At 43.4% G+C, this 144,179-nt stretch overlaps 1 protein-coding gene across 1 annotated transcript; it reads right to left on the reverse strand.

Annotated features, from left to right (window-relative positions):
- Positions 1 to 16,134: 16,134 nt before the first annotated feature.
- Positions 16,135 to 96,092, reverse strand: CTTNBP2NL (CTTNBP2 N-terminal like). The gene is made up of 5 exons (XM_073667187.1): positions 95,846 to 96,092; positions 59,442 to 59,549; positions 32,063 to 32,296; positions 26,734 to 26,841; positions 16,135 to 25,514 (listed from the first exon to the last, which is right to left on the reverse strand). Exons 2-5 carry the CDS (start codon positions 59,538 to 59,540, stop codon positions 24,051 to 24,053), a joined length of 1,905 nt encoding a protein of 634 aa, XP_073523288.1. The 5' UTR covers positions 59,541 to 59,549; positions 95,846 to 96,092; the 3' UTR covers positions 16,135 to 24,050.
- Between the last annotated feature and the right edge of the window lie 48,087 nt (positions 96,093 to 144,179).

Below are 144,179 nucleotides of genomic sequence, written 5' to 3' on the forward strand. Positions count from 1 at the left end.
ATCAAGTGGAGGGGGATGTTAGAAGGGGAGATAATGTTAGGTGTCGGTCTGTTGCTGAATTCGAAATGGGTCCAGAGCCTTTTGTGGTTTCCCATTTTGGTCCAGCCAGGGATAATGCTGCTCAGCATCGTCGTCAGCCCCAACGCCAAGCTGGTCCACGAGATGTACAGATTGTCTCCTGGGTTTTTGTGCCTAGCAATGTTAAGCATAGGTTGCAGAGGGAGACAGGGCTTTTGGAGTCTAAGTCCAGGATTCGCCGCACTGAGCATGCCCGTGACCTGGCAGATCGTGATTGGTGGTTTGGCACCCACCTGACCGGATGACCTGGCACCGCCTGATTGGTCCACGGGTGGCGTCACCAATGGTGTGTCGGTGGGCAGGGCTTAGTCTTTAAAAGGCCCGCCCACAAACATGGCGGCGCGCTCTGATCTTTGAGCAGTGATGGTGTTGTGTGGACGCTTGGTCTTTTGAGCTCCACGTGTGCTTTAGTGGAAATAGGCAGGTGTAGTGGAAATAGGCAGGCTAGTGGAAATAGGCAGGTAGCTTGGCCGTACAGACTGGCTCTGACTAGGGGGTCGCCATACACCCCGAGCGGTCTGCAGACGCCAAATTCCCGGTGCCGCCTGTGAGCCACGTGGAGTGATCCTCCTCAGTCCAGTAGCACGCTGGCTGAGAGCACTTACACACCGGCGTGAGTCACACACGCATCCTAGCGCCCACTGCGTAGCCCCTGTGTAGTTAACAGGGCTACAGCTATTTCCCCGGGCGCGCATCTCCCGTGCTGTTAACGGAGATAGAGCGAACCGCTATACCCGTTCCTGTGTGCAGTAACATAGAAGGGTTTATCATTTAAGTTGGTTGTCTTCCTTCTCACCCGGAAGGTGTTCGGCAGCAGTCCTCCAGGCGCAATTGCGGACCCCGGGGTCGGTTGCTTTCCATTATAATAAAGTTTGTTTGCAACTGTCCCCATAACAGTCGGTGACCAAGTGGTCATGTGTTATTACTAGTGATGAGTGACTATGTTCTGTTTACCCTTTCGCCGAGTATGCTCGGACGAGCACAGAGTATTTACAGCGTGCTTGGTGATATGTTTGAATCACTCCCGTGTGCATGATTTGCGACGGTTTGACAGCTTTAATACATGTGAGGAATGTGTAAGTAGCAGACATTCCTCACATGTATTAAAGCTGTCAAACAGTCGCAAATCATAGACACGGGAGTAATTCAAACATATCACCGAGGACGCTGTAAATACTCGGTGCTCGCCCGAGTATACTCAGCGAAAGGGTTAACAGAACATACTCACTCATCACTAGTTATTACTAGTGATAGGCGAGAACTAAAATGCTTGGGTGCTCTTTGCTCGGGTCGAGAACATTGGAATACTAGGGTGCTCAACCCGAGCAACGAGCTCAATGTACGTCTATGGGAAACTCAAGCATTTTTCAGGCGGCTCCCCTTGACGGTCTGCAGAGGGCCTAAAAATTGCCCAAACCGATGGGAACAGTGCTCAAATGACATGGGAACAGCATGTGGAAGACCATTACACCACATTTACGGACTCACAATAAAACATTCAAAACCTAAACCAAAATGGATTTTCCTGGGAAATATGTTAAGGAACATCCTTTCCAGGGTAATGACTTGTATATAAGGCAAAATAAATAAACAAAAACAAATATACTCCTCCACACCTTGGGCTATGTTCACACGTAGCGTATTTGATGCGTTTTTGCACTTTTGCATTGCTTTCAAGCATAACAAATGCATTCACCAGAAAATGTAATTTTAACATTTTACAACCTTATCTGGCCATGTGGTGTGTGACACATCATCAGACACATCCTGTTTCATTTATGAAGGAGGGACTCTGAAAGTCACAAAGCCTATTTTTATAGGGCCATCAGGCGGCCTTTACTATTCTTAGAGAGCCATCAGCCGGCTATGCTTTGTTGTTCCAATTACTAAAGAGTGGGTCTCTATTACTATTATTGTGTATGCAGTGAGTGGCAGGGCTGCCCAAAATTTGGACGTACCCCAATACCCCTTTGAAAATTTAGACGCACCCCAATACCCCTTTGAAGAGACTTAGAGGAGGGCCTCCTGAAAACAATGTTCCCATTATTAGGAAGTGGATCTCCCATACTGTTTGCCTATGCAGTGAATGCAAGGGCTGCCAAAAATTGTGAGGTACTCCAATGCCCCTTAGAAGAGACGTGGAGGTCAGAGGGCCTCCTGTAAACAATGTTCCCATTATTAGGAAGTGGATCTCCCATACTGTTTGCCTATGCAGTGAATGCAAGGACCGCCAAAAATTGGGAGGCACTCCAATGCCCCTTTGAAGAGACGTAGAGGGCCTCATGAAAAATTGTTCCCATTATTAGGAAGTGGGTCTCCCATAGGATTGGCCTATGCAGTGAATGCAAGGGCTGCCAAATATTTGGAGGCACTCCAATGCCCATTGGAAGAGACGTAGAAGGCCTCATGAAAAAAAGTTCCCATTATTAGGAAGTGGGTCTCCCATAGTGTTGGCCTATGCAGTGAATGCAAGGGCTGCCAAAAATTTGGAGGCACTCCAATGCCCCTTGGAAGAGACGTGGAGGTCAGAGGGCCTCTTTGATTGTGAGCAGAGAGCGTTTCAGAAGACAGAGAAGCGGGATGGTGATGCTAATTATGGCATCATCGCCGATCACCATCTTAGTGGAGTCCTCAAAGTTTTGGAGGATGATATATGTTTGACATCCCTGTCTACTCCTGAGGTCTTATGTTTGGAGTCTGAACTGAATACCCACGGCCTTGTTGATGCTGGTAGTCAACAACTGCCCTTTTCTGCTCACAAATCCTTCCCAACATCTGCAGTGTAGAGTTCCAACGTGTGGGGACATCACACACCAGTCAGTGAGCTGGAAGCTGCAAACACTGCTGAAACACGGCAAGGGCGGCGGAAGCTGTAGCTGTCTTTATAAAATGGGCACACAGGCGGCATACTTTGACAAGCAGATCCGGCAGCTCCGTTTAGGTTTTGAGAAACTGCTGAAACACGAGGTTAAGCACATGGGCCAGGCATGGTACATGTGTGAGCTCGCCTCAGAGTCGCCACCAGGTTCCGGCCATTGTCACACATGACCATGCCAGGCTGTAGGTTTAGCCACAGATCTGCCTGCTATTTCAGAGCTGTTCACAACTCTTCAACATTGTGCGGTTTGTCACCTAAGCATATTAGCTTCAGTACAGCCTGTTGCCGCTTGGCTGAGGCAGTGCTGCAGTGCTTCCAGCTTGTGACTGATGTGGCTATTTCAGAGATGGAGGCTGAAGAGGAGGAGGAGGCTGAGGTGTAGGAGCTGTAGACTGTGGGGGCAACCCTGATTGACCTAGGGCCCACAATCCTCGGCGTCGGGAGGATGTGTTCCGTCCCAAGGTCCGACTGGGTTCCGGCTTCCACTATGTTACCCCAGTGTGTCGTCAGCGAGATATACCGTCCCTGTCCACAAGCACTTGTCCATGTGTCCGTGGTTAGGTGGACTTTACCAGTAACAGCTGTTGTTGAGGGCACAGCTAATGTTGTGGGACACGTGCTTGTGTAATGCAGAGACGGCACACCGGGAGAAATAGTGGCGGCTGGGGACCGTGTACCGAGGGACGGCCGCCACCATCAGGTTGCGGAAAGCTTCCGTCTCCCCGAGCCTAAACGGAAACATTTAGAGCACAAGCAGTCGTGAAATGTGGGAATTTAGTAATGTGGCCTGTGGGGCATTTGCTGCATATTTTCATTTGTGTTCTAAGGACTGGGGTATGGACAACTGAACGCTGTGCTGGGATAAGGACATGCTTGCTGATGGTGTTAGTTGAGAGTGTGCAATGACATGTGCAGGGCAGGAGGCATCTTTGCATGCACTATGGACTGGGGACTGGGTTGCATGCACAACAGCAGAAGAAGCAGTGGTGTCACCAGCAAACACTATTCCTGGATCCTGGGGTTTGGCCCATAAAGTTGGGTTCTTTGCTGCCATGTGCCTGATCATGCTGGTGGTGGTCAGGCTGGTCGTTTTGCTACCCCTGCTGATGCTGGCCTGGCAGGTGGTGCAAATGTGCTTTTTGGGGTTATTGGCAGAGTCTTTAAAAAAACAACCAGACTCGGGAAGACTTAACAGTTGCACTGGCAACTTCCGTCGTGTTGGTGTTACGGGGAACGGTTGCTCACCTTGTGTCTGTGGCCACCACACTGCTTCTTCCTGCCTTTCGGGGTGCTCTGCCTCCCTCCCCCTGTGTGCTGCTGTCCTCTCCTGCCAGGTTGGGTCAGTTACTATATCATCCACCACCTCGTCTTCCACTTCCGCACCCTGGTCCTCCTCCTGACTTTCTGGCAATTGTGTCTCATCATCGTCCACCTCTTGTGACATTTTCCCACCATTGCCTTCGTATGACTGTGGCTGCTAAAATATTTTGGGCATCGCTAAATGCGATCTCCTCTTGCTCCGCTTCAAGTGGACCAGGCGAGAGGCCCGAATCTATAAATGGAAAAGTGAACAGCTCTTCGGAGTGTCCAAGTGTGGGATCAGTTGTCTCCGGGCACTCGGCATGGTGGGAGGAAGGAGGATCAGGGTGAGGAATATGCGGTCCAGACTCACGGCTACTGAGACTTTACCGTGTGGAAGAAAGGGTGGTGGTGGTGGTGGCTAAGTGACCAAAAGCATTATCAGCTATCCAACCAATAACCTTTTCACACTGCCCTGTGTTCAATAGTGGTGTTCTACGGTCCCCTATTAATTGAGAAAGGAAGGTCGAGCGAGAAGATGCCTCTACATGCACCATCACCATCACGTCCAGTTCCCCGTCCCTTGCCACGCGTCTTGCCCATTTTAAATGGAGGACAATATCTCCCACGCTCACTACAAATGGCAGAATTTGGAGCAAACTTATATGTGATCCGTGTGATGGACCAACCACAGTTTTAAATAGCTGGCCTTTAGGTAACTATTTTTAACAGCAAACTGATGTCATTATCTTTGCTGACACACTGCAACAAAATTTTAATGGAGGCCAGAAATGGCAGAATTTTCAGCGCAATTATATGTGATCCGTGGGATGGACAAACCACAGTTTTAAATAGCTGGATTTTTAGCGCTGTAATATGGAAAGGACCTGGCTGTATTCTGCAGTGCCAACAAGCAAATGGCGCAGAAAACTGTGTTCTCTGGTTTGCTTTTTAAGTAAGTAATCAGGATTAAGATAAAAAAATATATATTCCTGGCCCCTGATACCTGGGGCTATGTCTACAACTATCTGTAAAAGCACCACCAGACAGAACTGGAATGGACCCTCTTGTTATGTGCACTGCAGTCTGCTATATACCCTGCCTGCCTGCTTAGCACTAATATCTCTGCACCTGGATTAGTCCTCAGAAGGACTGTTAGTTGAGATGGATATGTAGAGAATCTTGTAGAATACCTACACTAACTAATAAACAACCATATCTCTCCTTAGCTCAGCAGCACCTCCCCCTACACTGCCTGATTGCGGAGTGGACTGACGAGCATGGCGGCGCCAGGTCTGATATAGACCTGATGACACTCTGCAGTCAGCCAATCACTGTAAAGCCACAACCAACATGGCTGCGGCATTACAGTATGTGGCAGACAATCCCTGCATGTTGATTAGCGCTCTAAAGAGCGGCAAACAAGCAGGGAGGGGACCCGAGCTCCCGCCGAGCATCTCGAGCAGTGAGATGCTTGGGCGAGCACCGAGCAGTAGCGAGCATGCTCGCTCATCACTAGTTATTACCTTTATGAATTGACAAAAGAGAACAAGAATGCATAAAGACGTTTTGAGTATATAAAAAGAAGTGGTTTTTATATCAACACAACTTTCAAGTTGGTCATCACATAGCCCGTGTATGGGCTTCCCACATGGAGATAATTAGAACAATCTTCTAAAATCTGCATTAGTAATTGGGGTTTTAACTACATTCTCAAGTTTGTTCATCTCAGTTTTTATTATTTCCAAACAATTGCAGTAGTTATCAGGACCAGAAAAAAAGAATAGAAAAAAATTTGTGCATGGACGCATTCTCCATTTCTATCCCTGTTCTTGCTCTGCCCATTGCTGTGATATCTTTTGAACTTAACTACACATTATCACTACTAGGTTCAAACCTGTATACCTTTTAGGATCAGTAGGACAGACACCTCTTATTTTGTATCAATGTTTGGTTCAGTCTTACATCAACATTTCAGTCACAACATGTGGTATCTGTATGGTCAACGAGTAATCTACCACTATATCTGCTACTTTATTTCTGAGAGCAACTGCAACAGCAGCTGTTCAGACACACGATGGTACACTTCTTAGGATGAGATCTTTAATATAAATTCTTAATGGGTGATATATAATTGAACACAAAACCTAATCAACTCATGTTAAACAGATAAAAAGGAAAGCTTTTTCTTCTTCCCTTCATATGAGAATTTTTGGTTGTCTAGTGTGTATATAGACAAAAGCATAAAAATATCCAACTTTATTTTTCCACCAATTCAGAGAAAACCTCATTATACTATTTTTGTTGGACTACAAGGGTTCCTCCTCTATCCAGATGAACCTTAATCCACTCCTGTCCTCTGCTGAAGGCACTTGCAGTAGTATGTACAATAACAGATGATCAGACAGCAAACCTTCACACCAATTGCAGGTATGTGTTTGGAGTGTCACATTACTATGGACCAATCTGGTCGAGTAAGGATTACATTGGGTTTTCATGTAGACCTATATGCAATCCTGAAAGAATTAATTTTTTTCGAGCTCTGGAGATGCCCAAGCCGGAGTCTAATATCAAAGTCGAGGATCACGCAAAGGAAAAGACAAGGGAAACCCAGGGTAATGTCCTGGCAGTTACTTATACACAGTTGAAACCAGAAGTTTACATACACTATATAAGAAGACACATATGCATGTTTTTCTCCATATCTGACATGAAATCAGAATAAACCTTTCCCGTTTTAGGTCAATTAGGATTATCATAATTTTAATATTTGCCAAATGCCATAATAATGAGAGAGAGTGAAAATATTTTAATGTTTCGGTACAACGTCCTTTTGCCAGGGGGTGGTATGAGGGTGAACCTGTACTTATGGAGTTGGAGGACCCCATGCAGTTAGGGGAAGCTACTGCATTGCATATTTCCCCTGAAATCCGCAAGAGAAAGGGTATGTGTTTTTTTTGTGGTAAAAAGGGACATTTTATTGGGGTCTGTCCCTCGATTCCTAAGCAAAAAGAAACTCGAGTAACCCTTGGTAGTGTGGAGTTGGATAATCAGGGGGTGTGTTTGTCTTCAACATGCAGTTCTCGGTTTTTCCTGATGGCAGAGGTGGTGTTAGAGAGCAGGACTGAGAAAATTTCTGTGCTTAAGGACAGTGGAGCTGGAGTCAGCATGGTTGATGCTGAGTTTGTGAGAACTCATAGGCTTACTTGCTGTACGTTAACTAAGCCCATCCCTATTTATGCCATCAGCGCCACTTGCACAGGGATCTCTGACTCAGATAAAATAAAGAAAAAGAATTGTGCGGTATTAGGGAAGCGCTAGAACAACTAGACAGGGGATTAAGGTTATAACACACAAACCTTTTATTGTTTAATACGCTCTCTAACGCCACAACGCGTTTCGATAACAGAAGCTATAGCTGTAGACTGACGATATAGCTATAGCTTCTGCTATCTAAACGCGATGTGGCGTTAGAGAGCGTATTAAACTATAAAAGGTTTGTGTGTTATAACCTAAATCACCTGTCTAGTTGTTCTAGCGCTTCCCTAACACCGCACAATTCTTTCTTTCTTGATTGCTAATCTCCCCTGTGGAGAGTGGTGTAAGCTGCTCTGTTTACAACTAGCTTACCACAGGACCTGCCGTGATGTCATTGTGGAATGCCCACTTCGGTCACACGGTCCCGGTCATGTGACTGCTGAAACAGGAAGAAACTCTTTACAGTAGTCCTTGTTAAGCTGCAGTCATCATACAGAATCCCACCTGGAAGCGTTGTCCCTTTTTGTGCCGGGCTCCTTGGCACAACAGGACCAGGTGAGTGGTCACAACATCTCCCCGTTCTCCCCCTCCCCCAAACCTCAGGCTCTTCACCATTGGCGCTCCAACTGTTTTTGTTTTCCCTGTGCATAAAATAAGACTGAGGGTGCGGTCTTTTCATTATGAAGTAATTCCTTGTTATGTCCTGGTGGGCTTTCCCACTCCGATTGTACTGGGTCTACCCTGGTTGGTGAAACATAATCAGATAGTGGATTGGCAATCCAGGGAAATTGTTGAATGGGGAGATTACTGTCATGAGAACTGCTTAAACATTTCCCTTACTGCGGTCTCTACGGAGACCTTACCTGTGTTTTTGTCTGGTTTTGAGGACGTATTTTCTGAGGATTTGTCAGGATTTGCCTCCTCATCATGCATATAACTGTCCTATTAACCTGACTCCCAGAGCTAAACTAACCAAGTCCAGAATTTATAATATTTCTGGCCCTGAGAGACAAGCCATGAAGGGGATGAATGGGAAACTGTGTTCAATAACCCTGAGCGGCATTTAGAGACTGATTATGCCTTTTGGTCTGACCAATGCACCTGTGGTGTTCCAGCATTTCATAAACAATATTTTCCATCATTAAGTGGGCAGGTTTTTGGTGGTCTATTTGGTTGATATTTTAGTTTACTCACCTGATTTTAAGATGCATCAGGGTCATGTTAAACAGATACTACAGATATTAAGAGATAAACTATATGCCAAACTAGAGAAATGAGTTTTTGCTGTCCAGGAGGGGCAATTTTTGGGGTACCTGTTGTCATCATCAGGTTTTTGGATGGATCCGGAGAAGATTTGTGCTGTACTTGATTGGGACCATCCCGAGAACCTGAAGGTATGACAGCACTTTCTGGGCTTTATTAATTTTTACCCGAAATTTATCCAAAATTATTTGGTAATTGTGAAACCCCTCACTGACATGACCAGAAAGGGGTCTGATTTTTCTAAATGGTTGAATGTCACCCAGTAGGCTTTTTTCTCCTTAAAGAGATGTTTTGCCACACCAACCCGATGTTTCTCAATCTTTCATCGTAGAAGTTGATGCGTTGGAGGTGGGGGTTGGGGCTGTGTGGTCTCAGAGTCCATCTTCTGGTAAATGGCATCCATGCCCTTTCTTTTCCAAAAAATTTTCAGCCGAGAGAAATTATTATGTGGGTAATAAGGAGCTTTTGGCAATTAAATTGGCTTTCAAAGAATGGTAACATTGGTTGGAGGGGGCAGTCCTTCCTATTACAGTTATCACGGACCATAAGAATCTGTCATATCTTCAGCCTGCTCAGCGTCTCAACCCTAGGCAGGCTAGATGGTCTGTTTTTCACTAGGTTTAATTTTGTTCTCACTTTCCGTCCAGGGGTTAAAAACATCAAGGCAGATGCTTTATCCCGGAGCTTCCCTGGTGGTGGTGACCATGAGAACCCTGCCCCTATTTTGCAGAAGTGGGTAGTCATTTAGTCTTTGTACCCTGACCTGGAGGGAGAGATTATTTATACCATCTAATCTGCTCCATAAAGTAATTAAGAAACATCACAACTCTGTGCTTGCTGGTCATCCAGGTGGTAAGGCAACTGCGGACCTCCTTTCACGTAGTTTTTGACGGCCGGGTTGCATCAGGATGTGGTTGAACATGTGTTGGCTTGCAGTATTTGCGTGCTGTGACGATAGAGCCTATAATCTTAATAAGACAGACGTTTAGATTTGTTAATCCAAGAGAAATACACTATTATCTTTGGGTTGACTTATAAATGTATGTGTATTTATGTGCCTGGTCAATAAGAACAGACCAGTATTTGTATAACCCTGATTGTTGTCTCATCTTTGATTCTGGAACAATGAATGTCTGCTAATTATGTTGATTATCCTTTGTGGACCCTGTGGCTTACTGACTCACAAGTCAGGAGGACAAACTAAGTAAATTCATTAAATGCTCAAACAATGAGACCTGAGTGAGCCCTGCAACTTTACCTCTAACCTCGACCTGTGACTGATGACCTGAATATGTACAGTAAATAGAAAAAGGGTTTATCTATCCTGCTGAAGACTTAAAACAGAGATTCAAGGAGAAGAAGCAAGAGGACACACAGACTCTCTGACACTAATCAGCTTGGAAGCATGGATTTAACCAAAGAGACACATATTTGGATTCTACATGATTCTAGCCTAAGGGAATATAGCCCTGGCTGGAAAGATACGGATCTGCTCGTTCTAAAGTATCGCATACCCATCCATCTGGTCCTCTTCTGGAGCTGCCTAGTCCTAGCAGACCATGGACACACTTGTCCATGGGTTTTATTACTGACCTACCTGTATCTGCAGAGAAGACTGTGGTTTTGGTGGTTATAGATAGGTTCAGTAAGGTGTACATTTAATCGCATTACCGGCACTTCCAAATGCTAAGACTCTTGCTCTGGTATTCATTAATAAGATTGTGAAGCTTCACGGGGTTCCTTCCAATATGGCGTCAGATCGGGTGACCCAGTTTGTTTCAAAATCCTGGAAAGCTTTCTGTACTCGACTGGGGGTGCAGTTGTCTTTTTCTTCTGCCTTCCAGCCTCAGTCAAATGGATAGACCGAGCACATCAGAATTTAGAGACTTACCTCAGGTGTTTTGTCTCAGAGAACCAGGAGGATTGGGTATCCTACTTACCGTTGGCCGAGTTTGCTATTAATAATCATCGCCAAGTATCTACTGGCAGGTCACCTTTCTTTGGTGCATACGGTTTTGATCCACAGTTTGATATCTTTAGTGGGGGGGGGGCTTCGGAAGCTCCTTAGGTACAAATGTATGGCTGACTGGAAACACTCGCCAGGTTCGGACCCAAGTGTGAATGACTTTGTGTGGTTGTCTACCAAGAATATCAAGTTGAAAGTTCCTTCCTGGAAGGTGGGACCTAGATTTATTGGTCCCTATAAAATAACCGCCGCCATTAACCCAGCAGCGTTTCGTCTTAAGTTACCTCAGGTTCTTAGGATCCATAATGAGTTTCACAGGTATCTGCTCAAGAAGTATGTGGTACCTCTTGAGTCGTCGTCCTCCCCCCCGGCCGCCACCCGCAATTATGATTGATGGCAATTTAGAGTTCCAAATTTCGAAGATTGTGGATTCTCGTCTTCAACGTCGTTCCCTTCAGTACTTGGTGCACTGGAGAGGTTCTGGTCCAGTGGAAAGGATGTGGGTTTCAGCATCGGAGGTGAATGCCCCTAGGTTGGTACGCTCTTTCCATACCTAGAAAAACCTGGTCCCGAGTGTCTGGAGGCACTCATAGAAGGGGGGGGTACTGTCATGGGTGTGTCAGGTTGGACAGACCGTCATTCTGGATCCGACTGTAGATCGCTGTGCTTGGCTTTGTAGACACCTTTTTGATACTTTCATCTCTCCCTCTCTAGGACCCAGCGGTAATCTCCACCTTCTGCTGCTAATTGACACACCCTTGCTGGATCTTTAAATACACTCAGTTTCTCCAGAGAGTTGCTGGCGATCGTTAATTCCTCTGTTCAGGTCTGGAATTCTAGCAGTCAGCTAGATTCTCCTTGGATTTCCTTTGTGGATTGTAGTCGTTATCGCTCTAGTGTCTTCTCAAAGCAAAGTGTATTCCCTTGTAGGTTTCCCTTGTTTGTCTTTAGTTGCAGAGGGGCTGACTAGTGCTCACCCTTCCCCCTCCCTACCTAGGGCCTAGCTCTAGGATCAGTCAGGGCTAGGGTATCCTGCTCGTCGATAGATGCGGAATCTATTTAGGAACGATAGGGAAGTCAGGGTGTTGTTAGATCTGCCTAGGGGTCTCCACTCTGCCTTTCCCTTGTTGCTAGGCTTCCCCTCCTTTTCCCATTGTTGTACGCTGGGTTCTTCCCATACCTAGCATGACACACCCTATGTAAGCCTGTGTGCATTTTGAATACTTGGCAGCCAACCCACAGATGTTTGGTGGGTTAGTAAGTTGTTTCATTAGTATTTTGCTCCTGTGCTGCCCCCGCCTTGATCATGGGGGACCTGCTGTATCCTGTTGTGCATTTCTTTCTGGACATGGTATTGCAAGTATGGGAGCTCCCCCCATGGCTTTTAACCAGTTAAATCCCATTCTCTGACAGCAGAATTTAACACGCTCCGGCCGGAAGCGCATCATTCCAGTCGCCCATCGCCGCCTCTGTCACCTAATCGCGGGGCGCCGATGGGTTGTCATGACAGGCAGGGGTTTGCAGAAACCCCCCGTGCCTGTCATTAAGTTCATGGGAGATCGTGATTTCTGCTATACATAGCGGTGCTTTAATTTAATGTTGACCCTGTGATTTTTCTAACAAATTTACAGTTTAAAATGCCATGGGTCTGCATCAGACTAACCCTATTCAATAGAACTAATGCAAATGTGGTTACCTGCCACCGAATCAGCATGGAAATTACTTAAATAAGTCATGTCACGTATTGAAGCCACTTTCAAATCTGCTGTCAAGAAACCACAGATATACAGTTAGGTCCAGAAATATTTTGACAGTGACTATCTTCGTGATTTCGGCTCTGCATGCCACCATTTTTTTATTTAAAATGAAACAACCGAGATACAATTGAAGTGTAGACTTTCAGGTTTAATTAGAGGGGTTGAATAAAAATATCCTGTGAAATGTTTAGGAATTGCAACCATTTTTCTACAAAGCCTCCTTAGGGGCTCAAAAGTAATTGCACAAATTAACTTTGCCATAAATAAAATGTTCATTTTTAATACTTTGTAGAGAATCCTTTGCAGGCAATGACGGCCTGAAGTCTGGAAGCAATGGACATTACCAAACGCTGGGTTTACTCCTTTGTGAGGCTTTGCCGGGCCATTAATGCAGCGGACTCCAGTTTGAGTTTGTTTTGAGTCTTTCTGCCTCAAGTTTTGTCTTAAGCATGTGAGGTGCCATTGCAGAATATTCCAATTCTTTGCCTTAAAAAACTGTAGGATTGCTTTCAGAGTATGTTTTGGGTCATTGTCCATCTGTACTGTGAAGTGCTATTCAATCAACCTTGCTGCACTTGGTTGCTGTATAGACCTGTACACTTCAGAATTCATCCACCTGCTTCTGTCTTCAGATCACATCAATAAATACTGGTGACCCAGTGCCATTGGAAGCCATGCACATCCATGCCATCACACTGCCTCCTCCATGTTTTACAGAGAATATGGTGTGCTTTGGATCATGCCACAAACCTTCTCCATACTTTCTTCTTCCCATCATTCTGGTACAGATTCATCTTAGTCATCTGTACAAAGAATGCTTTTCCAGAAATGGGTTGGCTTCTTTAGATTTTTTTTTTTGTAAAGTCTAATTTGGCCTTTCCAATTTTAAGGGTGATTAATAGTTGGCACCTTGTAGTGAACCATTAGTATTTGCGGTCATGAAGTCTTCTCTTTATGGTAGACTTAGATACTGAAACATCCACTTCCTGGAGAGTTTTCTTCACTTGGGTGGATGTTGTGAAGGGGTTATTCTTGCCTTTTTGAGTTCCTAACTTCACCAGTTTTGGGTTTTTTTTGCAGAATGTTCCAAACTGTTGATTTGGCCACACCTAATATTTCTGCTTCCTCGCTGATGGATTTCCTCTTCTTGTTCAGCCTAATGAGGGTCTGTTTCTTTTCTATTGAAAGCTCCTTTGACTGCATGTTGTGGGTTCACAACAATAGGTTCCAAATGTAAATGCCACACTTTGTACCAAACCTTTTACCTGTCTAATTGATGATGGATTAACGAGGAAATAGCCCATCAAGGAGCTTTTGAGATAATTGTCCAATTACTTTTTGTCTATTTAAAAAGAGGCCGCTACATATTAAAGAGCTGTAATTCCTAAACCTTTCTGCAAATCTGATGTGAATACCCTCAAATTAAAAGTTGGCACTTTAAGCCAATATTGATTATATAACTGCATCTTGAATATGTTTTGGTAAACAGCTTAAAAGCCCAAACTTGTCACTTTCCAAATATTTCTGGACCTTACTGTATGAACGTCAACAGGGATTTAACACTGAAAAAAAAAAAAAAAACATGAAGTGGTTTGTGGGCAGTTTTCACATACGTTGGCACGTTCCCTTACCCAGACTCTTGTTGCTTTCCATACATCAATTTAGTTACTTACAAAATAAAAAACACACTTGAATTTGAAGAAAAAAAATCTTTATTGGGTAACGTTTGACGTATTGCTGAGAACAATTTGTATTTTTTTCTAATAGTGTTATATTTACATCTTGGCCATTACAAAAGGCACTTAACATAATTAATCCCATACAAACGAAAGCCAGCACACCAAATGCAATTTATATTTACACCATCCACCTAGCCTTTATAGTAGCCAGTTCTACAGATAGCGTTATTAAGCAAAGACATTTAAACGGGTTACTCCCAATAATGACATATCATTGCTTATTACAAAACTCTTAACAGTGACCCTGTATTTTCTCTGAGTATTGCAGACTGGGTCCCAGTTCATGTGCGGCTTAAGAATTTGGATTAAATGATGCTGAACTATCCAATGCATTGGGTGCCATGTTAACAGCGACTGTTAAGAATATAGTATGGAAGCTCAAAGATAAGTCTGCAGTTTCAAAAAGGTCAAAGCACTACATAATTTTGCAGAATTATATCACTGAATGCTAACAATGTGCTCTATCCAATATTTGATTTGAATACTGTAATCCTAGTTATTTCCTACTTTTATCTGTATAAAACCATAAATATACAAGAAACAATCTGGAAATATTTACATATGAAATATTTAATAACAGTATATTGAATGTATTATGTTCCTATACAGTTTTTTATGTGCAATACTTTCATTTATAAATGCTTCCTTGTATTGGTAAAATAACATTTTGTCATTCTGTGCTGGGAAAGTAATTGCCACTCCCCAGATGTCACGAATTACAATTAAAAAGTTCTTTAAAAGGTGTCCCAATGCTCAGGATCCACTTTTAAAGTTCTCATCTTTTAAAATAATGGCATATGACTAGAATATGCCATCACTTTATGATCAATGGGGCCCCTTATCGATTAAAAGAAAGAAGTTAGTACAGTGCTGGTAAGGCAATGCGTTCCCTTTATCATTTTTTCCAGTCTACATGGACTCTCGAACCGCTCAGTGATGAGGAGAACCGATTCAAGTGCATAGGGCTATGCCTTAGTTTCCTATACAGCTAGATGGCAGTTTTCTCAACTACATTTTTTTCCCTCAAGACACACAATATGATAAGTATGCAATAAGTGACATCAGAAGGGGGAAAATATTTTAAGGACAGAATATCACTTGTCTGACATCTTTGGAATAGTTTTGTATGAAAATGCCTATAGCATTTCACAATAACATGTTTAGTAATTGCCTATACTTAAGTCTCATTTTTCCCCAAACCTGAATGAAACCAAATCTTTGTTTATCTAGAAGAATTAATAAGAGGTTTTTAGAATACAGGAATCTGTTTGTAAAATACATTATCCAGTGGAATAAAGAACGGAATCATGCCAGTGGCAAAAAATTTAATTTGGCCCCTTTGGTTTAGATAACTTATTTGTTTTGCTAATGGCTCTTCCAAATATTTTCCCTTCTTCCCATTCCTCTTAACAGAGTAGTTGGTGAAACTTTGCTTGATAGAATCTTGGGGTCCATCTTAGTTGGGTTTCACCTCTCCACAGTAGTTGCAGGAGTGGGATCCATATGGTATGTATGACAGCGATATATAGGTGAATATGCAGGTGAAAACATGTATTTATGTAGCAAAATTATCAAATTAGTTTTGTTTGGTTGCCATGGCCATTATGAGTATGCCTAAAAAAAATACTGTTTCTAGCTCATTATTTCTCTTAGACTCTATAACTTCTAATATACATATATATATTTTTTTTTACAAAAAAAACCTTCCTAAAAATGTCAAATATTTTTATTTCCATCTACGGTCAATGGTTGACGTTTCGCTTTAGTGCAAAACTTTAAAGGCCCCTTATCTCGGTCTCCCATAAATAAAAAGGAAAAAAATAACACAACAATATGTGCCTTGGTCAGCCCTTTTCAGTTTTAGAGGTTGGTCCCTTGAACAGAATGGTGTTGGTCAACTTTATTTAAAAAAAAAAAAAAAAAAAAAAAAAATGTATGTATTACAAAATAACATCCTTTTTTTAGGTCGTATTGAACAAACACCGAACCTCTTAGGCCCATTTGGGTGTGTCAGTTTTGGCCTGTTAATGAGCTCTGATTGATCATATACAAGACAAATCAGAGCTCATTTTCCGGCCAGTTCACTTGGCCAACAAAAGCTGTATTGGTAGAGTGATCATTAATACTTCCTGTCCCTATACAGAATCAAGTTATCAACAGCACATCCTGCCATTAACAATTACATTTATGCCAGCAGAAATTATCTGATCATCAGACAAGAAATTGTTTTGCTCGTTCATCGGACATACATCAACATGTTTACATGGGCCAATCTATGCAAAAAAGGGCCTTTAGACAACTTTTCAATAGCTTCCTTATGTGCCTGAACATGGTTCACATTTTACTGCGTCTTAATACCATTGGAAAGTTTAGTTGTATTGCCCCAATCAAATTTAGTTTGAGCTGTGACCCTAAATTAGTGAATTAAGTCAAAAGAAATTGTTCCTAGTGGCAAATGATATGATAAAGAGTAAGCTTCAATGGAATCATCCTCTCCTAGACCTATAAAGTGTAAGAGCCTAGGCCCAACGGAGGATCCTCTGCTGGGCCAGTCCGTTTCTTGCTGTAAAATCAGGTAAACCTACACCAGTATTTCCCAATATTTGGATTTTATAATAACATTAATTATAAAATATTGACCGGTGTTTGAAAAGGTGAAAAGAATACTATTTCCTTAAAAACCTCCAACTTTAAAAGGTAATTTTTTCATATATCTTTTCACAATAGTTTAAAGAGATCCAGATTAATATAGATGTGCAATTAAAGGCTACTAAAGGGGTGCCTCCTATTAAAGGCTCTTTAAAAAGTTAAAGGCAATCTGTCACCAGGTTTTTGCCACCTAATCTGAGAGCATCATGACATATGTAAAACTCTGGCCCACGGGCCAAACCTGGCTCACAGGGTGAGTATATTTGGCCAGCGATGCTTGGTGGGTCCCCAAAAGTATACTTGGCCTGTGACACCGAGCGGGTCCCCCGCCTCACATCACACTTTCAACTATATCAGCATCCTGGATGCCAATACAGTTGAAAGCAACGATGGAGGCTAACGCTCCCTTTATCATCATTCTCCATCTGATGTCTCAGCGCAGGGGGCACGATGACTTCATTACAATGCGCCTGCTATGCCAATATGTGCAGATGATCGGGAGACACCACGAAGGGAACGGGCAGAGGTGAGTAGTTATTTCATTTTTTTTAAATGTGGGGCCAATTATACTGTATGGAGTACTATGTGGGGCCTATTATACTGTATGGCGCACTATGTGAGTCCATTATACTGTAAGGAAGACTATGTGGGGCCCTTCTACTGCATGGAGCACTATGTGTGGCCCATTACAATGTGAAGCTCTTTTTGTTGCCATTATACTGTATGGAGCACTTTTTCTGGACATTATACTGTATGGAAGGCAATGCAGGGCCCCGTTATACTGTATGGAGAACTACTATGTGGGGCCCATTATACTGTAAGGAGCAGTTTTTGTGGCCATTATACTGTATGGAGCATAATGTGGGGCCCATTATACCGCATGGAGCACTATGTGGGGCCACTATACTGTATAGTGCACTGTGGGGCCATTATACTGTGTGGAGCTTTATGTGGGGACATCATACTGTATGGAAAGCAATTCAGGGACCCGATAGAGGACTATGTTGGGCCAATATACTGTATGGAGTACTTTTTGTGGCCATTATGCTATATGGAGGACTGCATGGGACCATTATACTGCATGGAGCACTGTGTGGGGCCATTATACTGTATGGAAGACTTTTTGTGGCCATTATACTGTATGGAGCATGATGTGGGGCCATTATACAGCATGGTGCACTGTGGGGTTATTATACTGTGTAGAGCTTTATGTGGGGACATCATACTGTATGGAAAGCAATGCAGGGCCCCGTTATACTGCATGGAGGATTATGTTGGGCCAATATACTGTATGGAGTACTTTTTGTGGCCATTATGCTATATGGAGGACTACGTGGGACCATTATACTGCATGGAGCACTGTGTGGGGCCATTATACTGTATGGAAGACTTTTTGTGGCCATTATACTGTATGGAGCATGATGTGGGGCCATTATACAGCATGGTGCACTGTGGGGTTATTATACTGTGTAGAGCTTTATGTGGGGACATCATACTGTATGGAAAGCAATGCAGGGCCCCGTTATACTGCATGGAGGATTATGTTGGGCCAATATACTGTATGGAGTACTTTTTGTGGCCATTATGCTATATGGAGGACTACGTGGGACCATTATACTGCATGGAGCACTGTGTGGGGCCATTATACTGTATGGAAGACTTTTTGTGGCCATTATACTGTATGGAGCATGATGTGGGGCCATTATACTGCATGGTGCACTGTGGGGTTATTATACTGTGTGGAGCTTTATGTGGGGACATCATACTGTATGGAAAGCAATGCAGGGCCCCGTTATACTGTATAGAGGACTATGTTGGGCCCACTATACTGTATGGAGCACTTTTCGTGGCCATTATAATGTAAGGAGGGCTGCGTGGGGATTATAGCTGGAGAATCACACGGTGGTGGTGGTGGGGGGGGGGTGGTCACCATGCCATGGTGTGGAAGAATTCACTATAGGGGTATCACTGTGTTTGGGGGCACTTTTTGTTGTGATACTTTATCTGTATTATTCTAAGTTTTTTTTATCCTTTATTACATATTTAAATTAGGCCACTGGGCCATATGCTTTTTACTGCTCTTACATAACATATTATTCCAATATTTTATGCTAAGATCTATTCATTAAAATGTACTTAGTTCGTGGGACAACCCCTTTAAATTTTTTCCCATATGAAAAAGTTCATATTTGATGATAAAGAAAAAAATTCCTCAATTGTAGACATTTAAATAAATATCAAGGTTGGCCCATGACTTTGTCCAAGCTTTGAGTGTGACATCCCTGATCTAGAGATAGAGACCCTGATACGTCTGACCGTACAGGGACATGGTCTGTCAGATCATGCCACATCTCCTGGGCAGGAGAAGACGCATGTGTCCTCCCCTGCCCAGGAGCTGTGGTATGATCAGACCATGTACACAGCCATTACACAGTACACAGCAGGGGCACATTTATAAGATTATCTCAGCACAGGAACTTTTTTTTTTAAACACATCCAATTGTGGAAGTTATTATTTCAAGATCTATTAAAATATATTTTGTTCGTGAGAAAACCCATTTAAATAGATGTATAGCAATATAAATAGCAAAATCAGATAACAGACAACTATGAATGATGGTCAATAGCAGTTTTTTTTTTTTTTTGCCTAAAATGGATAGTTACTGATAGAACCAAGCACTGGACCAAACATCCCAGAAAGCGCACAAGTTTAAATGACTTGGGCTATGGTCATATGTCTAGAAATGATCTGTTAGAAATAGACAACAGATGCCGCATTAACACCCATTGACTCCAATGTTAAAAAAAACGGATCTGGGAGAGATCAGTTAGTGAATAGCAGACTAAAATGTTGTATCAGCACAACTTTTTTCCTAACGGATTTCTGCTGGGTCCGTTCTATTGGATCATTACTGGACATGTCAATATAGCCTAAAACACAGATTATACTATCTTTTCTCCCAAATCTGTATACCAACCTACTCAACTACCCCTACGCATTAACATGGCGCCTGCTGATTGTACTAAATTTTCATGGTGACAGATTCCCTTTAAGAAGAATAGTTTATCAAAATATTTCATAAACACTTTTAAACCTTAATAAAATACTACATGTGCACCATATATGTATAGCCACAGATGAGATACACAAATATCATTCCACAGTCACTTCTGCAGCCAGATTATTGTGGCTAGAACACCAAGCAGAACCTGTAATATGCATTTTTGTTTGCTTATCTAAATAAGATCACGACACATAGGGAAATTCTGATATGTAATACAAGTCTTCACAAGAACCGGATTCACAGTCCCATAGCAACAATACTAGGCACAGAGGCAGCATGTAAACCATTCACACACGTGAACACAACATTGCTTATTTTAAGTGCTGCCTCTGTCTCCAGTATTATATCCAAGGAAGATGTCACGAACCTGCAAAAATTGTAGATGTAATGTAATTTTAAGGCACTTGGGGTTAGTTGGAAACACAGATCCATACTTATGGTGCAATTGCTCCAGTGCAGTAACAGTAGTGCAAGAATAATACGTTTTGATTACAATGAAATGGGGGTTTATACAATAGTCACTGACCCTTTCCCTAAATCAAATATTTGGCTAAATTAGCTCTGGCAAATACCCAAGCTAATGGAAACTAGTAGAATTGGAAAACGAATGGTGAGTAACATGTATGCCCTCTGCCCCCCAGTGAGCTTGAATTTTGTTTGTTGCAAAACAAATATAAAAGGACCTTTTCTGACCCATCACCTCCTGGGAAACGTCATGAAGTAAAAGACCAAAATATAAAATCTCTCAAACATAAATATATCATTTGGAAGACTAAAAAAAAAAATCTGTTCAATTTAGAGATAAAAGCTCTGTCCCTTTAGGAAAGGGAGGCTGAAGTTGGGGCTCTCTCCCATCTCACTATTTTGACAACCTTGTGAGACTTTCTGCTTCTGAGCTGGGAAACACCACTGGGTGAGGGAGATTACTAGTGCAAAGGTGGGACTCTGTTGTGTGACCTTACGTCATAAGGTATGTGGTTCTAGAAGAAAAGATGTAAGATGCATTCTTATTTATTATGGACCAGAGGGATAAACTGCAAGTGGGGTAAAGCCTATTAAAACTTTTTCAGTGTGTTGTGGCTGCCTGTACAGTATTTCGTTTTAGAGAAGATGTCTGTAAGGCTATGTTCACACATGTTGTATTTTTCAGCGTTTTTTTGCAGCAGATTTTTATGCAAATTTTCAGCTGCGTTTTGCAGTACCAGCAAAGTCTGAGAAACCAGAATTCTCTGATGACACCCTTGGTTGGGTTTTTGAAAAATAGAGCATGTCACTTCTTTCAGCGTTTTTTCCAGCGTTTCTACTGTGTTTTTTCTCCCATAGGAAGTAATGGGTGGTGAAAAAAACGCATCAAAAACGCAGGAAAATTTGCATCTGCGTTTTTGATGGCAAAATAGAATGGGGTTCTTTTTTTCACAGAACTTTATGTACATGCATAAATAGAGACAGAAGGACAGTGAAAAAAACGCTGAAAAAATGCACACAAAAAAATGCATCAAAACCTGCGTTTTTAACGCAGGTGATTTCCTGCCAGAGATGGGTTTTGCTGCAGATTTGTGACATAAAAAAACCCAACATGTGTGAACATAGCTCCAGTTTCACCTTTTATTAGCAGCCATGTCCTTCCTCTTGCAGATTAATCCTTGAGAAGAAGCTCTCTTCCTCCTTTATCTGATCTGTGTAATACACATGGACATCATCTTGCATGACTGGTAAATAATATCCTGTATAAAATCTCCCGAATTGAAGCATGGAGCTTTGTTGTCCGATTTGTGTTTCACTGATGGCCATTAGTATACATTAGTGAATAAATTCACTAGGAAACTTGATTCTTCTATTGTATTCTATGAACAAGTGAGCCAGCAAAACAGGTCCATTCTTGCCAGATCTCAGCACAAGGCTCCATTTACCATTCAGATGCGGTATAGAATCTGTCCTATAACAGATAGGTCCTCTTTTATATATACACCCATGCTCCCTCGGGTGAAAAAAAGGGGGGCTTATACATCCATGTTAATAATCATAGCAAAATTGTGGAAAATATTTAAAGGAAAAACATATATAATCTGGGAAATCCATACAAAATGTATGTTTTGCCATACCGTATTTCACAATGTGATCCCTGTAAACTTGTGTCTTATATGGAGGAAACAGACTATGGCACCACTCAGATGTTCATCAAAAAAAATCTCTACCACTACGTTCTAAATAAACCTTTTTAGACTTGAACGGCTAATTGCTTGTTTCTGAACTTGCCAGAGATTTCCTGGATGGTGCCAAATACATTTTTGCCAGGACATTGCGGCTGGTTCAAACATGAATGCACTGATGTGAACTTCTGGCACATTATCTAGAAAACCAGAAGATCGGATTCTGGATGGACGCCCGCTCTAAAATCTTCATCTTATTTATCAACATGGGGCATCAATTTGCTTTCAGATACCATTGTCTTTAGAATTTGTTTTACATATGACATGTAATAGTTTTTTTTGTTTGTTTGTTTTACAGCAACCATATACACCAACAGTATGACAAAAAGTACAAGTTTTGAATAGCAGCCTTGGTAAAAATGACATTTACTGTTTAGTCAACTGATCAGAAATTCTACACAAGATCATCTGGCCTCCATTAATACGTAGCTGTAGGAGCAGAAGGCATGGGTTATAGAAGAAGCAAACACCACTTCCCTGGAGTGAAAGAGTACTTAGGCTGTACTTGCCCATCTCCAGCAGTCCTATAATGAATAAATGAAGCACTGGCGTGCATGTGGGACCACTGCTCGATTCCAAGGGGGCATTTTAGAGCCTTATTATTCAAGATTGATGGAAATCTTGAAAGTCCTGTGAATAGGTAACATCTTTAAATGTTGGGAATAACCCTTTAATGTGCATTTAGTGTTTGAAATTGGCTCCATTTTTATTGAACCATAAAGATTAAAGCTGACAACATGTATATAACTGATATTTTTTTGGTAGTTTTTGAAAGGTACTGACCCACCTTTGAGGACATAATTGCAGAAGGGAGCCTTTCTCCCCTACAGAAACACTGCTTGTATGCAAATTAGTTCTCCTCAAGAAGGTAGAAAACAACCTACCGATGGAGCAAGAGTAAAAAAAAAAAAGCTTTCTTCCTTCTAGAGGAGAGCCAATTCCAATCTGGCTCTTTTCATACAATGTCCATGATAAATGACAATTGCCACTTATCAGATAAGCTCTAACTGGAGGAAATCTTGTCCTTCGATTCAATAAAATACCGATTTTCATTTCTGATTTGTGCAAGAACCTTGACACATAATTACTTGTGTTCCTTCAGCTACTCAAATGAAGAGTACAACACTTTAAAAACTTTTTTTTCGGACTATACTTAAGCAGTCCAATTCAATAGGGCTGAATAAAAAGCGATTACAGTAATTATGGTACGGGGGTAACTGAAATTGTTAAAATACTTCACAATACAATTCATACAAATCTGCCGTCAGCTGCTCTAGTGCAGCTTGTCCCTTTGAACCGTACGACAGCAGCTCTCGACCAAGTACTAAGGAGAGGTTTCTGTCTGGCTTTCGATTGACATGGGCCTCAGAATAAGCATTATATTTCCCTTAACTTGTTATTCTGGAAGCCCCAACTTCTAGAGAGAAGTGCTCTAAATCAACAATAGGTTTTTGTTTTTTTGAAAGGAAGAAGAAAAGAAAAGCCTCCATAAAGAATAAAGCTTGATTCTCAATAGGTCACATAGCATTTCTTACTTGGTTACGTTGAATCTGAATCTTCAGAAGCACCAATTTTGACATCATTAGATATAGTTCAAAATGTGAAACTCAGAATTGTGATTAACTTTACACAAATACGATTTGTCACCATCGGGTCTCATTCTCTTAATTAAAACAAACAAAAAAAAAAGAATGATTTTTTTTTTTATACAAAATTAAGACTAAAATTTGTATGTGGGCTTAAAGTTGGAAAAAAAGACAAAAAAATACATATAATATACCATATTTTCTACTAGCAAAATAAATAAGTTTGATCGTCTAGACTGTATACATTATTCAGGTATGAACTGCCAAAATTGACAGCAGGTCCAAAAAGTTCTGTCATAAAACTAGCTACCGGACGGTAACATTACTTCAATTTCCTTCCCATTTGTTATAATGCCATTATTGGAGCAGTGGTTACTTGATACATCCACTGAAGCTGCCAGTGATGAGGGTTGGGTCGGTGCTTTGGCTGGTGGGATAGGGGATGCAGGGGACTGGGCTAGACCCGGCTTCTTTGGCGGAATGGGTGGGGGGTTGCCTCTTTCCACTCTTGATATAGTAGGGGATTTTATTCCTGGAGAGACAGGACTGAGAGGACTGGACACTTTCAAGGGATTTGGAGAATGGCTCCCATCACTCTTTTGACTGGAGGCATTGGCAAGGGTCCTATAGTCTGTACCAAAGGGTGAGCTATTAGGAGGGGCAGTTTTTCCAGGGGTCTGCTGGCTGGTAAAACGCGACAACACCTGAGTGACTGTATTGCGAGCCAGCTGCTTGGCAGCAGAATTATCTGCCAAGGTTGGCGACAAGTCCCTGGAAGGGGGGCTCTGCAGTCCAGAAACATGTTGATCATGTTCAGCTTGAGACTGAAACTTGTGGCGGGCAGCATGAAAACGCTGGTTGATACCAGCTTGATAAGGAGACTGGTAACCAGGACTACCAGTTGCCCCAATCAGGCGTCTTGAGAGAACTGGAGAAGAGCATGGAGAGGATGTTAACGAAGAGGCTGCAGTACTGCTGGGAGAAGAGGAGGCCCCACTAGAAGGAACAGCTGTGATCATGTGTAAAGGAGATTCCACTCGGACAGGTGAACCTCCGTTCTCTGATAAACTGTCATGACAGGTTACTTTCTCTTTAAGGCTCTCCCCCACATTTAACTTTAGGGCATGTTCAGTACTCTGGGTTGCTGTGCCACAGTGTCCATTTACTTTTGAACAAGGCTGAGGAATTTTACTAGGTGCTGACAAAGAAATATGAGCTTTTGGTAAAGCATCAGTGCTATTCTTTTCTTGCTGTACATTTTCGGTCTGGCAGGATACAGAGTAAACCTCTGGCTTCTCTGTAGGGTTACTAATACTAGATATAATTTCCTTGATGTACTTTTCAGAGGTCTCATTGACATCAGAAGCAGCTGTCATGTCCTTTACAAGTTTCTTCAAAAACTCCAGCTCCTCCTTCAGAGCTTTGGTACGGTTTTCTTCCCGATTGAGCTTGGCCCTTAGCTGTTCCCGTTCAATGTCAAATTCAGAAAGCTGCTTCTCCACCTGAGCTTCCATCTGTAAGCTACGTTTCTTCTCGATGGCCATCTCGTCCTCAAGATGACTCACCTTGCTCCTTGCCTTCTCCAACTTTAAGTTGACATTTTCCACCCTCTGTCCTTCCTCTGCTGCTCGGTTATTTGCTTTTGCGCATTCTTTTAAAAGAACGGAGGACATTTTTTTGTGACGAGCTTTTTCTTCTTCTAACTGAGCTGATAGTTCCTTCTGTTTCTTTTCAAGCTTCTTCACTTGTGATTTTTCAAACTCCAACTGGAATATGATTGTCCGACAGTAGTAATAAAAAAAAAAAATAAAAAGAGAAAAAAAAAAAAATAGTTACATTCTGGTTGGTGACCAATTCTGATGCAGTACACTGAAATTCACTTTGGAAGCCCCTAATTACAAAGAAACGAACATAGCTGTATAAACATGTTCAAAATAAGGTGAATGGCTCGAGGGTCATTAACTTTGTACCATGTTAAAGAAAATGGTGCTCAAAGACTTTGCTGCAGTGACAGGAGATGTGAATGGCAGCTGCAGCTAGTGCTCATAATATGTAATTGCATGGAATGGTTATTTAATTATTATTATTTTTTATTTTTTTTTAAACATGAACTTCAACGTAAAATGTATAAATGGCACAAAATGATGTATTCTGTAAGAAGTGTACAATCAAGTCCATGCTGTAGTTCATAAACATCAAGCAGTGCAAACACTTGTGTGCGCCTTAGTCTGCATCATTGGTGTCAAAAGCAACCAAAGTGTCCAACAAAAGGTATAAAACGTTTCTAGGCAATTCTACTGCAGTTGCATAAAGGTATGCTTACATGGACTGATTGGTGGCATGATAAAAGTTACCAATTGGCGGTGTTACCAATAGTCAGTCATTTATCTACCTGTTTACAGAGGAAGACCAAAACAAACGACGAGCACCGAGCCATCTATACTACATCACTCAGTGTGCATAGGCTGTCCTGTTTAAACAGGATGATCAACAGCCGAAAATGATGAACTTTTTATGCTGCACAAGAGATCATTTCACCCGATGAGTGAGCATATTGCTCGTTCATGGGTTGATCAGCAGCCAGTTTACAAGGAGAATACTCCTTCAGGATTATCTTGCAGTGTAAATGCCTCTTTACTACACAACTTTTACACTTCATAAACATGTGAACAAAACTGTTAGAGCCACTGCTGACAAATTCACAGCCGTAAAGCAATTTGGAGTTCACAAAAGTAATGAAGTATTTTTACAGAAATACATACAATATACGTTGTATTCAGTTTACTACATTATTGCCACATTTAGAACCAGGAAAAATGTTTAATGTAAAATGGGGTGTTTGGCATCCACCTCTTAGAGGTTTTTACCCTCCTCTGGATCAACATGGTAAAAATCTATATTGAGGACTTGATGGACCTTTTTCAACTTTATGAAATGTAACCATTGTTCAAAACCATGAGTGGTAGGGTTTACAAGAGTGATCACCTGCTGAGCTAGCCGCTCCCTCTCTTTCTCCAGCATGTATGTCACATCATCTCCATCAGCTGCATCTTGAGCATGCCTCCTCCGCTCTTCTTCCAAGTCTAGAATAACCTGTAGAAGATGCGAGAGAGGTCAGAGAATGCATAAAGTGACACTTTACCTCTACTTTCCCGCTTGATCTTACGGCAACTGTGGCGAGACACTGCGCAGGAGCAGTTGGCATGTGAGCATATGTGGCCAATGCGTTTAATTCATAAGATCCATGCACAAGAGTTCATGGCAGCAGTATAGTTCCAGCAAGCTAAGCAGACCTAACATGACATCTCAAGAGATGAAGGAAAATTGTGACATTTTGTCCCGCATACAAGGGAGAGCTAAGCTGAGCACTCCTGTGTTCCTTAAAGGGGTATTCCCAACTTCAAGATCCTATTCCAATAAGTGTAATATTAATAAATTAGCAAATACCTCCAATTAGAAATGTAGTACAGTTCTTCTGATTTGCTATGTTGCTTACCCCATGTGCAGGGCATTGCAGTAGCTTAATTATTCATGGTTACAGCCACTTATATAATAACAATTAGTTGTTAGTGGTTGTAACCATGGATACCTAGGCTACTGCAATGCCCTGCACAGGGGTAAGAGACAGAATCAAAAGAACTATACTACGAGGGTCAGTCAATAAGTAATGCCTCCTATTTTTTTTCTCCTTTTAATTGGCAAGAAATTCAAATGCAATTACATAGGTTGAAAACCACAACATTAACAATTAATTTGTCACTTTTCAATATAATCTCCATCCATTTCCACAGTCTTGGTCCACCGTTTAACAAGGGCATGTATTCCAGCATGGTAAAAAGCATGGTCCTAAGCCATTGACGCAAGGACTTTTTCACGGCCTCCTCATCCTCAAAGTGAATCCCACGATGAGCTTCTTTTAGCAGCCCGAACAGATGGAAGTCTGATGGTGCTAGGTCAGGGCTGTATGGGGGATGAGGCAAGGCTTCCCATCCAATTTTCACAATCTCTACTGTGGTGTGACGACTGGTGTGTGGTCTTGCATTGTCATGCAAAAGAAGAACATCCGCCATAGCTTTAGCGGGGTGAACTCGCTGGAGACGTGCTTTAAGTTTTTTTTAGGGTTGTGACGTATCCGACAGAATTTACTGTGCATCCCTGCTCCAAAAAAATCAACCAAAACTCCACCCTCCTCATCCCAGAACACAGTCGCCATAACTTTCCCTGCAGATCGCACAGTTTTGAAATTTTTCTTCCTCGGTGATTCAGTGTGATGCCATTCCATTGACTGCCTCTTTGATTCTGGGTCAAAAAAATGAACCCATGTTTCGTCTCCAGTCACAATTTTTTTCAGAAACTCCTCCCCCTCCAAATGGAAGCGCTGCAAGTGTTCGGAGGCTATTGTTTTTCTTGTCTCTTTGTTGTCATCGGTTAGCATTCTTGGGACCCACCGTGCACAAACTTTTCTGTATCCCAGTTGTCCAATAATTTTCATCACACTGCCTTTACTGAGGCAGATTATGCCCCACAATTCATCTGCAGTCACCCGGCGGTCACCAGGAATGATGTCATCGACTCGCTGAATGTTGCTTGGAGTCACTGCGGTTACTGGCCTGCCACTCCGCATTTTGTCAGCCAACGGTGATGGCCCTTCAGCTGTGTTACAGGGATGAACCCATCGTCTAACAGTACTGACATCCACTGTTGCATCACCGGACACATTTTTCAGTCTCTCATGAATTCGAATGGGCGTTTCACCTTCTGCAAGAATTCAATCACAGAACGTTGTCTAATACCAACATCGATGTCAGCCATTCTGCAAACGGATACAGTCCTGCCACCTGTTGGTGCAGGAAGTTGCAATTGCTGTGGATTGGAGAAGGTTTGAGGAATTGTGCCAAATTCAAATATTTAACATAACTACCTTATTTAAGGAGAAAAAAATAGGAGGCATTACTTATTGACTGACCCTCGTATATTTCTAAATGGAGGTATTTGCTATTATTATTATTACTACACCTAATACATATTGGCATAGGATCTTGGAGATGGGAACATAAGTGAGCTGCAATCAAAATATCATCTAGAGCCAACTGAAAATCGGACATGTCAGATTCATCTCTCCTCCAACATCTGTCAAGGGTGAATAAGGAAGCCCCAATCCACAGACTATAGGGGCCTTTATACAAAGGACAGAAGTTGTAAATTTAAAGTATCTGGGTCAGCTTTATTTTCCTGTAAAAAGGTAATAGATGTAATTTCTGTTGCACAGTATTAATGGCTGCCAGAAGTATCTGGTTACACAAAGTAAAAAATTCTAACATGATAGGAAAAAAAGATGACTTTTAAAATGGTTTTAAGTAAGCAATTTGTGAGAAGGCCACAAGGGGGAGCTCTTGTAAGGGGAGTGTAAAGTATTGTCTAACAAAAACAAATTCTTCAAACAATAAAAAATATACTATATTAATACCTTATTAAAAGGAAACTTCAAGCCGATATAGATCTATATATTATCTCTCGCTCTCTATATATACATACACATTGTATATATGTATATATGTGAATTCATCTGCTATATACGGTACATACATTTGAAACCAGAAGTTTACATACATTATATAAAAAGACACATGCATAAAAACATGCATATGTGTCTTTTTATATAGTGTATGTAAACTTCTGGTCATGTCAATATCTGACATGAAATCAGAATAAACCTTTCCCGTTTTAGGGCAATTAGGATTACCATAATTTTTTATATTTGCCAAATGCCAGAATAATAAGAGAGAATATTTTAAGGCATTTTTATTACTTACTGCAAAGTCAAAAGTTGACATACATTTCATTAGTATTTGGTACCATTGCACTTTAAACTGAATGACTTGGGTCAAACATTTGGGATATCCTTCCACAAGCTTCTCACAATAGTTGGTTGGAATTTGGGCCCATTCCTCCTGACAAAACTGGTTTAACTGATCCAGGTTTGTATGTTGCCTTGCTCGCACCTGTCTTTTCAGCTTTGCCCATAAATTTTCAATAGGACTGAAATCAGGGCTTTGTGATGGCCACTCCGAAAAATTGACTTTGTTATCCTTAAGCCACTTGTTACCATTTTGGCAGTATGCTTCGGGTCATTGTCCATTTGGAAGACACATTTCCGCCCAAGCTTTAACTTCCTGGCTGATGTCTTGAGATGTTGCTTCAGTATTGCCACAATCTTCTTTCCTCATGATGTCATCTATTTTGTGAAGTGCACCAGTCCCTCCTGCAGCAAAACAACCCCACAACATGATGCTGCCACCCCCGTGTTTCACAGTTGGGATGGTGTTCTTAGGCTTCCAAGCTTCTCCCTTTTTCCTCCAAACGTAACGATGGTCATTATACCCAAAACGGTCAATTTTAGCTTCATTAGACTACAGGACATGTCTCCAAAAATTAAGGCCTTTGTTCCTGCGTGCATTTGCAAACATTAATCTGGCTTTTTTATGTTTCTTTTGGAGTAATGGCTTCTTCCTGGCAGAGTGGCCTTTCAGCCCATGTTGATACAGTACTCGTTTCACTGTGGATATTGACACAATCTTACCAGCTCCCGCCATCATCTTCACAAGGTCTTTTGCTTTTGTCCTTGGGTTGATATGCACGTCAGACCAAAGCACGTTCATCTCTGGGACACAGAACCAGTCCTCCTTCCTGAGCGGTTTGATGGCTGGACATTCCCATCTTGTTTGTACTTGCGTATAATTGTACAGATGAACAAGGCACCTTCATGTATCTTGAAATTGCACCCAAGGGTGAGCCAGACTTGTGAAAGTCCACAATTCTCTTCCTGATATCTTGGCTGATTTCTTTAGACTTTCCCATGATGCTACACAAAGAAGCAGTGTGTTTCAGGTGTGCATTAAAATATATCCACAGGTGTGTCTCTAATTAACTCAGATTTTACCAAAAAACCTATCAGAAGCTTCCAAACACATGACATCACCATATGGGCAGTCCAGAATTGTTTAAAGGCATAGTAATCTCTCTCTCATTTTGGCATATATTAAAAATTATGGTAATCCTAATTGACCTAAAACGGGAAAGGTTTATTCTGATTTCATGTCAGATATTGAGAAAAATATGCATGTGTCTTTATATAGTATATGCAAACTTCTAGTTTCAACTGTATATATTCATGTATGTATATAATATATAAAAACACACACAAACAAGTATATATACACATATATATACACACACACATATTATATATATTTTAATAGCAGGGTGAACCTCAACATTTTCACAAATAGTTTCCCTGTTAATGACCCTACCTAGCCGCGGAGGTTGGCACCCTACATTAAGCATGCAAGTTATGGCGCCCCTGCTCACCATCGCCTCACCCTGGTAAGCCTAGGTAGTCCTGTGTACTACAACCCCCCACAAGAGGTAGAATATACAAGATACAGCAATATGTTAGATAATATGAAAATGCATAACAGACATATCCAGAAGAAGGTGACAATGCATAAGGATAGTAATTATACTGCAATATGTACTTCCCAAAAAGATAGTAGGAATGCAATAGACTATTGTCAGACAAATTCGATACTATAAAGTGTCAGTGCCCGTAGTAAGGTGCTGATAGGGCTCAAGTGATACCCCAAAAAGAAAAAACACTTTTCAACGAAAGCGCAAATATATGAATCAAAACAACTGTAGTATGCCCTCGCTTGCCATTTAAACCCCACATAGCTACCAGTTCACCGCAAACTCACCTTTACCTCCTAAAAAGCCTCCTGATGAACCATGAACAGGAATGGGGAAACGCATTGAGGTAAAAAAACATACCATTAGTTGTATGCTCTCTGCTTTTTATGTAGGTTTTTAGTCGTGGAGGCCCAAGTTAGAGCTTCCACGATGTGCTAAAAATATTGAGATTCGTTTTGTGCTTTTTGGTAAATTACAAGGGAAAAACCTGGCAGTTTGCTGGAGATTAAACGATTCTGACATTTGAAGGTGGTCTTTTAGAAAGGCACACGCCTCAGGAAAAAACAAAGCCGAATAGGTGACATCACAGAGTGCTTGACATTCCATCCGGCTGACAAGGCTCTGACAGATTCACCGGGCTGGGATCTGAAGGCTTTACAAGAGATTTTATTGTGGAACTCAACCCTCAAATATACATGAAGCCTCGGGTATATCTGCACATATCAGAGCTCATCCAGCTCCTAAAAGGAAACTTTTCTTGCTGAATCTTCAGATCTGAAAGTGCTAAAGGAACTTCCGGGACACCCAAGTGGGAAAGAGATAATGCCATCATATATCAAACCGTCACCTTTCTGTGTCTGTTCTCAGCCGCAGCCAACTGAGACAGCATCCGCTCCTGCATAGTCTTGCATTGCTTCATCACTTCGCTCAAGACATACAAGGGATTGGAACAAACAGGCGGTGGCTTCTGCCCATGATTATCTTCCTTTAGGATCTCATAATCCCTCTGTAGGGCAAGCAATGGGTCGCTGATGTTGTATTTGCCATAGCGTTCCTCAATGAATCGGTCTTTATGCTGTGCCTGGAAAATCAAAGAGAAACAAAATATCAGAATTAAGAAAAAAAAAATACAAAACAATATAAAAAAAAAATTATTGAAATCTATTACTATCCATACTATGTACCTACTGTTCCATATTACAGAGCCGTAGCTACTCAATGTGCTATCATATAGTACTTTTAAGTAATGATTCTAAGGGAGAATACCTCCATATTAAAATCCATATGCCATACATAAGATACACAGTACAGGTCTCTAGACGTCTAAGGGTGCTAAATTAAAAAAAAAATTAAAGCAAGGATATATGATGTGGTCAAGTGGCAGAAGCCAATTTATATATTTGATTTACTCAAGTATATAGCGCCATTAATTTCCACAGTACTTTAGAGACAACATCATTGCTGTCGCCATTGGGCTCACAATCTACATTCCCTATCAGTATGTCTTTGGAGTGTAGGAGGAAACTGGAGAACCCGGAGGAAACCCTAAAACATGGGGAGAACAAACTCCTTGTAGATGTTGTCCTTGTTGGGCTTTGAACCAAAGACCTCAGCGCTGCAAAGCACTGAGCCACTGCGCAGTTGTCCAGGATTAGAAAAACATGGCTGTCTTAACATTGCCACCTGTGCCTACAGGCTGTGAGTGGAATTACATCTCAGTACCATTCACATCAATAAAGCAGAGCTGCAATACCAATTTGTAAATAGGATTGGAACCCTTTTTGAAAGAAGAGGTCATCATTATTTTTATTTTTTAACTTTGGACAACTGCGTTAAAACCCATTCACACAGACCAATAATCAAGCCAAAATTATCTCGTCCCCGATCGTTGGTCTATGTAAATATGGCAGCAATCAGGCGACGAACCAGAAACTACCCTTTTATATCTGCTGATCACATTTTTTAAAGCAAGCCTAAATGTCATTGTTGTTGGCAGCACCTCTCCCTGCATACAAAAAGGTTGTGCATTAGACTAGATTTATGAACTGCATTTGGACCAAACGATTATATTAACCATTATGTGCCCAAAAACAGTTGCTTTAGCAGATGTAAGGGTACGTGCACATGACGTCTTTAAGACACCAGTGGACCTGCCGAGGTATTGCTAAGAAAATGCATGCAGTCTTTTCCCTGCTGCGGTTTCACTTGCAGTTTTGCAGTCGTTTGCGGAGGCTCTGAAGTAATCGTCTTTTTACTGTATTTTCAAACCAAACGGACAGCTTGCTTTGAAACCAAGTTACATTTTAGACATCTTTCTGAACCCTGGAGCAGTTAATAGATGTAGCAAAAAACTGAACAGGTGCACAGCAATGTTGTTTTTACATTGCTGTGCATGCAATTTTTTTGCAGCACTTTTTCAGGTGGAATTCACCTGAAAAAGCCAATTTTTGCACATGCCCTAAAAAAAGTCTTATAATGAGCACCAGTTGACTTTTTAGAAATTGTTGATCAGTGACAGTTTGTGCAGGAGGTCTGGCTGCGTCAATTAATCCTCAAGGTTTAGACTAATTAGACTAATGTCAGCCAAACCTAAAGATATTGAAGGGTTCAGCAGACACTAATGTGTTTGAGGGTGCCAGCCAACTGACAATCCGGCATGTTTGGTTTTAGAGAACAAAGCGATTGGAAGTCCAAGAGAAGCCACTGGCAGAGATGTCTGGCAGCAGCTTTCTCAGAGAAAACACAGGAGCGCTCAGCTGAGTGAGTGCTCCTCTATACGGGAGAGTCGGCTGAGATGGATGCCGACCGGGCCATCAGCCGAAGCATCATTGGCCAAACAGCCATCTAATGTGTATGGTTGGCTTTAGTCAACATAATAACCTGATATAACTCTCTATTTTATCTCCATATACACAGTTGCCTTCCAAATCCTACCAATGGTCTATGGGAACAGTATCGGTTTTTGAGGACATCCAAGCACCAACAATGCACTTCTTTTTAGCAAAAGGAAACCTGCACTATAACAGACTTCACTTTAGATGTGAACAGAGAAGAATCATAACTCAAAACCAATAGATAAAGAAAAGCTAAACTACAAATTAAATATGTGAAATATTGTAAAAAGTGCTCGAAAAGGGAGCCTTACTGTCAGCAAAACCTATCACTTAAGAATCTCTGCATTTTATAATAGCTATTCAACATGTGGGATTGCCAGCCAGTATTGTCATTTATTCAGACAGAAATGGAGACTGTACGGGTAGTCAGAGGAATAATATACCAGACTGGGAGGGACCGTGGTGAAGAACTGCCGTTAATTTTTCCCATAATCTCATGTTACCAGACGGCAACTTAAAACCAAACAGACACGTAAAACTTGTTGTCACAACTAAGAAATGAAACGTAATGGTGATGCGTTCTGTATTTCATTTGTGTGGGATCACTCGGCAGTAACGCCATGAGTGCTCTCTAAGTCTGAGTAATTAGAGTCGACATAACACCGCGCGTCAGACTCCTCATTTACAGATGGGATTTAAAAGGCATTTCCCACAGTGCACCTCTTCTCCAGCATTTCTGAGGTCCCGTGATACAACACAGCTATTGTGTGCTGCCTTAGGTAAGACAATATAGCAAAGAACCTGCAAAGGTGATGTATGCACTCAGCTAAGGAGGTGTAATGGCAGCCACACTGTGGTCACCTAGCTTCCCATCATTGGGTGACCGGTCCAGGTGCACAACACCTGGAAGATCAGAAGAGACCTAGATTATGTAAAGTGCTTTACCATGACTATATTATTACCCAACCAATTAGAACCTAATCGGTTCAGGTAAATCAAGATCCGTAATAACCAAGCAAACAAAGCTTTAGTAATACCTGAGCCGGTAAATAAAAGTGTTCCCTGCTCAGTGGTTTTCTTGTGGCATGTATTATTACTCTGCATAAGATTGCAACTCAGACTTCATTGCTGCGCACAGATCAATGCCTGAAAAGTGACACTCCACCACACCCTTATCTTCTGTGTTATACAATCTCCTTTATTGGCTGGTCACCGCCCTGATCAAATGCTGAGCGAGGACCTTTGGAACCTATTGTGCTAGATTAGTGGGTGTGCCATAAAACATATGTTGTTTATGCCCAATAAAGCCTGCTTTACTGTGCGGCATCCTACCTGCTGCTTCTTATTCATAGGTTTTCCTGCTCAGGTCACTTTTACCAATGATCATGGCATGTGTTCATCGCCCATATGCTCTGACACAATCCTAAGATACCTGGCATACTTGATTACGGGGTCAAATAGTCTCTCATACTTAGTTAAAAAGACAATAATTTAATTTAAAGGGCCTTTTACATGAAGCTTTTCTGCGTGAAAACGGCAGGAGCTATATCACTTTGTTTGGTATGGACCAGTATTGTCTTAGGGATACAGCATGGATCCAAGTCCCCATTCTGTTGGCAATTCCTCCCGTGGTTAGAATGTGGACGGTACTGGTGGTAACCTCAATCTACACAATAACCCTATGACAAAGCTGAACAAGCAAAACACCAAGCACAAAGTTTTAGCACATGCAACTAGGTGTAGTGAAACTGGAGGCTTGTGCTAGGGACTAGCAAGTAGCAATGGTAACCAATCAATGCAACTTCTAAAACCGGACAATGATCTTTTATATAATTCTTATGTTAGAGCCACTGAATTGTCCAATATCTCCCACATCTACTATAATAAATCATCTGTCTGACCACTCACTCCTGGCATCTATGAGAACTGAACAGCAAAAGATGTCGTCGCCTCCTGACTATACTGCTAGTAGTGGACACATTCATTATGATGGATCAGATATATATATCTGCCTAAGTAACAAATTTGGTAATAAGGACATGAAGAAGTCACCATGCCATGAAAAGATGAACACTGAGGGGTTAAGAGAGCATTGACATTCCCCTGGCATTGCTGGAGTTGTTATCTTAGAATTATCAAAAAGAGGAGATGCTCTGCATTCTATACATTCTCCAGCCTTATTGTGGAGCAGAGTTCATTACATGGATGAAACTACGCCTGTCGCCAAGCTCTGTTTGCCAACGTCATTTGATGGGTGCCAAACTTAAATTATCCATATATTTACCTACTACAGTCCATGGCATGAGCTACATTCCTCAGGGGTACAGGCTTTCCTTGTGGAGAGCCGGCTGGTACAGGAAGACGGTAACATCAGACAACAAACACCCTGCCCTGTACCGACGAGGAGCAAGACCGCTAGCTACAAACGGGCATCTCTAGTTTAGTCGATACCCTTTTTTATGGGTTGAACACTGATTTGCAGGGCCTGGAGGAGAGGGAGTTTGCATACTAATCTGCAGATTTTGATAAACACCAAGTTTAGAGTCATGTAAAACACACGATTCTTAGAGTGGCCGATAAGGAGGTACGTCCGAGACGGTTAATTATCCTGCTCAATAATTATCCACTCCAATGGGATGGAAGAAGCAAAAATTAAAGAATGACTTTGGTTTCTTTGTCTGCCTGCATATTGACAATATTACAAAAAAACTTTTAAATGAGCAAAAAAGGGGAAAAAATATCACTATAAATTACTGCAATTTTACTTGGAAACTCATGTCGAGCAGGCTGTATTGGGGTCCATCTTGATTCAGTTTGTTGATTCTATTTACTTGGGAACCTTTAAGGATTGTTAGCAAAAAAAAGCCCCAAATGATCAGACCCCCAGTGTTCAGCAAGTCATCCTTCTGTGTACAGGGGATAACTTGTTTTTTATGGGAACAAGCCTTACATTTACAGTACACTTTTACACCCTGACAGTCAGGATTTGACAACGGCACCATTACATAAACAAAGTCAGTAAAATGTATTATATGTCAGCCGGGGTCATATCGTAAGGTTGAAGGAACAGATTCCTTTCCACATGACTTACATAAAGGAGAAATAGGAAACACCGATAGGGAAAACACACAAACAAAAAATACATGGTGTTGACCATATAAAAGAAAGTCGATACATAGAACTTGCGAAATCTGAAAATATCCATTGTGAGGAATATTCTGTGAAAAATTACACGAAAATAATGAAAAGTTTATCCTTGTGAAAAAAATGGTAACTTATTTTGTAATGATGTCCTAGAGAACACTAAGAACTGAAGACACGACCACACATTAAATAACTTTTACTATTATTAGGGTCTGGATTCTAATGGTCATTCGCTTTATTTCCATGCACAACTTTGCCGGCTGCCTACAGTATATGGCTTTAGTTAGGCAATTATGGGCACTACTAGAGATCTTATTTACTCCAGGGTCAAATGTTGTGTTTCCTCCCCTAATACTAGTGTTTTTTTATCATGGGAACTGGCGCGTAGTGAGGTCTCGGGACCACAGATGAGTTCCAGATGGAGTTTGTTGTTTTAATAACTAAGTTAATGGTCTCATGTCCCACGTACGGGCTAACTTTTAATAAAGTGTTCCATTAGCTACAACATGACTATCTGCACCACAGCCACTTTTATATGTGTCATTATAAGTGCTTTTTATATGTTGGTTCTTCATTTTTATGTCCTAGCTTATCATCCATCCAGTGGCAGATACATCCTCATCTAAACTCTCACTCTTTACTGATATGGAATCTCCTGAGAAAGTAATTTGCCAATTGTACTAATATAAAAGGGAAAATGTCCGAGTATCAGGTTCCTGGATTAATGGCGTATATCAAGCCAATAGGTATAGTGTGGCATATAAGAGAGCACTGTATGAATATGCTAGGTAGAGAGGCTCGCCTTAGGTGACTGATGCCATGTTTAGTCCTATTTAATAAGCCCATGGTTGTGTTCTGTGTATTTCATCCATAGGCTAATATTCAACTGTGCAGAGACGGGTCTAATGTATTGGAAAAAGAAAGGTTCCACTCATAGACCAATCATTAAAATTGTAATTTTTACAATCAATGCTACAAGTGGAGATAACCAACTTGTAATATACACGATACGGACAATAGTATTGGGTCGCACCTCTTAATCACTGAATTCAGGCTTTCCTTCAGTCCCATTGCCACAAGAGTATAAAATCCAGCCCTAGCCATGCAGCCTGCTTTTACTAACATTTGTGATGGAATGGGTCGTTCTAAAGAGCGTGGTCCTGTAATAGGATGCCACCATTGTAAAAAGTCAACTTGTGAAATGTTTTCTCTCCTAAATATTTCAAGATCAACCGGGTGGTATCATTGAAAAGTGGAAAGGTTTAGGAACCACAGCAACTCAGCAATGAAATGATAGTCCATGTAAAGTAACAGAACGGAGTCTCCAAGCGCTGACAAGCAGTGCATAAAGGTTTCTAATATTCTGCTGACTCACATCTCCTCTGGCATTAATATCAGTACGAAAACTGTGTGCTAGGAGTTTTATGGCATGGGTTCCCATGGATGAACAGTTACATACAAGCCTTACATCACTAAGCACAATGACAAGTGTCGGGTAGAATGGTGTCAAGAAATGGAGCCATGTTCTGTGGAGTGACAAACCACGTTTCTCTATCTTGCAGTGTGACGGATCAGTCTGGGTTTGGCGAATGCCAGGAGAACCTTAACACTCTGATTGCATTGTGCCAACTGTGAACTTTGGTAGAGGAAGGATAAGGCTATGGGATTCTCTTTAAGCAGCTGGCCCAAAGCCGCTAGTTCTAGTTAAGGGAAAACAATACTTGGGCATGCCAAGATATTTTAGACAACATACAACTTTGTAGGAACAGTTTTGGGAAGGCCCTTTTCTGTTCTAGCGTGACTGTGCATTAAAAGGGAATCTGTCAGTAATATCAACCCAATCAAGCCATCTGTATGAGCAGCCAGGTCATAGCTGAATAAAAGGATACCTTGATATTTGCAATCCAATGTCTTATTCCAGAAAAATCCACGTTTTTCTTAGATGTAAACGAGCTGTTCAGGACTATGGCCAGACACAGATCTGCATGAGAATCTGCATCCAGAGATTATGTTTAATAAAAGGGAAAGTTACCATTGTGATGTGTGATGGCCGCTCTCTGCTCTCCTGATCTCACTGCAGAGCTGTGTGTGATTATACCTGACACATCTGCAGGTTCCTCTCAGCTTCCAGCTCACAGGCAGCCAGTGCTGTAATATTGTTGTGATACAGCAGAGCTGTGAGAGCTGCAGAAAATGTGTTTGTAAGAAAACAAAGCTGAGTTCTACTGTTCTGTGCTACACTCCTAACTTCTCAATTTATTAAATATAAGCTCTGGAGGCAGATTGTCATGCAGATCAGTGTCCGGCCCCTGGTCCTGAATAGCTTAATTACATATAAGAAAAATAAGGATTTCTCTGGAAGAAGATATTAAATCGCAGATACAAAAGGTATACCTGCATGCCCATATAGATGGCTTAGGAAGGTTGATCCTACTAACAGATTCCCTTTAATGCATAAAGCAAGGTCCATAAAAGCACGGTGGGTGAGTTTGGCATGGCCCGCACAGAGCACTATCCACTTCGACACCCTTGGGACGAACTAAAATGGTCCCATACACATTTTAGCTCAGCATCATTTTCACAGTTTGTGCAGAAAAATTGCTTTTGTTCCATAAATAAGAGCATGGAAGGAAATAAACAAAAGTCCTGGAAGTAGGAGCAGCACATACTTCTGTATTATCAAAGAATGACAGGAAATGACTGGGGAGATGAGAAGCGGGAAAGTACTTTCCCAAGAGCTGGGAAATTTACCAAGCTGGGCTCTATACGAGTAGGAGAAATTCCTAATACATGTATCAGCCACCTTCTGATCTGTATAAAGCCACCAAATATAATTATATCTAGTGGCCCTTCAAAAGCATAACAACCCTGCAATGTATAAACATTAGTGCCACATACATAACCATTTAGTAACTTAGCACCCAATTAGTCTTCATTTCCTACCATTCTGCTGCGATGCAACACCTTCACTTAGCTGGCTGTGCTGCTGCTGACATACAGTGGGTACGGAAATTATTCAGACCCCTTTAAATTTTTCACTCTGTTTCATTGCCTCCATTTGGTAAATTCTAAAAAGTTCATTTTTTTCTCATTAAAGTACACTCTGCACCCCATCTTGACTGAAAAAAACAGAAATGTAGAAATTTTTGCAAATTTATTAAAAAAGAAAAACTGAAATATCACATGGTCATAAGTATTCAGACCCTTTGCTCAGACACTCATATTTAAGCCACATTCTGTCCATTTCCTTGTGATCCTCCTTGAGATGGTTCTTCTCCTTCATTGGAGTCCAGCTGTGTTTAATTAAACTGATAGGACTTGATTTGGAAAGGCACACACCTGTCTATATAAGACCTGACAGCTCACAGTGCATGTCAGACCAAATGAGAATCATGAGCTCAAAAGGAACTGCCCAAGGAGCTCAGAGACAGAATTGTGGCAAGGCACAGATCTGGCCAAGGTTACAAAAGAATTTCGGCATTACTCAAGGTTCCTAAGAGCACAGTGGTCTCCATAATCCTTAAATGGAAAAAGGTTGGGACCACCAGAAGTCTTCCTAGACATGGCCGTCCAGCCAAACTGAGCAATCGTGGGAGAAGAGCCTTGGTGAGAGAGGAAAGAAGAACCGCAAGATCACTGTGGCTGAGCTCCAGAGATGTAGTAGGGAGATGGGAGAAAGTTCCACAAAGTCAACTATCACTGCAGCCCTCCACCAGTCAGGCCTTTATGGCAGAGTGGACCGACAGAAGCCTCTCCTCAGTATAAGACAAATTGAAAAATTTAAAGGGGTTTGAATACTTTCCGTACCCTCTGTAGATTCAACAGCACACTGTTCCTGGCTGATGTCAGTTCAGGGCTGACAATCTCTTCTCTCTTTCTACCTTTCACTCATAGAAATACAAGCAGGGAAAAAGAAAGGGTGTACATGGCAGAGAAAACTGCAATTAAGTGCCTATAGACATTAGAGAAGAGTCAACCGAACCCACAGATTCTGGTGTTTTGTATCTCGTCCTATTGAAAACTAAGCAAAGTCATTTGGGTGTAAGGAAAAATAGTCATTTGGCTGATAGCTACTATTTTGTATAGGTATAGGCACTTTCAGAGAGGAAATAGAGGACCCAGAGTCTACATGGGGAAAGATTATAAAGGCGGTGCATACAGACACACTCATCAGTGTGTAGATAAAGTCAAATCTGCAGTAGTAGACTCAATGGTATTAACCCATACATACAGTCAATGGCTGAACAAAGCGATTGGCTGCAGAGGTCATGATTGCTGCAGAAAAGTAAACACTATAGATTTCACACCATTTTTTATGCTATTCCTTGCATTAAAGGGAATCTGGCAGCAGGTTTTTGCAATGTAATCTGAGGACAGCATAAGGTAAGGGTTGAGACACAGGGATGTGTCACTTATTAGGCTGTGTGATGTTTCAGTACAATAAATGTTTTATCACCAGGAGATTATCAGTGCCTGGACTACAGTTTCTGTGAGCCCTGGTCTAACCACACCCCCTCCTCTACGCAGTTCACAATCAACGTACACAGAAAGCTGTGGTGTGGACGGAGTTAGCTTTCTCCGCTCTACTGCATGCTACTCTGATTGTGTCACAACTGCTGCATCCAGCAGTATTGGAATCAGGGTCTCTTGCCCTACATTATGCTGCTCTCAGATGAAATTGCAAAAACCTGGTGACAGATTCCCTTTAAATCTTGGTACATTCTATAATAAAGGAGTCGCATATCAATAATATTGGCAGTCCGGAATGAACAAATCTGGTGCGCAATGAGTTGCACTATGAGAAGACTATTGAACGGCATCCTACAGTGCTGGCCAAAAGTATTGGCACCCATGCAATTCTGTCAGATAATACTCAGTTTCTTCCTGAAAATGATTGCAATCGCAAATTCTTTGGTATTATTCTCTTCATTTAATTTGCTTGCAAGGAAAAAAACACAAAAGAGAATGAAGCAAAAATCAAATCATTGATCATTTCACACAAAACTCCAAAAATGGGCCAGACAAAAGTATTGGCACCCTCAGCCTAATACTTGGTTGCACAACCTTTAGCCAAAATAACTGCGAACAACCGCTTCCGGTAACCATCAATGAGGTTCTTACAATGCTCTGCTGGAATTGTAGACCATTCTTCTTTGGCAAACTGCTCCAGGTCCCTGATATTTGAAGGGTGCCTTCTCCAAACTGCCATTTTGAGATCTTTCCACAGGTGTTCTATGGGATTCAGGTCTGGACTCATTGCTGGCCACCTTAGAAGTCTCCAGTGCTTTCTCTAAAACCATTTTATAGTGCATTTGGAAGTGTGTTTTGGGTCATTGTCCTGCTGGAAGACCCATGACCTCTGAGGGAGACCCAGCTTTCTCACACTGGGCCCTACATTATGCTGCAAAATTAGTTGGTAGTCTTCAGACTTCATAATGCCATGCACACGGTCAAGCAGTCCAGTGCCAGAGGCAGCAAAGCAACCCCAAAACATCATGGAACCTCCGCCATGTTTGACTGTAGGGACAATGTTCCTTTCTTTGAATGCCTCTTTTTTTCCTGTACACTCTATGTTGATGCTTTTTCCCAAAAAGCTCTACTTTTGTCTCATCTGACCAGAGAACATTCTTCCAAAACGTTTAGGCTTTCTCAGCTAAGTTTTGGCAAACTCCAGCCTGGCTTTTTTATGTCTCGGGGTAAGAAGTGGGGTCTTCCTGGGCATCCTACCATACAGTCCCTTTTCATTCAGACGCCGACGGATAGTACGGGTTGACACTGTTGTACCCTCGGACTGCAGGGCAGCTTGAACTTGTTTGGATGTTAGTCGAGGTTCTTTATCCACCATCCGCACAATCTTGCGTTGAAATCTCTCGGCAATTTTTCTTTTCCGTCCACATCTAGGGAGGTTAGCCACAGTGCCATGGGCTTTAAACCTCTTGATGACACTGCGCACGGAAGACACAGGAACATTCAGGTCTTTGGAGATGGACTTGTAGCCTTGAGATTGCTCATGCTTCCTCACAATTTGGTTTCTCAAGTCCTCAGACCGTTCTTTGGTCTTCTTTCTTTTCTCCATGCTCAATGTGGTACACACAAGGACACAGGACAGAGGTTGAGTCAACTTTAATCCATGTTAACTGGCTGCAAGTGTGATTTAGTTATTGCCAACACCTGTTAGGTGCCACAGGTAAGTTACAGGTGCTGTTAATTACACGAATTAGAGAAGCATCACATGATTTTTCCAAGGGTGCCAATACTTTTGTCCACCCCCTTTTTTAGGTTTGGTGTGGAATTATATCCAATTTGGCTTTAGGACAATTCTTTTTGTGTTTTTTTCATTGAAGACAAATTAAATGATGAGAATAATACCAAAGAATTTGTGATTGCAATCATTTTCAGGAAGAAACTGAGTATTATCTGACAGAATTGCACAGGTGCCAATACTTTTGGCCAGCACTGTATGTTTCACTATATTCAGAAATCTGGGGAAAAAAAAGCTGTTGACTTTTCTGCTGCTTGGAGCATAGTTTTTACAAGACCACCTCATGCTTGTATTTAGTCTACTAGAGTAGTCAGCGTGTGGCTAAGAGGTTACGGTCACGTCAGAAGCAAACACCAGCTTAGTGTGTAGCACATGGCTTGGCATAGACAATCATTCAGCTTCTTCTTGTGTGGCTACATCTTATATTCCAAGTGGAATATCACTAGAGACAGTGCAGAAGAAAGTAATGGGATTTCCACGAGGTCGATGGGTCTGGGATATAACACGCTTGGGATCAAACCGTTATCTGCAGCAGCTAAGTAGGAAGAAAATGAGCCCAACTTTACAGTGGCGGAAGTGGGCTAAACGCCAGTGCTGTATGAAAGACGTTCTGTGCCTGGAAATGTCACTGCAGCCGGCATAAGGGAGGCCTTTATGATACCAGGCATAGAAAACAGGAAGGGAAGTCGGGAGAAGGGGCCTGGGAGAGTTCAGCGAGATAGACCTGCATCAGGGAGGTAGACGCTTGATAACACTACAGCTAAACCTTACATATTTATCACATTGCTTTAAAAGTGGTGAATTTATAGTCGGCTATATATCTAGAAATATGTAAAGTATTCACAGCATTGCATAAGGACTAACATTGATAAACTCATTTCATAGTGCAGAACGGATAGGCTTCCCAGAAAGGAAAAGAAATTATCGGCACAAAAAAAAAAACGAGGATCAATTTAAGCAGGAGTGCACAATATTTAGGCCATGTTTATTTGCAGAAAAAGTTTTTCTGCCGTAAATTTCACGTTACAAATGCCACTATGCGCATTGCAATCTGTGAAATCTGCACATACTGTATTGTAAGGGTACGTCCACACGGGATGTATAGGATGTGGTATGTTCCCAGCAAACCGGCACAGGAAATATTTGCACAATATTTTGTGGATAATGCAACAGACTATTGTGCTAAAGAATTGCAAGGCAGGAAAATGTGCAGCATAAATTGGCGGCCTGTGGATGCAGCACCGCACTATTTACTCTGCAGGTTTTCTCCGCAGCACATGGATGAAAATTTCCACAGCGCTAATACTGTAGTACATATATAATAATCCCTTTAACAGAGGTTTTCCCACGAACAAGGTACATTTTAATTAATATACAAGATGGATTTTGGTAAGAACTTACCTGTAAAATCCTTTTCAGCGAAGGAAGGAAGGGAGACACAGATCCATTACTAGTGGGTAGGCGGAGCCCCACAGGGATAGTTCACCTCAGATTTATAAAAAAAGTGACGACCGGCCCCTCCAACTTAAGCTCCTCCTACTCCCATGTTCTCCAGTCCGTACACAAGCTAAGGAAGAGCAGACAACACCAGCAGAACAGTACAACCCCTTCTGAAAAATTCAGAAATGTGAGAAAACAGGTTATGCAAATAACAGCAAAAAAACACACAGTCCTAGGTACAACTCACTGGACCTGACAACTGCGGTGAGCTGGCGATGCTGGAAAAGAGCCCTAGTGCGCCAACCCCAGACCAGATGACCGCCATCAGGAAAGGGTCGCGCCGCATCTAGAAACAAAAAAATACTTCTGCCATGGGAGGGTGCTGTGTCTCCCTTCCTTCCTTCGCTGAAAAGGATTTTACAGGTAAGTTCTTACCAAAATCCGTCTTTCAGCAGCAGAAGGGAAGGAAGGGAGACACAGATCCATTACTAGTGGGACGTCCCAAAGCAGTCCAGAACTCTAGGGTGGGAAATAGTGGCAGAATCTCCAACAAACCAACAACTTAGGTAAGTGCGCAACCAGCGCCGAACAAAAAATAAAATAAAATAAAGAGGTAACATAAACCACCGCCGCCTGCAGGACCCTGCGTCCCAAGGCCGCATCGGCGGAAGCACTCATGTCCACTTTATAAAATTTAGTAAAGGTGTGAACGGAGCGCCAGGTAGCCGCCCGGCAGAGCTGCGCTGCCGAGGCCCCCTGACGAAAAGCCCACGACGAACCAACAGCCCTCGTGGAATGAGCTCGAACTTTAACCGGACAAGGCTCGCCCTTGAGCCGGTATGCTTCCAGGATAGCCGAACGTATCCACCGAGCTATAATGTCCTTGGAAGCACGCTGACCACGTCGACAACCAGCAGGAATCACAAAAAGAGAGTCCGATTTCCAAAACCTTGCGTGATTGTAAGATAGAACTTCAATGCCCGCACCAAATCCAACGAGTGCAAGGCCCTCTCCTTTAGACTCTTCGGCTTAGGACAGAGAGAAGGTAACACGATGTCCTGATTGACGTGGAAATGCGACACCACTTTAGGTAAAAAATCTCCACGGGTACGAAGCACCACACGATCCGGAAGAAATTCCAGAAAAGGTGGCGAGCAAGACAGTGCCGCCAACTCCGAAACTCTTCTCAAAGAGGTGACCGCTACCAGGAAGGCCACCTTCCAAGAAAGCAAGTAAAGCGTAGCCGAATCCATAGGCTCAAAAGGCCCATGCTGAAGAGCTTCCAGGACTAGATTAAGCCGCCAAGGAGCCACAACCACCTCCCGAGGCGGAAACTGACGAGCAACCCCACAAAAAAAAGAACGCACGTCCCTACGTGAAGCAATAGCCCTTCGAAAAAGCGCGGATAGTGCAGATACCTGACCTCGTAAGGTACCAACTGCTAGACCCTTGGCCAAACCATATTGCAGAAAAGCCAAGAAGTTGGGGATGGAAAAAACCCTCGGGTTCCTTGACGATCCAGAACACCAAGAATAAAAAGACTCCCAAGTTCTGTGATAAATCCTAGTCGTAGCTGGACCTCTGGCCGCCCGCAAGGTAGAAATAACCTCGGACGAAAAACCACGACGGTTCAAGATCTCGGTCTCAAGTGCCACGCCGTCAAACAAAGTGACTTCAGGTCCGGATGACGAATGGGCCCTTGTATTAATAAGTCCGGGCGAAGAGGCAGTGGAAACGGAGGCGCCGCCAGACACCAGCATCGAATACCACGTCCTCCGTGGCCAATCCGGCGCTACCAAAATTGCTGATACTCGTTCCAGTTTGATCCGCCGAATCACCAAAGGAAGTAAGGATACTGGCGGAAACACATACAGTACAGACCAAAAGTTTGGACACACCTCATTTAAAGATTTTTCTGTATTTTCATGACTAGGAAAATTCTACATTTACACTGAAGGCATCAAAACTATGAATTAACACATGTGGAATTATATACTTAACAAAAAAGTGTGAAACAACTGAAAATATGTCTTATATTCTAGGTTCTTCAAAGTAGCTATCTTTTGCTTTGATGACTGCTTTGCACACTCTTTGCATTCTCTTGATGAGCTTCAAGAAGTAGTCACCGGAAATGGTCTTCCAACAATCTTGAAGGAGTTCCCAGAGATGTTTAGCACTTGTTGGCCCTTTTGCCTTCACTCTGCGGTCCAGCTCACCCCAAACCATCTCGATTGGGTTCAGGTCTGGTGACTGTGGAGGCCAGGTCATCTGGCGTAGCACCCCATCACTCTGCTTCTTGGTCAAATAGCCCTTACACTGCCTGGAGGTGTGTTTGGGGTCATTGTCCGTTTGAAAAATAAATGATGGTCCAACTAAACGCAAACCGGATGGAATAGCATGCCTCTGCAAGATGCTGTGGTAGCCATGCTGGTTCAGTATGTCTTCAATTTTGAATAAATCCCCAACAGTGTCACCAGTAAAGCACCCTCACACCATCACACCTCCTCCTCCATGCTTTACGGTGGGAACCAGGCATATAGAGTCCATCCGTTCACCTTTTCTGCGTAGCACAAAGACACGGTGGTTGGAACCAAAGATCTCAAATTTAGACTCATCAGACCAAAGCACAGATTTCCACTGGTCTAATGTCCATTCCTTGTGTTCTTTAGCCCAAACTTGTCTCTTCTGCTTGTTGCATGTCCTTAGCAGTGGTTTCCTAGCAGCTATTTTACCATGAAGGCCTGCTGCACAAAGTCTTCTCTTAACAGTTGTTGAAGAGATGTGTCTGCTGCTAGAACTCTGTGTGGCATTGACCTGGTCTCTAATCTGAGCTGCTGTTAACCTGCGATTGCTGAGGCTGGTGACTCGGATAAACTTATCCTCAGAAGCAGAGGTAACTCTTGATCTTCCTATCTCGGGGCGGTCCTCATGTGAGCCAGTTTCTTTGTAGCGCTTGATGGTTTTTGCAACTGCACTTGGGGACACTTTCAAAGTTTGCCCAATTTTACACACTGACTGACCTTCATTTCTTAAAGTAATGATGGCCACTCGTTTTTCTTTACTTAGAATTTGTATTATGGCAAGAAAAAAGCAGCTAACAGTGTATTCAGTAGGACTATCAGCTGTGTATCCACCTGACTTCTGCACAACACAACTGATGGTCCCAACCCCATTTATAAGGCAAGAAATCCCACTTATTAAACCTGACAGGGAACACTTGTGAAGTGAAAACCATTTCTGGTGACTACCTCTTGAAGCGCATGAAGAGAATGCCAAGAGTGTGCAAAGCAGTCATCAAAACAAAAAGGTGGCCACTTTGAAGAACCTAGAATATAAGACATATTTTCAGTTTCACACTTTTTTTGTTAAGTATATAATTCCACATGTGTTAATTCACAGTTTTGATGCCTTCAGTGTGAATGTAGAATTTTCCTAGTCATGAAAATACAGAAAAATCTTTAAATGAGAAGGTGTGTCCAAACTTTTGGTCTGTACTGTAAATCAGCTCGAACTGGTCCCACGGGGCCACTAGAGCATCTACCGCCACAGCCTCCGGGTCCCTGTACCTGGACATGAATGTCGGAACCCTGGCGTTCAGCCTGGATGCCATCAAATCCACCTGAGGAGTCCCCCACCGGGAGCACAGCAGTGCAAACACTTCCGGATGGAGACTCCATTCCCCCAGATCCACCTGCTCGCGACTGAGCAAGTCCGCCGAGATATTCAGCACACCTGGGATATGAATCGCGGAGATGGCTGGAACCCTGGACTCGGCCCAAACCAGGATCCGAGAGACCTCCATCATGAGTCTGGAACTCCTCATCCCGCCCTGATGGTTGATATACACGACAGCCGTCGCATTGTCCGACTGAATCCGGACCGGCAGACCGCTCAAAAGGACCGTCCAATGTCGGAGGCAGAGAAAAATTGCTCTCAACTCCAGAATGTTGATCGGTAGAGACAACGACTCTGACGACCAGACCCCCTGAACAAAGAGGTCGTTCCAAACCCCCCCCAGCCAGTCAGGCTGGCATCAGTGGAAATCACGGACCACCTTGGGAGAAGAAAGGATTTCCCCAGGGACAGAGTTTCCGGACATAACCACCATCCAAGAGACTCTCGCACCCTGCGGGAGATAACGACCGATCGATCCAGTGAAGTCGGCGATCGATCCCAACTGGTCAGAATAAGATTTTGGAGATCCCGGGAATGAAATTGTGCAAACGGTACGGCTTCCATTGCCGCCACCATCAGACCCAGAAGGCGCATGCATTCCCGAAGGGAAATTGCCATTGCCGACCTCATAGCCTGGACATGGCGACGAAGGTTCGTTTGTTTGTCCGGAGGCAGGGACACCACTGCCCGTACGGTGTCGAAATGCATCCCCAAGAACAGGATTGACTGCGTCAGTTTTAATGACGACTTCTTCCAATTGACCAGCCACCCGAAGTCCTCCAGGTGCTGGAGGGAGAGATCGCGAGCAGTCATCGCCTCCTCCGCTGTGGGCGACACAATCAAAGGTCGTCCAGGTAGGGTAGAATCGTAACTCTTTGTTTTTGAAGAAGCGACATGAGTGGCGCCAGAATCTTTGTAAAAACCCTGGGTGCCGAGGCCAACCCGAATGGTAGGGCCACAAACTGGTAATGGGCCTGACCTATGGCGAAACGCAGGAAATGCTGGTGAGCCCTGCCGATAGGGACATGCAAATAGGCGTTGCGGATGTCGATCGACACCAAGAAATCGTACTGCGACAGGGCCGCTACGACAGAGCGGAGAGACTCCATGCGGAATTTCCGGGTCCGGACATGAAGATTCAAATCTTTGAGATCCTGAATGGGGCGAAACTTGTCCTCCTTTTTGGGGACCACAAAAAGGTTGGAGTAAAACCCCTTTCCCCGGTCCTCTGGCGGAACCGGGACCACCACACCCTGCTGCAGAAGAGTGTCTACCTCCCGCAGCAGTGCTGCAGCCAGCTTGGGCTCGGACGGGGTGCGTGACTGACTAAACCTGTCCGGGGGACGAGAGTGAAACTCTATGAAATAGCCTGCCAACATAACCCGCGTCACCCAGGCGTCCGAAATGTGGGACGCCCAAATCGACCCGAATTGTAGCAGACGACCTCCCACCCGAGAGCCCTCGAGCGGAATCCTGGCGTCAGTCCGCCTTAGCGGGCTTCTTGTCAATCTCCCGTTTGTCCTGACGGAAATGTTGCTTCCAGGGAATACGGGATTTGGGGGTGGACTTCTTACCGGAAGCCGAGGGACGACCCGATCCCCAAGAAGGCTGACCGAACCGCCTCCTGGTCCGAAAGGACCGATGACCACCACTGGCACTTGACCTGCCAGACGTGGAAGCCGCCGCCTTCCGCTGAGGCAAGGCAGCATCCTTAGCCTTGGCCTTAGCAATCAGCTCCGTGAGGTCCGAACCAAAAAGATGACCGCCTTTGTACGCTAGACTAAGCAAACCTTGTTTGGATACTGCGTCTCCAGTCCACTGTTTAAGCCACAGTGCTCTCCTGACTGACGGCCGAAGATTGAGCCCTGGACAGAACGGAAGTAGTATCCAGTACTGCGTCCCTGCCATAACGTGTCGCCTCTTCCAACAGCTGGAAAAGCCTTTCCACTTCCGACAGCGGAGTTCCATCCTGCCATGCCGTCCGCAGCTGGTCCAACCACCGCAGAGAAGCCTCACCGGCCCACATGGCCCCCAAGGCCGCACGGAATCCATGACCCGCGGCCTCGTAGATTGACTTCGCCGCTAACTCCGTTCTTCTGTCCAGAGGTTCCTGAAGACTGGCCTTCCCTTTAACAGGAAGCAAGGAAGATTTGCTAAGCTGAGACAGAGGATCGTCCACTTCAGGGGAGGGAACCCAATTAGCGATCGTCTCCGTGGCGCAGGGATACAAGGCATCAAAAAAACGCATCCCCTGGAAGCGTTTATCCGGACACCGGCGTTCTTTCTCCACTGCCTCGTTAAGTTCATCATGCGCCGGTAATGTTGAACGAGCCCGACGCGACTCCTGATACAGCCGGGCCGACTTGCCAGGCTTTGTTGGCTCTTCAGACAGCTGTAACGCTTCCCGCATGGCTCCAATAAGAGCATCCACGCGGCCCGAAAGCGAAGCAGAACGACTCTGCCGATCCTCATCTTCAGAATTGGAGATTTCACCAACCGAGCTTGTTGGTGAATCCGGAGCCTCCGATGCACTGCGCGGAGGAGACAGCGCCACCCTGTGGCGCTTCTTGCCTCGTGGTGTCGGTTGCGATTTAGCTGACACCCAATGACCCAGGAGGTTAGAAAGACTGTCAATGGAGTGGGTGAGAGCCTCCACTTTAACATCACTAAGGGTCGAACTCGACGCCGTCGAAGACCTGGGTGTATCAGAAACGCGAGACCGATCCTGAAACGGATCGGGAGAGAGGTCCGCGCCCCCTGGTTCCTGATCCATCATGCCTCCCACATCAGATGCCAGCATGTTAGAATGAGTATGGCAACCTAGGGTGTGCGAAAATAGCTAACACAGCCTGCTTCCACAAAAATTTTTTTTTTTTTTTTTTTTTTTTTTTACTTTTAAGGCACTGAAGGGTTAAAACTCACCCCTAGAGAGAGTTACCCCAGCCCTGCAGAGCAAAAGTTAACCTAACAAACTGGGGAGAAGCGCCCTCTGAAACAGAAGCGTGCACCCCAGAAAGCGTTAACAGTCCTGTTGAGCAGACCCCTTCAGAAGGGGTTAATGCTGCTGACACACTAAATACCTCACTGCCTTAAGAGGTCAGAGAAGTGAGAGTGTCCAGAAAAGTGGTAGCGGCAAATAGCACCTTGCCTGCCTTAGCAGGTCAGCCAACGTGCTCTGCAATGGAAAGAGAAAAGGGAGCTTCTGCCTACAGGCAGAAAAGACTCACCAGTGCCGCGGTGACTGCTCCTTCTGAGCTGTGAGGGCGGTGAACAGGGAGCAGAGAGCCGGAGGTGCACGTGGAGGGAAGCCGGAAGGAGGGAGAGGGGCGGAGAGCTCAGCGCGCGGTAAGCCAGGAGCTTCCTGTCAGAACTACAATGACAGGAAGCCGAACGACGCGAAGCCCCGCCCCCCGAGCTCACTCACAGAACCCGCGCTTAAGGAGAAAGCGCGCGCTCTCCTGAAGGCTTCCTGCCTAAAAGTGACGGCAGGAAGCCAAGATAATAAAGCCACGCCCCCCGTTCCAACGGAGCCGTGCTCCTCCGTCCCTGCTCCCCAGCCCCCAGGGTCAGAGAATGCAGCGGTGATCCTCATACACCGTCTGCAAAAAAAGAAAAGCAGAAAGTCACCACATGAAATAACGGCGGCTGCCGCAGCAGCCGCTGGAGCACTCATACACAGAGCACTTACCCCGCTGTGCGCCACAGGGACCCCCAGGGATGTGTGGCGCTGTGGCCCTTGCTCCCCCCACGGCAGAGCGTGCAGGGACCCCACAGACGGTGTGCGTCTCCGCCAGGAAGAGCCCTATGTCCCCCGGGGCCGGCAGGTTACTGCGGGGACCTCCTTAAGGGGTACGCAGGTCTGCCAGGGGAGGGCAGGGGACCCGGCAGCGCCGAGACCCCCTGAGACCTCTAGACCACGGGGGGTCCAGGTCTCCCTTGGTAAAAATAAAAAAATCTTCTGAGGAGCTGCAAAGGCAGCGACTATCCTCTGCGACCTCAAATTTCAGACTGGAGAACGTGGGAGTAGGAGGAGCTTAAGTTGGAGGGGTCGGTCGTCACTTTTTTATAAATCTGAGGTGAACTATCCCTGTGGGGCTCCGCCTACCCACTAGTAATGGATCTGTGTCTCCCTTCCTTCCCTTCTGCTGCTGAAATAATAATTTCCACAATTGGAGGTGTTAAAGAAAAAAAAAATGTTCCTGTGCTGAGCTAATCTTATAAATATGCCCCTGCTGTACTGTGTAATGGCTGTTTCTGCCTGTACAGGGACACGGTCTGCTCATACCACAGCTCCTTGGCAGGGGAGAAAGCAAAAGAGTATATAGAGGGTACTGTGTGCGGGCTCATACTGTATATAGGGGGTGCTGGTGCTTTTATACACACACCTTTTCTGAAAGGCCACAGAGGCTGCAATACCATTAAGCAAGAGGCACCACTAACCAAACAACACCATGAAGACCAAGGATATCTCCAAACAAGTCAGGGACAAAGTTGTTGAGCAGTCCAAGTCAGGGTTGGGTAAAAAAAAAAAACTCCCAATCTCTGATGATCCCCTGGAGATCCATCAAATCTATTATCATTAAATGGAAAGAACATGGTACCACAACAAACCTGCCAAGAGAGGGCCGCCCACCAAAACTCTCAGCCCAGCCAAGGTGGGCATTAATCAGAGAGGAGGCACAGAGACCAAAAGGTAATCCTGAAAGAGCTGCAGAGTTCCCAAGAGAGAGACTGGGAGTATCTGACCATACAACCACAACACTCCAAACAGGTAGCCTTAATGGAACAGTTGGCAGAAAAAAGCTCTTACTTAAACACAAAAATTGTAAGGCTCGTTTTGAGTTAGCCAAAAGACATGTCAGAGACTCCCCAAATGTATGGAGGAAGGTGCTATGGTCAGATGTCACCAAAATTTAGCTTTTTGGCCACCAATGTTAAACGCTATGTCTGGTGATAAACCAACACAGCTCATCACCCCAAGAACTCCATCCCCACAGTGAAACATGGTGGTGGCAGCATCATGCTGTAGGGATGTTTTTTAGCAGCAGGGACAGGAAAAATGGTTTGAGTCGAGGGGAAGATAGATGGTGCGAAATACAGTGATATTCTTGAGCAAAACCTGTTTCAGTCTGTCAGTGATTTGAGACTGGGATGGAGATTCACCTTCCAACAAGTCAATGAACCAAAGCATACTGCTAGAGCAACACTCGAGTGGTTTAAGGTGAAAGATGTAAATGTTTTGAAAAGGCCTAGTCAAAGCCCAGACCTTAATCCAATTGAGAATCTGTGGTCATCTAACTTGAAGGAGCTGGAGCAGTTTTGCCTTGAGGAATGGGCAAAAATCCCAGTGTTAAAATGTAGAAAGCTCAGAGACTTATCCAAAGCGACTTGCAGCTGTAATTACAGCAAAAAGAGGTTCTACAAGGTACTGTCTTTAGGGGGTTGAATAGTTATGCACACTGCACTGAAGTGAAATTCTAGGTTGCGATCGCAAAATCGAAAAATACCAAGGGGGTGAATACTTTCATAGGATGTTAAGAGTTGGAAGGGGCCTCCAGGTTCATCGTGTCCAACCCCCTGCTCAATGCAGGATTCACTAAACCATCTCAGACAGATGCCTGTCCAGCCTCTGTTGGAGACTTTCACAGGCCGCTGTATGAGGAATTTAAGTTTTTTCCCTGTAAATTTTTGATAGCCGACTTGTAGGGGAAAAAAAAGTGCATATCACTTTTTTGAAGTGGATCCTGAAGGAAATCTCTCCAAAACATAACAATGTTAAGGACACTTCAGGAAAAAAAAATGGGTTTTTCAAGAAAGAAAAAAACTTCTTGAAGCACTTTTCTTTTTTTTTCTTTTTTTTTGGAAGTCTCCAAAACTCTGTGTGAAATTAGCCTTAGACTTTATAGATCATGACTGCACAGCACAGTCGTTTCAACACAAGAAGGTAATGCCAACAACCACATTGTTTCTGATATCACTATTTGGTACATACTGAATTGATTAATGCACCCTGTGAGTTTTTATTCGGAGAAGCTTAGAGGATATGTTACTACAGATCATAGAGGCGAGAGACAAAGACATCTCAGTTTTGCTGAACTGGCCTTTGTGGCTTTTTCCTGGCGGCCTGTCACTTCTGCTGCTGGCCACAGCTCCAGATGCTGATGAAATCATTGCCTGCACACTAAACACTTCCTATTCTGTGGCTGCCACAGCCTAACCTTCCCCCCTCCTTCCTGGCCTGTTCCATGGCACTTATAATAAAATGAACAACATAAAGGAGAGGAAAGAACTGATGGATCTCTTGTATTAAGGCCTTCATACAACATTCAATCATCATCCACTTATGAATGGACACAAGTGCTGGAAACGATAACTGCCCAAATAACTGTGCAGAATAATCCATAGCTTCTTACCCAGAGCTATTCGCGGGAAAATCTCAGCTGCCCATTTTTGCCAAGCAAGACTTTGACCATTCAGGAGCACATTGAAAAATAATAGGGATTTTTCCCAACAACAGATTGTGAATTTCACTGTTGTTTTCATGGTGCAAATTTACATGTGGCTTGTGTTGCTTTTTTATTTGTTGAAAATGTGATCTATTTTATAAGAGTATCCCATTTCTTTTTTTAATTCCGGAGTAAAACGCCTGATGATCAGCTGACCCTGCAGCAATAGAACAGTAAAAATGGATAGGGATTTCAAAACCCCATCCTTATATAGAGGGGAGAAAATAAACAGCAATACAACTAATGCACACGGTGGATTTCAGATTCCCTGCAAGCTTATTCTTGTGTGAAAAAGCTGCACATTTTCACCTTAGATTTCACTTTTGCAATGCTTTGGGTAAAATCTGATGGCAAATCTGCAAAAATATTCACAATATCTGGACAAACTGTAAAGGTGTATTCTTCTCACAAAGTGGTTATCTTACTGGTAGGATCTCATATCACTTCACCATTGGAGTGGGGTCAACCTTTGGGACCCCCATTGATCCCAAGAGTGAAAAGATCATCCCCTTGCAGTCTTGTAAGCACAAATGGCCCAACTTTAATAAACATTAAAAAAACCTGGACCTAATTGAAAAAGTGTAATATTGCATGTTGGGTGGACATTTTGTCCTCAGCGCGGTGGCAAATTGTGTAAGAACATGGCATTGAGCCCATTGGCTACAACCATACTGCGCTCAACACTGCAGCAGTCTGCAGTAAATCAGGTGTGGTCCAGCTCTGCAGCATACCACCACGCTACAGCCGGATTGTGAGAGTCCAAACTTTAAAGGGTGGATGATGATACCAATGTGGAGAACCAATTCTACAAAGGACAAATCTTTTTCCTCTTCTATGATACCCATATTCCCTGCAGCAGCCATAGAGTTCCTCCTACTCCAATAATTGTATATACTCAAACAGTACACACTGCATATACCTCCTACATCTCTGTACTTCAGGTGAGTGACAATTTCTAGGGATATGAAGGATTTTTCATAGACTAAAATTATATTAAACCAAAAGAAATGAACTGGAGCCAAGTTGGTATGCATGCAAAATAGAAACATGTTCACAATATTATATTAACCTGCAATGTCCATGCAGTAAAAAGTGCTATATCTGAGGACCAGCAGGCCGCACTGACCGATCACAGGACGGGACGAAAACAAATTCTGTTCCTAACAAGTGGATTTAAATATTTACTCCTCTGAGCCCTTATTAAGGCATTTAAATCAGCTCAAGGGTTTAATCTTGGCACACAAGCCTTTCAGAGTCCTGCTAAAGAGCTCAGAGCTTGGCTGCACTACTGCAAATGGCCCATATTGGGAAGTCAAATCCCTGAGTAGCGTGCACAGAGCATGTGGGTAGGGCAGTCTCGCTGGGATGTGCGCAAAGATAAATTAATGATACCATTCCTTATCTTAAAGCTGCAGGTGTATTAAATCCAGAAAGAAATTATATGAATGCTGCATGGCCATGGCGCTTTACTACATGTCCACACATCACTCCAGTCAAAGATTTTGGTGCGTTTTTGACAGCTGTGGAGTCGGTAAGCCAAACCTCCGACTCCTCAATTTCCATGTCACCGACTCCCTCATACATGGCTCATGTTTAAGTGATACATTTACTGTAGCACAGATTAATCTCAGCTAAAAGTCTAGACCCTTAGATCAGGAATAGGACATTTCATAACTTTCCAAAATTCTTATGAAAAAATATTCCACACAAACTGCACTGAACTACTGTCCCCAATTTATTATATATTTTAGGAGTCGGTCCATTTTATACCGACTCCACCAAAATGGGCTCTGATTCCGACTCAGACTCCGCAGCCCTGGTTTCTGATGCTGCAGAATGTCTGCACCATTTCTGTGTTTTTGTGTGCGTTTTTATCTGTTTGGTGTGTCATGTTGTAAATAAAGCATCTCTGTTATTGATACTTCCTGGACTCTTTGCGCTGACAAAACTGTATTGATATACTTCAGTGCTGATTACATGGGTTTTTGACGCGTTTCCACCGCAGAAATGAACTAATAATGCATAAGCATTTTTACCTGTGGAATTTACACACCTAATGCAAGTCTATGGGGAAAACTCAGCAAGAGAAATTGACACGCTGTGGATTTGAAACGCGCACAGCGGGTAAGTATATGCAGTGTTAACAAGAAGCACAGTGGGCATGAGATCTCTATAAATCCCAACTACTTTGCTAAAACTGTAAGACGCTGAGTCAAAAACGCACCAAAAGCTCATTGTGGGAACGTAGCCTAATTGTGCCGAAAATTGTACAAATCTATGAAAAAAAAGCACAGGAATTTCAGCAATCGCGCTGCATCCGAGAGCTACGTGACAGAATTAACCCTTAAAAGGGAAAAAGGGAATCTGTCACCCCTTTGGAGTTATCAGACCTCTACTACGGGCATACAGGATATAGAAAAGTAAATCTATACATACCTGTATGGCTCATGGTGGAGGTCTGATTGCAGAAAAAAGTAGTTTTATCTTTTTGGTTTTCAACAAGCAATGCCCGCCTATCTGATTATTATTCCCCTAAATAGTAGAGGTCTGATAACTCCCAGGGGGTGACAGATTCCCTTTAAGAGGCAGCACACATGCCATAGTGAGGTTTAAAAGGACAGTGAATTGACAGATCGAGGCCAGCTCAGTCGTGTGTCACAGATAAGGAATGGCAATAATACTGTGCAAACTGAAGTAAGGAATGCAATGACGTGATTTATCCACCCGCCACTGTGCGAGATACACAGGCTCTGCAAAATACTGTGAAACATGTTAAAGAGCATGGGGGCGAGCTCATAATAAAAAGTCCCATTTTTTAATTTTTTTTTCTACAAGAAAGAAAGGCAAAAAGGCTACAGTAAAGAGTCCTCTGAGCTATCCCAGACCCCAAAGTGCTCTAGATCCAGTGCAGTCTTACTAGATTGACTGTATACAGAGGTAGTTATCGTTCACAGATTAGCACCGCCTCCTGGACTCCTAGGCATGGAAAGAGCAGAGATTTAACTTACAGAGCTACACCTTATACTGGCTCTTTTGTAAAAAAAAAAAAAAAACTATGGGGCCGATTCATTAAGACTAGTATGAGTGCCAGGCTTAAAATGATGGAAATGCTGGGGTAAGATGCGACTAATTCATTACGAGGCACACATCAACGGAATGAATTAGACACATATTACAACTGGTGAAAACCACCACAAATGTTAATGCAGTCAGAGCCTGGGATAATATTTCTGGAGTAAAGTACCCACAACTTTTCATAAATTTGTTGGGCGGTCTGTCATTCCCCGTCACCTCCCAGCTCCACTCACTGTGGCAGAGCTGTCCAAAATTAGAGAAGAAAACACCAAAAAGTCAGAAATTTTTGCACAACTTCATATTGTGCAAAAATTGTGGCATTTGACGTTAGAAAACTGGCAAAACACCTTCATGAATCGAGCCCTATATATCAGTCAGCTGCTAGCATAACAGCATTATCTTGGTGGCAGATGCCTTTTAACTTCTCATTTCAGTGTAAATCTAGAAGTGGGAATCAGAGCACAAAAGGGTGATATCCTATGGAGGGAGAGTAGGAGAGTGCTGGTTACGCTCACCTGATGGAGTTGCGACAAGCACAACTCCTCAGTAGGCATGAAGAAAAAACAGCTGCTGCTGCCCCGTGGCTGGAGGATAAATCCTCCAGGAGATATTGGATCCAGTTGGATGAACACGCAGGTGGGCTGCGCTGCTTAAGTAGATAAATTCTTCAGAAATTTCCTCATCATCATTTCTGAAGAATTGATTTACTCCAGCAGCGCAGCCCACCTACGTGTTCATCTAACTTCTCATTTCTGACTCCCATATCAGGAAATTGCAGCAGATCTGGTGCTCGCTTAAATTTTATGGACTCTAGGAAATTCCATTAAATAAAGTGTATAATTCAAAGGGGGTCGCCCACTACAAAAAGTGACAAAATGTCATATTCTAACACTGTCAGCGATTGTTGGGAGTTCGACCATAGGAACCGTACTGTTCTACGGTAAGCCGCTCCAGCAATCTTTCTGGTTTTTCACTCACAGTGACACTCAGCAACTCAATGTGTGGGGAATTACAACACACCACCATCCATTCGATTTAAACAGCGATGCTGTAATTAGGTCGCCTGAAATGCCTCGATATAGGATATATACCATAATATGGGAATACACTTTCACAGGGATCAGACTCTTTTCTTAGAATCATTCTGAAGCTGTACAAAACATCGTAGAGGAAAAAAAAGCAAAAAACGATAGACGTTTTAAGCCACAGATCCAATATTTGTTACTTTTTAATTTTACTTCTCTATGGGTAAAGTTATACACGATTAATGAGCGGCAATGCAGAACTTACCTTTATTGCCTCGATAACAAGCTCTCGGGCTTCCAGCTCCCCCTCTAAGATGCTTAGTAGTGTCAGCAACTCTGGTTTGCTGAGTTTTTCTAGATTCATTGTGTCGCCCTAAAGTAAGAAAGTAAAATAATTACATGATATACACAATAAAAAATAATCTATGGTAAAAATAACAGAACATTCTAAATAGCTATTCTCCATGACGAAGAGGTTATTACTATAGCCCAAAAATTCAGCTTGAAAAATGCACATAAGAGTGTACAGACCACAAATCTACCACAGTGACCACACATGACATTTTTATGAATGTAGAATTTCTAGGACCATTTAAAAGGAAATAAAAAAACACTAAAGTCACCAACGACCTACTAACCGCTAAATCCAAGCGACACTACTCAGTCCTCCTCCTCGTCATCTGCCTTCGACACAGTGGACCATTCCCTCTTACTACAGACTCGCTCACCTCTTGGCATCACAGACTTGGCCCTATCTTGGATCTCCTCATATCTAACAGACAGGACATTCAGTGTCTCCCACTCACATACTACCTCCTCATCTCACCCCCTATGTGCCGTTGTCCCCCAAGGTTCAGTTCTAGGACCCCTGCCCTTCTACATCTACACCTTTGGCTTGGGACAGCTCGGTCTCACGGCTTTCAGTATCAGCTCTATGCTGATGACACACATATCTACCTCTCTGGACCTGATATCGCCTCCTTACTAACCAGAATCCCACAATGTCTGTCTGCTATTTCATCTTTCTTCCCGGCTAGATTTCTAAAACTTAACATGGATAAAACTGAATTCATCATCTTTCCACCATCTCATTCAACCCCCTCCAACTGTCCTATCCATCAAAGTCAATGGCTGCCCACTCTCCCCAGTCCCGCAAGCTTGCTGAATCGGGGTAACCCTTGACTCTGATCTCTCCTTCAAACCACATATCCAAGCCCTTTCCACTTCCTGCTGACTCCAACTCAAAAATATCTTCCGGATCTGCACATTCCTCAACCATGAATCTGCAAAAACACTAGTGCACGCCCTCATCATCTCCCACCTTGACTAATGCAACCTACTGCTCTGTGGCCTCCCTTCTAGCACTCTTGCACTCCTCCAATCTATCCTAAACTCTGCTGCCCGGCTAATCCACCTGTCATCCCGCTATTCCCCAGCCTCTCCCCTCTGTCAATCCCTGCACTGACTCCAGTTCAAAACCCTAACCTTGGCATACAGAGCCATTCATAACCTGTCTCCTCCACACATCTGTGACCTAGTCTCCCGGTATGTCCCTGCATGCAACCTCCGATCCTCACAAGACCTTCTTCTCTACTCCCCTCTTATCTCCTCTTCCCACAATCACATACAAGATTTCTCCCGTGCATCCCCCCCTACTCTGGAACTCTCTACCCCAACATATCAGACTCTCGCCTACCGTGGAAACCTTCAAAAGGAACCTGAAGACCTACCTTTTCCGACAAGCCTACAACCTGCATTAACCACTGCTTCATCATATCGCTGAATGACCAGCTCTACCATCACCTACTGTCTCCTCACCCATCCCTTGTAGACTGTGGACAGGGTCCTCACTCCTCATGGACCAGTCGCTGACATATTGTTCATGATTACTGTAATTGTTTTTGCTATGTATACCCCTTTTTCACATATAAAGCGCCATGGAATAAATTGCACAATAATAATAATAATAATAATAATAATAATAATGAAGTATAGCTGCAGGCATGTGGGTTTGCCATGGTTTGTGATCAGGGAATCTGTAATACGATGGATAGAGCCTTTGTTTTCCTCTGAGTTTTGACAAAATTGTAAAATTTCTTACGGGAATTGTCTATTTCAGTGCAGAAATTTAGTCACACAACTAAGCCTCTATGGTGCCACATGGTGCACAGTGCCATAATAGAGGTATTATCCCACAGAAGTAGTGTCGTATAGTATCGGCATAATACAGCACAACCTGAGACCTTGCAGAATAAATGCTCTATATAATCCGAGGCAAACAACTAAAAATAAAAATGAAATAAAAATAAAATACGGACAAGAAAGAAAACGGATTTTCATCCAAAATGCAACTGTGTTTCTCTGTTAAAATTTTTATGAAAGTGACAACTTTAAAGTGCAGCCATATTGGTTGATCTCCACAGGAACCAATGGTACAGACTGACCATGATAAAGATTGCACATAGGAAATCTGAAGCATCTACAGGGTGCTGATAATAATAATGCCGGTGGCATCATGGCAGAACTCCCACACCACACCCAGACAGGTCACCTTACTCATACACAGGTGAGGGAAACATACAGACACGACATATATTACTAGTGAGTGAATAAGTGAGTACAGACAGATACACCGTCATGTCTTGCTGTGAAATGATTTCTTAGCAAAGGATATCTCAGCTAAGATTGCAATGGTTACGATTGGGGGTGTGTGGAAGGGGAGGAATGGTGGCAGCCATTTTGTAGGACACTTCTACATTCAAGAGAATTCTCACAATACACTGCAATGAGTGGGTTCACTGAGAAGGTTGCAAAATTATTTACACATTACGCCTGTGGTTTACATCTGCCCCTCAGTAGGGCTTTATAAATGTCGGATTTTAGGAGTGTTTATTCACTGCTCCACTTAGTGTCTGTGCATGTTTTATACAAAGCCTGTTGCTATGTCCGCCTATCAAGCGACCCTTAAAATGGATAAACAAGTAGGGAACGTACATAGACATCTCAAATTAAGGCCAAATTCATGTCCACGTATCATGGTCAGAGTATGGGCCGTAACGTGCGGACAAGCCACGAGTTATCTGACCTTAACTTAGGCATGTATGAGGCCAGTAAGTTCAGGTGAGGAGACCTGCGGCCATGATACATACTGTATCACCTATGTATGCCTCATTTTATACAGAGGCTTTTTCTCATGTATTCTAAATCTAGAAACACTGATTCACCAAGACTATTGAAAGTAACGCACTAGGATTTGTCTTACTCATGATTTACTCTTGTCCGTACGGTCTCCAGCACAAGCAGCCTTTCCTTTACGCCTGCATGCTCACCTGGCATTATCTACACCATTAATGAGGCTTCTGAAGGGAAATACATTGCTGCATTATAAAGTAATTATTTCTTACACGAAGAGTCTCACTTGCCAAGATCAATTTCATTACTCAGTAAAATTCCTTTAGTCTGGCACCAGCACTATAGATCAACACATGTCCGCATCACCGAACTGCAAGAGGTCTAGAAAAACAAATCAGGAGATGGGGAAGACACGGGGGGACGCCCACTCCACTCAAAGACACGGGGGGTGGGGAACGCCCACTCCACTCAAAGACACGGGGGGTGGGGAACGCCCACTCCACTCAAAGACACGGGACACACACGCCCACTCCATTCAAAGAGACGGGTGGGGGGGGGACGCCAGCTCCACTCAATGACACGGGGAACACACGCCCACTCCATTCAAAGAGACGGGGGGGACACGCCCACTCCACTCAAAGAGACGGGGGGGGTCGCCCACTTCAAACATACAGATTTCTCAAATCTGTTGAATATTTGTATCGAAACCCATGGCAAAATCCGCATGTATTATATGTTGATTTGCTCCAGATCTTGATGCCGATTTCTATTTCACCTTATGGGTTGTAAAGTATTAAATCTGTACTACATATTCACAGCATACAATTTACATGCTGCAGATAAAAGATCTACACTGCAGGTCAATTTCAGCTGCAGATTTATTTTTGCTATATAATACGCCCCATATTAGCCAAAACCAGACAGAACATCTGCAGCGCATCTGCGCCATGAAACCATAACCCTAAAAATACAAAAGCAACAATGAGGCTCCATTATATAGAAAGCCTTGCGATAATTACACATTTTTATCCATCTTATATAAGTGATATTTACCCTTAGACTAGGCTTTTACTCACATAAAAACCTTCAATAACAATTGTCCTCAGTTGGAGTGCAAAATTTTTAGGAGCACAAAAAGTCGAAATGGCATCTCTTCTGTAACAGTGTCTCTGATCTCCGGGTAGGCGTCACTTTGATGCCAGTACAGTTGGATCCTGTGGTGGGCTCCCGCACCACCACTCTCCGACCTGTAGGCCACAGGCTGCTGTAGACTCACGACCTTCAAGACGTTGATGTTCTGGCATTTTGGAGTCATTATCTGTTTAAATGGGGCGCTCAGAAAGCTTTAATAGGTTAAATGCACACTTTTTTTATGCATTTTCGCAGCGCTTTTTTGGAGCGGAAACGCATAAAAAACGCTTAGTAATCGATTTGCCAGCTATTGCAATGGCAATGCTTATATGCTGTGTACATGAGGAAATTTCCGCTCAGGATTGCCATTGCGGAAAAAATGCAGCATGTCCTTTCTATGCAGCGTTTCCCGCCCATTGACTTTAATTGAAGCACAGCAAATCTGCAAGTATAATATTTATACCTGCGGATTCGCTGTGTTTCAATTTAAGTCAATGAGCGGGGTGAAACACTGCGAGTGGTATCCGGATCGGCAGAGGAGGACTACTACTCCCCTCATCCAACCGCCGATCCCGCTGATAACAGCAAGAGCAGTGCGGCTGAGAGGAGTGCGCGCGGTGTAAAAAGGGGAAAAAAAAAGGAAAAAAGACTGGACTACATTGTGAGGGCGGATAGGTGAGGGATTTGGTTGTTTAGCTTACTTTTTTTCAGGAGACAAAGGCTTCGGGTACTGAGTATAATAAAAAAAATATTAAAATCGTGTGTATTTTTATTTCATTAAAATACTTTATTCTGGCCGTGTATTTATTGAAAAAGCGGCGACAACTTTACTATGCGGTTAGTAATGGGGGCGTCTTATAGACGGCCTCATTACTAACCTGGGCTTCACGTCAGCCGCTAATACAAGGCTGACATGAACCCCAACCCCATTACCCACTTGCCACAATTACAGGGCAGTGTGAAGAGCGGAGGCTAAGTGCCAGATTTGGCGCATCTTATGGATGTGCTATTTCTGGGACTGCAGAGGGGTGATATTATTAGCCACGGAGGGGGCCAGGATCCATGGCCCATGCCCTGGCTATTAGTATCAGCCCACAGCTGTCAGTTTAGCCTTTTCTGGTTAGATTTTATAGGGGGACCCTATGTCAATTTTTTTCTGGGGTGCCCCTGTAATCTAGCCAGTAAAGGTTAAGCAAACAGCTGTGGGCGGGTTATAATAACCAGGGAACATTTTTTTGGCTAACGGCCCTTTCCCCGGCTACTAATATCAGCCCCCAGCAGTCGGCTTTCCCTCTACTGGTTATGAAAATGATGCGGGAGCCCACGCCATTTTTTTTAAATTTTAGGCTCTGTGCCCATGATCCGGACGTAGAAGCGCTTTGGATGCATATTTTTGCTGCGTCCAAAACATTGCATTCTATTGAGCGCAGGTAAATCCACGTGTTCATTAAACCTTGCGGATTTACCGCATTCAATACATTCTAGTGATCAAATTTCTGTTGCGGAGACTAGCGACTCGGCAAGAAAATTTGACATGCTGCGGTCCTGAAAGACGCGCCACGTGACAGTGTCCACGAGTGATTCGCAGCCTGTGATGCAAGCATAGTGGACATGGGATTTCTAACAATACCATCCATTATGCTGTAACATCTGGACGCTGCTGGTTTGACGCTGTATAAATACGCAGCGTCAAACCTGCAGCGGCTCCTGATCGTGGACACATACCCAAACTCAACTGCAGCATGTCAATTTCTGTAGCGGACACGCTAATTTGCGCTGCAAATTTTGACCGATTGAAGTGTCATTACATGCGGTGGATTCACATGTACAGACAACAAAAGTGCGCCATTAGAACACCGCGTTTTGGACGCAGCAAAAATATGCTGCATCTAAAGCACTGCTGAGTGCAGATCAGGAGGATGTAGCGGCTAACGGAACAGCTGTGAGCTGTTAATAATGGCCAGGGACCATGTTTGCCTAATGGCACCTTCCTAGGATAAAAATAGCAGCTCACAGCTGCCCCAGAAATTACATGAATGTAAATGCAAATTAATATTTGGTGAATGGGATTAGCTGACACCTAGCTCTTTTGTTTGGTGATGACAAGGTGACAAGACCCTTTCATCACCAAACCTAATTAAAATAAAGTAAAGAGTTAAATAAAACACACACACACACATTAAAACACTTTATCTGAAATACAACAGACACATTCTGTAATCATTTAAATTAACCAATATACTCACCCCAGTTCTGACAGTAATCCAAAGGTTAAAGCAATGTCCCACAAAATAACTTTATTTAGCTCCAAAAAGCATTCATTGATGTACAAAAAAGCTTCAAAAAATGCATCGAAAACGAGACAAAAAAGCACGTTTATTCTGCAGCGTTTTTCCTGGCAAGGAGATGCAGAAACGCTGCAGAAATTTATGCTTCAAATCCTGAACGTGCGCACATACCCTTACTGGGTTACAAGCCGTTATACCCGCTTTGCCCTGGGCACTGACACCACACTATGCCAATGACTATCATACAACATGTTTGTAAGTCACATGTATATTTTGTACACAGACTTTCCTCTTACACAGGGCTGTGGAGTCGGTAAGCCAAACCTGCGACTCCGACTCCTCAATTTCCCTTACACCGACTCCACGACTCCCACATATATTGCTTATATTTAAGTGAAAAATTTATTGTAGCACAATGTGAACATCAGACATTTAATCATTTTTATGATACAATAATCAAGATATTTAGATAGAACATAATATATATTTATTGGAATACAACTTTCGAACACAAAAAGCTAATAAATTGTAAAAATATGTAATACACTATGTAATATCGATTACACACAGTGATTATATATATATATATATATATATATATATATATATATATATATATATATATATATATATATATATATATATATATAACAAACACTATGTAATAAACTATGTAAGTGGCAAAAAACAGTTTTCAACAAAAACATACTAAATAACATTTGTGCAGTCTATGAATTTGTTCTCTGAAATAGAATGGTCTTCATCAGATCCTCCTTCTTAGATGACCTCAAATCTGACCTAATAATTTTAAGGCTAGAGTCAACCTCTCTACACTAACTTGGGTTGGAGGCAAAGCCGTAACCACATGGGCAACATCTCTAACAATTTCTGGGTATAAAGGAATTGCCTCATGCACAGTCAGTTTTGATGAACGGTTGAATTTTTCTATTTCTTTGAGAGCAAGTGAAACATTTTGCTGAAATATGGTCAATCTGCTTGCTATAGGAGACGGAGAGAAATCTTTTTCCTTGCAGCAACGCTTTGCCTGCTCCATGTCATCCAAATACTTGTCAAACTCCTCATCTGATGAGGATGAAGATATAGCAGCAGTAGCACTGTCAGGACCCAAGTGCTCATGCGCCTGGCAGGATGAGTGGCCTACAGGAGGACTAACTGCTACCCTCAGTCAGAGCTTCATTCTTTTTGGTACAGATAAGATATGGATAGACAGATATGGATAGACAGATATGGATAGACAGATATGGATAGACAGATATGGATAGATGGATAAAAATATGGATAGATAGATGATAGATAGCCATATGGATGGACAGCTGGAGGGATAGATGAAAGGATGGATAGATAGATAGAGGGATGAATGGATAGATAGAGGGATAGATAGATGAATACATGGAGGGATAGATAGAGAGTGTGATAGACAGATGACAGTTACAGACCGCAAATAGTACATTGCACATATCGCACATATAGTTCACACATTGTACAGAGAGCACATAATAATCACCTACAATATTAGCATTAGTTACTTTCCTGTGACAGATTAGCAGTAGTGCTTTCACTTTCGCACTTTCTCCAGCTTGGGCCCCAGGAATCCGATCCTGTGCAGGGCAGGCACCCCTCCCCCTCATCTCTCTGGTGAAGACAGCAGAAGACAGGACAGAGGAGGGGAGATTGCCCCCTGCAGTCTGGAGCTGGTGCAGGACGGGAGCACTGCAGCATACAAGTGAGTTTTGATAGGTGCGTGCCCCTGCTTCTAAGGGGGGGGGGGGGGGCAGCAGCCCCCCCTGCCCCTCGCTGGCTACGGCCATGATTCACACACAGCGTTTTTGCGGATCCGTTTTTTGCAGTAAAATGCACTGACTCTAGGCATCCCAGCAAAGTTAATGGGTTTCAAGACATGACATTCAGACACATTGTTTTTTGAGGATCCGTTTTTGGGCTCAAAAACGGATCTTCACAAAGAATGAGCATGTCCGTTTGTGCGCCGTTTTTCTAATCTGCTTTTGCTATTCAAAACATTATCTATGAGCTCAAAAACCTTTCAGGTGATGCAGTTTTTTAAAAAGCTGATCTGCTTTTGCAGCTGAAAAAAGTATCCTCAAAAAACACAGCAAAAACGCTGTGTGTGAATGTAGCCTTAGATCAGGAATAGAACAGCCATTTATGGGACATTTCATAACTTTCCCAAATTCCTATGAAAAAATATTCAGCACATTCTGCATTGAACTACTGTACCCAATTTATTATATATTTTAGAAGTCGGAATCGGTCCATTTTATACCGACTCCACCAAAATGAGCACCGACTCCGACTCCACAGCCCTGCTCTTACAAACTAAAGTTGCTACATACCAGCCTGTACATATCCTCTGTTAATATTGTTGAACGCTTATCAAAAAGCATTTAAAAAAAATTATGAAATCTGTCATCCATCGAGTAGTGTACGTCTCATTATAAACCACTGCTCCATAGACTAGTGTGGAGATCTCCTGCTTTATTAGACCATTACCATTGTGGATTACATGGCAGTACATTCCTTTGGAGTAATCACTGTGTATTACTACAATTCTCTTACAGCGGCCATAACTGACGTCACCTATAACAATAACTGGGAGGACACTTTAAAATGACGGACTAACATCTTGACTACACGGCTCTTCTTTTTTGCAGCACTACCTAATTGCATACCACGCAATGTATTGTTTTGGACTGCAGCTAAATAGTTAAAAATTAAATCAGTAGTGCTGCAAAAAGTTGAAGTAAACCAGTGTGAATGGAAAGGAGTAAAAAATAAAGCAAGAAACTCTGAAGACGCAGCCAGAACAAATACAGTCTGTGAGACAAATGATTAGCATGATAGGTCCGTCGTGTTCTTTGCACGGTACACTGCTCACTTGCAGGCATATAGGAAACAATATCATGTAATTTGTTTTGGTGTGAACCATAGTAATATAAAAAGGTAGAATCTGTGAGATCAAAGCTCAGCTCCATTATAGTCATTTGCTAGTAAATTGCATTGTCAATTTGTTTGATCTAATGTGTATGGCAAAGCTCAGTAATAAGACTAAAAAAAGGTGGCCGATCCCAGGCGTGCATGCTTGTGACATAGAAGAGTGTGCGGCTGTACAGCTGACAGGCACCGAATCTATACTGACACTTTACAGCTAGATCCACATGCAGGGTCTTTAACGTACTATTATGTCATGGTACGTAGGTTGTTCCTGCGGATTGACATCATAGTACGTGGTGATCGAGGGGGCTCAGCAGTCACCAACAACCCATTTGCACAAATGCTATAAAGCTACTAATCTTCCATTCCTAAAAAATTGTTTTGCTTTAAAGCATTTCAGCTTTAAAATCCACATCAAAAACTGCTTCAAATACTCTCTAATATGGACTATGAAGCAGATCTGCTTCATGACCCATGTACTTTTACAGAAATATTTAATTTTACATTCTCTACCATGTGATAGTTTCTGTAAAAGTGTGATATATGCAGTGGAGTTACTACATGGAGGGGCTCCTTCACATGGAAGCTATATGAATATTAAAAATGGATGATTTGCATCCTGGGACAATTATCTTATTAACTCCTGGATATATTAAAGGCCATCATTGTTGATTAATGTCTAGACTGACAGACCCTCGGATCAACCACATCCACAGAAATTACTTGGCCAATTTAGAGAAGGTAATCATCATGAATGTAGACATCTGGAATCCATACAAAGCCCACTAGAATGGCCTAGGCACAATGATAACGCAACACATACGCAGGCCCCAAAATATCTACAATTTGAACCTTAAGCCACAAATAAAAAGAAAAATATGGGCTTAACTAGATAAGACTTTAGAAGTTTTTCTTTCATACATGAAAAAATTTCCTTATTTTCATTAGTGTTTTGGATCAGATATTCAGCACAGTTTGGCGAGAGAATCCGTATTTACCATCAGGGTTTCATCAGATTCTCCTGCTCAATGCAATGATGGGCCTCAGTGTGCTGTCCGTGATTTTCATGATCCCATACACTTATATAAGTGATTTTGAGCTGTGACTCGGATGCAGGGTTGTTTCCCCCCTTTGGTGGATACAAGGTCTGGAAAAAAATATGGACATGTAGACCGCACTGCAGACTATTAAAGTACATAAAGTATATAAAGTATGAGCATCCGTTGAGTATTTGAATGCAGCAATTTGTGTATCCCTTGGCAAGAAAAACGCAGCGGACAATACTGAACATTTTTGACCTGCATTCTTGTTCAGCAATTATGGTCATTTGTAGCTTATAAAACTAGTTGAAAAAAAGAAAGATTATATAAAGATAGGATAGATGGATAGATAGATAAATGAGCTAAAATTGTCAGGCTGAGAAGGTCCATGGTTATTGGGCTCGTCCCAGCCTAAAATACCAGCCCTCAGAAATGGCGCATCACATGTGATGCTCCCATTCTGGCGCTTCGCCTTCGCTCTTTGGCATCAGGAATCCCTACAGGTTTTGTGACGAATGTGCGCGGCAAAAACGCAACGTGTGCACACAGCCTAATACGTAAGTGATCTTTTAGTGAAGGCACAAAACAAATGTTGAAACTGATCATAAGTATCACAAATTCTTAATAAATTCTATACATACAAAATCCAGGGCTGTAGTCCTTAATAAGCCACACATTTTTCCATGTTTCCACATCTACTCTAACACTGATAAAGTTCATTAAAACAATGACAATTTGTGGGGAAACGAACCGTGGTTCACCCATTGTATCTGCATGAACCATTGAAAAAATCCAAAAGGGATAGAGATAAAGGAGCGAGCGGTACGTTTAGAGGTTTCTTGAACTAGAACGGTGGAAATCTGGAGTTTTTAGTGCCGCCGTTATACCACCATGCCTACTGTAAGCAGGAGCGAGTGACATACAGCCAAGCAAGCGTGCTCGGCTATTTATGGAGCTTCTATAGAAATGAATGAAGAGAGCCTTGTTCTCAACCTGAATGCAAGCCCCAGAAGCGGAACATCATGCTAACATTTTTTATTTTTTTGGCATATCTTGCCAAAGTTCGATATGATAGTTACCCGTATTGGAAAGTTTGAATGCAAAATGTTTTTAATATTAAGAGCCTGAGACTGCATAGTGGCACATGGGAAGACACATGATGCAGTTTGTTGGGGCCAGCAATAGTCCATAAGAAAAATGGGAAAATTCACTCATAATACACCAAGTGAACCATCTAGGATGTTAAAAACTTGTACAAAGTGAATCATCCCAGGTTTCAAGATATTCAATTAAAACCACTTAATGGCAACTTGCATTGCAAAAGCACTACGCAGATTTTTATTTATTCTTTATTTGTTTCTTATATGCAAAGCTATGACAGTTTCTCAAAAGTCTTCAATAAAAAAGCTGTACAGTTTTACAGCTGCAGAGTGTCGGTAAGGCTAATGTTAACACTGCGTTGCTTTTCCCGACACATACTGTAACGTGGCCATAAGCCCCCCCCCCCCGCCATTCACCAGATGGGGCTGAAAGTCTACCGTTTGGCTGGTAAGGCATACTTGAATAATGTTAAATATATAGGCAAAGTGCAGTAAACTACACTTTCCTACACAGAGGGCTGCTGTAAAGACACCTATACCATGCGGCATAAGTTGCTTTGCAGCGAGTCCCTATGGTGGACAGATGCCTGGGATCATACCTCTTGAGTGTATACGCCCGACAATGGGCACAGATGTAGTGTGGGCCGAGCCTAAGTGCTTTACCTAGCGGAGTCCTCTACTAAATTCTCGAAGTTCTATGTGACTACAGACTTGTGAATCCTCACACTGCGCACGCTGCAAGCTGTAAGGATTCTACGCTGCCAGAGAGGACGGTTATGTGACTGTAAGTAAGCGATTTGCATACTTTCGGCCACATTCCGACTAGACTGTGTCTGACCTAGATGGGCGCGGTCCTAGTTCAATGCAAGTGTATTGAGTGAGGCCGTGCTCATCTAGTCACATGATCGCATGTATGCAAATCGCAAATTTGCGGTCATATATCCACCATTAATGGCATAGGAGAATCCTCACTGCACGCAGTGCACGTTATGTACGTTATGTGAGGATTCACAAGTCTGCAGTCACACAGCGTGACTGCAGACTTGTAGCCTGAGGCTGGAAAACCCCTGCAATGATCCGAGCACCAGTGTGTCCATTAAACGAACAAGCAGAGATTTTAAAACCCGTAAAAGGATTCAAATTTTACGATGAATTAAGATTTGCTGACATCAGACAAGTTGATATGTTTTATGGCAGAACTGGAGGTGGATATCCAGCCGTCACTGTCCCTGCACACCACTTTGTCCCTGGAGCCCAGGAATGAAGTCAGCGATTGCCTGCAACGCTGTGAACCCATCCGGAGTTATTTTCATAGCTTATTACCATAGCGCTTGAGAATACGAACATAAAATCTGATTAAAGAAAAAAAAAATAGCTATTTGACACAAAGGTGAAAATAGGTTTCCTTCATTTACTCTGGAAAATATTAAGCCACAGTCTTTAATACAAGTATATACATGTAGCTGAACATCACTCAGCGAGCTCCAGATCTGCGCTTCCTCTGTAGCGCTTGCTGCAGGCACACAGGACACCAATATCTTTTGTAAATGGAGTCTAAAGCCCGAGGCTACAGAATTAATGCGGCTACATTCCTGACCCCGTGGAGCCTTGAGAGGTTTAATGTTTAGTCAGTTACAACTGTTGTCTCAAAGGCACAAAAAAAGGTAAAAAAGCAACGTACTCAAGTGTACGGGCTAATGTACAAGACACAACACAGTATACATCCAGAACAGTCTTAATACAGAAAGGATGTAGCCTTATAACAACCAGCCCCTGGGGTGTAGTGTTAATGGGAAGTCATATGGGTAACACTATTAGCTGGATGCAGAATAGACTCATTACCCATTCACAGCATCTACCACCTGAGACCGCTTTATGAGGGTCCTCCAGCTCCTTCCTCTGCTTTTCTGGGTATTCCCAGGGAAGAGATGTGTACCCTCGTCAGCAGGGACACCACAGTCGCACACAATGGAGCAGCACAGTGGCTTGCACTTTGTTAGAGGAGGTCTGCTTGACAAGTGAGAAAGTGGCATAAAATTAAAGCCATAACAAGAATCTGCCTTGGAAACTAATTTTCTGGTCAGAAACAGAATAATCTTGTGTGTACTACAACCACAAATATGAACTCACTGCTTTGCCTTTTTACACAGAACAGATTTGATAGATTTTCAAATGGATCCTGATGAATCGACTTGAGATCTGTCAGGTTTAAAGCTACAATTTATCCTTGCTCCAGAGTGTTTTGGTCCCTTTTATTGGTGCAGGTGTGGTTGTGTGCCCCAAGGCTGGTTTCATACTGCATTTATGCAGCGTGCCTAAGACTCCGTCCAAGGCACAGGCTGAATCCCATTATTCGGGGAAATTGCAGTTTGTAATTATGTGAAAAATGGAATCAACAACAAAGAAATGTGATCGTTTATACTGGAGAAAGATCGGAAACCAACTTTCACAGGATTAATATATACAACCTTTTACCCCCTTGTAAGCGAAAGGAAAAAGATCTTATAATCCTATGGTCGCCTAGTTATTAGAATGACATCTACTCACCCCAACTTCTATCTTAATTTTGCTATACAGAGTTCAAGGTCACGGTTAGGCTGGGGTTACACAACAATTTTGGGGTCGGACTGCAACCAGCAAAGCACTCCACCTTCAAGCAAGTAGAAAAAAATACAAATGGTTCTGACTTTCGGGAACTTGGTTGTCATGGTCAGGGTACATTCAGGCTTGCAATGCCCCATTCTCTTACATTATGCGGAAACGTGGCAGTGATCTTTGGCCGTGTGACATGCACAGTTTAGCCCCAGTCTTAAAGGAAATCTTTTACCACGTTTTGATGTGTAATCTGAGAGAAGCATGTTGTAGAAGCAGAGAGCGTGATTCCAGTGATATGTAATTTACCAGGCCTTGTGTTTCTGTTTCAATAAAATCAGTGTTTTATCAGCAGAAGATTATCACTGCAGGACTAGAAGTTTTGTGCCTCCTAGTCAACTGCTCTGTGTAACCACGCCCACTGCAGTGTGTACACAGAAAGCTGCCAATCAGTGGTGTGGGTGGGGTTATACAGGGCTCAGCATTCAGAGAACTGCTAGATCTAGAGCAGAGAAAACTGTGATTTTATCAATATGACAACAAGCAGACTAGTAAGTGACACATCGCTGGAATCAAGGCCACTGTCCCTACATCGTGTTGCTCTCAGATTACACAGAAAAAACAAGGTTACAGATACCCTTTAAGGTGCACATAAAACTTAAGTGGTTGACTGAAAACTTGTTCGGCCCACAGCCATCTCACTTGTCTATATACGTGAACGCTCGACAAGGAGTGGTGTTCATATATTCTCTATGGGGAGAGCAGAGTAAAAGCCCACATATACTAGACAACGGTCTGCAGAACCCGATGGCTTTCAATCTAAGGGCAGGTGCAGATGGCTGCAGATTCTCTCAGCCAAGAGAAATCGGACAGATTATGCAAATGACACTCTGAACAAACTCTGGTCACAGTTTGATCCAAGTGTCAGCATAGTGTGACGGATGAGAGAATCGGCGCACACCGTGAGGAGAAGATGGAGAACAAGATTTACCCAGATGTCATCCAAGTGCAGTCCAATGATTTCCACGCACTTATTGACTTGCATGGTAGTGTGCGATCCGAATATCAGATCAAACTCGAGCATGCAGCTATTTTCTCCTAGGACAGATGTGCACGGCCTCACACACTAACATTGATCCAGGTGCAATCTGATGTTTTGTCAAATTGCACTCAGACCGATAACACGGCCATCTGCACCTGCCCCAATGTGTATAGTGGCATCTGCCTGTCCCCTGACGGGGGAGAAGGACCTGGTCATTGGAATTTCAATAGCCAACTTGTTTGGCTGTGAGATAAGCTGCTGTCTAGGAGGTGTGGAAGCAACTCTGATGTAGAGAGAAGAGGAATGCTGGATCCCTGTGGATGGGGGTGACTGGAAAGATATTTGTTGGCTGAACATTGGTACAACAGCCATCAAATGTGTATGACCAGGTTAAAGGCACCTTTAATTAAACCAATTGTTAGATTGGGAATGTGAATATCAACTTATGTAAACATACTGTCAATCACCTGACAATCTAGCAAAATGCTTGTCCGGGTGAATCCTGCTGTCATTCGTCCTCCAGTATTGACAGGTGATGGGCTGCTGATCACAGGTTCCCTTTAAGTATCAGTTATCAGGATTTACCCATAGAAGGTTTTAGGAGTACTTTATCAGCCTCCTAATACTTGATGATGATGATGCTTGCATTAGCCCGATGTTTAATTGTGCCTGCCTGTTGTTACCGGACTAGTCCAGGAGCGGTGTCAATCAATGCAGCTGCAATAGGAAAGGGATGGAGGAACTTGGCACATGTATTTAGGGCTATTAACGAGGGTATTAGGAGTCTGATAAAGATCTCCTAATCAAAATGCACCTTAAGCCATTACAAGGCTAATCTAGAGAACTCACACTCCTGATCCTTGTCACCACCAACATTGGTCCTGTGACCTGCAGGGGAGGGGGGTGCTATGATAATGGAGAGAGGAGGTGGGGATTCCTTACGGGCCCGGGGTTTGGAGCAATCATTACCATAAAGGTATAAGATTTCAAAACATCAAAACCAGAAATATGAGGCATACAGGTATAAATAGATTTTCATGTCTATCACCTGTATGCCCATATTAATACATCCCAGGGAGTGACAGATTCCCTTTAAAGAAGCACTCCTCCCATCAAAATTGTCATCTTCTCAATATATTGCAGCCATCATATTATATAGCACTGTGCAATTACAAATGAATGGGTAGAAAGGCAAAATGAGCAATTGTAAGTACACAGTGCTATATAATATGATGACTGCAATATATTAAGATAAAAATTTTAATGGGAGTTTTTCTTTAACAGGGGTTCAGTCACGGCTTTGTGTATAGTGATCGGTGACTGTAACCGCACCCCGTCACTGACTGAACCCGTGCCAGCGGCGCCACCCGTAATTGAAACCGGAATACTACCGGAAGGAATGAAGATAGACCCCGCTACTGGGAGGAAATTAAGTGCAGGCACCAGGCAGGTTCAAAAGGTATTAACTTGCAGATTAACCCCATACCTGCAGGTTAATAGGGTTATTTTCATGGGACAGATTCACTTTAGGATAGTAGCTAAATTGCTGATCACAAGGGATTTGACCGCTAGGACACCTGGCGATCTCAAGATCAGTGCTTTAAAATCTCAAGAACGGGGATCTGTAGATCCATCTCGAATGCAGCAGTAGTGTACAAGTTCGACCACCGCTCCACTCATTGTATCACTGTCAAAAACAACATGAAAAATACTGTGAAACTAGTGAGAAGATTTACTAATAGAGAACCTCCAATGGCAGCCATTTCCAACTCTCAAACGTCCTGTTTCTTCAGTATGTGCATGGTAATAGACCCCACAACAGGAACCATGTAATGTTAGTACATTACAGGGAGGATGTACAAGGTAATGTATAGTAAAAACAAATCTAAAGTTGTTACAAATCCCAATAACTATTGCCATGGGGATACAAACTGGTAATTACGGATTTGGGTTCTGTACGTCACACCCACCCGTGGTCTCTTCAGTGACAGCAGCCCTGATCTTGGCTCCAGTTCAAGCTCGGAGTTTCACTTCAGCAAGAACAGGGTTTGCATCACTCAGAAGTTAGGAGTGCATCAGATCTGCCAGCGTCCACACCTCCACCCACAGAGCGGTGATTCATGAGGGGAGAGAAGCAGAAACCACCTGGCCTGCCAGACATACAAGCACCATATGTAGGAGCCTGCAGACATTCCAGGCAGGGGCTGTCCATTTTACACTATGCCTTTTTGTCAGAGGGGTCTTCCATCCGCAGGTTTATCACTGTGTGTGGCACTTTGCCTGGGAACCAAGTTCAAGTTCACCTTCATAATAGCACAGAGAAAGTAAGAATTCCTCAATTCCCATTAAAACCAGTGTGCTGTAACTCTCCTCCATTTACACCGGGTGATAATAATTGGGAACAAGCATTCTTAGGCTTGGCTTCCATGTTCAGGTTTTCAAAGTCAAAATCAGAAACTGATCATAAATGGAAGACAAATTTAAACAAAAAAAAACCCCACACTTTGCCTTATCTTGAATCCACTTCAAAATCGGCATAAAAAACCTAAAGGTGTAAATGCAGCCATAGCAATGCTCATTTGGTGATAATTGGTCGGTGTAAACAGGCTGCCATTGACATGACAAAGGAGCAAAACGCTCGCTCATTTATTTTTAAAGCAGAATACCAGGTCAAAAATGTCCAGTATTCGCTTTTGTTTTATTCCCTCTGTGCCCATGAATATTACTCTTTTTTTTTTATATCCAACATATTGTTCCCCTTTTATGAGCCTTTTTATTATTTAGTGCCCCAATAGATTGCTACAGATGAAAAAAAATCAACCTGCTGTCGCTCACACGGTTATACAGAACAGCCTAAAGACACGGCCCAGAGAATCCTTTGAGTCACGTCCCTTTGGTAAACACTATAGAAATTAAAACTAAATAAAAAAAATAAATAGCCCGAATCTCTGGTACTGTATGCAGACATAAAAAAAAAACAGAACACTCAGGGGAGCAGCAAGAATAAAAACTTTTGACCTGGTGACAGGTCATCTCTAAAAATGTTCCTTTTCATCAGCACATCGTAATGCATAAACAGGATGATGTACTGCGGACAACAATGACTGCCTATGTGCTGTTCAGGACGATCACATTATTGATTATTTTGCGTGTATGAGAGAGAGGTCAGCATGTTTAAACAGGTTATCAAATGAGCGCTGACTGGCTTGTATGCAGCGGATTGGTGGTGGTTTAAAGGACGAGGAAGGCCTGTGTAAATGGACCCTATGAGAATCTTTTGAGCCGCTCTCAATTTTTTTTTATTATAGTCATAGATACATAGGTTTAAAAAAAAAAAAAAAAAAAAAGCAAGACACGGGTCCATAAAGTTCAACCTTTCTCCACCAGTTATACATTCCCTATGTGGTTCTTATAAACCTGTTCAGCTTCTTCATCGTTTTATGGGATTTGTCCCCCTAGCTCTATAGCTAAGCAGTGACTTCCTTGCACTATCCAGATTCACCCAAAATGGCAGCTTCCAGCCTTGCTTCTGTTTTTATACAGGTTATGATAGTCCCTACTGATTGGCTATGTTATACCATGTGATAGCTGCACAGTATTATGGGGAATGCCCGCCAGATACAAGTTATATAAGCCTCCTGTAATCTTTTGCAATGTGAAAAATGGTGGCACCAGCAAAGCGAATTGCAAGGAGCTTACATTTTTAGAGTTCAGTGAATTCATACAAATGTGCACCAAATAAATTTGCTTATCTATCGTGGCAATGACGAACTAACAAATAGTCAGGTGAACATTGATCTAGTCCCTCGATACCTACATTAACCCGGTCTTGCCACAGCCAATTTTTGCGCTTGTGTTACTTCCTCCTCTTCATCTATAACTGGACTTGGACATAAGGCTAATTTACGGAACAAGATGTACCTGTAGTTTAAAATTATACCAGACACTTAACCGTATAAAGTATTGAAAAAATGGGGTGAAATTGTGGAAAGAAACCAGGCAATTCCTCCTCATTTTTGGGTTTCATTTTTTATGGCATGTAGTTTTTATTGGCAGCATTTTGGGGTCCATACAACAATTTTAGCTCATTTTTAAAGAAGAAGAAATTACCTAAAAAGGGCTCATCTCAGATGTAACGTAGAGTCTCAACCATAAGATTGTCGTATACATATTATTTCCACACATTTTTCCATGTTGGACAATGTCGCATAGTATAAAAGAAAAGGTAATTATTCAATACTTTTCTGTATCTATCATTACAGATAGATAATGCTCCACATCCGGTCGATCCTTAACCAACCTCTACAGAAGAAAAACAGGCCTAGGGATAGCCGGCAGGTCACTGTGCGGTAAAGCCACTTGAATAATGGGATTTGCAGGCTGCAGCTCCACGGCATTCTCTCAATGGGAAGCTCATGACCCAGTGGTACCTTTCCAATTACATAATGCCATTCTAGAACTACAAATTGCACATTTTAAAACCGCTTATTTTAATCCCAGCACAGCTCGCGAATGCTGGTTACACAGTCATGTTCTGACAAACTACTCTACTTAGCTAGAGCTACAGAAAAGCTGAAAATCATGCAAAAAAATGCAATGTAGTTACTTACTATGGCCACTTGCAACTTTTTCCCTAATAGTAAATTATAGAAGTTGCGTCAAAATTTCCTGCAATTATTTTAGTTGCCATGTGGCCATCGTCTTAAAAGAACCCAGTGTCTCAGTGGTTAGCACTTGTGTCTTGCTGCACTGGTGTCCTAAGCTGTGTGTTGGTTGTATCTTCTCCCTTTTCTCAGTGGTTTTCAGCTGGATACTCCAAGTTTCTCCCATTCTCCAAAAACATTCACCCAGGTAAGGCTATGTTCACACTTGTATATCAATGGGGTCAGGCTATGTTGGTGCTAGTAGGTAACCCAGGAAATGTATATATAGGGTTGGATATTACATATAGTACTTAGATCATGTTTCTAGGGGCACATTTTGAAACGTGTGCCAAAATAACACTGCAGAATAAATTGCGGTACCTTTCTAACAATCTGCACACAAAGCACGGCCCCCAGGAAATATCTCGGTCCCATACTAGGCAAACCATTCTACTAGAAGGCTCCCTTTCAACTCTGAAAGGAAAGTGCCCAGGACGTAATGGCAGATAATCATATGGTGCTTTACCTCCCACTGAATAGAAAATGAAGCCCTTTATGTGCTGAACACCTGGCCAACGGCCACCATGCAAACAACAGTAAAATAACTGTGCAATCAGGAAGGGAGGACATCCTGAAATTTGATGGCGAAGGCTCTGGGCGCGAGAAATGGCGCATAGAAATGCGGCAAACATGGCTGTCTGCATGACAAATACCTGATCACCATCAAAGACATAGCAGTAATGATACATATTATCAGCTAATACAGTCACTACACTTAATGCAGCCATACAGGTCCAGAATCGCAGAAAGGGAGTAAGAATGGTTATTGGCCCCATGTAAACGAGCTCGTTTGGCCGGTGATTGGACAGCTTGTGCTGGCACAAAAATTATATCATTGTCATGCCCAGTTCACAAGACCATATATTTGATCCGTATGCTGTCAGTGTCAAAAAAGTTGAATAACTGAATGAGGTCATTATTTTCATAGACTAAAAATACAGTCATGTGAATATAGCCTAATGCTGTGTGTCCCACCATGAATCTACTACTAGGCGACTACTACCAGTCATCTAGCTGCTATTGGCGATCATGATAGTCACTATTGTATCATTTATACATCTTTGTCCTCATCACAGATGGGTCCAGGAGCTGCCTGCCATTTCATACATTACTCTGGTCTGTAAAATGGACCAGTATAACGCATTCTGATTTTTGCCTTTGGTCGGGGTGGAAAAATTGCTTGTATATATTTGCACATAGGTTAAACATTGCACAGTGTGTCGTCCTTTGTGCATACTAACAGCAAATCTGAACAAAAATACATCTTTAGGCGTTCCATAATATCAAAGGAAATCTGAAACCGCCATCAGTACTTACCACTACCCGATACTTCAGACTGACATGTAAGGGGCAGCAGTAAAGCCCAGACAAGTTTTATTTTTAATTTTGCTGATAAACCTGAAAAGAGAGCCATGGCATGCATGATTTTCATGACCTCTCCTCTTAGGATTTTCTGTTATGTGAAATCAAATGCGGATGAGGATACCCAAGAATTTATAAGATCTCTTCAGGAGAGGCTCTGAAGTACACAGAAGGTGTCAGGCCTCCTGTAGAGAGTGCTTAACACCTTGGCACCAAAAGAGTTTAGCAACTCTACACTTGCTGCAGACAGGCCAACTTACATCCAGAAAACCTTAATACAAATAATCCATTTAACCCCAAAAGGTTATGAAAGTATTGCATGGTGGATAAGTATCTGCCTGTATTTCTCAGCATTGAGTATTCCAAGAAATGGGCAACGTTGAAGACCGTAGACGCAGTGGTTGGCTAAGGTTCTTTAGTGCAGCAGATGAAAGACACATGTTACTTCCCTTCTAAATCGGAAGATGTCCAGCAGTGCCATCAGGTCAGAACTGACAACAACCAGTGGGACCCAGCTACACCCATTTACAATTTGGAGTCTGATCAGAAGAGGTCTCCATGTAAAATTACTTTCAACATGGAAACAATTCCAAATGGTTGAACTATGCATGAAAACATATGGTGTCCTCAATGCTGAGAAGTACAGGCAGATACTTATTCTTTATGCAGTACCATCAGGGAGGCGTCTGATTGTGCAGAATAAATTTGAAGCCAATGACAACGACCCCAAACATACAGCCAATATCATTAAAAACCATCTCCAGCATAAAGAAAAATAAGGAGGCTCAGAAGTGATAAGGCCCCCCGCAGAGCCCTGATCTCATCATCAAGTCTGTCTGGGATTACATGAAGTAAACTATATTTTCTCTACCCAAAATTGAGAGGGATATTGATGACCTATCCTAAGGACTGGTTTATCCCACTAGATGCCCAAACACAACACTACTGGGCAACCCTGCTTAGTCCCATAGAAAAGAAAAACACACTATAAATATATGTTGGCGCAGCAATTCCCGACAGGTGATGCGACACTGTTGTAACGTGATCACTTCAGCCAATAAGTATTCTCTGATCAGGTGCCGCCTTTACTATTTAGTCTGAGTGGATGTTCACTCCGATGGAATATTGACGAGCTGCAGTTACTCAGTAGCCGATGATTGGCTGCAGTGGTTACGTGATATAATGTGATGACATGACCTACTAGAAATAGCAGCATTGACCTCACTGGAATGGCTCCACTGTGGGAGGAGAGTATATAGTGTTTTTATTTTCTATGGGCCCTGAGGTGATTAAGCAGGGGTTATATAATAAATTGGGTACAGTAGTACAATGCAGCATGTGATATAAATGTTTTCATAAGAATTTGGGAAAGTTATGAAATGTCCTATAAATGTCTGTTCTGCTCCTGATCTAAGGATCTCGGCTTTTAGTTGAGATGAATCTGTGCTGCACTTTATGTACACGCTCAGTAGAGAGGCAGTGCTGTGGAGTCAGGGAAATTGAGGAGTCAGAGGTTTGGCTTACCGACTGCACAGCCTTGTCCAGCAGTGGATAATCCCTTTAACTTACAGAGGACTTCCTAGACATATACAAACTTATCCTATGTTTCAGCTGATGGCAGGACTAGCCATACAGGAGTTTGTAGTCTCTGAACTTAAACTTGTGTTTTCATTCACTGAAAGCAAAAAAATCTTGATATCCCAAACTTTACTTGACGCGTTGGACAGAACAAACCATGAACCTATATTACAAGAGTTATGCTTTTACTCCGATGTCTGCTTCAAGTTTCTATATAGCATCACAAAGTCATTGGCAGCGTAAAGCACGGTGGCTCAGTAGTTAGCAGCGCTGGGGTCCTGGGTTCAAATTCCACCAAGGACAACATCTACAAGGAGTTTGTATGTTCCTCCCGTGCTTGTGTAGGTTTCCTCAGGGTTCTCCGGTTTCTTCCCACACTCCAAAAACATACAGATAGGGAATCTAGATTGTGAGCCCCAATGGGGACAGTGCTGATAATTTCTGTAAACTGTCAGAATTTTGAAGTGCTGCGGAATATGTTGGCGCTATATAAATAAAAAGATTATTATTATAATTGGATATAAGTACAACGCACACATGAGAACCATACACAGTTATTGTCCATAGTCTACATTTTGAATTTTTCACACTTGCATCATGTCATTTGTAATAAACCGGGAAGCTATGTAACAGCTCTCTGGTGATGAGATGTCCTATTCATTCTCCGTACACATAATGGAAACTTCAGCCCTATGATTCTGGGTCAGAGAGGAATTCAAGGAAAATAAACAAGGCGAAGCTCCATTCATGACTAAATATAGCTGTGTGCCATAAGGATTCAATCAAATATCCATAATTGCCTGGAAATTGGCTGCAGAAGCCATCCTTTGTAAGGACAATGGCTACATTAGGACTAGCATTGAGTTATGAGAAACCAAAGAGCAAGTATCACAGAATACTGGAGATTCTTAATGGAATCATGGGGAAGCTCTTAAAGAGTCCCAGGAGGCAGCAAAAAAAGGGAAGCGAGTACATCAACAGGCTCAGCCAACAATCTAGTGTATCTGGAGATAACAATCTGGCATGTGCGATTTCTGATCTTTTTGTTCTCTCAGAAATCACGGGAGATCCCAGCAGAGTGCTCGTGTATGGAAAAATTGGAAAAGATAGCTGTCGACTGAACAATCAGCAAAACCATCATTCAGCCAACAGCTAGCCATTATGTATGGGGCGCCTTAGGTTACGTTAACCAAAAAAGCTATATGGGCTGGGTGCTGTTTGTGGTCACAACAGAGTGCATAGGACGAATTATAGCCTAAAGGCTAGTCAGCGGGGAAACAACTGTAACATACACCAGTTTGGTCCATTTTACAGGCCAGAATAAAGCTTGTAAAATGACACAATTTTTCTCATGTGAAATTAGAGAAGGTTAAAGTCCCTATACTTTCTCCAGACAAAATTGGGAGGGGAGAAAGAAGGTACAATTTTACACATCTTTGAATAGTAAAGAAAGGTCTACAGAGTCCTGATTGTTTGTAGGGTCACGCTGCGATAGTGATAGCGGGACATTGCAATAAAAGATCATTCCTGTTCCCACCTTGTGAAATGCTGCTTAAATTGTGAGTATCCTGTCAATCTGAAAGCTGATCTGTAATATTAACAGAGATAGCTGGTTGAAAGTAATTAATTCTTTATAACTATATAAATGAAAACGTCTGCTAATTGTGTATGGGCCAAGGATGGATAATTAAAAATAAAGAACAGCTTGTGTCTCCCGCGGGTCTCCTGGCATAAACAATGTCACGTGATGGCAGTGACTTTACCGTCCTGGTGGAATGTGAATGCAGTAGCCCCAGATTGGCAGCAGCCGTCATATGACATTGCTTATGTCAGGAGACTGGCGGAGACACAGAAGCCAGTGCAGAAGAGTGGCCTAAGAGGCAAATACAGGTTTTTTGGGGTTTGTTTTTTTCCTTGGCCCAAACACAATAAGATATTAAATCCTGGAGAACCCTTTACTTTCTCACCAAGATCGATAGTAAATAAAATCGCTGTTGTCCTGCTCCAAAACAACAAATACATGCAAAATGTTGCCTATTTTTCATCAGGGAGAAAGGAACATTTGCAACATACATTAATGAATATGATACAACAAGTTGCTGTGTTCTTTAGGAACCAGTCCGATCACTCCAGGAGCCAACCTAAATTGTTTAATGGCTTAAAAATAACACACCAACAGAAAGATACCCGGCTCTTGAGACTGGTCCAGCTCTGTAATAAATACTAGATTGTATAACTATATCTGCTCCCTTCATATAGTCACTGTTTATATGGCTTCAAATATATTCTTCAGTGCCATACAGTTAAGGCGCCCATTTACCCCAACAGTTGGCGGGGAACCCATTAGATAGATCGTTCTAGACAAACATTTGCCTACAGGAACCAAAATCCAGGGCAGAGTACGAAAAAGGGACATTAAAAGCTTCTAGGAAATGACTCCGAACAGAATTAGCCATCATATAGGATTATCCTGTAATTAGGCGAAACATGTGCCGTTTCGCCCCTCGGGCCAGCAATCAATATGTCTAAATGCATGAGAAGAATACAGTAGAACTGCAAAACGATCTGTATTAAGATGGAAAAAGCAATTTGGATATCCCAATATTGTGTGGAGGTTGATGTTCTTACTGTAAAAGAAGCAACTCTGCCTGTATACCCATGACAACACTTCCTGCACTTGTGTTCAATACCATCAACTTGTAACAACGCAGGAACGAGATAAAAAGGCTATGTGCCCACGATCAGGAATAGCAGCGTTTTGGAAGCAACGTATTTTCGCTGCGTTCTAATCACGCAGTTAAATCGGCATGTGTTCAGTGAACTATCTAATGAATGGCTATGGGTGAAACTACGCAGTGGATATTAGCGTCTCGGCTGCAGATAATTACCATGCTGGGGCTTGTAAACCGGCACCGTGAGTGAGGATACACAGCGTTACATAGAAGCACAGTGGGCATGGGATTTCTATAAATCCATCCACTGTGCAAGTGAGCTGCGTCCAAAATGCTGCTATTCCTGACCGTGGGCACATAGCCAAATCGTTCCTTTATAATCCAACTAATGGGGGTTATAATAAGAAGCCATTTAAAAAAATGGTAGGTTTCTTCCAGTAAAAAAAGCACATTTCTCTGATAAGAAACTTTGTAATATATTAATATCTTATTTTCATGTGAATTACGCAATAAAAGATAAAAACGACGGCTGCACTGTAAGTGAATCTGTGGATAGGTGTAGCACTTAATTTCATGCAGCAAGCAAGTTATTCTAATCTTGAACAACCTCTTTAAATCCCCCCAAACAGTTAGAAAGGTATGGAATGTCAGACTGAATCATACACGCCTTACCAATCCTCCACCACTTAGCAGGTTCTTCGCATCCTGGCCTCCAGTCATTTTGTCTCAACACAGACATGTGAACACTGCAGCCAATCACTGCAGCAGACTCCACTAAGGTCACTGCTGCAGCGGCCACATGCCCATGAAGCACCATCACTGGAATCCAGGACACCGACTGGCAGGGATCTTGGGAGCCAAGGTATAGCGAGTATTAGGCCTCATTTCACACATTGAATATGTACCTATTAAAATCCATGGTGCGGTTCACAGGTCTGTACTTTTTGCAGACCGTCTGTGTACAAAAACAATCACAGAGACATGTCCGATTTACAGGTCAAACAGGTCTATAGGTGAATGAAACTCACATACAGCACATGGATGGCATCAGTGTACAATCCGAAGGCTGTCCATGATGAGTATTAACATTGTAGTGGATAGGAGAAGCACGGTCATTTATATATTTATTTTTCCATATGTGAATATCACTGATGGTAAAACCTGACAATGAGCAAACACTACGTGAAAAATCACAGACGTCTGAATGAGGCCTTATTCAGTAGGTTATTTTGTACTATTGTTAACCATTTAAATGATTGTCCAACCCCTTTGAGTTTGTATAATTGGCATCTCTTTTTTCTATACATTACTCTCTGCTCTGCAAATATCATAGGTACATTTTGCTTACAATTGCGCTGTCTCAACACAGCTATATGTCATCAGAGTTTAAGACAACAATTTCTGCCTACCCCCGTTCCTTTAAAGAGGTTGTCCAGTCTAAATTGGTAAGTCTGCAGTCACTCTGTGTGACTACAGATTTAGGAATCCCCCAGCGCAGGCACTGTGCACTGCGAGGATTCGCCGGTGTCGGAGTCGGGAACGGCGGTGATGTATGCAATATAAATTTTATTGAAAGTTAATAGTTAAACATATATGTTTCACCCTTTGCTTCATCAGGGGATATGCCCCCTGAGGAAGCAAAGGGTGAAACGTGCATTGAGGCACCAGGATCACTCACCACTTTAGTCTGCAAAAATATGTAAGTTATTTTATTTTTATTGTCTATCATTTAACCCCTTAACAACATTAGACGTACTAATACACATCTGTGCCCTGGGACTTAAGAGCCAGACCCGTATTAGTACGTCATCGCGATCACACACACAGGCTGTGAGGGCGCGATCGCCGCCGGGTGTCAGCTGATTGTCACAGCTGACACCCGGTACTATGTGCAGGGAGCGGTACCGCACCGCTCCCAGCACATTAACCCCCGCAGTGCTGCAATCGAAGTCGAAAATCATAAAGTACAATATGTCACGAAAAACAATCTCAGAATCAGGGGGATCCGTTGAAGCATTTCAGAGTAATTACCTCATAAAGTGACTGGTCAGAATTGTAAAAATTGGCCCGGTCATTAACGTGCAAACCACCCTCGAGGGTTAAGTGGTTAAAGTAATAAGTACCATCAGCTCAAATAAGGCAGCACTTATTTTGCACTATGCAGATACCTATTAGATAGTCAGGAAAAGTGCAGACACTTGGGTGAGGTATAAATCTCTCTTTAAGCTATATAGCATTGTAAGACATAATTATGTTGATGTATCATGTAGTCCTCCATTGCATCTCGGTTGAACATATATTTTTAACTATTACTTTTCAATAAAGTTTATGAATTTTTAGAGACTATATGAACCTATTTTTTCTTTGGGTGGTATTTATTTTTTTTAACCAGTGTATTTTCCGCATCTACTGTAATTCTACGGTGAAAAGCCGCACAGCGTGTCGCAGGAGAGTGATACATAGCGGATTTCAAACATGTACCACAGGTGAGTTTATGCAGAGTTTAAAAGAAGCACAGTGGGCATGAGATTCCTATGAATCCCATCCACTTTGCTGGAGCTGTAAGACGGTGTGCTTTTCTTGTGCAGCGAAAAGGGGAACTTAAAACTAACAAGAACTGCAGTGTTAAGTATGGGAAATAAACAATAAATACTGTGGTTACTAGGACTACTTCTGACCCCAACATTTAATGTAGCCATGCTGTAGTCATTGATTATAGTGAAGACAGCAATGCAGAAAAATAGCAGGCAAGCATTACCTACGGATATATTACCCCATATTGGATTATTTTTAAAAGGGTTGTTTCAATGTCTTTTCTTCAGGAGCGCATGGCTTCTTCCTTAGCCGGGGTCGGTGCCCTCCTGAAGTCTGACAGTTTGGACTAGCAGCATGGCCGCTCTGCTGCTCCAAACTAGCATGGGAGAAACGCAGGGAAAATGATAATTCCAGACAGCTAAAGAGCAAATGTAAAGCATAGTAATAGCATGCTATTTACCTAGGTTACCGGCCACTCCGACTGCGGGGTGGCTGGTAACCTAGGCAACAAGCTGTACACTATAGAATTAAAAATCCAACTGTTCTCGAGTGCAGAGAGGATCTATAACAAGCACTTTGCAATTTAAATAAGAACTTCAGACACCGCCTTTAAGATCATCAATCTTACACAGCGAAGGAAGCACAGAGGGTCAGACGTCACTTCTACACATTAGGTGACTGAGCACAACCTATGTGATCAGAGCTGGTACATAAGAGGTGCAGGTGTACGCTGCGGCCATGTGTGAGTGATGCGTTTTCCCCTCACTGGCAGGCGGCCAGATGGTAGGCACAGTGTGCTGGAAATATTCATCTGGTGAGAACAGAGCCAGAACGCAGTGTTTTCTGTCAGTCACTCTCAGGTACATCAGTATGGCTCGCTAGAAATAGAGTATGACTCAGAAGAGAACATTCCCGCGGATAGAAAGAAAAAGCACAGGTTTCACAGGAGGAGCTCCGCAATGAAAGCTCTTCTAATGTGCATTACAAGTGGAAACACCTACCGTGGAAGAAGACCTCAGAATATGGCGGAGACATTCGAGAGGTCACAGATCTCCAATCCACACTATACATGAGACATGTATGCCATGCTCACACCTCCACAGGATAGGGGGCAGCTTCCCGATTGCTGGGGGTCTGACCACTGGTATACCCACTTATCTGGAGAATTGGGGCTCCAAGAGTCCCCTGTGAATGGAGCAGTGGTAAATCACAAATCCCTCAACTCCATTCATTATCAATGGGAGCGTAGAGATGGTCCAGCGAAACATTTAACTGGTATTCAACAATCCCATTAGGAATGAATGGAGCAGATACCCATAATCGGCCATTGCCCCGTTCACTAGTGGCCCCTGTTCTCAGAATCGGTGGCGGTCCAATGATTGGAAAACCACACGAATGTAAGCTGTCAATCATAGTGCCAGATCGTGAGTCCAGTGGCCATTCCGTGCATATATCCGCATATATAGTGTAGTGGCCATTCTCAAGAGCGGCAGCTCAACTACAATAAGGTTAATAGGAGGTAAACTGCAATATTTAACAACCACCACTACATAGTGTACAGGGCTGTGCTGTTACGCTTATAGCTGGCTGACAGCAGCGCTGCAAACAGCTGATCGAAGTGGGGGCCGCATATGGTATAAATATGTAAGCAGTGGTAAACCCCTTTAAGACATGCAACCACTTTTTGTCATGGGGACTGATTACATGGAAGCCCAACAATCATGAAAATTGAGGTTCCAGGGCAATTTTGGTATTTTTTTCTCATAGCACCATTTTGATCTAAATGATCAGCAGAACCAAATTCGGAGGGAGCCACAGTACTCCACACAGCGCTGCCTCCACCGTACAGGCTGCAGGGGTCAGGTCATTACCACATAGCCTGGGGGCGGCATATTCTGACCGTACCCTGGTGATTACGTGATCACTGCGCAAAACCCAGGAAAGGTCAGCAGTCACTTGGAGTCTGGTTTCAGCACATAAGAAATAAAAGTGAATGAATTCATTTTACAAAGAAAAAACCCAAGGTCGTGTGAAAAACTAACTGAATCCTATGGACCCAGAGAAACCATAAGAGAAAAAAAATAAAAGCTGTGTAGGAGGCAGAGGAGACAAAACACTGGAAAATATTATTCTGGATTATTAATAGTACTGTTTTATTCTGATTTACTGAATGTCTGGAAAATGTTAGGTACAGGGCAGGAACCCAGGCCACTGCTGGACACACAAATAACCGTAAGCAGAAGGACTGGCGGGCACAAGTGCCATGTAACTACGAGTGCCATGTAAGACATTTAGTACTGAATGGAAATATTCCCTCAAATCCATCTGTCATATACTATGCAAAAAGAAAAGTTTCCAAGCTTCTTCTACCCATTGAAAAGTAATAGACAGTCCATCCGCAAAGCACACAGATGAGTGCACAGCACCATAGTATACAAGGGGTACATGTTCTATCAATGAAAAACAGAGCCATTTACATAAAACACAGACGCCCCAATGAGGCCACGGTACCTCCTCTCCCTATACTTTAAATGGGACCCGTCATGTCCCCAAATGCTATTAATTGGCAGACATGGGGTTAATTGAGTTCCGATGCTATCAGGCCGCCTTACTGAAAGCGTGATTACTGGAGAAAGAACTTTTTACCTCCAGGGAGCCACCGGCTTTAAATCTGAGGTTTGCTTGGAGTAGTCACAGTCAACGCGCACAGCATTATGAGCACACCATGGCACTGTGATTGACAGATCACTCTGCAACGCATGTGTGCACAGCAAACTGTCAAAGTGCCATGCTTGTTTACAGCTGCCACTCACTGTGTACTGGGTGGAGCCTGAAGCTGTGCCGGCCACACCCCTATAACTGAAAGCCTGAGGCTGCCCGGAGGAATAACATTCATTTCCTCCCAGTAGCCACGCTGTTAGTAAGGCAGCCAGACAACATTGGAACACCATTAACCTGGAGATTTACCCTATTTCTGCAGGTTAATAGCATTTAGGGATAAAACAGGTTCCCTTTAATAGGAGCTGTAACCTGATGCCTCAGTGAGCAATTTGTCAAAGAGAATGAGAGTCCAATCGCTTGTATTACTGATTTAATTAAAAGTTTGTTGAAATCAGGGCTGTAAAGTCGGTAAGAAAAACCTCTGACTCCTCAATTTCCACAACACCGACTCCCTCATACATAGCTCATGTTTAAGTGATACATTTACTGTAGCACAGATTAATCTCAGCTAAAAGTCTACACCCTTAGATCAGGAATAGGACAGACATTTATAGGACATTGCATAACTTTCCCAAATTCTTATGAAAAAATATTGCCCATAAACTGCATTGAACTACTGCACCCAATTTATTAGATATTTTAGGAGTTGGAGTCGGGCCATTTTATACCGACACCATCAAAATGGACACTGACTCCGACTCCACAGCCCTGGTTGAAATGCCAGTAACCACTGTAGCAGTCCTGAGTACTAACCTGAACGGAGCCGGTCCAAGGGCAACATCTGCATGAAGTTTACATGTTCTCGCACTGTTTTCCACCCACATTGTAAACCACATATATTGGCCACCCAAAAATTCACTGTGTGTGTACAGGTGGGAGAATGAATTAAGATCTGTGTATGGCGGGCTGTTACTGATCATGCACTGGCTGACCATCCAGTAGGTATACATATCCTACACCAAGGCTGTGTGCCCACTATGCGTTTTTTAAGCGATTCCACGGCAATTACAAAAGGACCTGCGGTGATGTCATTTAGTCATGTGACGGGTCACGCGACCGCCGACGTCAGCGCAGGTCCTTTAGTCTACCGCGAGCTGCCAGTAAGCCAAGACAAGGATAACGGGGGCCATCAGAGGGTAAGTATAATATTTATTTTTTACCATTCTTTCGGTCACTATATAAATCCATGCCATTTGCATGGATTTATATAGTGTGACCAAGTTGTTAAGCATTTTCCAAGTGATGCTAAAATCGCTTGGAAAGCGCTTATCAACCCGCATGCGGAAATGCATGTGAAGAACGCGTCACATCCGCTTGTCCCTGGCAGGAAAACGCATGTACAATCCACATGTGCAACCCGCATGCGTTTTTTCTGCCAGGGATATGCAGAAATGCTCAGGAAAAACCCGGAGCATTTCTGCATCGTGGGCTCATAGCCTAACTGACAGACAATGCCAACCATCAGTGGCTTCCTCGCTTACATAAGGATTTGCTTTATCTATATTAGTTCACCCTTATTTGCCTGCATACTGATGACCTATTCATTAGCATAGGAGCAGTTCTGCAGTATCTGGCAGTGGCAGCTACACATGGAAGGTCATCATTACGCTGTGACCAGATAACCCTTCTATCCTTTAGTTTTTCTTACTTGGGGATGATACATTAGGGGCTTCACACCGAATTACTAGTGTCCCATTGTTTTATAGTCTAAAGTTTCAAGAGTATCAAGAACAATATATATTATACATGAACATATCCATCCAGGTTCAGAATCAGTAGTATTCGTATATACCATAGCACACACTATGTACCAGTCCTCGCACACAGGGTATACAGCTCCAGTATCACTATATACCAGTCCCCGCACAAAGGGTATACAGCTCCAGTATCACTATATACCAGTCCCCGCACAAAGGGTATACAGTACAGACCAAAAGTTTGGACACACCTTCTCATTTAAAGATTTTTCTGTATTTTCATGACTATGAAAATTGTACATTCACACTGAAGGCATCAAAACTATGAATTAACACATGTGGAATTATATACTTAACAAAAAAAGTGTGAAACAACTGAAAATATGTCTTATATTCTAGGTTCTTCAAAGTAGCCACCTTTTGCTTTGATGACTGCTTTGCACACTCTTGGCATTCTCTTGATGAGCTTCAAAAGGTAGAGGGTATTATAGCTCCAGTATTAGTATATGTCCTGGCACACACTATATATCAGTCCCTGCTCACAGGGTATACAGCTCCAGTATTAGTATATACCAGTCCCCGCACACAGGGTATACAGCTCCAGTATTAGTATATACCAGCCCCGCATACAGGGTATACAGCTCCAGTATTAGTATATACCAGCCCCGCACACAGGGTATACAGCTCCAGTATTAGTATATACCAGCCCCGCACACAGGGTATACAGCTCCAGTATCAGTATATACCAGTCCCCACACACAGGGTATACAGCTCCAGTATTAGTATATACCAGTCCCCACACACAGGGTATACAGCTCCAGTATTAGTATATACCAGCCCCGCACACAGGGTATACAGCTCCAGTATTAGTATATACCAGCCCCGCACACAGGGTATACAGCTCCAGTATTAGTATATACCAGCCCCGCACACAGGGTATACAGCTCCAGTATTAGTATATACCAGCCCCGCACACAGGGTATACAGCTCCAGTATTAGTATATACCAGCCCCGCACACAGGGTATACAGCTCCAGTATCCGTATATACCAGCCCCGCACACAGGGTATACAGCTCTAGTATCAGTATATACCAGCCCCGCACACAGGGTATACAGCTCCAGTATCCGTATATACCAGCCCCGCACACAGGGTATACAGCTCCAGTATCCGTATATACCAGCCCCGCACACAGGGTATACAACTCCAGTATTCGTATATACCAGCCCCGCACACAGGGTATACAGCTCCAGTATCCGTATATACCAGCCCTGCACACAGGGTATACAACTCCAGTATTCGTATATACCAGCCCCGCACACAGGGTATACAGCTCCAGTATTAGTATATACCAGTCCCCGCACACAGGGTATACAGCTCCAGTATCAGTATATACCAGCCCCGCACACAGGGTATACAGCTCCAGTATCAGTATATACCAGCCCCGCACACAGGGTATACAGCTCCAGTATCAGTATATACCAGCCCCCGCACACAGGGTATACAGCTCCAGTATCAGTATATACCAGCCCCCGCACACAGGGTATACAGCTCCAGTATATACCAGTCCCCACACACAGGGTATACAGCTCCAGTATCAGTATATACCAGCCCCGCACACAGGGTATACAGCTCCAGTATCAGTATATACCAGCCCCGCACACAGGGTATACAGCTCCAGTATCAGTATATACCAGCCCCGCACACAGGGTATACAGCTCCAGTATCCGTATATACCAGCCCCGCACACAGGGTATACAGCTCCAGTATCCGTATATACCAGCCCCGCACACAGGGTATACAGCTCCAGTATCCGTATATACCAGTCCCCACACACAGGGTATACAGCTCCAGTATCCGTATATACCAGTCCCCACACACAGGGTATATAGCTCCAGTATCAGTATATACCAGTCCCCACACACAGGGTATACAGCTCCAGTATCAGTATATACCAGCCCCCGCACACAGGGTATACAGCTCCAGTATTAGTATATAACAGTCCCCGCACACAGGGTATACAGCTCCAGTATTAGTATATATCAGTCCCCGCACACAGGGTATACAGCTCCAGTATTAGTATATATCAGTCCCCGCACACAGGGTATACAGCTCCAGTATTAGTATATATCAGTCCCCGCACACAGGGTATACAGCTCCAGTATTAGTATATATCAGTCCCCGCACACAGGGTATACAGCTCCAGTATTAGTATATATCAGTCCCCGCACACAGGGTATACAGCTCCAGTATTAGTATATATCAGTCCCCGCACACAGGGTATACAGCTCCAGTATTAGTATATATCAGTCCCCGCACACAGGGTATACAGCTCCAGTAACAGTATATACCAGCCCCTGCACACAGGGTATACAGCTCCAGTATATACCAGTCCCTGCACACAGGGTATACAGCTCCAGTATATACCAGTCCCTGCACACAGGGTATACAGCTCCAGTATATACCAGTCCCCGCACACAGGGTATACAGCTCCAGTATATACCAGTCCCCGCACACAAGGTATACAGCTCCAGTATCAGTATATACCAGTCCCCGCACACAGGGTATACAGCTACAGTATTAGTATATACCAGTCCCAGCACACAGGGTATACAGCTACAGTATTAGTATATACCAGTCCCAGCACACAGGGTATACAGCTACAGTATTAGTATATACCAGTCCCAGCACACAGGGTATACAGCTCCAGTATTAGTATATACCAGTCCCAGCACACAGGGTATACAGCTCCAGTATTAGTATATACCAGTCCCAGCACACAGGGTATACAGCTCCAGTATTAGTATATACCAGTCCCAGCACACAGGGTATACAGCTCCAGTATTAGTATATACCAGTCCCAGCACACAGGGTATACAGCTCCAGTATTAGTATATACCAGTCCCAGCACACAGGGTATACAGCTCCAGTATTAGTATATACCAGTCCCAGCACACAGGGTATACAGCTCCAGTATTAGTATATACCAGTCCCAGCACACAGGGTATACAGCTCCAGTATTAGTATATACCAGTCCCCGCACACAGGGTATACAGCTCCAGTATTAGTATATACCAGTCCACGCACACAGAGTATACAGCTCCAGTATATACCAGTCCCCGCACACAGGGTATACAGCTCCAGTATTAGTATATACCAGCCCCCGCACACAGGGTATACAGCTCCAGTATCAGTATATACCAGTCCCAGCACACAGGGTATACAGCTCCAGTATCAGTATATACCAGTCCCAGCACACAGGGTATACAGCTCCAGTATTAGTATATACCAGTCCCAGCACACAGGGTATACAGCTCCAGTATTAGTATATACCAGTCCCAGCACACAGGGTATACAGCTCCAGTATTAGTATATACCAGTCCCAGCACACAGGGTATACAGCTACAGTATTAGTATATACCAGTCCCAGCACACAGGGTATACAGCTCTAGTATTAGTATATACCAGTCCCAGCACACAGGGTATACAGCTCCAGTATTAGTATATACCAGCCCCGCACACAGGGTATACAGCTCCAGTATTAGTATATACCAGCCCCGCACACAGGGTATACAGCTCCAGTATTAGTATATACCAGCCCCGCACACAGGGTATACAGCTCCAGTATATACCAGTCCCAGCACACAGGGTATACAGCTCCAGTATTAGTATATACCAGCCCCGCACACAGGGTATACAGCTCCAGTATTAGTATATACCAGCCCCGCACACAGGGTATACAGCTCCAGTATTAGTATATACCAGCCCCGCACACAGGGTATACAGCTCCAGTATATACCAGTCCCAGCACACAGGGTATACAGCTCCAGTATTAGTATATACCAGCCCCGCACACAGGGTATACAGCTCCAGTATTAGTATATACCAGCCCCGCACACAGGGTATAAAGCTCCAGTATCAGTATATACCAGCCCCGCACACAGGGTATACAGCTCCAGTATCAGTATATACCAGCCCCGCACACAGGGTATACAGCTCCGGTGTAATCTGAGGCAGCCCCCAGCTCGGCCGCTGCTACCCAGGAGCACAGCATCCCGGCCGCCCCCTGAGCGGACCCCACGTCGCCCCCGGCCCGGGCTGTACTCACTCGTCCCTTTGTTGCAGAGCAGGACGCACAACCTCCGCTCAGGTTTCCTCCCAGCTCTCTACAATCAGGACCAGGCTGAGCCCCGGCCGCGCTCCATGTAAACCGCGCCACGATTGGCTGCAGTCAGCCGCCAGAGCAGATTGGTCCGCTGCTCCCCACACAGGACTGGGAGAGGCCGCATCCATCCATCCCTGCTCTGTCATCCGGGGCTGCAAGAGCCGCCGCGCAGGGAAACAATACTGCAACTTCTGCGTCCCCACCCCTCATCACCCGGTGTACATCTGTGATAATGGGGGTCACAGTGGGGCGACGAGGAGGCCATCAGCCTGTGCTCCGTCTCCTCCGCACCGTGTGTACTGTGTCCATGTACTGATGCGCTCAGGGTGCGGGTGTCACACATGTACTATCACCATACGGTGTTACCACTATAGAGCGAAGTTATAAGACCCCAAAATGACAGGAGATTTGGGAATAAAACTTCACTTTACTCATTTTAAATCCAGTGACATGTCAGATTACGCCTCAGACCCAACAATAACATTTACTGCATGGCCGAGTCATTCAATTCTTCACGCTGCGTTAAAAAACTTTAGAGAATCGCAAAACCATTTGCCACATTTGTCATTTTCCCCCAGCTCAGATAGTGGGAAGCCTGGTAGTGGTGACCCCCGTAGTGATGACCCCCGCCCGTCACATCCATGACAAGTGGTGGCGCTCCTTCCACCCTAGAGGAATATTCTGCCGCACACAAATCATCAAGATCCGATGCTGGCAGCTCCCTTTGTAATAGGCAACTAATGACATGCAGAATGTGCTCGATGGGAGACAAATGTACATGCTGTGCTGGGGTTTCTGTGTTTAGATGGGGTTCAGGATGTCTGTTTCCATACATCCGCAGTAGATGTTAGCTGCATTACATAGTTGACATCTGTGTGTGTAAAGGGAGAGACCTATCATTCAAGGGCAGCGCCGGACTGGAGTACCTGGGGCCCACCAGGAAAAAATCAATCTTGGGGTCCACCAGCACCATGCAGTTACCGTATATAGGAATAACATAAGTCCACAAACTCTTTCAAAATGAATCAACTTTATTAACCAATAAATAACCAATATAACGAATAAATAACAAACTAAAGAAACACTCCTGGCAAAAGAGGAACACTGTTATCTTATTCACACCAGTTTGTGATAAAGTGCCAAAACAGAACAATAACAATAAATACTTTCAAGGTACATTCTCTTAAAGTATAAGTGCCACAAATTGAACCTGCATCTATCTGGCATCCCAGCAGCCAGCATCATTGTAGCAGCACCAAACTTGGCCCACTGGGAAAACTTAAAGAATTCTGTAAGCATTTTGGAAGTTTGTATTGCATGTTTTCCTCTCCTCTATAATACAATACCATTCAGTTGTTAGTGAAAGGCCCAAAACAACAAATAAACACACACTAACAGTCAATCAGCAGCAAAATTACAAAAGTTTTTTTTTCAGAACAGAAGATGACATTGCATAGGTATTAATAATGTCATCATAGTCTAACTTCCTTGAACTGTCATACTCAATGTTCAACAGAAGGAGTGACTCTAAAAGCTTCTGTCCAATCGAAGACCTCAGACGATTTTTTACAATTTTCAGCTTTGAGAACACTCTTTCACATGAAACCTGGGTGCAAGCAAGAGTAAGAAGTGTCTTGTAAACTGCAAAAATGTTTGCGTAAGCAGCAGAATGTAAATTGTAGTCATATAAAAGTCTGTAGCAGCAGGAAAGACAGTTTTTTTGCGGGACGAGTTGTACTTTCAGATGCAATCATTTATTTTACCATATAGTGTACAGGGAAATGGCAACAAAAATACCAAGTGCAGTAAAATTGCAAAAAAAGTGCAATTACACGTTTGTTTATTGGATTTTTAGGCACCATGTTCACTATATGGTAAAACCGACGTGACAGTGTGATGCCTCGGGTCAGTACAAGTTCGTAGATACCAAACGTATACCTTTACTGGTATCTAAGTGGTGAAAACAAATTCACAAGTTTGAAAAAAAAGTCACACTTTTTGCGCCATGTTCTGCGCACCGTAGTGTTCTCATTTTTTTGGATCTGGGGCTGTGTGACGGCTTATTTTTTGCGTCTTGAGCTGACGTGCATCTCTGCTCGTGAGTAGTAGTCACAACACAGGGAGAGGTTAAACATCCAAGTATTTAATATGTATTGCAAATAAAGAATGTTCCCATTCTTAATATCCAAAAAACAAATGACTGACAACAATCCACTATACCTAGACTAATTACACCATATAGAAGAGAGAAATACCGCCACACCATGACCAGAACACATACCACCACATAGTGATCAAATACTACCAAGTACCAGGTATATATACTGCCACACCATGAGAAGACCACATATTACCACCACATAGTGACTGTCCGAATAATACCACATACAAGGGACAAATACCGCCACGCCATGACCATGGCACATAATGGCACCAAATAGTGACTGATAATGAAAATGTAAAAAAGCTCTGTATATAGAGTCAGTGTACAGATAATGTAGAGATTATCAGTGACATTATACACTGGAGCTCTGTGTATATAGTTTCAGTGTAGAGGTAATACAGTGATCACCAGTGACATTATGCACAGGAGCTCTGTATATAGTGTCAGTGTGTGTGTATAGGTAATACAGTGATCACCAGTGACATTACACACAGGAGCTCTGTATATAGTGTCAGTGTGTGTGTATAGGTAATACAGTGATCACCAGTGACATTACACACAGGAGCTCTGTATATAGTGTCAGTGTGTGTGTATAGGTAATACAGTGATCACCAGTGACATTACACACAGGAGCTCTGTATATAGTGTCAGTGTGTGTGATGTCTCTAGGTGAAGTTCTTTATCTGCAGACCGATATATCACATCTTCTATACAGGACTTATCTCTGCAGAAAATAACATGGTTAGCTATAACTGATCACTTCCAGAGCACAATCCACACTTTTCCCAAGATTTCTACACTGCATGAAATAACAAAAAAAGAAACCTAGTGCCGCACTACACAGTAACAGTGCTCCAGTGTCATTCTGTGCCTGCTCATCTCTGTCAGCAGACATAATTGTCTGATAACAAAGATGTAGCAGAGCTGAAGACAGAAGACCTATGGATTACGTTGGAGTGAGGATTTTTCTTTATTAAAGATGGAGTCCCTAAATGTGTTTTATTTTTAATTAAAAAAAAAATGTCTGTCTTTTTTTCCTGTTTACTAGAAATTCATGGTGGCTATGTCTAATTTGGCGTGACACCATGAATTTCGGGCTTAGTGCCAGCTGATAATACAAAGCTGACCTGGTACTAACCCTATTATTACCCCGGTTGCCACTCACCACCAGGGCCGCTGGAAGAGCCGGGTAAGGCACCTGGAAATGGTGCTATGATGAATGCGCCATTTTCAGGGGTGGCTGTGGGCTGCGATTTTCAGCATGGGGGGCCAAGAACGCTTGGGCCTTACCATGCTGCAAATCCCAGCCCCCAGCTGGCTTGTTTTATCTGGCTGGCAATCAACATATGGCGGGAGCTGGGCAATGGGCATGATTATCAAATAATATATACCTGACAGGAGCCCATAGATTCTGCTGGCTCCAATAATATATACCTGACAGGAGCCCATACATTCTCCTGCCTCCAATAATATATACCTGACAGGAGCCCATACATTCTCCTACCTCCAATAATATATACCTGACAGGAGCCCATACATTCTCCTGCCTCCAATAATATATACCTGACAGGAGCCCATACACTCTGCTGCCTCCAATAATATATACCTGACAGGAGCCCATACATTCTCCTGTCTCCAATAATATATACCTGACAGAAGTCCATAGATTCTGCTGCCTCCAATAATATATACCTGACAGGAGCCCATACATTCTGCTGCCTCCAATAATATATACCTGACAGGAGCCCATACATTCTCCTGTCTCCAATAATATATACCTGACAGAAGTCCATAGATTCTGCTGCCTCCAATAATATATACCTGACAGGAGCCCATACATTCTGCTGGCTCCAATAATATATACCTGACAGGAGCCCATAGATTCTGCTGCCTCCAATAACATATACCTGACAGGAGCCCATAGATTCTCCTGTCTCCAATAATATATACCTGACAGGAGCCCATACACTTTCCTGCCTCAAAATATATACCTGACAGGAGCCCATACATTCTGCTGCCTCCAATTATATATACTTATATATTATATATATTTACTTTCAGTTATTTGGGTATTTTTCTGGTCTTTGGTTTCTCTCTGTTTAATGGCCTTGTGTGTACATGCATTTACATTTTGCATGCACATCAACTTACGTTTCAGTTCAGACCTTCAGGTTTTTCCTTTGCAGTCAGTATGCTTTAGTGCATATAAAAGGGTGTGGCCGCCCTTTGTCTGGGCTGAGACGCTCATTCTGCCCCGGTCTTATGCTCACACTAGGGATCCAGTCTCTCTGCCCTTGTCCATATGTATGTCACTTGACAAATGGTAAGGTTTTTAATATTAGAGTTAGGACTGTCCCATAAGGGTTGCCGTGAAGTGGCGGGATGGCTTTCACATTATTTTGATCAAAATTATGTTAACTAAATCCCCTTTATTATGTATTATTTTTGCACTGTGCGATTTATACATTTACTTTCAGTTATTTGGGTATTTTTCTGGTCTTTGGTTGCCTCCAATAATATATACCTGACAGGAGCCCATAGATTCTCCTGCCTCCAATAATATATACCTGACAGGAGCCCATAGATTCTCCTGCCTCCAATAATATATACCTAACAGGAGCCCATACATTCTCCTGCCTCCAATAATATATACCTAACAGGAGCCCATTCATTCTCCTGCCTCCAATAATATATACCTGACAGGAGCCCCTAGATTCTGCTGCCTCCAATAATATATACCTAACAGGAGCCCATACATTCTGCTGCCTCCAATAACATATACCTGACAGGAGCCCATACATTCTCCTGCCTCCAATAATATATACCTGACAGGAGCCCATACATTCTCCTGCCTCCAATAATATATACCTGACAGGAGCCCATACATTCTCCTGCCTCCAATAATATATACCTGACAGGAGCCCATAGATTCTCCTGCCTCCAATAATATATACCTGACAGGAGCCCATACATTCTGCTGCCTCCAATAATATATACCTGACAGGAGCCCATAGATTCTGCTGCCTCCAATAATATATACCTGACAGGAGCCCATAGATTCTGCTGCCTCCAATAATATATACCTGACAGGAGCCCATAGATTCTGCTGCCTCCAATAATATATACCTGACAGGAGCCCATAGATTCTGCTGCTTCCAATAATATATACCTGGTAGGAGCCCATACATTCTCCTGCCTCCAATAATATATACCTGACAGGAGCCCATACATTCTGCTGCCTCCAATAATATATAACTGACTGGAGCCCATACATTCTCCTGCCTCCAATAATATACACCTGACAGGAGCCCATAGATTCTGCTGCCTCCAATAATATATACCTGACAGGAGCCCATAGATTCTGCTGCCTCCAATAATATATACCTGACAGGAGCCCATAGATTCTGCTGCCTCCAATAATATATACCTGGTAGGAGCCCATACATTCTCCTGCCTCCAATAATATATACCTGACAGGAGCCCATACATTCTGCTGCCTCCAATAATATATACCTGACAGGAGCCCATACATTCTCCTGCCTCCAATAATATATACCTGACTGGAGCCCATACATTCTCCTGCCTCCAATAATATACACCTGACAGGAGCCCATAGATTCTGCTGCCTCCAATAATATATACCTGACAGGAGCCCATAGATTCTGCTGCCTCCAATAATATATACCTGACAGGAGCCCATAGATTCTGCTGCCTCCAATGATATATACCTGGTAGGAGCCCATACATTCTCCTGCCTCCAATAATATATACCTGACAGGAGCCCATACATTCTGCTGCCTCCAATAATATATACCTGACAGGAGCCCATACATTCTCCTGCCTCCAATAATATATACCTGACTGGAGCCCATACATTCTCCTGCCTCCAATAATATACACCTGACAGGAGCCCATAGATTCTGCTGCCTCCAATAATATATACCTGACAGGAGCCCATACATTCTCCTGCCTCCAATAATATATACCTGGTAGGAGCCCATACATTCTCCTGCCTCCAATAATATATACCTGGTAGGAGCCCATACATTCTCCTGCCTCCAATAATATATGCCTAACAGGAGCCCATACATTCTGCTGCCTCCAATAACATATACCTGACAGGAGCCCATACATTCTCCTGCCTCCAATAATATATACCTGACAGGAGCCCATACATTCTGCTGGCTCCAATAATATATACCTGACAGGAGCCCATAGATTCTCCTGCCTCCAATAATATATACCTGACAGGAGCCCATACATTCTGCTGCCTCCAATAATATATACCTGGTAGGAGCCCATACATTCTCCTGCCTCCAATAATATATACCTGACAGGAGCCCATACATTCTGCTGTCTCCAATAATATATACCTGACAGGAGCCCATACATTCTCCTGCCTCCAATAATATATACCTGACTGGAGCCCATACATTCTCCTGCCTCCAATAATATACACCTGACAGGAGCCCATAGATTCTGCTGCCTCCAATAATATATACCTGACAGGAGCCCATACATTCTCCTACCTCCAATAATATATACCTGGTAGGAGCCCATACATTCTCCTGCCTCCAATAATATATACCTGGTAGGAGCCCATACATTCTCCTGCCTCCAATAATATATGCCTAACAGGAGCCCATACATTCTGCTGCCTCCAATAACATATACCTGACAGGAGCCCATACATTCTCCTGCCTCCAATAATATATACCTGACAGGAGCCCATACATTCTGCTGGCTCCAATAATATATACCTGACAGGAGCCCATAGATTCTCCTGCCTCCAATAATATATACCTGACAGGAGCCCATACATTCTGCTGCCTCCAATAATATATACCTGGTAGGAGCCCATACATTCTCCTGCCTCCAATAATATATACCTGACAGGAGCCCATACATTCTGCTGTCTCCAATAATATATACCTGACAGGAGCCCATACATTCTCCTGCCTCCAATAATATATACCTGACTGGAGCCCATACATTCTCCTGCCTCCAATAATATACACCTGACAGGAGCCCATAGATTCTGCTGCCTCCAATAATATATACCTGACAGGAGCCCATACATTCTCCTGCCTCCAATAATATATACCTGGTAGGAGCCCATACATTCTCCTGCCTCCAATAATATATACCTGGTAGGAGCCCATACATTCTCCTGCCTCCAATAATATATGCCTAACAGGAGCCCATACATTCTGCTGCCTCCAATAACATATACCTGACAGGAGCCCATACATTCTCCTGCCTCCAATAATATATACCTGACAGGAGCCCATACATTCTGCTGGCTCCAATAATATGTACCTGACAGGAGCCCATAGATTCTCCTGCCTCCAATAATATATACCTGACATGAGGCCATACATTCTCCTGCCTCCAATAATATATACCTGACAGGAGCCCATACATTCTCCTTCCTCCAATAATATATACCTGACAGGAGCCCATACATGCTGCTGGCTCCAATAATATATACCTGACAGGAGCCCATACATTCTCCTGCCTCCAATATTATATACCTGACAGGAGCCCATACATTCTGCTGGCTTTAATAATATATACCTGACAGGACCCCATACATTCTGCTGGCTCCAATAATATATACCTGACAGGAGCCCATAGATTCTCCTGCCTCCAATATATACATGACAGGAGCCCATACATTCTGCTGGCTCCAATAATATATACCTGACAGGAGCCCATACATTCTCCTGCCTCCAATAAAATATACCTGACAGGCGCCCATAGATTCTGCTGCCTCCAATAATATATACCCGACAGGAGCCCATACATTCTGCTGCCTCCAATAACATATACCTGACAGGAGCCAATACATTCTGCTGGCTTTAATAATATATACATGACAGGAGCCCATACATTCTGCTGCCTCCAATAACATATACCTGACAGGAGCCCATACATTCTCCTGCCTCCAATAATATATACCTGACAGGAGCCCATACATTCTGCTGGCTCCAATAATATATACCTGACAGGAGCCCATAGATTCTCCTGCCTCCAATAAAATATACCTGACAGGAGCCCATACATTCTCCTGCCTCCAATAATATATACCTGACAGGAGCCCATAGATTCTGCTGCCTCCAATAATATATACCTGACAGGAGCCCATACATTCTCCTGCCTCCAATAATATATACCTGTCAGGAGCCCATACATTCTGCAGCCTCCAATAATATATACCTGACAGGAGCCCATACATTCTGCTGGCTCCAATAATATATACCTGACAGGAGCCCATACATTGTGCTGCCTCCAATAATATATACCTGACAGGAGCCCATACATTCTGCTGCCTCCAATAATATATACCTGACAGGAGCCCATACATTCTCCTGCCTCCAATAATATATACCTGACAGGAGCCCATACATTCTGCTGCCTCCAATAATATATACCTGACAGGAGCCCATACATTCTGCTGGCTCCAATAATATATCTGACAGGAGCCCATAGATTCTGCTGCCTCCAATAATATATACCTGACAGGAGCCCATGCATTCTGCTGCCTCCAATAATATATACCTGACAGGAGCCCATACATTCTGCTGCCTCCAATAATATATACCTGACAGGTGCCCATACATTCTGCTGCCTCCAATAATATATACCTGACAGGAGCCCATACATTCTCCTGTCTCCAATAATATATACCTGACAGGAGCCCATACATTCTCCTGCCTCCAATAATATATACCTGACAGGAGCCCATACATTCTGCTGCCTCCAATAATATATACCTGACAGGAGCCCATACATTCTGCTGGCTCCAATAATATATCTGACAGGAGCCCATAGATTCTGCTGCCTCCAATAATATATACCTGACAGGAGCCCATACATTCTGCTGCCTCCAATAATATATACCTGACAGGAGCCCATACATTCTGCTGCCTCCAATAATATATACCTGACAGGAGCCCATACATTCTGCTGCCTCCAATAATATATACCTGACAGGAGCCCATACATTCTCCTGTCTCCAATAATATATACCTGACAGGAGCCCATACATTCTCCTGCCTCCAATAATATATACCTGACAGGAGCCCATAGATTCTGCTGCCTCCAATAATATATACCTGACAGGAGCCCATACATTCTGCTGCCTCCAATAACATATACCTGACAGGAGCCCATACATTCTGCTGGCTCCAATAATATATACCTGACAGGAGCCCATAGATTCTCCTGCCTCCAATAATATATACCTGACAGGAGCCCATACATTCTGCTGCCTCCAATAATATATACCTGGTAGGAGCCCATACATTCTCCTGCCTCCAATAATATATACCTGACAGGAGCCCATACATTCTGCTGTCTCCAATAATATATACCTGACAGGAGCCCATACATTCTCCTGCCTCCAATAATATATACCTGACTGGAGCCCATACATTCTCCTGCCTCCAATAATATACACCTGACAGGAGCCCATAGATTCTGCTGCCTCCAATAATATATACCTGACAGGAGCCCATATATTCTCCTGCCTCCAATAATATATACCTGGTAGGAGCCCATACATTCTCCTGCCTCCAATAATATATACCTGGTAGGAGCCCATACATTCTCCTGCCTCCAATAATATATGCCTAACAGGAGCCCATACATTCTGCTGCCTCCAATAACATATACCTGACAGGAGCCCATACATTCTCCTGCCTCCAATAATATATACCTGACAGGAGCCCATACATTCTGCTGGCTCCAATAATATGTACCTGACAGGAGCCCATAGATTCTCCTGCCTCCAATAATATATACCTGACAGGAGCCCATACATTCTGCTGCCTCCAATAATATATACCTGCCAGGAGCCCATACATTCTGCTGGCTCCAATAATATATACCTGACAGGAGCCCATACATTCTCCTGCCTCCAATAATATATACCTGACATGAGGCCATACATTCTCCTGCCTCCAATAATATATACCTGACAGGAGCCCATACATTCTCCTTCCTCCAATAATATATACCTGACAGGAGCCCATACATGCTGCTGGCTCCAATAATATATACCTGACAGGAGCCCATACATTCTCCTGCCTCCAATATTATATACCTGACAGGAGCCCATACATTCTGCTGGCTTTAATAATATACACCTGACAGGACCCCATACATTCTGCTGGCTCCAATAATATATACCTGACAGGAGCCCATAGATTCTCCTGCCTCCAATATATACATGACAGGAGCCCATACATTCTGCTGGCTCCAATAATATATACCTGACAGGAGCCCATACATTCTCCTGCCTCCAATAAAATATACCTGACAGGCGCCCATAGATTCTGCTGCCTCCAATAATATATACCCGACAGGAGCCCATACATTCTGCTGCCTCCAATAACATATACCTGACAGGAGCCAATACATTCTGCTGGCTTTAATAATATATACATGACAGGAGCCCATACATTCTGCTGCCTCCAATAACATATACCTGACAGGAGCCCATACATTCTCCTGCCTCCAATAATATATACCTGACAGGAGCCCATACATTCTGCTGGCTCCAATAATATATACCTGCCAGGAGCCCATACATTCTGCTGGCTCCAATAATATATACCTGACAGGAGCCCATACATTCTCCTGCCTCCAATAATATATACCTGACAGGAGGCCATACATTCTCCTGCCTCCAATAATATATACCTGACAGGAGCCCATACATTCTCCTTCCTCCAATAATATATACCTGACAGGAGCCCATACATGCTGCTGGCTCCAATAATATATACCTGACAGGAGCCCATACATTCTCCTGCCTCCAATATTATATACCTGACAGGAGCCCATACATTCTGCTGGCTTTAATAATATATACCTGACAGGACCCCATACATTCTGCTGGCTCCAATAATATATACCTGACAGGAGCCCATAGATTCTCCTGCCTCCAATATATACATGACAGGAGCCCATACATTCTGCTGGCTCCAATAATATATACCTGACAGGAGCCCATACATTCTCCTGCCTCCAATAAAATATACCTGACAGGCGCCCATAGATTCTGCTGCCTCCAATAATATATACCCGACAGGAGCCCATACATTCTGCTGCCTCCAATAACATATACCTGACAGGAGCCAATACATTCTGCTGGCTTTAATAATATATACATGACAGGAGCCCATACATTCTGCTGCCTCCAATAACATATACCTGACAGGAGCCCATACATTCTCCTGCCTCCAATAATATATACCTGACAGGAGCCCATACATTCTGCTGGCTCCAATAATATATACCTGCCAGGAGCCCATACATTCTGCTGGCTCCAATAATATATACCTGACAGGAGCCCATACATTCTCCTGCCTCCAATAATATATACCTGACATGAGGCCATACATTCTCCTGCCTCCAATAATATATACCTGACAGGAGCCCATACATTCTCCTTCCTCCAATAATATATACCTGACAGGAGCCCATACATGCTGCTGGCTCCAATAATATATACCTGACAGGAGCCCATACATTCTGCTGGCTCCAATAATATATCTGACAGGAGCCCATAGATTCTGCTGCCTCCAATAATATATACCTGACAGGAGCCCATACATTCTCCTGCCTCCAATAATATATACCTGACAGGAGCCCATACATTCTGCTGCCTCCAATAATATATAACAGACTGGAGCCCATACATTCTCCTGCCTCCAATAATATACACCTGACAGGAGCCCATAGATTCTGCTGCCTCCAATAATATATACCTGACAGGAGCCCATAGATTCTGCTGCCTCCAATAATATATACCTGACAGGAGCCCATAGATTCTGCTGCCTCCAATAATATATACCTGGTAGGAGCCCATACATTCTCCTGCCTCCAATAATATATACCTGACAGGAGCCCATACATTCTGCTGCCTCCAATAATATATACCTGACAGGAGCCCATACATTCTCCTGCCTCCAATAATATATACCTGACTGGAGCCCATACATTCTCCTGCCTCCAATAATATACACCTGACAGGAGCCCATAGATTCTGCTGCCTCCAATAATATATACCTGACAGGAGCCCATAGATTCTGCTGCCTCCAATAATATATACCTGACAGGAGCCCATAGATTCTGCTGCCTCCAATAATATATACCTGGTAGGAGCCCATACATTCTCCTGCCTCCAATAATATATACCTGACAGGAGCCCATACATTCTGCTGCCTCCAATAATATATACCTGACAGGAGCCCATACATTCTCCTGCCTCCAATAATATATACCTGACTGGAGCCCATACATTCTCCTGCCTCCAATAATATACACCTGACAGGAGCCCATAGATTCTGCTGCCTCCAATAATATATACCTGACAGGAGCCCATACATTCTCCTGCCTCCAATAATATATACCTGGTAGGAGCCCATACATTCTCCTGCCTCCAATAATATATACCTGGTAGGAGCCCATACATTCTCCTGCCTCCATTAATATATGCCTAACAGGAGCCCATACATTCTGCTGCCTCCAATAACATATACCTGACAGGAGCCCATACATTCTCCTGCCTCCAATAATATATACCTGACAGGAGCCCATACATTCTGCTGGCTCCAATAATATATACCTGACAGGAGCCCATAGATTCTCCTGCCTCCAATAATATATACCTGACAGGAGCCCATACATTCTGCTGCCTCCAATAATATATACCTGGTAGGAGCCCATACATTCTCCTGCCTCCAATAATATATACCTGACAGGAGCCCATACATTCTGCTGTCTCCAATAATATATACCTGAGAGGAGCCCATACATTCTCCTGCCTCCAATAATATATACCTGACTGGAGCCCATACATTCTCCTGCCTCCAATAATATACACCTGACAGGAGCCCATAGATTCTGCTGCCTCCAATAATATATACCTGACAGGAGCCCATACATTCTCCTGCCTCCAATAATATATACCTGGTAGGAGCCCATACATTCTCCTGCCTCCAATAATATATACCTGGTAGGAGCCCATACATTCTCCTGCCTCCAATAATATATGCCTAACAGGAGCCCATACATTCTGCTGCCTCCAATAACATATACCTGACAGGAGCCCATACATTCTCCTGCCTCCAATAATATATACCTGACAGGAGCCCATACATTCTGCTGGCTCCAATAATATGTACCTGACAGGAGCCCATAGATTCTCCTGCCTCCAATAATATATACCTGACAGGAGCCCATACATTCTGCTGCCTCCAATAATATATACCTGCCAGGAGCCCATACATTCTGCTGGCTCCAATAATATATACCTGACAGGAGCCCATACATTCTCCTGCCTCCAATAGTATATACCTGACATGAGGCCATACATTCTCCTGCCTCCAATAATATATACCTGACAGGAGCCCATACATTCTCCTTCCTCCAATAATATATACCTGACAGGAGCCCATACATGCTGCTGGCTCCAATAATATATACCTGACAGGAGCCCATACATTCTCCTGCCTCCAATATTATATACCTGACAGGAGCCCATACATTCTGCTGGCTTTAATAATATATACCTGACAGGACCCCATACATTCTGCTGGCTCCAATAATATATACCTGACAGGAGCCCATAGATTCTCCTGCCTCCAATATATACATGACAGGAGCCCATACATTCTGCTGGCTCCAATAATATATACCTGACAGGAGCCCATACATTCTCCTGCCTCCAATAAAATATACCTGACAGGCGCCCATAGATTCTGCTGCCTCCAATAATATATACCCGACAGGAGCCCATACATTCTGCTGCCTCCAATAACATATACCTGACAGGAGCCAATACATTCTGCTGGCTTTAATAATATATACATGACAGGAGCCCATACATTCTGCTGCCTCCAATAACATATACCTGACAGGAGCCCATACATTCTCCTGCCTCCAATAATATATACCTGACAGGAGCCCATACATTCTGCTGGCTCCAATAATATATACCTGACAGGAGCCCATAGATTCTCCTGCCTCCAATAAAATATACCAGACAGGAGCCCATACATTCTCCTGCCTCCAATAATATATACCTGACAGGAGCCCATAGATTCTGCTGCCTCCAATAATATATACCTGACAGGAGCCCATACATTCTCCTGCCTCCAATAATATATACCTCTCAGGAGCCCATACATTCTGCAGCCTCCAATAATATATACCTGACAGGAGCCCATACATTCTGCTGGCTCCAATAATATATACCTGACAGGAGCCCATACATTGTGCTGCCTCCAATAATATATACCTGACAGGAGCCCATACATTCTGCTGCCTCCAATAATATATACCTGACAGGAGCCCATACATTCTCCTGCCTCCAATAATATATACCTGACAGGAGCCCATACATTCTGCTGCCTCCAATAATATATACCTGACAGGAGCCCATACATTCTGCTGGCTCCAATAATATATCTGACAGGAGCCCATAGATTCTGCTGCCTCCAATAATATATACCTGACAGGAGCCCATACATTCTGCTGCCTCCAATAATATATACCTGACAGGAGCCCATACATTCTGCTGCCTCCAATAATATATACCTGACAGGTGCCCATACATTCTGCTGCCTCCAATAATATATACCTGACAGGAGCCCATACATTCTCCTGTCTCCAATAATATATACCTGACAGGAGCCCATACATTCTCCTGCCTCCAATAATATATACCTGACAGGAGCCCATACATTCTGCTGCCTCCAATAATATATACCTGACAGGACCCCATACATTCTGCTGGCTCCAATAATATATCTGACAGGAGCCCATAGATTCTGCTGCCTCCAATAATATATACCTGACAGGAGCCCATACATTCTGCTGCCTCCAATAATATATACCTGACAGGAGCCCATACATTCTGCTGCCTCCAATAATATATACCTGACAGGAGCCCATACATTCTGCTGCCTCCAATAATATATACCTGACAGGAGCCCATACATTCTCCTGTCTCCAATAATATATACCTGACAGGAGCCCATACATTCTCCTGCCTCCAATAATATATACCTGACAGGAGCCCATAGATTCTGCTGCCTCCAATAATATATACCTGACAGGAGCCCATACATTCTGCTGCCTCCAATAACATATACCTGACAGGAGCCCATACATTCTGCTGGCTCCAATAATATATACCTGACAGGAGCCCATAGATTCTCCTGCCTCCAATAATATATACCTGACAGGAGCCCATACATTCTGCTGCCTCCAATAATATATACCTGGTAGGAGCCCATACATTCTCCTGCCTCCAATAATATATACCTGACAGGAGCCCATACATTCTGCTGTCTCCAATAATATATACCTGACAGGAGCCCATACATTCTCCTGCCTCCAATAATATATACCTGACTGGAGCCCATACATTCTCCTGCCTCCAATAATATACACCTGACAGGAGCCCATAGATTCTGCTGCCTCCAATAATATATACCTGACAGGAGCCCATACATTCTCCTGCCTCCAATAATATATACCTGGTAGGAGCCCATACATTCTCCTGCCTCCAATAATATATACCTGGTAGGAGCCCATACATTCTCCTGCCTCCAATAATATATGCCTAACAGGAGCCCATACATTCTGCTGCCTCCAATAACATATACCTGACAGGAGCCCATACATTCTCCTGCCTCCAATAATATATACCTGACAGGAGCCCATACATTCTGCTGGCTCCAATAATATGTACCTGACAGGAGCCCATAGATTCTCCTGCCTCCAATAATATATACCTGACAGGAGCCCATACATTCTGCTGCCTCCAATAATATATACCTGCCAGGAGCGCATACATTCTGCTGGCTCCAATAATATATACCTGACAGGAGCCCATACATTCTCCTGCCTCCAATAATATATACCTGACATGAGGCCATACATTCTCCTGCCTCCAATAATATATACCTGACAGGAGCCCATACATTCTCCTTCCTCCAATAATATATACCTGACAGGAGCCCATACATGCTGCTGGCTCCAATAATATATACCTGACAGGAGCCCATACATTCTCCTGCCTCCAATATTATATACCTGACAGGAGCCCATACATTCTGCTGGCTTTAATAATATATACCTGACAGGACCCCATACATTCTGCTGGCTCCAATAATATATACCTGACAGGAGCCCATAGATTCTCCTGCCTCCAATATATACATGACAGGAGCCCATACATTCTGCTGGCTCCAATAATATATACCTGACAGGAGCCCATACATTCTCCTGCCTCCAATAAAATATACCTGACAGGCGCCCATAGATTCTGCTGCCTCCAATAATATATACCCGACAGGAGCCCATACATTCTGCTGCCTCCAATAACATATACCTAACAGGAGCCAATACATTCTGCTGGCTTTAATAATATATACATGACAGGAGCCCATACATTCTGCTGCCTCCAATAACATATACCTGACAGGAGCCCATACATTCTCCTGCCTCCAATAATATATACCTGACAGGAGCCCATACATTCTGCTGGCTCCAATAATATATACCTGACAGGAGCCCATAGATTCTCCTGCCTCCAATAAAATATACCTGACAGGAGCCCATACATTCTCCTGCCTCCAATAATATATACCTGACAGGAGCCCATAGATTCTGCTGCCTCCAATAATATATACCTGACAGGAGCCCATACATTCTCCTGCCTCCAATAATATATACCTGTCAGGAGCCCATACATTCTGCAGCCTCCAATAATATATACCTGACAGGAGCCCATACATTCTGCTGGCTCCAATAATATATACCTGACAGGAGCCCATACATTGTGCTGCCTCCAATAATATATACCTGACAGGAGCCCATACATTCTGCTGCCTCCAATAATATATACCTGACAGGAGCCCATACATTCTCCTGCCTCCAATAATATATACCTGACAGGAGCCCATACATTCTGCTGCCTCCAATAATATATACCTGACAGGAGCCCATACATTCTGCTGGCTCCAATAATATATCTGACAGGAGCCCATAGATTCTGCTGCCTCCAATAATATATACCTGACAGGAGCCCATACATTCTGCTGCCTCCAATAATATATACCTGACAGGAGCCCATACATTCTGCTGCCTCCAATAATATATACCTGACAGGTGCCCATACATTCTGCTGCCTCCAATAATATATACCTGACAGGAGCCCATACATTCTCCTGTCTCCAATAATATATACCTGACAGGAGCCCATACATTCTCCTGCCTCCAATAATATATACCTGACAGGAGCCCATACATTCTGCTGCCTCCAATAATATATACCTGACAGGAGCCCATACATTCTGCTGGCTCCAATAATATATCTGACAGGAGCCCATAGATTCTGCTGCCTCCAATAATATATACCTGACAGGAGCCCATACATTCTGCTGCCTCCAATAATATATACCTGACAGGAGCCCATACATTCTGCTGCCTCCAATATTATATACCTGACAGGAGCCCATACATTCTGCTGCCTCCAATAATATATACCTGACAGGAGCCCATACATTCTCCTGTCTCCAATAATATATACCTGACAGGAGCCCATACATTCTCCTGCCTCCAATAATATATACCTGACAGGAGCCCATAGATTCTGCTGCCTCCAATAATATATACCTGACAGGAGCCCATACATTCTCCTGCCTCCAATAATATATACCTGACAGGAGCCCATAGATTCTGCTGCCTCCAATAATATATACCTGACAGGAGCCCATACATTCTGCTGCCTCCAATAATATGTACCTGAAAGGAGCCCATACATTCTGCTGGCTCCAATAATATATACCTGACAGGAGCCCATAGATTCTCCTGCCTCCAATAAAATATACCTGACAGGAGCCCATAGATTCTGCTGCCTCCAATAATATATACCTGACAGGAGGCCATAGATTCTCCTGCCTCCAAAAATATATACCTGACAGGAGCCCATACATTCTCCTGCCTCCAATAAAATATACCTGACAGGAGCCCATACATTCTCCTGCCTCCAATAAAATATACCTGACAGGAGCCCATACATTCTGCTGCCTCCAATAATATATAACTGACAGGAGCCCATAGATTCTGCTGGCTCCAATAATATATACCTGACAGGAGCCCATACATTCTCCTGCCTCCAATAAAATATACCTGACAGGAGCCCATAGATTCTGCTGCCTCCAATAATATATACCTGACAGGAGCCCATAGATTCTGCTGCCTCCAATAATATATACCTGACAGGAGCCCATACATTCTGCTGGCTCCAATAATATATACCTGACAGGAGCCCATAGATTCTCCTGCCTCCAATAATATATACCTGACAGGAGCCCATAGATTCTCCTGCCTCCAATAATATATACCTGACAGGAGCCCATAGATTCTCCTGCCTCCAATAATATATACCTGACAGGAGGCCATAGATTCTCCTGCCTCCAATAATATATACCTGACAGGAGCCCATACATTCTGCTGCCTCCAATAATATATACCTGACAGGAGCCCATACATTCTGCTGGCTCCAATAATATATCTGACAGGAGCCCATAGATTCTGATGCCTCCAATAATATATACCTGACAGGAGCCCATACATTCTGTTGCCTCCAATAATATATATCTGACAGGAGCCCATACATTCTGCTGCCTCCAATAATATATACCTGACAGGAGCCCATACATTCTGCTGCCTCCAATAATATATACCTGACAGGAGCCCATACATTCTCCTGTCTCCAATAAAATATACCTGACAGGAGCTGATACATTCTCCTGCCTCCAATAATATATACCTGACAGGAGCCCATAGATTCTGCTGCCTCCAATAATATATACCTGACAGGAGCCCATACATTCTGCTGCCTCCAATAATATGTACCTGACAGGAGCCCATACATTCTGCTGGCTCCAATAATATATACCTGACAGGAGCCCATAGATTCTCCTGCCTCCAATAAAATATACCTGACAGGAGCCCATAGATTCTGCTGCCGCCAATAATATATACCTGACAGGAGGTCATAGATTCTCCTGCCTCCAATAATATATACCTGACAGGAGCCCATACATTCTCCTGCCTCCAATAAAATATACCTGACAGGAGCCCATACATTCTCCTGCCTCCAATAAAATATACCTGACAGGAGCCCATACATTCTGCTGGCTCCAATAATATATACCTGACAGGAGCCCATAGATTCTCCTGCCTCCAATAATATATACCTGACAGGAGCCCATAGATTCTCCTGCCTCCAATAATATATACCTGACAGGAGCCCATAGATTCTCCTGCCTCCAATAATATATACCTGACAGGAGGCCATAGATTCTCCTGCCTCCAATAATATATACCTGACAGGAGCCCATAGATTCTCCTGCCTCCAATAATATATACCTGACAGGAGCCCATACATTCTCCTGCCTCCAATAATATATACCTGACAGGAGCCCATACTTTCTCCTGCCTCCAATAACATATACCTGACAGGAGCCCATACATTCTGCTGCCTCCAATAATATATACGTGACAGGAGCCCATACATTCTGCTGGCTCCAATAATATATACCTGACAGGAGCCCATAGATTCTGCTGCCTCCAATAATATATACCTGACAGGAGTCCATTCATTCTGCTGCCTCCAATAATATATTCCTGATAGGAGCCCATAGATTCTCCTGCCTCCAATAATATATATCTGACAGGAGCCCATACATTCTGCTGCCTCCAATAATATATACCTGACAGGAGCCCATACATTCTCCTGCCTCCAATAATATATACCTGACAGGAGCCCATAGATTCTCCTGCCTCCAATAATATATACCTGACAGGAGCCCATACATTCTGCTGCCTCCAATAATATATACCTGACAGAAGCCCATACATTCTGCAGCCTCCAATAATATATACCTGACAGGAGCCCATACATTCTCCTGCCTCCAATAATATATACCTGACAGGAGCCCATAGATTCTCCTGCCTCCAATAATATATACCTAACAGGAGCCCATTCATTCTGCTGCCTCCAATAATATATACCTGACAGGAGCCCATACATTCTCCTGCCTCCAATAATATATACCTGACAGGAGCCCATAGATTCTCCTGCCTCCAAAAATATATATCTGACAGGAGCCCATACATTCTTCTGCCACCAATAATATATACCTGACATGAGCCAATAGATTCTACTGCCTCCAATAATATATACCTGACAGGAGCCCATAGATTCTGCTGCCTCCAATAATATATACCTGACAGGAGCCCATACATTCTCCTGCCTCCAATAATATATACCTGACAGGAGCCCATAGATTCTGCTGCCTCCAATAATATATACCTGACAGGAGCCCATACATTCTCCTGCCTCCAATAATATATACCTGACAGGAGCCCATAGATTCTCCTGCCTCCAATAATATATACCTGACAGGAGCCCATAGATTCTCCTGCCTCCAATAATATATATCTGACAGGAGCCCATACATTCTTCTGCCACCAATAATATATACCTGACATGAGCCAGTAGATTCTACTGCCTCCAATAATATATACCTGACTGGAGCCCATACATTCTGCTGCCTCCAATAATATATACCTGACAGGAGCCCATAGATTCTCCTGCCTCCAGTAATATATACCTGACATGAGCCAATAGATTCTACTGCCTCCAATAATATATACCTGACAGGAGCCCATAGATTCTGCTGGCTCCAATAATATATACTTGACAGGAGCCCATAGATTCTGCTGCCACTGCCTTGGGCGACGCCGGGGCCGTCCTCCACAGTGTACACAGGAAGCTGTCCCAGGGCGATGACGTCATCGCCCTGAGACTGACCTCCTGCGCACGCGCTGGCAGTGTCGCGGTGTGCAGAGGAGGCAGAGGGGCACTGCGGCAGCAGGGAGATATTTCTCCCTTCTTTGCCGCTGCAGAGAGCCCATCACTAATCATATCTTCAGTGCTGCCGATATGACTAGCGAATCGGGGTGGCCCTCTGTTCTCTGTACAGGGCCTAGGGGGGTGGGGCTTTTGGGGCATGGCCATCGGGACCTGGGGCCCAACGGGGGTTTTCCCGATCCTCCGGTGGGCCAGTCCGCCCCTGCTCAAGGGGAGCGGGTGGGGAGAAGCTGCCAAGGACCCCCTGCCCTACTAGTCTGTGCAGCTCGGTCCCTGGCCGCTATTACACTAGGTTGTTCTATGAAACACAACAGTGTTTCAGAGTTAAACATATATGAATGAAATCTACTAGGACAAGCCCTTCTTGAACTAAATGTTTGGCCCCAGTAAAATAACCAAAACCTATACTCACCTCCCATGCTAACGTCGTTTCAGTGGTGTCAGCACTCACGGTCCCAGAGCTCTGGTGCGGTGGAATGACACGTGATGCCCGGTGCCCAATCATCGGGCATCACCATTGCTTAAAGGCCATGGAGGTTGAGAGAATTACTTAGTTTTCTTTGAAACAATCATACCTGCTGATTCCAGGGCTTTCTGTAGCTCCCACAGGTGGTCCTTGGCTCTTGGACAACTCTTCTGATAATTATTTACACTCCTCTGTCTGTCTGGGAAGCACCTGGTCATGGCCAGGTTATGGTAAAATTATGTTTTGTCCAATTCCAGGTTATCACCCCAACAGTGCTCACTGGAACCTTCAGTAGGTTAGAAAATTTTCTGCAACCAATTCCATCAATATGTTTCGCAACAATAAGGTTGTAAAGATCTTGAGACAGCTCACTGGTTTTACCCATTATGACATATTTGTTGTGTGGCACCTTAGTAATGAGACACCTTTTTATAGGCCATCAGTTGACCCAGCTGATATTTGTTTTCACTAAGTGGCAGGGTTGCTTTCTAATTACTGATAGATTTCAGCTGGTGTCATGACTTTCTATGTTTTTTTGCACCCCTTTTCTTCATGTGTCCCTGTGTCATTTCTCATTATTACACATAAACAGTGGCGTACCGCCAATGGCGGCAGGCCACACCACTGCTATGGGGCCCCTGAGCCGAGGGTGCCCGCAGTGGGCCCTCACCGCACCAAGCCCACACCGCAGCAGGCCCCACCTCTGCCTGTCAGCACCGCACTGCCAGGCCACCCGCACAGAATGATGGGGGAAAGCGTCTGCTGATGCGCCCTCCTGCATCATCATTGCTTGTGCTGACTGCTGGAGGGGGGGCCCAGTGCGAGCAATGATGATGGAGGAGAGCACGTCAGCAGACACTTCCATCCCTATCATTCTTCCCCTGCATCTGACGTGTCAGCGCAGGGGGTGCGATGACGTCATTACAGGGTGCCAGCTGCTCTGAGATATCTGGCGCTTCACACCGCACACTGAGGCGACTGGAACATCGGGTGGAACCAGGAGAAGTGAGTACTGTATTTATTTTTTTTAAATCAGTGACCGGTGGCCATAATACAGTAATGGAGGGGTGCATTATATTGTGTGGAGGACAATGGGGGTGCATTATACTGTATGGAGGGCCATAGGGGTGCATTATACTGTATGGAGGACTATGGGGATGCATTATACTGTATGGAGGACTATGGGGGTGCATTATACTGTATGGAGAACCATGGGGGTGCATTATGCTGTATGGAGGACCATGGGAGTGTATTATACTGTATGGAGGACTATGGGGGTGCATTATACTGTATGGAGGACCATGGGGGTGCATTATACTGTATGGAGGACTATGGGGTGCATTATGCTGTATGGAGGACCATGGGAGTGAATTATACTGTATGGAGGACTATGGGGGTGCATTATACTGTATAGAGGACCATGGGGGTGCATTATACTGTATGGAGGACCTTGGGGGTGTATTATATTGTATGGAGGACCATGGGGAGAGCATTAAACTATATGGAGGACCATGGGGAGTGCATCATCAACATCATAAAGACAGATACAACAGGACACGATCAGATGTTTTTTGGAGTGCATATCTGGATGGATCAGATCTGTTTGGTGGTACAATAAGAACGTTTAACCAATATACGAGTAGAACCTTCACTCCAACTAGAGTTTTTGCTTTAAACTGGCAAGAACCATCTTTAATTTCTTGTACACAACAAAGCTATATTCACATTACAAAACCATAACACTTCGACCATTAACTCAGCCAGTTTCCTAGCCCAAACAAGAATTTAATGAATCCTAGGGTCTAAATGCAGACTTCTCCAGCAAGTCAAAAACTGAGCAAACTAGCTTTGCTGAAAAATCCAGCTTTTCTACATTACTTTATCTCACCAAGTATTCCTGTGTGAAATATACCATCCCTCTAATTATTTCAGGCCTGCTATTTCTATATATATTCATATTATATGAAGACACTGCAGTATATATAGGATGAATATATAGAAACAGTATGAATCCATTGAAACAGTAGGCCTGAAACTTTTAGAGGAAAAGTACCGTATATCCATTCATCTACATATCTATATAGATACAGATATCAGATATAGAGTCATTACAGACAGAGTGATCTATTTCAAGTGTTTATTTCTGTTAATGTTGATGATTATGGCTTACAGCCAATGAAAACACAAAAGTCATTATCTCAGTAAATTAGAATACTTTATAACAACAGCTTGAAAAATGTTTTTAAAAACCCAAAATGTTGGCGTACTGAAATGTATGTTCAGTAAATGCACTCAATACTTGGTCGGGGCTCCTTTTGCATCAATTACTGCATCAATGTGGCATGGCATGGAGGCGATCAGCCTGTGGCACTGCTGAGGTGTTATGGAAGCCAGGGCCGGCGTCAGCACCTGGGCAAGTACCGGGGCCCTGAGCAGGCGGGGGGGGGCCCACTCGCCGTCGGGCACCCCTCTGTGCTATGGGACCCGTGAGCGGAGGAGAGCGGTACCAGCACCCGCTCCCCCCCACTTGCTCAGTGCCCCGGCACCCGGCGCAATACTTACCTCTCCCCGGGCCTCTGCAGCAGGTCCGGCCTCTTCCGCAGCTGCTGCACAGTGACGTCTCAGGTCAGAGGGCGCGGTGACGTCTTTCCACCGCACTCTCTCCTGAGCCATCACAGCGCAGAGCGGGAAGACGCCGTCGTGGGTGAGTGGTCCGGAGCAGCGGCAGTAGGTGAGAAGTGAGGTGAGTATTTTATTTTTTTTATTGTATGGAGGCATGAGGCATTATATGGTGGGGTGGGGGGTGTGACATCCTGCATGGGGCATTATAAGGGAGGGGGATGTGACATCCTGCATGGGGCATTATAAGGGAGGGGGGTGTGTGACATCCTGCATGGGGCATTATAAGGGGGGGGTGACATCCTGCATGGGGCATTATAAGGGAGGGGGGTGTGACATCCTGCATGGGGCATTATAAGGGAGGGGGGTGTGACAACCTGCATGGGGCATTATAAGGGGGGGTATGACATCCTGCATGGGGCATTATAAGGGGGGGGTGACATCCTGTACCGGGACATTATAAGGGAGGGGAGAGGTGACATCCTGCATGGGGCATTATAAGGGAGGGGGGGTGACATCCTGCATGGGGCATTGTAAGGAAGGGGGGGTGACATCCTGCATGGGGCATTATAATGGGGGGGGTGACATCCTGCATGGGGCATTATATGGGAGGGGGGGTGTGACATCCTGCATTGGGCATTATAAGGAGGGGTGACATCCTGCATGGGGCATTATAAGGGGGTGTGTGACAGCCTGCATGGGGCATTATAAGGGGGGGTGACATCCTGCATGGGGCATTATAAGGGAGGGGGGGTGACATCCTGCATGGGGCATTATAAGGGATGAGGGGTGTGTGACATCCTGCCTGGGGCATTATAAAGGGGGGGTGACATCCTGCATGGGGCATTATAAGGGAGGGGGGTGTGACATCCTGCATGGGGCATTATAAGGGAGGGGGTGTGTGTGACATCCTGCATGGGGCATTATAAGGGGGGGTGACATCCTGCATGGGGCATTATAAGGGAAGGGGTGTGTGTGTGACATCCTGCACGGGGCATTATAAGGGAGGTGGTGTGTAACATCCTGCATGGGGTATTATAAGGGAGGGAGGGTGTGACATCCTGCATGGGGCATTATATGGGGGGAACAGCCTGTGTGGGGCATTATGTGGGGGGAACAGCCTGTGTGGGGCATTATGTGGGGGGAACAGCCTGCATGAGGCATTATGTGGTGGGAACAGCCTGCACGGAGCATTATGTGGGGGCACAGCCTGCATGGAGCGTTATATGGGGCCAGTATCCTGTATGGAGCGTTATATGGGGGCCAGTATCCTGTATGGAGCGTTATATGGGGGCCAGTATCCTGTATGGAGTGTTATATGGGGGCCAGTATACTGTGTGGAGCGATTCGCCGCTTTCTGAGCTATTGTAGAAATTACAATAGATATATCTCATGTAAGGTAAGAAGTGAAATCTTTGCATTGTACTATATATATATATATATATATATATATATATATATATATATATTTCTCTGCGGTATCTGTGCATCATGAATCGTGGTATGTGTTAAAGGGGCCCACTGAGACTCTTTCGCCCGGGGCCCACAAAAACCTGGAGCCGGCCCTGATGGAAGCCCAGGTTGCTTTGATAGCAGCCTTCAGCTCCTCTCCATTATTGGGTCTGGTGTCTCCCATCTTCCTCTTGACAATATCCCATAGATTCTCTATGGGGTTAAGGTCAGGCCAGTTTGCTGGCCAATCAAGCACAGTGATACTGTTGTTTTTAAACCAGGTATTGGTACTTTTGGTAGTGTGGACAGGAGCCAAGTCCTGCTGGAGAATGAAATTTCCATCTCCAAAAGCTTGTCGGCAGAGGGAAGCATGAAGTCTTGATTAGTGATGAGCGAACGTGCTCGCCACTGCTCGGTACTCGCCCGAACATCTCACTGCTCGAGATGCTTGGCGCTCTGCGAGTATTTCCTGGTTGCTCGGGCGGGAGCTCGGGTCTCTGCTCTGCATGTTTGGCGCTCTTTAGAGCGCCAATGAACATGCAGGGATTGCCTGCCACGCACTGTAATGCCATAGCCAGGTTGGTTGTGGGCATTACAGTGATTGGCTGGCCGCATAGCATCATCAGGTGTATATAAGACCGGGCTCCGCCATGCTCATCACAGTCACTCCAGAATCAGACAGAGTAGGGAGAGGTGCTGCTGAGCTAGGGAGAGATTTGCTTGTTTATAGTTAGTATAGTTATTCTACAACATACAGTACAGACCAAAAGTTTGGACACACCTTCTCATTTAAAGATTTTTCTGTATTTTCATGACTATGAAAATTGTACATTCACACTGAAGGCATCAAAACTATGAATTAACACATGTGGAATTATATACTTAACAAAAAAGTGTGAAACAACTGAAAATATGTCTTATATTCTAGGTTCTTCAAAGTAGCCACCTTTTGCTTTGATGACTGCTTTGCACACTCTTGGCATTCTTTTGATGAGCTTCAAGAGCTAGTCACTTTTTTGTTAAGTATTTAATTACACATGTGTTAATTCATAGTTTTGATGCCTTCAGTATGAATGTACAATTTTCATAGTCATGAAAATACAGAAAAAAACTTTAAATGAGAAGGTCTGTCCAAACTTTTGGCCTGTACTGTATATCTATAATATCCATCTGAACTAACAGTCCTTCTGAGGACTAATCCAGCTGCATACATACAATGGCGAGTTAGGCAGGCAGGCAGTGTATGTGGCAGACTGCAGTGTATAATACAACACAAGAGGCTTCATTCCAGTTCTGTCTGCTACTTCTGTTACATATATTTCTACAAATAGCCCCAGGTATCAGGGGCCAGGGATAATTATTTTTTTGTTCTTAATCCTGATTATTTGGTTAAAAAGCAATCCAGAAAACACCATTTTTCTGCTCCCTTTGCTTGTTGCCACAGCAGAATACAGCCAGATTCTTTCCATATAACTGCGATAAAAATCCAGAAATTTGTAGTCAACGTGAAAAATATTTGCCTCCATTTAAATTTTGTTGCAGTGTGTCAGTGAAGTTATTGACACCAGCTCGCTGTGAAAAATAGGAACCTACAGGCCAGCTTTTTAAAATTATAGTTTTCTGTCACACATATCACATATCACTGAGGTTCAAATCCAGCCATTTGTAGTGAACGTGGAAAATATTGTCCTCCATTTAAAATGGGCAAGGCACGTGGCAAGAGATGGGGAAGTGAACGTGATGGTGATGGTGCATGCAAGGAACGAGGCGGAGGCCGGGGCAAGCTGAAATTGTGCCACAACAAACACCCACATCTTCTCTCTCGACCTTCCTGTCCCAATTAATAGGGGACCGCAGAACACCACTATTGAACACAGAGCAGTGTGAAAAGGTTTTTGGTTGGATAGCAGATAATGCTTCCAGACACTGATCCACCACCACCATCACCTTGTCTTCCACACAGTGCAATCTCAGTAGCTGTGAGTCTGGACTGAATATTCCTCACCCTGATCCTCCTTCCTCCCACCATGTCGAGTGCCTGGAGACAACTGATCCCACACTTGGACACTCCGAAGAGCTGTTCACTTTTCCATTTATAGATTCGGGCCTCTTGCCCGGTCCACTTGAAGTGGAGCAAGAGGAGATCGCATGTAGCGATGCCCAAAAATTTGAGCAGCCAGAGTCACACGAAGGCGATAGCGGAAACTGTCACAAGAGGTAGATGATGATGAGACACAATTGCCAGAAAGTCAGGAGGAGGACCAGGGTGCGGAAGTGGAAGATGAGGTGGTGGACGGCAAGACACTGACCCAACCTGGCAAGGTGACAGGCAGAGCGAGGACAGCAGCACACCGGGGAAGGGAGGCGTAGCATCACAACAGGCAAGAAGAAGCAGTGTGGTGACCACAGATAGAAGGCAGGCAACCGTTCCTCGTAACATCAACATGAAGGAAGTTGCCAGTACAACTGTTAGGTCCTCTGGAGTCTGGTTGTTTTTTAAAGACTTTGCTGATAACCCCAAAAAAGGCCATTTGCACCACTTGCCAGGCCAGCATCAGCAGGGGTAGCAAAACCAGAATCCTGACCACCACCAGCATGATCAGGCACATGGCAGCAAAGCATACGACTAAGTGGCCCAAACCCCAAGGTCCAGCAACAGTGTGTGCGGGTGACACCACTGCTTGTTCCGCTGTTGTGCGTTCACACCAATCCCATTATCCATGGCGAAGATGCCTCCTGTCCTGCACCTGTCGTTGAACACTCAACTAGCACCATCAGCAAGCACGTCCACATCCTTGTCCCAGCGCAGCATTCAGTTGTCCCTACCCCAGTCATTGGAATGCAAGCGTAAATAAGCATTTAACGCCCCACAGGCCACACTACTAAATTCACACATGTCACGAACACTTGTGCTCGAAAAATTGCCTTTTAGGCTCGTGGAGATGGAAGCTTTCCGCAACCTGATGGCGACGGCCATCCCTCGGTACTCGGTCCCCAGCCGCCACTATTTCTCTCAGTGTGCTGTCCCTGCATTACACAAGCACGTGTCCCACAACATTAGCCATGCTCTCAACAACACAGTTACTGGGAAAGTCCACCAAACCAAGGACACGTGGACAAGTGCTTGTGGGCAGGGATGGTACACCTCGCTGACGGTTAGCATAGTGGAAGCCGGGACCCAGTCGGACCTTGGGAGGTAACACGTCCTCCCGACGCCAAGGATTGCGGGCCCTGGGTCAATCAGGGTTGCCCCCACATTCTACAGCTCCTGCACCTCCTCCTCCTCCTCTTCAGAATCCATTTCTGAAATAACCACAACAGTCGCAAGCTGGAAAGACTGCAGCACTGCCTCGGCCAAGCGGCAACAGGCTGTGCTGAAGCTAATATGCTTAGGTGACAAACCACACAATGTTGAAGAGTTGCGGACAGCTCTGAAAGAGCAGGCAGATCTGTGGCTGACACCGCTGAACCTACAGCCAGACATGGTCGTGTGTGACAATGGCCGGAACCTGGTGGCGGCTCTGAGTCGAGGCGAGCTCACACATGTACCATGCCTTGCCCATGTGCCTCACCTCGTGTTTCAGCGGCTTCTCAAAACGTGCCCGGATCTGTCAGATCTGCTTGCCAAAGTACGCCGCCTGTGTGCCCATTTTAGAAAGTAAGCTTCCAACCTCTCTTGTCATGCTTCAGCAGCGTTTGTAGCTTCAGGCTCACCGACTGATGTGTGATGTCCCCACGCGTTGGAACTTTACATTGCAGATGTTGGGAAGGATTTGTGAGCAGAAGAGGGCAGTTGTTGACTACCTGCATCAACAAGGCCGTCGGTATTCAGGTCAGACTCATAAAACCTCAGGAGTGGACATGGATGTCAGACATCTGTACCTTCCTCCAAAACTTTGAGGACTCCACCAAGATGGTAAGCGTTGATGTCGCCATAATTAGCGTTATCATCCTGCTTCTCTGTCTTCTGAAAAGCTCTCTGCTCTCAATTTAAGAGGATGCATTGCAGGCGGAGCATGGTGAGATAGAGCAAGGAACACAACCCTGCCTCATCTCATCCCAACGTGGATTGGGTGACAATGAGAAAGAGGAGGAGGAGGAAGAACAGGAGCTAGTTTCCTGCACTATAGACGGTACTACTTGCACAAATGCCATACCATCTGTTCAGCTTGGATGGCCTGAAGACAGGGAGGAGGAGGAAGAGGAGGAATATGAGGAGGAGAGCATGGTCAGTTGTCCACTTGGTGAGGAGACGGAAGTATTGCCTCTTTGCAGTCTGGCACACATGGCTGAGTTTATGTTACGCTGCCTTTCCCGTGACCCTCGTGTTGTCCAAATTTTGGGTGACAGTCATTACTGGTTGGTGACGCTTCTAGACCCACGGTACAGGGAGATCTTTATGTCTCTTATTCCTTTGCAGGACAGGCCTAATAAAATGGGGCAGTACGAGAAGGCCCTTGTTGCGGAATTAGTGAAAAAATTCCCATCTGAAAACGCTGGCGGCAGAAGTCACAGTTCGTTGGACAACCAAGGAATACAGGCAAGAGATCCACAAATGCAATCCAGCAGAGGCAGGGGAACACTGTCAAAGTTCTGGGACAGTTTTCTCAGACCCTCCCATCGCACAGGCCCTGAGGCACAGGGTACTCTCATAAGGAGTGCAGAGTTTCGGAAGATGGTGAGGGAGTACCTTGCTGACCCTACCAATGTCCTCCGTGATACCTCTGTGCCTTATATATTGGGTATCCAAGCTGGACACATGGCATGAACTCTACGCCTTGGAGGTCCTGGCCTGCCCTGCCGCTATCGTTTTGTCAGAGTGGGTTTTTAGTGCCACCGGTGGAATTATTACCGATAGCCGCATTCGCCTGTCAACTGAAAATGCTGACAGGCTGATTCTTATAAAAATGAACAAGGGCTGGATTGGGCCAGACTTCTCAACACCACCAAATGATAGCAGCATAACATAAACTCAAATACAGTGTCTCTTTTGGGGGAGGCCTAACTCTATTCCCATGCACCTCTGTCTTCATACCCAGACATGGGTATACGCTTCCTGATTTTGTCTATTTGCTCTTGTCCTCCTCCTTCTCCGCATCCTCATCCTCACCACCATATGTACCATATCAACATATCTACGTCTCTTGCAAGGGACATTGGAGTTCCTCCAACTGTTTGGCAGCTGTTACTTCACTGCATAGGCAAACAGTATGGGAGACCCACTTCCTAATAATGGGAACATTGTTTTTAGGAGGCTCTCTGACATCTACGTCTCTTGCAAGGAGCATTGGAGTTCCTCCAAATTTTTGTCAGCCGTTGCTTCACTGCATAGGCAGACACTATGGGATACCCACTTCCTAATAGTGGGAACATTGATTTTAGGAGGCTCTCTGACCTCTACGTCTCTTGCAAGGAGCATGGGAGTGCCTCCAAATTTTTGGCAGCCGTTGCTTCTCTGCATAGGCAAACACTATGGGAGACCCACTTCCTAATAATGGGAACATTGTTTTTAGGAGGCTCTCTGACCTCTACGTCTGTTGCAAGGGGCATTGGAGTTACTCCAAATTTTTGGCAGCCCTTGCAGTCACTGCATACGCAATAACACTATAGGAGACCCACTCGTTAATAATGGGAACAACAAAGCACAGCCGGCTGATGGCTCTCTAACAATAGCGAGGGCCGACTGCTGGCTCTTTAAGAATAGTAAGGGCCGCCTGATGGCCCTTTAAATATAGGCTCTGTGACTTTCAAAGTCATAAATGAAACAGGATGTGTCTGATGATGTGTCACACACCACATGGCCAGATAAGGTTGTAAAATGTTAAAATGACATTTACCGGTGAATGCATTTGTCTTAAAATATAACGTAAAAAAAAAAAACACAGTAGGATGTATCTTTAGTATAAAAAGCAGAGTCGCCAATGTAACCTCAATGTACAATGTAATCACATTGTTCAGCTCCTGCACCTCCTCCTCCAGTTCGGTCTCCATCTCCGAAAGACCACATCAGTCACAAGCTGAAAGCACTGCAGCACTGCCTTGGCCAAGCAGCAACAGGCTGTGCTGAAGATAACATGCTTAATGCTTAGGTGACAAACCGCCCACCGCTACAGAGTTGTTGAAAACTGTAACACAGCAGCCTGATCTGTGGCTCTCCTTGCTGAACATACAGCCAGGCATGGTCGTGTGCGACAATGGGCAGAGCCTGGTGACTGAGAAATAACAGTCGGAGTAGATACAGTTTCCCAAAAGTCAGTCCTTTCACAGCTAAAAATATGGCTGTGGTGAAATACAACTCACCGACAAGCTGTGGACTGGCTCCGTACCGTCCCTGGCCACATTCACTTGTCCACATGTTTGTGGTTTGGTGGTCCTCCCAGTAAGTGCACTAGGGAGGGCACGGGTAATGTTAATGCTGTGGGAGCTGAGCTTGTGGAAGGCGGAGACGACACCGGGAGAAATAGTGGCGGCTGGTGACCGAGTACGGACACCTGGCTGCCGCCGCCATGAGTTTATGGACAACTTCCGCCTCCACAAACCTAAAAGGCCACATTTCAAGTGAAAGCAGCTTTAGAGGACTTCCTGCGAGAAATGACAGCTGGGGTAGATACGGTTTCCCAAGTCCTTTCACCAAGCTAAAGAATATTGCTGTGGTGACATACAACTCTCAGAAAAAAAGCTGTGGACTGGCTCTGTACCGTCCCTGGTGGCCACATTCACTTGACCACGTGTTTGTGGTTAGGCGGTCCTTCCCAGTCAGTGCACTGGGGAGGGCACGGGTCATGTTGTGGGACCCGTGCTTGTGGAAGGCGGAGACGTCACTGGGAGAAATAGTGGCGGCTGGGGACCGAGTATGGATACCCGGCCGTCGCCGCCATGAGGTTGTGGACAGCTTCTGCCTCCACAAGCCTAAAAGGCCACACTTCCAGTGCAAGGAGCTTTAGAGAACTTCCTGGGAGAAATGACAGCTGGAGTAGAAACAGTTTCCCAAGTCCTTCCACCAAGCTAAAGAATATGGCTGTGGTGACATACAACACTCCGAAAAAAATCTGTGGACTGGCTCCGTACCGTCCCTGGCCACATTCACTTGACCACATGTTTGGGTTAGGCAGTCCTTCCCAGTAAGGGCACTGGTGAAGGCACAGATAGGACCCGTGCTTGTGGAAGGCAGAGACGACATCGGGAGAAATTGTGGCGGCTGGGGACCGAGTATGGACACCCGGCTGCCATCATAAGCTTGTGGACAGCTTCAGCCTCCATGAGCCTAAAAGGCCACATTGCAATTGCAAGCAGCTGTCAGAATTTTTGCAGTATAGTATTGCAGCCTGTGGGGGTTCGTGGCTGGCTGCATACTTGCGCTTGCATTCCAAGGATGGGGTAAGGACAACTGAACGCTGCACTGGGACAATGACGTGGAATGTGATTGTTGCAAGTCTGCAACGATAGGTGCATGGGGGGAGGCATCTTCGCATGTGCGAACGATCACTTTAGATGGGCACACTTTTAGGCAGTGACCTGGAAGTCAGAGATGCTTCCAGGGGTCTTCCCCATGCTGTTTCCATGTCTTTTCAGCACTGCATGCATGTGTCTGATGATGTGTCACACACCACATGGCCAGATAAGGTTGTAAAATGTTAAAATGACACTTCCCAGTGAATGCATTTGTCTTGGTTGAAAGCAATGCAAAAGTGCAAAAACGCATCAAAAACGCTATGTGTAAACATAGCCCAATGTGTGGAGGAGCATTTTTGTTTTTGGTTATTTATTTTGCTTTATATACAACTCATTACCCTGGAAAGGATGTTCTTTAACATATTTCCCAGGAAAATCCATTTTGTTTTTGTTTTTGCATGTTTTATTGTGAGTCTGTAAAAGTGGCGTAATACTCTGACAACGTTGTTGACAGCAGTGACCAGGGAGTCAGAAATGCTTCCAGGGGTCTTACCCATGCTGTTCCCATGTCATTTGAGCACTGTTCTCATCGATTTGGGCAATTTTTAGGCCCTCTGCAGACCGCCGAGGGGAGCCGCCGGAAAAATGCTCGAGTTTCCCATAGCCTTACATTGGGCTCGTTACTCGGACCGAGCACTCAAGCATTCAAATTTTCTCGACCCAAGCAACGAGTACCTGAGCATTTTAGTGCTCGCTCATCACTAGTCTTGATAAAACACAGTGGACCTCCACCAGCAGATGACATGGCTCCCCAAACCATCACTGATTGTGGAAACTTCACACTAGATCTCAAGCAGCTTGGATTGTGTGCCTCTCCACTCTTCCTCCAGACTCTGGGACTTTGATTTCCAAATGAAATGCAAAATTTACTTTGCATTTACTTAGTGTCAATGACAGCCTTCTTGACATCTGTCAAGTCAGCAAAAAGGGACTTTTTAAAATGCTTAGGAAGCCTTTGCAGGTGTTTTTTGTTAATTATTTTAATTTACTGAGATAATGACTTTTGTGTTTTCAGTGGCTGTAAGCCATAACCATCAACATTAACAGAAATAAACACTTGGAATAGATCACTCTGTTTGTAATGACTCTATATAATATATGAGTTCACTTTTTGTATTGAATAACTGAAATAAATTAACTTTTTGATGATATTCTAATTTAGTGAGAAGATCCTGTATATACAGTCATGGCCAAAAGTGTCAGCACCCTTGAAATTGTTCCAGAAAATGAAGTATTTCTCCCAGAAAATTATTGTAATTATACGTTTTGTTATATACATGTTTATTTCTTCTGTGTATATTGGAACAACACAAAAACACAAATCAAAAAAAGGCTAATTGGTCATAATTTCATACTAAACCCAAAGAATGGTCCAGACAAAATTGTTGGCACTTTTTCAAAATGTGGATAAACAACTTTGTTTCAAGCATGTGATGCTCGTTCAAACTCACCTGTTGCAAGTAACACGTGTGGGTAATATGAAAATCACACCTGAAACCAGATAAAAAGGGGAGAAGTTGACTAAATCTTTGCATTGTGTGTTGTTGAAAACATCACCAATCTTAAGGTTACCAGTCCATCTCCAGAGATTTTGATGTTCCTTTGTCCACAGTGTGTGACATAATCAAGACTTTTAAAACCCATAGCACTGTAGCTAGTCTTCTTGGACATGGACGGTAGAGTAAAATTGATGAAAGATTGCAACGCAGGATAGTCTGGATTGTGGATAAGCAGCCACAATCAAGTTCCAAATAAATTCAAGCTGTCCTGCAAGCTCAAAATGCATCAGTGTCAACATTTGAATGAAATTAAATGCTATGGCAGGAGATCCAGTAGGACCCCACTGCAGACACAGAGACATAAAATGGGTAGACTGTAGATTACCAGAATGTATGTAAGCCAAAGTCCTTCTGGGAAAGCGTCTTGTGGACAGATGAGACAAAGATAGAGCTTTTTGGTAAAGCACTTCATTCGACTGTTTACCAAAAATGGAATGATGTCTACAAAGAATAGAACACCTTACCTACTGTCAAATATAGTGGAGGTTCAAAGATGTTTTGGGGTTGTTTTGCTGCCTCTGGAACTGGGTGCCTTGACTGTGTGCAAGGCATCATGAAATCGGAATATTACCAAAGGATTTTGGGTCGCAATGTAGTGCCCAGTGTCAGAAAGCCTGGTTTGCACCCTAGATCATGGGTCTTCCAGCAGGACATATACAGTATATCAAAATGAGGGACATATATACCAGGAAAGGGAAAACTTATTAGGATGAGGGACATATAAACTAAGAAGGGGATATGTCTACAAGGAAAGAGAGGAGCAAAATGCCATGGAAAGTCATGACACAAGCTGAAATCTATCACTAACTGGATAGCTATCCTGCCACTTAGTCAAAAATATTATCAGCTGGTTCTATTGATGGCCTATAAAAAGATGTCTCATTACCAAGGTGCCATGCAAGAGATATGTCAGGATGGGTAAAACCAGTGCACTGTCTCAATATCTTTGCAACCTTATTGTTGCGAAACATACTGATGTCATTGGTTACAGAAGAATTTCTAAATTACTGAAGGTTCCAGTTACCACTTTTGGTGTGATAATCCGGAAGTGGAAAGAACATCATTTCACCATAAACCAGCCATGACCAGGTGCTCCTGACAAAACCTCAGACAGAGGAGTGAAAATAATTATCAGAAGAGTTGTCCAAGAGCCAAGGACCACCTGTGGAGAGCTACCGAAAGACCTGGAACCAGCAGGTACAATTGTTTCAAAGAAAACAATAAGTGATGCACTCCAATCTCCATGTATGCATGCTCACCATAAGAATCCACTCCATTGCTGAATAAAAAGTATGTTCAAGCGCATTTAAAGTTTGATCAACAACATTTAGACAAGCCTGTGAAACACTGTGAGAACATAATCTGTTCAGATGAGACCTAAATTGAACTTACCACACACCATGTTAAAACACTATACCAACAGTGAAGTTTGGAGGTAGGAACATCATGCTGTGAGGCTGTTTTTCATCATACAGCACTGGCAAACTTCATATAATAGAAGGAAGGATGAATGGGCAAATATAACAAGATATTCTTGATAAAAATCTGCTGCCATCTACCAGGATGATGAAGATGAAATGAAGGTGGACATTTCAGCAAGTTAATGATCTCAAACACTCAGACAAGGAAACTCTCAATTGGTTTCAGACACAGAAAATAAAGCTGCTAGAATGGCCCAACCAATCACCTGACCTGAATCCAATAGAAAATTATGGAGTGAACTAAAGCCCCGCGTTCATAGAAGGAACTCACGGAACCTTCAGGATTTGAAAAGTGTTTGTCTGGAAAAATGGGCTAAAATCTGACCTGAGCAATGCATGCGACTAGTTTCTCCATATAGGAGGCCTCTTAAAGCTGTCATCACCAACAAATGCTTTTTTCACAAAGTTTTAAATACATTTTAGTAAGCGTGTTCAATACTTTTTTCCTGTGTCATTTGTCATTGTTACATATAACTTAATTTATGGACATTTATGGTTTTATTTCTTTGCCAGTGTGGATTGGATGGGTTGTTAGCTGGTGAGAATTTCATGTCAACAGCACCTTTAAAAATATTTAGATATTTACTGAGAAAATTGGTGACGTGTTCGATACTTATTTCACCCACTATACATATAAAAATAGAAAAGCAGGAGAAGGACCAGGGTAAGGTGGGTGCAGAGCCCCCCCCCCCCCCCCTTGGCAAAAACCAAACCATTCAGATAAAAAGTAACAAATGGAGGCAGCACTTCAAGCAATATGGAAAAAAACAGTGGTTTATTAGCCGATAATGGCAGCGGCAATGTTTCGTTTTTGAGGTATGAACCTTTCTCAAGCCTTGAGAAAGGTTCATACCTCAGAACCAAAACGCTGCCACAATTTTACCTGTTCTATTGCAAATGAAAATGACGGGTTTCCCCGTGCTTCACAGCCCAGCATCCACAGATCGCTTTGCCAATGAATGCTGGAGAGGGAAAGCGTGCGGTGGATGCCGGGTGTGACGCGCGGGGAGCGCATCACTGAGTCACGCCTGACTTGACAAGACTTCAGCGGATGTCATGGCCGGCTGCAGCCGGTGGTCACGTGATGCCTGTGAGCGGTCAGCGATAGCGCCGCTCACAGGCAATAAAGAACAAGCAAGGTATTTACAAAAAAACTTCTCTCCACAGTTTAAATACATTGGGGCATTTTAAATAGTAGTGGAAAACCTCTTTAACTACTGGTGTGCATGTTTCTAACCAAGCTGTCAGAAACAGACACCATGATGGTCTCTATTGGTGCACAAAATCCAATAGAGACCTGTGCTCACAGCCCAGCACTTTACAGCTTATTTGGTATCCACCAAAGAATGGCAGAATTGGCTACTCTTTTATTGGTGTCCATTTCCCTTCACAAATGACAGCAAATTCATACCGATTGTGATAGAAGTGAAAAAGTCTAAAAATGCTATGGTGAATGTTATGCTACCTGAAAATCAAGCACTACGACCGGTTTGACAGCGGGTCAGAGATGCTCGGGGAGTCATATCCTTGAAGGGTTTCACAAGCCTTCAGCCACTGTCGGGTACTGGCATGATATTTTCACAGTCATTGTCAGACCTTATGCTAGTACACTGGGATCTTGGAGAAGGACAATGCCCTGTCTCATGTGACAAGCATTTGTAGGCAGATCCTGAATGAAGAAGGCATTGGTGCCATTGACTGGCCATCACATTCCCCAGACTTGGATGCAATGGAGAGCTTATGAAATTATGCATCCGATGCTGCCAACATTTTCCAGAAGTTCATAGATGCCCTGATTCAGGAATGGGAGGGGGTCCTGAAGGATACCATCCACTGTCTCATGAAAAGCATCCCCATACGTCGGCAGCTAGCACAGGCACGTTGAGGCTTTTCATACTGCTGAATCACATTATGAGTTGCCATAATAAAATTCACAAAAATTGGATCCCTGTGTGATTTGAGTTTTTACTTTTATTTCCAGGGTATTTTGGAATCCAGTTCTAAATGGTTTGAGGATTTTGATTCCATCGAGCACTGATAAATCATTTCATTTCGAATAAATGACACAAACTAAAGCATATCAGTAAAGACTTTTAGCTTGAATCTTTTGTTAATCTTAACATCTGGTGTGTGATTTAAGTGTTCCCTTATTTTAAAAAATATATATATAGCGCTGGCACCTGGCTCCCCCGTCTCTTGGGCCCCATAGCATGATGTTGTCCCCGACATTGAGTGGGCCCCCCATTCGTCCAGGGCCCCAGCACTTGCCCATAGTGCCAGGTGGTAACGCCGGCCCTGACAATTACAACTTTCTTCTTAAATTACATTAGTGATATCTATTGTAAATTCTACAGTAGCTCAGAAACTCAAATGTCTGCTGTCACACTGAGTGACTGCACGCTTTTCATTTTAGACCAGACATTAGAGTCCTCCATTCAGTATTATGGTAAATACATAGTCCTCCATACAGTATTATGGGCACCACATCCAGTTGGAAGAATGTCTCAAGTGGGGTACCCCAAGGCTCTGTCCTGGGCCCTGTGTTGTTCAACATCTTTATCAACCATTTAGATGAAGAAATTGAGGGTAAACTGATTCAATTTGCCGATGACACAAAGCTAGGAGAGATAGCTTATACTAGAGAAGAATGAGAGGATTTAAAAAGATCTAAACAAACTGGAACTGTGGTCAGCAACTAACAGAATGGTTTTTAACATGGAGAAATGCAAAGTCCTACATCTGGGCAAGAAAAATGAAAAAAGCATAAACAGAAAGGGAGGAATAGGGCTAAGCAACAGCACATGTGAAAAAGACTTGGGTATACTAATAGATCACAGACTGAACATGAGTCAACAGTGTGATGCAGCAGCAAAAAAGGCAAACACAATTCTGGGTTGCATTAACAGCAGCATACAGTCTACAGTCATGGCCAAAAGTTTTGAGAATGACACCAAAATTATATTTTCACATGATCTGCTGGCCTCTGGTTTTTATTAGTGTTTGTCTGATGTTTATATCACATACAGAAATATAATTGCAATCATATTATGAGTACCAATAGGTTATATTGACAGTTAGAATGAGTTAATGCAGCAAGTCAATATTTGCAGTGTTGCCCCTTCTTCAAGACCTCTGTAATTCTCCCTGGCATGCTCTCAATCAACTTTTGGACCAAATCCTGACTGATAGCAGTCCATTCTTGCATAATCAATGCTTGCATTTTGCCAGAATTTGTTGGTTTTTGTTTGTCCACCTGTCTCTTGATGATTGACCACAAGTTCTCAATGTGATTAAGATCTGGGGAGTTTCCAGGCCATGGACCCAAAATCTCTATGTTTTGTTCCATGAGCCATTTTGTTATCACCTTTGCTTTATGGCAAGGTGCTCCATCATGCTGGAAAAGGCATTTTTGGGCGCCAAACTGCTCTTGGACGATTGGGAGAAGTTGCTCTTGGAGGACATTCTGGTACCATTCTTTATTCATGGCTGTGTTTTTAGGCAAGACTGTGAGTGAGCCGATTCCCTTGGCTGAGAAGCAACCCCACACATGAATGGTTTCAGGATGCTTTACAGTTGGCATGAGACAAGACTGGTGGTAGCGCTCACCTCTTCTTCTCCGAATAAGCTGTTTTCCAGATGTCCCAAACAATCGAAAAGGGGATTCATCAGAGAAAATGACTTTGCCCCAGTCCTCAGCAGTCCACTCCCTGTACCTTTTGCAGAATATCAGTCGGTCCCTGATGTTTTTTCTGGAGAGAAGTGGCTTCTTTGCTGCCCTCCTTGAAACCAGCCCTTGCTCAAAGAGTCTCCGCCTCACAGTGCGTGCAGAAGCACTCACACCAGCCTGCTGCCATTCCTGAGCAAGCTCGGCACTGCTGGTAGTCCGATCCCGCAGCTGAAACAGTTTTAAGATATGGTCCTGGCGCTTGCTGGTCTTTCTTGGGCGCCCTGGAGCCTTTTTGACAACAATGGAAGCTCTCTCCTTTAAGTTCTTGATGATGCGATAGATTGATGACTGAGGTGCAATCTTTGTAGCTGCGATACTCTTCGCTGTTAGGCCATTTTTGTGCAGTGCAATGATGACTGCACGTGTTTCTTTAGAGATAACCATGGTTAACTGAAGAGAAACAATGATACCAAGAACCAGCCTCCTTTTAAAGTGTCCAGTGATGTCATTCTTACTTAATCATGACTGATTGATCGCCAGCCCTGTCCTCATCAACACCCACACCTGTGTTAATGGATCAATCACTAAAACGATGTTAGCTGCTCCTTTTAAGGCAGGACTGCAATGATGTTGAAATGTGTTTTGGGGGTTAAAGTTCATTTTTGGGCAAATATTGACTTTGCAAGAACAGTAATTGCTGTTAAGCTGATCACTCTTTGACATTCAGGAGTATATGCAAATTGCCATTACAAAAAATGAAGCAGTAAACTTTGGAAAAATCACTATTTGTCTCATTCTCAATACTTTTGGCCATGACTGTAGATCACGTGAAGTAATTATCCCCATCTACTCCTCTTTGGTCAGACCTCATCTGGAATACTGTGTCCAGTTCTGGGCATCACATCTTAAAAAAGACATGAAGCTGGAGCAAGTTCAGAGAAGAGCGACCAAAATGGTGACCGGTCTGCAAACAATGTCCTATGAGGAACCGTTAGAGGATTTGGAAATGTTTAGCTTGCAAAAGAGAAGACTGAGAGGAGACTTAATAGCTGTCTACAAATATCTCAAGGGCTGTCACACTGTAGAGGGATCAACTTTATTCTCATTTGCACAAAAAAAGACTAGAAGCAATGGGATGAAACTGAATGGGAGAAGATACAGATTAGATATTAGAAGAAACTTTTTGACAGTGAGCGTGATTAATGAGTGGAACAGGCTGCCATGAAAGGTGGTGAGTAGTGTTGAGCGAGTATGTCTCATTAACTCTTTCGGCGAGCATGCCGTGACACTTACAGCCGCGGCGACAGTAAAAGAAATGCCGAGCACACCAAAATACTAAGCGAGTTCCTGAGCATGCTTGCCAAAAGGGTTAATGAGTAGTGATGAGCGAGCACTAAAATGCACGGGTGCTCGAAGCTCGGGTTGAGCACATTGGAATACTCGGGTGCTCGACCCGAGCAATGAGCCCAATGTAAGTCTATGGGAAACTCGAGCATTTTTCTGGCGGTCCCCCCCGGCGGTCTGCAGAAGGTCAAAAATTGCCCAAATCGATGGGAACAGTGCTCAATTAAATGTCAGGCTGGCAAAATATATAGGCAGACAGGCAGGCAGGGTATACAGGAGGGTGCATGAAAAACATAGCAGGGCACTTGGAACACACTAGTGCCCTCCTATTTTCATGCACCCGTCTCTTTAAAAAAGCCGGCAATTCATCAGCGGCATTCACCGGTACCCGACAATTTAGAACAGAATGAATAGAGCATCACACATGTCAGTCACATACAGTATATAAGAAGTACAGTGATAGTGTTGATTACTGTACTTGTCATTTAGTGTTAAAATAAAGGATTTATTAAAAAATTAAATTAAGGACTTTATTCTGGGTGTTTGTGTTTTTTTTTAACTTTGACTATGGGGTTAGTAATGGGGGTGTCTTATAAACGTCTCTCCATTACTAACCTGGGCTTGATGTCAGCTGGCATAATAAGCTGACATCAACCCCAGCCCTATTACCCCACTGCCACCACTACAGGGCAGTGGGAAGAGCGATTTCTGGGGTGGCTGACGGCTGGTATTTCTAGCCTGGGAGGGGGCCAATATTCATGGCACCCTTCCTGGGCTATTAATATCAGCCCCCAGCTGTCTGCCTACCCTTTGCTAGCTATTAAAATAGGGGGGACCCCACGTCATTTTTTTGGGGGGGTCCCCATTTTAATAGCTGGTAAAGGCTAGGTATTCAGCTGGGGGCTGATAGTAGTAGCCTGGGAAGTTCCGTGGGTATTACCCCCTTCCCAGGCTTCAAACATCTGCCCCAGCCGTCTGCTTAACATCCGCTAGAGACTAAAATTACGGGGAGCCCTACGCCAATTTTTTTTTTAATAAATCCTTTATTTTAACACTAAATGACAAGTACAGTATCCAACACTGTCACTGTACTTCTTATATATGTGACTGACATGTTTCTATCTATCTAATCTATGTGTGATGCTCTATACTTTCTGTTCTAAATTGTCGGGTACCGATGTATGCCGCTGATGAATTGCCGGCCGGCTTTTTTAAAGAGACGGGTGCATGAAAACACTATTATTTTTTTTTTTAATAAATCCTTTATTTTAACACTAAATAACAAGTACAGTAACCCACACTGTCACTGTACTTCTTATATATGTGACTGACATGTTTCTATCCATCTAATCGATGTGTGATGCTTTATTCTTTCTATTCTAAATTGTCGGGTACCGGTGTATGCCGCTGATGAATTGCCGGCTTTTCATGTTTCACTGTGAGCACTGTTCCCATCGATTTGGGCAATCACTGTAATGCCACAACCACCATGGCTGTGACATTACAGTGAGTGGCAGACAATCCCTGCATGATTGGTGCTCTAAATAGCACCAAACATGCAGGACGGGGACCCGAGCTCCCGCCCAAGCATCGCACAAGTACTCGGCGAGCTCCGAGCATCTCGAATACTGAGATGCTCGGGCGAGTACCGAGCAGTGTCGAGCATGCTCGCTCATCACTATTAATGAGACATACCCGCTCAACACTAGTGGTAAGTTCTCCTTCAATGGAAGTCTTCAAACAGAGGCTGGACAGACATCTGCCTGAGATTGTTTAGTAAATCCTGCATTGAGCAGGGGGTTGGACCAGATGACCCTGGAGGTCCACTCCAACTCTAACATTCTATGATATAATGCTCCATACAGTATAATGGCCCAATATATTGCTCCATACCCTATAATGGGCCACAGATATTGCTCCATACAGTATAATGGGGCACATATAATGCTCCATACAGTATAATGGCCCCATTTATTGTTCTATACAGTATATAATTGCCCCATATATTGCTCCATTCAGTATATAATGGCCCATATATTGCTCCATGCATTCTAATGGCACCATATAATGCTCCCTACAGTATAATGGGCCCCATGCAATGCTCCATACAGTATAATGGCTTCATATAATGCTCCATATAGTATAATGTGCCCCATATATTACTCCATACAGTATAATGGGCCCTATATAATGCTCCATACAGTATAATAGTCCCATAAATTACTCCTTACAGAATATAATGAGTCCATATATTGCTCCATACAGTATAATGGCCCCATATATTGCTCCATACAGTATAATGACCACATTTATTGCTCCATACAGTATAATGGGACCCATATATTGCTCCATACAGTATAATGGGCCCAATATAATGCTAAATACAGTATAATGGCTCCATATATTGCTCCTTACAGTATAATGGGCCCCATATAATTCTCCATACAGTATAATGGGCCCCATTTATTGCGTAAGTTTATAACACATTGTTGGATCATGAATCAGAAGCTGGATCAAATCTTTCTCTTTTCGTGCAGAAGTTTATAATGTTGACCTGTGAAAATTTAAATAAATTGTATGTGGAGGAAAACTACTGTTTGGGTGCATGGCAGGGCTTGGCAGGGAAGGAGTGACATTTGACTTTTTGAATGTAAAATTTGCTGGAATAATTAGCAGATGTCATGTCGCGTTTGGAGAGCCCCTGATGTGGCTTATCAGTGGAAACCACCACCCACAAATAACACCATTTTGGAAACTAGACCCCTCAGGAAACCTATCTAGATGTGTGCTGAGCACCTTGAACCCCCAAGTGCTTCACAGAAGTTTATGATGTTAAGAATGAAAATGAAAAATCACATTTTTCCCTCAAAAATGTTCTTCTAGCCCCAAATTTTGCATTTTCTCAAAGGTAACAGGAGAAATTGCACCAATTTGTTGTGCAATTTCTCTTGAGCACAGCGATACGCAATCTGTGGAGGAAAACTATTGTTTGGGCGCACAGCATGATTTGGAAGGGAAAGAGCGCCATTTGACTTTTTGATTGCAAAATTTGCTGGAATAATTAGCGGACACCATGTCGCATTTGGTGAGCCCCTGATGTGCCTAAGCAGTGAAAACCCACCCACAAGTGACACCAGTTTGGAAACTAGACTCCTCGAGGAATTTAGCTAGATGTGTGGTGAGCACCTTGAATACACAGCTGCTTCACACAGTTTTACAATGTTGATCTGTGAAAATGAAAAAATATATATTTTACCCACAAAAATGTTTTTTTAGCCCCAAATGTTTTCATTTTCACAAGGATAGCAGGAGAAAATGGACCCAAACATTGTATGCCAATACCCCATATGTGGTTGAAAACTACTTTAGAGGCACAGTGCAAAGCTCAGAAGGGAAGAAGCGCCATATTGGAGTTCAGATTTGCTGGACTGGTTGGACAGTGCCATGTCACATTGGTAGAGCCCATGATGTGTCAGAACAGCAGAAACCCCCCATAAGAGACCCCATTTTACAAACTACACCTCTCAATGAATTCATCTAGGGGTGCAGTGATCATATTGACACCACAGGTGGGTTAAAGAATTTTATATCATTGGGCAATGAAGAAAAAAATAATTACATTTTTGCCACCAAAATTTTGTTTTACATTTTCTCACTCGGAAGTGGGTAAAAATGGCACAAAAATGTGTCCCGCAATTTCTGCTGAATGTAGAAATACCCCATATGTGGCTGTACAGTACTGCTTAACCACACGGCGAGACTCGGGAGGGACGGAGCGCTATTTGCCTACTGAAGCGCAGATTTTCCTAAAATAGTTTGCTTTGCTTTCAAGCAAGTAAGACTCCTATGGTGGTATACGTATTGTAATCCAGGTGGCGCTGGCTTTGGGTAACTCTTATGCGTAGAAGACGGTATGTAGCCGGTAGCGGGGCCTGAATGACAGTGGGACGTCTGTTGTGGACAGCAGCGCTAGCTGCGCCTTGCTTCTAGGAGGCCCAAAGCCAGCGCCACCTGGATTACAATAAGTATACCACCATAGGAGTCCTACTTGCTTGAAAGCACAGCCTAAACCTCCTTATACACATTATCCAGCAGAAATAGCGATTGAATTGAATAAGGCCAGTTCAGGCCGAAACGTCTCAATCTATTGTCGCCACCCACCTCTGGTTTGATTAATTGTCTTAGTTTATGCTGTATAAATAAATCACACTTTGTATCATCATAACCACCAGTAAATTAGACAGCAGTCATCTCTACAGAAATGCCAAACATGTGGACGATAAATGGGGTTTAGGCACACTGAGGCTTACAAGGGATTGGGGCATTTGGATTTGGTAGCGCAGAATTTGCTGAATTTCTTTTGGGGGGCAAGGAGATATTTCTCTTTTCTAGAGCCTTTGTGCTACCAGTAACATAGAAGCCCCTATATTTCCATTGACAGATGACAGACCTGAGTGGGGACTTGCTTTTTTTGTGGACTGAGTTGAAACTTTTATTGGAAACATTTTACATGACATTTTGGATCACATCTATCCAGCATTCTCCGCTGATCACTTACATTGTGGTTTCCATTTAAATCTACGAGTGACATAATTCAGATGAAACCCCCGAGGGATCCATTCACTATAATGAGGCAGCAGAGTTACTCTCGACTCCTTCTGGCTTCTGTTCAGCGTTGTTCTTCTTTTCAGAAGTGCAGAAAACTGTGGCTGACTGCGCTTTTATGCACGCCTAAAAAGACGGACACCGCCGGATCATAGGCCAGACGGCGTCCAGAGTGCCTCCATCTACCTCATTATAAGGAATCTTCCGTCATGGGTTCCGTCTGAATCGCGTATTTCAGAGATTTACACGGAAACCCCAGTGTAAGCGCTCAGCGCAGAGCACAAGATAAATGTGGGTTGAGCCTTACTGCGATCTTTGAGAGGCAGAATGAAAAAAACAACAACTGGTGAAGAATTGGTTTTATTTATTTTTTACGCCGTTCTTCGTGTAGTATAAGTGATTAGACAAATTTATTCTTTGGATCGGTGCGATTACAGCGATACCAGATTTATATAGTTTTTTATGATTGACAGCTGTCACACACTAAAAGACGCTTTTTTTTGCAAAAAATAGTTTTTGAATCGTCATATTTTGAGTGCTATAATTCTCCATAATTTGGCCGACACAGTCATGTGAGGGCTTGTTTTTTGCAGGATAAGTTGATCTTTTTATTTGTACCATTTTCGGTCACGTTTTGATCGCTCTGTCTTTTGTTTTTTGGGAGGCAGGATGAACAAAAACCAGCATTTCAGCGTGTGATAAAATTGATAAGGCAGCTTTACTCTTCAGGTCAGCACTATTACAGCAATGTCACATATACAGTTATATGAAAAAGTTTGGGCACCCCTATTAATCTTAAGCTTAATGTTTTATAAAAATTGGTGTTTTTGCAACAGCTATTTCAGTTTGATATATGTAATAACTGTTGGACACAGTAATGTTTCTGCCTTGAAATGAGGTTTATTGTACTAACAGAAAATGTGCAATCTGCATTCAAACAAAATTTGACAGGTGCATAAGTATGGGCACCCTTATCATTTTCTTGTTTTAAATACCCCCAACTACTTTTTACTGACTTACTAAAGCACTTTTTTTGGTTTTGTAACCTCATTGAGCTTTGAACTTCATAGCCAGGTGTATGCAATCATGAGAAAAGCTGCTTAAAGTGGCCACTTGCAAGTTGTTCTCCTGTTTGAATCTCCTCTGAAGAGTGGCATCATGGGCTCCTCAAAACAACTGTCAAATGATCTGAAAACAAAGATTATTCAACATAGTTGTTCAGGGGAAGGATACAAAAAGCTGTCTCAGAGATTTAACCTGTCAGTTTCCACTGTGAGGAACATAGTCAGGAAATGGAAGAACACAGGGACAGTTCTTGTTAAGGCCAGAAGTGGCAGGCCAAGAAAAACGTCAGAAAGGCAGAGAAGAAGAATGATGAGATCAGTAAAGGACAATCCTCAGACCACCTCCAGAGAGCTGCAGCATCAACTTGCTGCAGATGGTGTCACTGTGCATCGGTCAACTATACAACGCACTTTGCACAAGGAGAAGCTGTATGGGAGAGTGATGCGAAAGAAGCCGTTTCTGCAAGCATGCCACAAACAGAGTCGGCTGAGGTATGCAAAGCACATTTGGAGAAGCCAATTTCTTTTTGGAAGAAGGTCCTGTGGACTGATGAAACCAAGATTGAGTTGTTTGGTCATACAAAAAGGCGTTATGCATGGCGGCAAAAAAACACAGCATTCCAAGAAAAACACTTGCTACCCACAGTAAAATTTGGTGGAGGTTCCATCATGCTTTGGGGCTGTGTGGCCAATGCCGGCACTGGTAATCTTGTTAAAGTTGAGGGACGCATGGATTCCACTCAGTATCAGCAGATTCTTGACAATAATGTTCAAGAATCAGTGATAAAGTTGAAGTTACGCAGGGGATGGATCTTTCAGCAAGACAATGATCCAAAACACCGCTCCAAATCTACTCAGGCATTCATGCAGAGGAACAATTACAATGTTCTGGAATGGCCATCCCAGTCCCCAGACCTGAATATCATTGAACATCTGTGGGATCATTTGAAGAGGGCTGTCCATGCTCAGAGACCATCAAACCTAACTGAACTGGAATTGTTTTGTAAAGAGGAATGGTCAAAAATACCTTCATCCAGGATCCAGGAACTCATTAAAAGCTACAGAAAGCGACTAGATGCTGTTATTTTTGCAAAAGGAGGATCTACTAAATATTAATGTCACTTTTCTGGTGAGGTGCCCATACTTATGCACCTGTCAAATTTTGTTTGAATGCAGATTGCACATTTTCTGTTAGTACAATAAACCTCATTTCAAGGCAGACACATTACTGTGTCCAACAGTTATTACATATATCAAACTGAAATAGCTGTTGCAAAAACACCAATTTTTATAAAACAATAAGCTTAAGATTAATAGGGGTGCCCAAACTTTTGCATATAACTGTATATGGTGTTTTTTGTGTTTTGTCACTTTTACGCAATGAAAAATATTTTATAGAAAAAATAATTATTTTTGCATCACCCTATTCTGAGAACTATA

The sequence above is a fragment of the Phyllobates terribilis genome, unplaced genomic scaffold (assembly GCF_046119375.1).
Source record: "Phyllobates terribilis strain yellow unplaced genomic scaffold, ASM4611937v1 Scaffold_2__4_contigs__length_985480577, whole genome shotgun sequence".
Lineage (NCBI taxonomy): Eukaryota > Metazoa > Chordata > Amphibia > Anura > Dendrobatidae > Phyllobates > Phyllobates terribilis.

Excerpts from the sequence above, each read along its gene's own strand:
- CTTNBP2NL (XM_073667187.1), bottom strand. The coding sequence starts at position 59,540 with ATGAATCTAGAAAAACTCAGCAAACCAGAGTTGCTGACACTACTAAGC. Across the intron at positions 32,297-59,441 it reads TTGTTATCGAGGCAATAAAG|GCACAGCATAAAGACCGATT; the intron begins GTAAGTTCTGCA and ends TTGATTTTCCAG. Across the intron at positions 26,842-32,062 it reads CTGAGAACAGACACAGAAAG|GTTATTCTAGACTTGGAAGA; the intron begins GTGACGGTTTGA and ends CATCTTCTACAG.